The sequence below is a fragment of the Crassostrea angulata genome, chromosome 8 (assembly GCF_025612915.1).
Source record: "Crassostrea angulata isolate pt1a10 chromosome 8, ASM2561291v2, whole genome shotgun sequence".
NCBI classification, from domain to species: domain Eukaryota; kingdom Metazoa; phylum Mollusca; class Bivalvia; order Ostreida; family Ostreidae; genus Magallana; species Magallana angulata.
In genome coordinates, this window is record NC_069118.1 from 52,774,220 (window position 1) to 52,894,057 (window position 119,838).

General features: G+C 34.9%; 5 protein-coding genes and 1 long non-coding RNA gene across 10 annotated transcripts; 3 read left to right on the forward strand and 3 right to left on the reverse strand.

The window, feature by feature from the left end:
• Positions 1-7,386: 7,386 nt before the first annotated feature.
• On the forward strand, positions 7,387-9,603 carry LOC128160444 (uncharacterized). Its single transcript, XR_008240281.1, has 4 exons — positions 7,387-7,541; positions 8,370-8,452; positions 8,601-8,668; positions 9,396-9,603. It is a non-coding gene; the product is annotated as an uncharacterized LOC128160444 (long non-coding RNA).
• A 3,395-nt stretch (positions 9,604-12,998) lies between these two features.
• On the reverse strand, positions 12,999-17,360 carry LOC128158055 (tripartite motif-containing protein 55-like). The gene is made up of 2 exons (XM_052820740.1): positions 17,213-17,360; positions 12,999-15,452 (listed from the first exon to the last, which is right to left on the reverse strand). The coding sequence occupies exon 2, from the start codon at positions 15,427-15,429 to the stop codon at positions 13,759-13,761; it is 1,671 nt and encodes a 556-aa protein (XP_052676700.1). The 5' UTR covers positions 15,430-15,452; positions 17,213-17,360; the 3' UTR covers positions 12,999-13,758.
• A 3,919-nt stretch (positions 17,361-21,279) lies between these two features.
• On the reverse strand, positions 21,280-49,743 carry LOC128158056 (cAMP-dependent protein kinase type II regulatory subunit-like). 3 transcript variants are annotated; one of them, XM_052820743.1, is made up of 16 exons: positions 49,164-49,743; positions 44,904-44,948; positions 42,826-42,872; positions 41,351-41,434; positions 37,194-37,235; positions 34,549-34,613; positions 32,365-32,506; positions 31,807-31,908; positions 31,043-31,117; positions 30,632-30,697; positions 29,895-29,912; positions 28,784-28,844; positions 28,183-28,251; positions 27,766-27,857; positions 25,329-25,373; positions 21,280-23,231 (listed from the first exon to the last, which is right to left on the reverse strand). In XM_052820743.1, exons 1-15 carry the CDS (start codon positions 49,396-49,398, stop codon positions 25,353-25,355), a joined length of 1,164 nt encoding a protein of 387 aa, XP_052676703.1. In that variant the 5' UTR covers positions 49,399-49,743; the 3' UTR covers positions 21,280-23,231; positions 25,329-25,352. The 3 variants fall into 3 exon arrangements, with proteins under 3 accessions (XP_052676703.1, XP_052676701.1, XP_052676702.1); XM_052820741.1 differs by lacking the exons at positions 21,280-23,231; positions 25,329-25,373 and having other exon boundaries at positions 25,494-27,857; positions 49,164-49,741; XM_052820742.1 differs by lacking the exons at positions 21,280-23,231; positions 25,329-25,373; positions 29,895-29,912 and having other exon boundaries at positions 25,494-27,857; positions 49,164-49,739.
• A 17,450-nt stretch (positions 49,744-67,193) lies between these two features.
• LOC128159766 (helicase ARIP4-like) lies at positions 67,194-86,589 on the forward strand. 3 transcript variants are annotated; one of them, XM_052822953.1, is made up of 23 exons: positions 67,194-67,339; positions 67,891-68,156; positions 69,015-69,077; positions 69,464-69,695; positions 70,156-70,316; positions 70,597-70,674; positions 72,427-72,653; positions 72,749-73,091; positions 73,431-73,604; positions 73,965-74,079; positions 74,844-75,071; positions 75,945-76,122; positions 76,433-76,636; positions 77,051-77,169; positions 77,421-77,524; positions 78,277-78,376; positions 79,210-79,415; positions 79,994-80,067; positions 80,536-80,631; positions 80,768-80,976; positions 81,119-81,285; positions 81,607-81,843; positions 83,584-86,589. In XM_052822953.1, exons 2-23 carry the CDS (start codon positions 67,937-67,939, stop codon positions 85,023-85,025), a joined length of 4,977 nt encoding a protein of 1,658 aa, XP_052678913.1. In that variant the 5' UTR covers positions 67,194-67,339; positions 67,891-67,936; the 3' UTR covers positions 85,026-86,589. The 3 variants fall into 3 exon arrangements, with proteins under 3 accessions (XP_052678913.1, XP_052678914.1, XP_052678911.1); XM_052822954.1 differs by having other exon boundaries at positions 67,896-68,156; XM_052822951.1 differs by lacking the exons at positions 67,194-67,339; positions 67,891-68,156; positions 69,015-69,077; ... (1 more) ...; positions 70,156-70,316; positions 70,597-70,674 and adding an exon at positions 70,682-71,571.
• Positions 86,590-88,936: 2,347 nt separating this feature from the next.
• Positions 88,937-92,742, reverse strand: LOC128159767 (uncharacterized). The gene is made up of 3 exons (XM_052822955.1): positions 92,724-92,742; positions 92,391-92,456; positions 88,937-91,158 (listed from the first exon to the last, which is right to left on the reverse strand). Exon 3 carries the CDS (start codon positions 91,131-91,133, stop codon positions 89,472-89,474), a length of 1,662 nt encoding a protein of 553 aa, XP_052678915.1. The 5' UTR covers positions 91,134-91,158; positions 92,391-92,456; positions 92,724-92,742; the 3' UTR covers positions 88,937-89,471.
• Positions 92,743-95,068: 2,326 nt separating this feature from the next.
• LOC128161097 (uncharacterized) lies at positions 95,069-96,796 on the forward strand. The gene has a single exon (XM_052824338.1). The coding sequence runs from the start codon at positions 95,090-95,092 to the stop codon at positions 96,794-96,796; it is 1,707 nt and encodes a 568-aa protein (XP_052680298.1). The 5' UTR covers positions 95,069-95,089.
• The last annotated feature ends 23,042 nt before the right edge of the window (positions 96,797-119,838 follow it).

Below are 119,838 nucleotides of genomic sequence, written 5' to 3' on the forward strand. Positions count from 1 at the left end.
CAATCCTTAAGTGTTGCATCATAGATGAAAACAAGAAAAACAAGAAAACCAAAATCTAGGACTACATTAGCACTACCAAAGAAACATTAATGAATGTTTCCATGATCTATATGACGTAATCAGCAAAATGTAATAAAACATCTTATAAATGAAAAACACTTATTCTATGTGTTTATTTCTTTAAATGGTACCTATCTATACTAAGGGGACTTGAGATTTTTTTTTTATTTAATTAGAGAGACAATCACTGATAATGAGAAAATGACAATAAGAAACGGTGAACCATCTCAAAAATCCATTAAACGAAATTCAAATTCAAAGCAGAGCAACAGAGCAAATAGATAGAGGTAGGATCAGGTGCCTAGGAGGAGTGAGCATCTTCTGCTGACCGGTCACACCGCCGTGTGCTCTTTGTCGTAATCAGGAAAAAAATCGGAAAAGTCCGTATCCGTAGACAATTAGGTGATTAATTATGGTCTAACAATACATATGAAAAACGTCAGTCAGCATGCGACCCAGTGGAAGATCGTATTTGCAGAAAAGGTCGTTGTATCGATCATAGAACTTCAGAAAAGATGACCTAAAATGAGACTGTTGTTAGTCCTTTTTTATCAACTTGTTTGTCAGTAGCTTGCTTCGTCTTAGAAACTGTTCTTACGAAAAGCATGTCCTTGCGTATCGAATCAATTGAGAGACAAAAACACCATATGCAGGTGATGAAGGTATATTGCTACATAAGTAAGGAAAGTTGACTATAGAAAAATTGAAGTCATCGTGTTTATCATAAAGTTTTGTTGTTAGGTTACCATCATTGTCCATGTCCAGTAAAATATCCAAATATGAAACAGATGACGCAGACTTTGTGTTTCTATGATTCGATATCGTATCATAGATATGTTATGTATCATACAATTAAACTATTATATAAAAAAAATATGATGTAGTATCATTTAATGATATTGTATCATATTTGATATTGTATTGTTCATATGCGATATGGTATTGTTTCAGATGATACGGCATTGTAATGCATGATATGTTATGATAAAACAATCTATCGAATAATACAATTTTGTATTATACAATTACAATTGCAAATACAATTAAAAACAGAAAGGCATGAAATCAACAAAGGTTTAAATCATTCGTTATTGTATGTCTATTTTTTCATCCATTCATCCTTTTGTTTTTCTGTCCTAGATTGCTTTTAAAAAATTGCTAGATGTCTACATTTTGGTATAATATTATATCATTAGAGTACAATCGCAACGATTAAGTGCTGTTGTGAATTTGCGACTCATAATGATAAAACTGTTATCATTAAGCGGAAGTTTATCATTAGCAATCGATGCCGTAAACAATTGATTAAAGAATGTATAACATTAGGCGTAGCAATTACAACACTTAATGATATTTTGATCATACAGCGGTGTTTTATCATTTGGAGGTGTAGACATGGCACAACGGTAAAAATATTTGTTGGACCAATCTATGATTTTGTATTGTTGATTTTTTCCATTGAAGATACTGTAAGAAGGAATGATGAAATCTGACTGTCCGTAACTTTTACCTAGTTACAGCCATCTTTTATTTTAAATGATCAGCATATTTTGTCGTACTCTGAAGACTATTCTGATTCACTTTATAATAGTTTGTATCCTCAGTTTTCACGACGTTAAAAGAGAATTATAAAATTTGGCTGTCAACCATTTTGACAGCAATGTTAATCCCACTAGCACCATTTTCGTCACAGCCAGCATATTTTCTCAGACTAAGCACGCCTTAATTATGCAAAAAACGTTTGCTGGACTGCATTACTATAGTTTCTCTCATGCGTTTTCCCCAGTTGAAAAAACTTAAGGAAAACATTATAAACAAAATCTGGTTTTTCGCCATTTTTAATCGCATTTTGACCTAACTAACGCGTTTTGGGAAGACCAGCCATTTTTTATGCTTAGCACACTTTAAGTACAGGGTGTCCCATAATATCTGATACCTTTTACTCTTTGAATTACTTTTGAATAAATTTATTTTACAGAAAAAGAAAGGCATCTTCATAACTGTATATGATATAAATTTTCACTAAAAAGAATTTCACAAGCATTCATAACTTTTTTTCAAATTGAGCATTGTTTTTAAAAACACAATAAAAGCAAGAGAATGCGTCAAAATGACTTTCTTTTTTATCAATGACAACGTCAATTGGATAAATAAAATTACTCTGTACCGATCCCATCTTCTTAAATCTTCTTACTATTTAAAGAATCTGTTGCCTGCTGAGTTGTTTTTATAGGTTTTTAAAGATTATCATAGGGTAATCAAATTCAATAATTCATTTACCTATATCTGGAGTCTGTGTTTAAAAATACAGTTTTAAAACGGAAGAAATCTGCTCTCTTGTCCAATTCATTTTGAAAAAGATTCAACTCAACCAAAGAAATATGATGCAATTTTGTGACATTATAATTCAATGAAAAGCACATTTTTTTCCTAAACTATTTTACGTTTTATTTGAGTCAAGGTTTACTAGATATGGCCAAGCAATAATTAGTTTACATGCATTTCAAATGGTATCAGACATTCTGGGATACCCTGTATGATAAAATACTATGCAGGATTAATCCTTTGTTTGTCAGTAAAGGAGAAACTTTAGGAGAAGATTATTAAGTTTGGTTGTCCGCTATTTTGGAACGCCATTTTGACATATTTAACGCCATTTTCATGTTAGCCATCGCACTCAACACAGTTTAACAATAATAAAACCCTATTTGAGTAAAAAGTATTTTCTTGCCGTTAATTTTTTTTCGATTTAATCGGACCAGACTAAAATTGAACACAAGAGCATATGTTGAAATTGCTACAAAATGTTGGAGTAATCAAAATTAGAACGGAATAAAAAATATAAAAGAAAGGCTATCTTTTCTATATTATTTCATGCAAATTGACATAAATTTAAAGCTTCCTGTAAAAGTGAAGAAATCGTATGAGTCACATTTCAAAAATCTAGACATTGCATGAACGAAGCTAATTTTATTTAATTTAATTTTAATTGTAAATTCAGTTAATTTTTTCCTAACTCTTAAGAAATATAAGCTCAGTATGCCAAAATATGGCGATAGAAATATTAACAAATTGTTCAAATATGATTTTTTGCAAAATAAACATGAAGATATAATGCACAAACTAACCGAAGTTTGGTCTGCACTTAGAATTAGGAAGTTAAAGTAACAATACTCTAAAACTACTTAGTTATGAAAACTGTTCATTTTCTTCTTTAAAACAATCCGCCACAAAATATAGTTCCTTATTAAACTCTGTTAATATGTAATTTTCTCTGAAATAGTTTATTTGATATGGATTATTTAATATTGTATAACATAAATTTACGAGTAAACTAATTATATGATACAGATTTTTCCGACTAGAGGTGATCCAAAATGGTTTATCCCAAAACAAAAGGAACAAACCTCTTTATATTAGTCGATGGCGGTAAAATCTAAGAAACATGTTGAGAATTTGGGAAAGTAGGTGCTTGATTAATATAGTTATGATCATAAGTTGAGTTTTCCCTGTTTATTTCTATTTCAGTTTAAATTAATCTCATTTTAAATGGCCTACTAAAGTTTATTGTGGCGCATATAGACGGACATTGTCTGAGCTTTTATATGAATCTTATTACAGGTGCCACTCGATGGCTCGAACTTCGATCTCTCGAAGTTCTTGATCTCTCGAAGTGAACTCACGGTCCCAATTTTTTTCTCTATATAACTAAGCAAATTTACTCTTGATCTTCGAACTCCGATCTCTCGAAGTTTTTGATCTCTCGAAGTAAAACCTGGGTCCCTTTATACATATTTCATTGTTTTTCACTCTTGATAACTCGAAGTGATTGCTGTGTACACACGCGGCCGATCAAGCGTATAATTATAGCTCCGCGTGGACCATACCTGGATGGTTGAGTGAACTCCTGGGGGCTAGTGTGGTAGTGTTAATTGGTTGATTACGTAAGTGACACTACCCATTGCTTCCTTCCAAGGGTAGATAAGTAATTTGTAAGTGATCTATTAATTTCAACAACTTGTGAATGTTACGGTAAATGCTCTTTATTTAAAATATTCTAACGTAATGATTAAGAAAACATGTTAATGTGCTTAAAAATTTTTAACGTGAATAAAAAACACTTAATAACCACAAAAGTAAGTTCTGTATTGTTTAAATTGAAGTAATGTAGCAGAAAATACGACTATAATCATGTCAGACTATCCTTTTATAAATTTCCGGCTACTATAATTTTAGAACCAATATGACCGGAATAAAAATTTCCGGATTTTTTTAAACTTTTGATCTCTCGCACTCTTGATCTCTCGAAGTTTAATCATGGTCCCCCGAAGTTCGAGTTATCGAGATTCACCTGTATTACCATCAGACTTTAGCGACTGCATGCAAACTCACATATATACCAATAATAGAAATAAACACAGAGCACGGATGTCATTTATAAGATCAATATTTTATTACGTCATTTAGAAAATGTATTCATATAAAATCATAGAAAAAACACAGAGCAAGATGTCCTTTATAAGATCGATCTTTCATTACATTTTGCCCATTATGTCATTTAGATAACGTAAACATTTATAAACAGTATGATGCATATAGACACCATCTTTCATACATGTATCCCGATTTCGACTTGGCCCATATATCTGCAGACCTCTTACAAAGCAACCGCATGAAGGAATGATGAACCTCATTATCCAGATGTGATTCCTCGGCAAGGGTCAACAGAAGGAACAAAAATGATAAAATGAACATGTATCGGTAGAAACTTTATATAACAAAAAATACGATACCTTTAACAATACTATTTTTTATGAAACATTGCAATATACTTTGATATTCCACAGATCCTTGATAACAAAGCGACAAATATATATGCATATATTTGGATAAGAAAAAGAATAAACGTTTATCCTACACGCTATAAATTACTTCTTTATGAATTTATTAAGACATATTAAATATCAAGTATATCTATGTACATGTATAAAGAGGAATTCATGTGATCGAAATACTTACAGTTTTTATGCATTACAATTTCACTTAGTAATAATTATTGAAAGTATAATAGTATGAGGGTTTGAAGTGATCATTAGGGTTTTTATACTCTTCCTGCTAAGAGCATTTTCAGGCTATTACCTGGATTCTTAATATATAAAATTTGGCTCGAAATCGGTATGATCCGGACGTTTTGCCCACCTCCACCCCTTCTATATTACTTATTGTAAGTTATTTGTTTGTTTGAGTTGACTGGATAGTTTCTTTTTGTGAAAGGTGAGGGATATTTTTTGGGCCCACCTTTTGCCGCATTTTTAATAATTTACTATATGTATGCAGTCTCACCTTATCATGTTTATATTCAGTATAACAAATGCTTTTGTTGATCAAGGTAGCAGCAGAACAGAGCTGTAATAGTATTGCATGATTTACTAGTATTTATGAGCAGATAAATAAATCTTATTGAAAACTGTTATTCACTTTTCATTATTAAGAATGAAGTTTTCTCGTTATCAGACATACTTTTTATTGTAAAAAATTTGTGAAATTTTGACACAGTTAAATAGATCATATAACCAAATGATTCTCTCAGTTTAATCAAATTTGATTTCCTTGTTTTCGCATGAAGGTTAGTTAGGTCAAGATCACTACCTTTTCGTCAACTTAAAGGGTGATAAAAATAAATGTAGTTATCTGCAGTTATGTAGACATCTGTTTAAGATATAAAATTTCTATTCTTCAATGAAATGATAGAATATCAGAAAGTCTATCAGCTTATACTCTTATTTGGAATATATATTTAGAGTAGAATTAATTTTGCTTAGGCCACATTTCCTCTATTTTCTCTTAAATATTGATATTTTTATTATTTCATGTGCTTTTAAAGATAAAAAATTTCTGATTCTGACATATTGTAAAGACCTTATATAAAATGACAAAAACGCTACTATATTGACCATTTAAGGAGAGATAGAATCCGATCTTAGTTATTTTTTTTTCACACAAATCTATTCATGGAATAAGAGTTTTAAAAGTTAAAAAAGATGTAATTAGATAATATTAAAAAAATTCACTTTCATTTGTTATAATGAATTTAATTAGATATATTAAAAAAAACATAGTCTTAAACCCAAGTATCTTTTTATTAGTTCACAATATTTGAAAAACTCCAACATTAATGTTTTAAAAATCCTAATTAGACCCTTCAATCTACAGCCAATCTGTGTTATTTGATAGACAGTTTTGACATCATCATTTTATCAAACAGAGAAATAATCCCTGAAAACAGCTTTAGGTGCCACATGATGTTTTAAAGATAAAATACTTTATTTAGCAATTGTGTCTTTTTGGTTGTTCGAAAATTGCATGAATTTCTCCTTTTATCAAATATGAGATGAACATCTTAAATAGAAGGAGTTAAATTGTACCTTCTTACTGCAAAACAGCTCTTGTGTGATCTTCAGTGAAATTGGAAAATTTTGGTTGAAACCTGTCCGTCCAATTTTAGCTTTTTTACTGTCCAACTGTTACGTTAAAAAAGCAATTTCGTTGGAAAATTTAAAAAGATATATATTTCAAGCTCCTACGTAGTTTACTATAACAATATGCTTTAGTTTTCAAAATAATGGAAATAAGACATTTTACATTCACGGATGAATGCAATCATTTATTCGAGATAAAAATCTATTTTCAACTAAATTGCTTCTTAAATGTGTAAACAGATGGCATGTATTTGATTTCAGCGAAGACCAGCACGGGACTTTTTTGAAGTACTTTCTTATGTCATCTTTTTAATGGAATCTACCAAAAATACATGCATTATAAGACATATTACTAAGGTAGACTTAATTAACTTAAGTTAATGAATGGTATATAAGAATATTTGAATTTCGTGTTTTTGTTTCAAGTATGGGTGAACAAAACATTGACACGGAGGAATGATCTACTTGTGATGACCATATACAAGTTTCTGTTGTTAAAATGTTAAATAAAATGAATTTTACTCTTTAAATAAAATGACCTCAATAAATCATAGATTTTTAAGCATGTCTAATCACTGTAGTAAAGTAGATCTTGTGTAAATTTGATTTGTTTAAACAAAACCACACACTTTGGACAAATGTTTACAAAAAGTCATTTTCTTTCTACAACTGTAAACTAGACAGTGTATTATAATCATTACCGATTACATACGTATAACTTCTTCAAACAAATTGGAGTTTCAAGTAGTAAGAACATGTTTCGGACACAATGGTTTAAGCTAGGTTAAGTAAGGTACCCCCTGGGATCAATTGACCGCCTATTTGAACCTTGAGCTTTAAACAGCTGGCCCATGGAACAGTTGTCTAAATCAAAGACCTGAGAAACCCTCCTATGTGGCAAATTCCGCCATACAAACAGTTTGGCTAAGGTGTGTGTCCGCCAGACGCTTTGCTACCCAAAACCCTTTGAAGGGCGGGCGTCGGATGAAGGCAAGTCTAAAGGTAAGCCAAATTTGATTAAGTAAACGTGAATAGAAGCCCCAAGCGTATTCAAACTCATGATCTGCGGTTTACAAGCCTGATACTTTTTCTTCATTATACGACCAATTAATTGATACAAGCAGCTAAACTAAACATTTTAATCGCCATCATAAGACGTCGTGTCTTAAAAAGTATTAGTTCAGGTGTGATATGTAGTACCTTAGCATGTTGTCTCCAAACAGACTAAACTTGTAAATGAAATCATATAACTTATAAGTCTACGTGAGAGGTTAAGTGTGAAACGACTACCTATAATGTGATAATTATTTCGGAAGATACACAACCGGCCTTTGCAGGTGGCCATACATGATATAATTTGATAGAGCTTGTGCTAAAAAGCAGAAATTGCCTGCCTTGGTGGAGAGGTAGTTGCTATACCAACTTGCTATTTTGTGGTAATTATACTGTGATGAAAAGAAAAGCTTCAATCTTTATTGAAATGAAATGCACAATGAGATGTACATACCCACATACGAGAAACAGAGTTATGCTAAAAGATGAGTCAGATAAAAAAAATAGGCAGCCTGTAAATGAGGGGGTGCTTACTTTATCAAATGTTGGAGATGCTGAAATAGATATGTGGATGATATGTGTGTGACAAAATTGCTTACATATGCGCCAAATATCAATTTTGATTCGCTGCATTGCCATCAATTTTTCTATGCTCATAAAGTTGACAATATGTTACTCTGCTTATAGAGTGGGTTTTACATGCTCTAGAAAATTCAGACCATTTATCGTCAAAAAATGATGGTTATTCTAACTTTAATGTTCCTTGAATTTTCACAGATGGACATGAACGATCATTAGTATTTAAATACCTGGATCTGAAGAAGTATTTATTATCTATGAAGATTTCTCAAGAGCAGTTTGTAAGTACTAAGCAATGCTTGGCTTTAAACTTTTAAAATTTGTAGATATTTTTTTATAATAAGAGAAAACATTTCTGAAAGTTTTCTATTAGCTGAAAAAATATTGTATGCTTTAATGATTGCGTGGGAATTTTTTTTTTATTTTTAGGAAAAAAAATGAAACAATTGGGTATATTATACTTGTTAGTGATTGGGATGTTTCTGCAAATCAGTTTGGTAAGTTCACCTCTTTAATGGTCATTTTTCTTGTTAAACAAATAGTCACATTAATTATTCATATAAATAGTACACTATATATTTGCGTATGAGTATTTTCTTTTATTCCAAATCAAATATAACATAAAAATTAACTTGGACTTAACAAGCATGCATTTTTAAACTGAATCATTTAACTAGATCAAATATATAATAATTATTTTGTTAAGTAATTGAATTGTTTAATCATATTTTGACAAGTTCGTTAAAGGAAAATTTTAAAAATCAACGCATTTTATTAAAAAAAAATTAAAATAGGCAATGAAATATTTATTTCCATAGATATTTTTCTTATACATTTGATCACATTATTAAGTAATTAAATAACACCTTGACGGTAAAACTTTTGAACTTTTTTTTCAATCCTTAAGTGTTGCATCATAGACAAAATAAAAATAAGAAAAACCAATGCTAGTACTACAACTAGCACTACCAAAGAAACAATATAGAAATAAAACTCCATATTGTACAGTTTTGAATTTCAGTGTTTGGGATGGTGTCGGCCTTGCGGCCGATTGCCCTGGTGTACTTGTAATCAATTGAGTCGAATCCATGTAACTTTTTTTTGTGTCCTGAAGAAGTGACTGACTGTCTTGAAGAATTTTACGGTTTGTCAGAAGTTGCGTTATGTTATGTTACAAAGTTTTTACTGATGCAGTTTTATGCAATCAATAATTTCTTCTTACAGTCGACCAATGCCCCGGAAACACACCCGGTAAGTGACCGCTTCATTCGGTCGCTGTGTAAGAGGCTCTCTGATGATATGGCCAACTCGAAACCGAAATATAAAAGACAGCCCTGTCCTTGGAATCCTTGCTGTTCATGAATGTTTCCATGATCTATATGACGTGATCAGCAAACTGGAATAAAACATCTTATAAATAAAGAACACTTATGCTGTGTGTTTAATTTTTTTCACTGGTACATATCTATACTAAGGGGGCTTGAGATTATTTTCTATTGAATTAGAGAGACAATCACTGCTAATGAGAAAATGACAATAACACACCGCGTGAACAATCTCAAAAATCCATTAAACGAAATACAAATTCAAAGCAGAGCAACACGAACCTCCAAATAGATAGAGGTAGGATCAGGTGCCGAGGAGAAGTCAGCATCCTCTGCTGACCGGTCACACCTGCCGTGTGTGCTTTGTCGTAATCGGGGAAAAAATCGGAAAAGTACGTAAACAATTAGGTGATTAATTATGGTCTAACAATTAGTATGAAAAACGTCAGTCAGCATGCGACCCAGTGGAGGATTGTATTTTCAGACAAGGTCGTTGTATCGATCATATCGATCAACTTACGAAAAGATGACTTCAAACGAGACTGTTGGTAGTCCTGTTTTATCAACTTGTTTGTCAATAGTTTGTTTCGTTATAGAAACTGTTCATACGAAGAGCATGCCCTTGCGTATCGAATCAACCGAGAGACAAAAACACCATATGCATTGATGAAGGTATATTGCTACATACGTAAGGAAAGTTGATAAAAGAAAAATTGAAGTCATCGCGCTTATTATAAAGTTTTGTTGTTAGGTTCCCATCAAAGTCTATGTCCAGTAAAATATCCAAATACGAAACAGATGACGTAGACTTTGAAGTATCCTTTATTTCAAGTTCACTTGGATATATCGAGTCCACGTAAATATGGAAATAACAGTTGTTAATTGATAATGCGTCGTCGATATACCTGAATGTTGAGTTGAAGGCCACAGTGAGGGTGATGTCAAAATAGTGTTTTATTGTAAATCTTCAATTTACACGGTGGCAGTATATACAAAATTTAAAACTTTCGGTCGGCACAAATGACTTGATTTATCTTTGTGCACTAAATGGAAAAGTTGCAAATGACAAAGTCGAAATTTGGATTGTTGATAAAACTATATTGCATCTTGCCTCGCAATGTAATGAGCAAATGCTTGGCGCGAGTATGCATATCGAATTCCGACAAACCAGTATCCATTAAACATACATAATTATAGCCATGTGATACAAAACATTTATTACAAACTTTGCCCGATAGCTTTCTTTATTTATTACATAAGAAATTACACAAATAGGAAGACTGATATCCCTGAAGCTAAACGGTTTGAAGTGTTATCGGCTATTCAACTTGTAAAAGGCTAAAATTAATGGATCAAAAAACTATAAAATTGCCAAAATTGAGTGTCAGAATTGTTTAAAGAATCCTACTTGTTATTAAAAAAAACAGTGAAAAAAAGCCAAAATGAAGAATCGGAAAAAACGTTGTTTTTGGGAAGTATTTGAATTTGATTAGTAAGATATACTTCAAAGTTTTTAATTTACCTGGTGGCAGTGAATACAAAATTTACAAAATGACAATAGACAATCAGCCAAGGCTAGTAAACAACGGACACGCAATGCGACGGTGGGTGTGCAATCATAACGAATATAAGGGCTATATTGATTATATTAGCCCGCTTGAGACCGCAATTGTAGGGTTTTTATCCACAAAGCTACCATGAAAAATGACAATAACAAACTTTCAACCATCTCAAAAATCCATAAAGCGAAATACAAATTCAAACAGAACAACTCTGACCTCTAAAAAGATAGAGGTGGGATCAGGTGACTAGGAGGAGTATGCATCCCCTGCCGACTGGTCGCACCCGCCGTGTGCTCAGTGTCAAGATTATGAGAAACACAAGAAATAACCGTAGTCAGTCCGGTGTATAAATTAATGGTCTAACAAGGATGAAAAACGTCAGTCAGCATGTGTCTTAACGAAACATTGTATTTGCTGACAAAGTCGTTGTATCGACCATAGAACTGGCGTAAAGGGGATTTTAATCGAAGTTCTTGATATTCTTGTTCCAACAACTTGTTTGTTATAAGCTTGCCTCGTTTAATAAATTGTTCGTACGTAGAGCATGCTCTTGCAGAACGAATAAGCTGAGAGACATAAACATTATAAGCATGATGATAGTATAGTGTTAAATAAGTAAGAGAGGTTGACGATGGAAACATTGGAATCATCACGTTTATCATATAATAGTTCTGTTGTTAGGTTACCATTACGTCTTTTTCTAGAAAAATATCCAAATATGAAACAGATGTTTCAAAATCTGTGGTATCTTTTTTTTCAAGCTCTCAGGGATATATTGAGATAACATAAGAGTGAAAGTAATAGTTGTAAATGAATAAAACTCCATTAATATATCTAAATGTCCAGTCGAAGGTCCAAGCAATAGCATAGTCTTTCCGCTACATCATATTCAAATTCATTAATCACCATTTGGTTCTATTTCAAAATGTCTCTCATTTGCTTAGATTTGAACATTACGTCATCCCTATATGTAGACATTACTGTCGACAGTATTTCCCGGTTAAAAAGAATTTTTATGCCCAGCCATTCGTTCATCTTAACCCTCTTCAGTAATTTGCAATTATAAAATTGAATCCCACAGCAAACAAACGGGAAGATTAGATTGCAAAATTATTGTTAAGGAACATTATGTTCCACCTTTCCCCCTTTAATCTAAAGATTTGAAAATCGCGTTACTTAGGTTGATCTGTAAGAAAAATAACTGAATTTTAAAACCTAGCTGATTTGTGGGAAAAATAATTGAATTTTAAAACTGGACCATTATGAAGTTACGAAGATCAAACCTGTATACTTGAAAATCAATTTAATCACGTATGTAAAGGACTATATATGGTTTGAGCCTAAAATGGCCCCCTAAAATGAACATTGTCATTTTACTGTAATTCTTTGGGGGGTTTTTAACAAATATACATTTGAAGTTTTTTCATAATTTTCATTTTGATTTTAGTGTCCAAAACTTAAAAATATGACATCATAAAGTTAACCTTTTTCCGCCATTTTCTCATTTTTAGCATAAAACGGCTTTTTTTGAAACAGTTTTTCTTTAGGGAAACATTGAGCGACTGCTTGAGCAAACAAACTATTTTCCCCAAAGATGTATCTCTCCAATACTTATAAAAGACAAAATGTTTGTTCTTGTTCAAAGAGTCGCTCGATATTTCCCATTCGAAAAAAGATAAAAAAAAAAAAAAAATGTCCATTTTTGACTGATTTTGATTGAATTATAAAAATAGCGTCACTTCTGACGTCATATACTGCCAGTGAGTGCATATAAATCAAATAAATAGGTAAAAAACATATTTTATGTCAACTCTTTAATGATATAAAACAACAAATTAATGTACCTGAATCATTTTAAAAATAGCGAATTATGGGGGCCAAATTTGACCAATATCATATATAGTTCTTTGCATTCAATCTGTAAAAGTAAGAATCCTCCCTATAAATGTCTCATCAGTTACATAGCCTATAGTGTAGTGCCCTTTGCCTTAGAACATCAAGGCTCTGTTTGGATACCAGACAAATTAAATAGAAACGTCGCCATCTTTGATTTAGGAGATTCGTAAATTTCACTGTAAGTATTGATATTAAATCTATTTCATATACTTTGTAAATAATTATATTGGCATGTTAATAAACGTTATTTCTAATCAAATTAGGGTTATTAACTTTGGAACATAAGTGAAATTTAAAGATCTTCAATGACAATTTAGTGTTTGAATTTTCGAAAGTTGGATCAAACTAAAAAAAACTTTAAAAAGAACTATTTGATATTTTCTAGTTTGATTTTAGTTGTGCAAAGAAATTAAAAATCATAGCATTTATCAAATTGTATGCGAAGATTATATAGTCAACACATATAATGTTTCGTCGTGTGGTAATTATAAATTAACTGAAATTAAACACCGTAAGTTATTGCCATTTGCTGGACATGTTTGATATCATTTACTCCTTAGGAGTTTAAACATTAGTTTTTCAAATATTGAACCACTCTTTTAATATTCTTGCCACTGGTTCATAATCTAAAAATTTGAAATTATGTCTAAGAAACTTAAGAAAAATATTATTGATGAATTTATTAAATACCACCAAACCATTATAGCATAAAATACAACAGAAAACCACAGCAAAGTAAATAATACGCAATTTACAGTATTAAAACGAGGCTATGTGCATTTATTCAATATATACATTTAATTTCTAAACATAGTATTGAATTTTTTTCACTTTACGTGTCTTACATTCAGCAACAAAGAGGTTGTCTTTGGAATCCACACACAATCCCCATGGACGCTGTATATCACAGTCGTCAATGCAACGGAGGAATTGTCCGTCCTGCTCAAAAATATGGATGCGGTTGTTCCAATAGTCGGCGGTCAGGATCCGACTCTGGCTGTCGGTAGTGATGCCGACTGGACAAAATGATTCCTTGATAGTAGAGGGAGGACCAGTGTAGGTAAACCGCAATTTCCCGGCCTGATTGACCACCACTACTGCTGCCGCTCCATAATCAGCTACGCAGATGTCAAGGTTCTTGTTCTCGCTGATATACTTAGAGAAATCGCCAAGTGAATAAAGTGGCTCGCCATTATCATTTGATTGAATGCATTGTTTTTCTTTGAAGTCTGAGCTCGAGTAACGCACGATTTTTACTTGCTGATAATCATCACTGTCCATGACAACAAGGTAATCGCCGGTAGAAGAAATGCATACACTACGAGGTCTCCATCCCTGTGGTCTGGCCACTCTATTCAACTTTTTATTTTTTAATATGTTCACTGCTCTTTCATTGTAATCTGTATAAACTAGATACCCGTTTGTCACTGTTATGTCTCCTGGTCTAGTCCGTGAATTGGTTTCTATTTCCTTTACTAGTTTTCCCTGGAGGCTAACGAGTTTCATGATCTTTTCATTTCCACTTGTCCAGATATAGTCATCGCTTAGACATGAAACGCTGTATAATTCATTGTTGTCGTCATACTCAGTTTTTATTTCTGTTATGATCCGTGGTTCATCAAGGAGTGATCTTTCTGAGGGCAATGTTTCAGCATCAGGTGAATCTATTGTGTAACCAGAATCATCGGATGTTATACAAAATGCTGACAGAGAACCAAACTGTTGATAAAGCTGTTCTTTGTTGATCTTCTGAGAAGTCAAGCTTGGTAAGGAAATCGTGAGTTTAGGTGGCAAACTTCTGAATTCAGCATTCATTGATTTGTAAGCAGAGACCAGACTGGCATCATTTGAATTCAGCAATATATTCAAATTATCAATGTTTTGTGTAATTTTAGAAATGGTTTGTGCTATTTCGTCTTCCTGTCTGTTTAGAACTGCTAAGTATCTCGAATCTATTTTATCAAGAGCGGATTTTAGTTTTCTTAAAATGTCATCTATTTCTTTTTGTAAGTCTTCTTTTTGTTTGTCCAAAGCTGTTGTCAACTTCTTAGAATTGGTATTGATGTTACCTTTCTGAACTGAAATATAAGAGGCAATCTCTTTATATTTTGGATAAATGGATAGCTCAAACTCTGTTAAATCTCTTCGTATTGCTTCCTTCTTGTTTTCAATGTGTTTTAAAAACTCAACAATTCTATGGTCTTTATGATCCTCTAAAGAAACGCATGTTGCACAAATAGGAATGTCACATTGTACGCAATGAAGTTCACATATTTTTGAGGAGTGTTTTTGACATTTTACTGTAGATCCACGCATCTTATATGGCACTACTTTATGGTCTTTAAATTCGCTTGAGAGATGTTCCCCAACACATTCTTTGCACAGATGTATTTGACAAATGTCACAGTACATAGTGGGGCCCGAGATATCACAGAGATGACACCGAACCACATCCTGGGCCCAGCGCTCGTCCATGGTCAGATACTTTTACTTAAGTTCTGAAACATAAAACAATAGCTGGTTTAATTATATAAGTGGAATGAATTCAGAACAATCTTTCACAGATAACAACTTAAGACGCCCTGGGCAAAACACTTGGGATTTATAGAATCTATTTACTGAATAATACGGTAATACGTAATTAGAAAAAATACTCTGAGTTCAGGGATGTATGCTATAGTGGGATTCTGTGCGTCATGCGAAAAAAATACATTCACTCTTGATGCTATATTTTCTAGTACTTGAGTTCTAGGTCAAGAGTTTTTCAATAGAATATCTAATGCCTTATACTGGTATGAGTGTCATTTTTATTCTTATCTCAACCGACAACCTACTGAGGAAATATTCAAATTCATATTGGCTCAATTTTCGTGGAATTCATTGGTCGCCGTAGTCCCTCTATCCCCCGACGAATTTACATCCTCGACGAAGACAAATTATAGAAAAAGTGACATTTCTTACCGAAACTAAAAACCGACGCATCCACAGAATTATATATCCCCAAATAAGCCCAAAAAAACCCAAAAATCTACGAAAATGTGTCCCCAATGAATTTAAAAGATTGCAAAATAACATCTACTGAATACTTTATGACTTCTCATTCTACATAAAATGTTGGGGTTTTTTTCCACAGAAAATTCAAAATGCATAGTACTATGCTTCTTGGATCGTTACAACACTAATACCCCCAAGCAACACTAACTTTTCTTTTAAATGATTTGTCCAAGATTATGAATTCAGAATTTAACCTGCATTATACATTTCTTTAAATGCTGCATTAAATTATGTGTAATTTATCCTGATCATTAAATTTGTATCAATTTCATGCACTAACTAGTTACTCGGTCATTTGAATCTTGTCATAATCTGAATTTTGTTTTATTAAGTAGTAGTCCTACGGATTCTAGTTCATTTAACTTTATTAGATAATTGCCTAATTGTCTCCTCATGGTAGTATTAACTGGAAGGCAATTCTTAAAGGGCTCTTGTTATTTTAACAATAGTATTGATCAGACTTTAGATAAGAAATTCTGCAAAATAGAAGCTTTATCAAGTTTTTAACAACTGTAATTTTGTGGGATTTTTTTTATTCAGAGCATGAATGAACGTGTTTCACGAAGAGTTCTCTGCTAAATGCCTAGGAAAAGAAAAAATCAAATGAACTATATTATAAACTAATTGACAAATAAAGCAACTCCCTTGAACCAAATCAAGTATAAAAGATTCAAATTAAAGTAAGTGGCAATTTTGGCAGATATCGCTACACTTATAAAAACAAGTTTATACTCTAGACGCCCTTGAAAGAAATGTAAAAAGAATGCACCGGCTTTTGCGATTTTTTAAAATAGGTTTCAATTACCGTAGCAATTTCTGAATTTTACGCTTTTAATATAAAACCCATCTTTTAAACACCGTTTCTTTTATTCTGCCTAATAAATAATTCCTTAGATTTGCGCTCGAGTGTGAAAATACTACATGTATATTGAAAAAGTTAAAAATCTCTAATTGTGTATACACAGAACTACCAATACGTCATAACTAAGGAATTGAATAGCCTAAAAGTATACCTTTATCGCTGAAATAATGAAAAATTGCATTTACATTCAAAGGCTAAATTGCCATTGCAGATCTTTTCATTGCACTTATATTCCAAAGTTAATCATCTTAATTTGATTAGAAAAGAGTTAAAAAGGTCTAGTAGCATGCTAATTTAATTATACTACAATGTAAATGAAATAAGATTAATATCAATACTTACAGTTGACATTTAACGAATCTCTCCAACCAAAGATGGCGACGTTTCGATTTCCTCTGTCAGATATCCACACAGAAGCCTTTTTTTAGATCACATGATCTGTTAAAGTAAATACCAAACGGTAGGCCACGAAACGCCCAAAACATTTAAAGGGGAGGTTCGTACTCTTACAATGAAATGCATTGTTACATTGTTTTTTTGAAATTTCAAGACAGATCTTGATAACTTCATAATGGTACGGTTAAGCTTTATAATTCAATTTTTTTTCTTATAGATCCACTAAGTAACACGATTGTTGAATCCACAAATGCATATTAAAGGAAAAAGAAAGTAGAACATAAAACAATAAATATGATAACTGATATTTTTCCTTTTGTTTGCTTTGGGATTTATCTATATAATTTCATATTACTAAAAAAATTCTTAAGATTAAAAAAGACTTTGTAACAGGAAAATAGTATTGTTGTCGACTTTTCATTGTCTGTTTTTGAGGATTTTCACCACATCTGTTCATGTAATCAATATTCTAATATTACAGGACCTAGGACAAATATCACATTTGGCTGATATATAGTTTCATAAATCCATCCTTTGGTAGCAAGTATAGGTGGTTTTACAAAATAATTTCAATATATTGTGTTTTAATGAAATACTGACAGTTAAAATGTTCTATTTAAGTTTACTGTTTCGTGTTTATAAACAATAATAATCTATAAGACTACATCAGCCTCTGTTACCACAAAACATCAGTTAGATTGATTTGTTTTCTGGTATCTAAAATGAGACTTGGAGTTTGAAAGGATAAAAAGTAACTAGATCCAACTCATCGTAGCTTTACAAAAATATTTTACATAACATACCAGAGTATGACACTGTTAAGAGGTACGTGTCTTTCATATTTTAATGAAACAATTCAGCAATGAACTCGAGACTTAAGCAGCAAAGTCATTATGTTCACCGCTTACAATAACTGAAACAAATGGAAATCAGATTAAGAGTAGTGTAGCCTTTCACAAAAGAACAACTGTTTGCAATTTAAGAAGCGCTTACTAAATAAAAAGAAACAGCAATCACGATTTTTGACTTGAATGCAATTGGACTCTCTTTTGAAAGATTTTGTATTATTTATTGTTTATACTCTAATTCAATAAAGGCAAGTTTTTATTGAATCAAACAAGTTAACAGAGCACTGCAAGGACACAAAAAAGGCCACCTGTATTACACAATTTCCAGTTTAAGGTTCTCAAATCGTAAGCCTCAAAGTGTTTTTTAATCATGAAAATATCATTTATCCTTCAAACTTTATAAATGAAATAAAATAAAAAGAAATTGTTTGATGGTATCCATGCATTTTAAGAAGTTATTGCAATTATGGCCACGATGAATATATTAAATAATTAAAATTGAGATCATAACAGAAATAAAACCGGTTGTACCAATGCATGCATCGCTCGAACCTCTTAACCTCTTGGTAGAAGGTCCCGGTGAAGCCACTAAGCCAAGCAATTCGTTGCATGACTTTGCGTAGTATTCACACTTTAAGACTAAATAAATATGTCTATATGAAAGCCAAGTTTATGGTATGAATAAAACAAAATCTGAGTAATTTAGAGTTATTGAACATTGTTGAGGATCAGATCGTTCATATGAATTGATACCAAATACTAGTATGATAGTTGAGTACACTCAGATTTGAAAATCTAACCTCCTGGAACAAGGAGGGACCGAATCAATGGCCTGACAGACTGTACGCATGGACAAGATGAATGAATATAAGACATGCAGATACAAATGAGCGTGTCATAAATTATTGTTCAATACGAAGATTCTTATAGGGTCCACTTAAAGTGTTTTATTGTAACCCTAATATAAAGTTTGCATTTACAGCTGAGCTTGTGAGAATAATATTTTTTTTAAAATACCCATCTCTGTCTACTATGAATTGTTGCATACAAAATTGAGGTATTTGTTTACTTAGATACCTATAGGGTCAGAAGTCGTTTCTAAATATCTCAAAAACAATTGATTTTGTTTTCTTTTTTTTACATTTTTGAACATAAAATGTTCATTTTGACATTTTGCACGTGTATGGCCTACCAAAATGACAATCTGTGATCTTAATGGTCTTTAAATTATTATATTACGTAGTTTTCAAACAAACAAAAATTTTGTTAACAAACTACATGTATTATAGCTGGGAGATCTTGCAGAATTTCATTCTAAACAAAATGTTATCTTCAGAACTGTTATAGCGACTCACATTATGGAGTTATGTGGCTGGCCCCTAAAACTGATTGTCTTATTTATCTCAAGACTACGAAACATTTTGTTAATACCTGAACAACAGAAAATGTTGCAAATACCGAAGCTTTTCAAAGATATTAAGATTATAGTACCAGTACCTTAAAGTAAGTGTGCAAAGAAGCAAAACTTTTTTCTCTATAAAACGATTGGGAATTAGTTAAACATTTTTGAAGCAAATTGTCTTGACGTTGTAAAAAATGATGAATATTTTGGGTTTTTTTTAGATATATGAATGTTATCTTAAAAAGGACCCGCCTTGAACATGAATGTCCTTGATTGGATCTTAATCGACAATTTGATATTGAAAATTGGACGGAAGATCTGCTCGTTCTCTCAACGAGATCGCATCTATTTAAAATGATGAGATACGAACAAGTAATTCATTTGTTTCTTCTTCGTTGTACAGAAATAATTTATTTACTTTTGTTTGAAGTTTTTATTTATTTTTCCAATGCATAATTAATGCAATGCAATGTATACTATACATACGTACTATCAACGCATGATATTTTAATTTTATTGAACAATTATGAAAATATGACATAGGCCTAAATATAAAATATCACATGACAGAATTTGAAGTCATCTGGTTGATGACCACCTACATTATCATCTTTGACTTTTCTGAACTGCGGGATATTGAGCTAGTTACTATTTTTTTTCCACCCAGGGACTGGTCGTTACCAATAGAAATGTGAACTAATTCTACGTAGGATCAAGGCAGATTATGGACATTTCCTTCTACTTGAATTGTTCAGACTTTACCATTGTAATGAGCAGCAGGAGAATTATATATATATATATATATATATATATATATATATATATATATATATATATATATATATATATATATATATATATATATATATATATATATATATTCACACACACACTGTTACCTTAGGTATCTAGTTGCATGTAACAAACAGTTCAGGTATTGGTCCTATTAGATTGCCGAGACGAATGAATCACAGTTAATAAGAGATAAAATGAATTAAAAACCTAATTCTTTTCTTATTGTTTCTTTATTTTTAAATACAAGTGTACATGCATTTCACCAAAATGTATCTTTTTAAGCTCCAGTTTTAATGACATTGCAAAGGCAAAAGTAGCACAAGAACGAGTATTAAACAAGAGGTCAAGACTAAGAATGTATCACTGAATCAGTGTCAAATGTGGACATGTATCTTACAGACTCATGAAGGCGAAGCCAGGAAATAATATTTCAATTGGGTGGTGTCCATGGAAACGGCAATGTTAGAACAGTACAAGCGGTCTTCTCTTGGCTTACACGTTTATGGACATATAAGACTTGTGGTTCTGTTACATTGTTGCTAGTTTCAAAATTGACCAATTTTTTTTAAGTCGGGAGCACACATACATAATATTTTTATTTTGGCTCTTTTTGCTTCCACCTTTATGATAATACATATTAAAAGACTCTAGGTTGCTAGTTTCAAAATCGTCCAGAACAAATGTACATAAAACATCGTGAGCGAAAATACATAATATTGCTAGTTTCAACGGAGTTCGTTTTTTTTTTCATCACTCGCATAATAACCGATATTATGTCTACTCGTATATTTTAGCGGTATACAAATGGTCGTAGAAATGTTGGAAAAATAAAGCACCGCAAAACACTCCAAAAAGTGATTATTCTCCAATATCTGAACAGTCCTTCTAGCTTCAGCATTGATATGCTTGAGACAGCTTCTTAATTTATAATATTCAAGGCAATTACTGAACACATAAGACAAGGCTAAAATTGTTCAGTTCTTTTATTCATTCATACTCATTTTGTGGGGTCAAAATATACATAAGTCTAATATCAGATAATGAATACATGCTCAGATTCATATGTATATCATCTACTTAAAAAAATAAAAATCGACATAAAAATTAGTAAAAACACAAGCATAATAAAGTATCCAAGAATTAATAAATATTATGTCCGTACATATGCACCTCGAATGAGTTCTCTTTTATCTACACTCCTCAATTAATGCTTCCTCAAACTATCGTGCGACTCTGCTAAAGGGGCATGATCACGATTTTGGTCAAATTTCATTTTTCTGTTTTTATTATTTGCAATGCTTTAGAAATGCATTTCTAATGATCAAATAAAATTTTGGTGCCAGTCGTTGAGTTTTAAGCAAGATACAGGGCTCACAATTCTTCGTCATGAAAACAAGGCTCGTGCCCTGTTTTTGTTTACATAGGTTCAATATACCAGTAAATAACCTTTTTAAAGCTGGTTTGTCTATCTTATTATTCATTTAAAGCATAAATAAACAGTTCCTAACGATCAACACATTTATTTTTCACTTCAACATTCGAAATGTAAACAAACGCTTTGTTTACATAGCGAAGAATTGTAAGGTCTGTAACTCGCTTATAACTCATCAAATGGCACTCAAATTTTCGTTGCCTATTAAAAATGCCTTACTAAAGCATTGTAAACATTAAAATCGAAAAAATAATTTTTGACCAAAATCGTGACCATGCCCCTTTAAAATCATAATGGGAGGTTTAAACTATAGCTGCGGTAATTTCGTGGCTACAACGCATGATGAAAATCAACTGTTTTAAAACTAAACAGCTGAATGACATATATGTGCACATGGTATTTACAAGTAAACGGCAAGAGAGTCAATAATAGAAACTTATCGAACAAAAAACGCAAACTCTGAAGTTCTTAAATTCCGTTACTTCAGATATGGCTCAAGAGGTCACGCCTAAAACATCTTAACATTAAGAAATCAATTACAAAAAAGCATTTGTCAGTTATAATGAACCTTATTTTACTGGAGGGGCTTAAAAAAGTATTATTATACTTTCATGTTAAATATTGAAATCTGATTGGCTCTGACGCAGTTGATAATCCGTTCTATTACCCTCAGCGTTAGCAACACACTTGGCAACGGGTAACACAACGAATTGTTACATGCGCGAAGCGTCGGTTGACAATGGTTTTCGAGGGGTGTCAATTTCAACTGTTACCCTCCCAAACAGACACTATTTATATAATTACAACTAAATGTACATAATGTAGGATTTTTTAGTAATTTTGAAGAGTTCGAGTTGGTACGAAAATCTTGCTATTATTCTACTGGTGGAGTCATTTGGTACGTATCGTCAATACGTCAAAATTAAAATGTACACATGAATCAATAAAGATTTATAAATTATCAAATATGCTACTCTTTGGAGATAATTCAGAACATATCATTAAACTAAACACTCATCTTGTTAAGTAAAATTTAGATGTATATTACTTTATGAAGTCCAAACAATTCTGGAAAATGCACTTGGTGGCAAGTAATTCAATAAATATCATATATAAAAACGTCAACTTTTCATACAGTTACAACCGTTAAATAAAATGTACATACATATAATAAATATAAAATTCGAAAATCCTGAAAATATTATTCAATTGTGGCAAGAAATACAAAACATATCATTAAATAATACGTCAATGTCAATTATTCAATTATCTACAACGTTTCAGTAAAATGTACAAATATATATAAATTAGTCAAATAAGAAAATTATGTTTATCGAATGCCATATATACATGTATGTACAAGAGCACAGTAATGGTTATATATTCCGAAGTCGTGTAACATCGTTTACCCTGTAAACCGGAAGCACGCAGCACGAGACGATTGGTCCATCTTCCTCACACCTCTACCCAATCTGAATTCTGTCTGAGCTGAAATGTTCAAGAATACACAAAACCTTATGCTGGGCCTAATCAACGTTGATGTATATTGTCCCGGTGGCATGTTGTTGAATCTACGCATCAATCCACAGTTACTCAACGAAAGGTACGTTCGCAATTTGCAATTGTGTGGATGCGCTCTTGGTTTGTCAAATCAATTTCTAAATTTTTCGATTGCTTTTTTTGAATTCTTATTCCCCATTATTGTTGATTACATAGAGTTTTATTAATGATTACACAGAGTTTTATTAATATCTCATTTTAAAAAAAAAAAACTAGCGCTTATGTGATTGCACTTTTATGATTTATGAACATTCTCAATTTTGTTGATCTCTAAAATTTGGTTTGGATATTTTCGAATTTAATGAATTGCGAATTTTCATAAAGCTGGGCGTTTTCTAAAATTTTGCACAATATAATTTAGTTTATATGAATATACATTTAATTTAATTAAGCCCCCCCCCCCTCTACAATTCTCACTAATTAGTTATAATGTCTGGTACTCTTTGTTATGAATAACCTTCCTTTTGTAAGTTAGAATAAACAACAAATTATGTATGGATAAAATTATCAATTACATTGCATTTGACGAAGACTTTTCTCAGTATGCGAGAGGTTATTTTTTCCAACATTTTTTTATGCAAAGATGGTCATATGACGATTTTTAATTCAAATTCGGTGCAAAGATAAAATGAAGCATTAAACCTTTATCTTTTCGTGTCATTTAAGGAAGAAAACAAAATACGTTTTAATGTTAATGTGTTTCACGCTTAAATTTGATGTCATGGTATTAGAAACACGGGTGCAAAATCTTCAACACAGTTTGTCCGTTAATAAAACAACTAATATTACCGGGTTAAATGTTTTGTGCTCAGATTATTGACGTTTAATTCAGATGGATTGGAATAAAATGTGCAGCACCTTAATAATTGTTATGACATATTTCAGCCAATTATTTTACCTCACAACCTTTTCTGAGCAACTGTTGACGTCATCTTCGCATCATTTGGACATTGATACGCTTGGTATGTAAAACCCACTTGTCCGACCCTTCTCTTCACTCATAAATTTCTTAAATACCCCTGTTTTACGTTTGCTGTTAATTAAGTTTAATTGTGGGCAAGGAATTTTCCCTATCGAAATTTTTCCTGTACCCATACAAAACCTCATAATCTGTCGCAGAGTTGCAGATGTTAATGACCACCTAAACGTACCGACCCACAACCCTTCTCCGCGAAGATTTTTTTTTTAATTTGGAGCTCGACAACGGGAAGATCAAAGCTGGGCTCAGTAAAGAAGATCTTCTTAACACGATAGGGAAGCCTCACTGCTCTCTATTGGCACCTAAAGCTTCGCTTTCTGCACAACAAATACAAACGTACCTTTCTATAGAATAATTTCTTTGCGCGAATGCTGATGCAGAATATTGAAAAAGAATAGAACTTAATTTGACGATGCGCTGATACAATAAAAATTGCATTTAAAAATGCATTAACATTTATATATGTTGAGGAGAAACATCATTGAAATCTGAATTTTCTTTTAAAAACAAATCACACTTATTAAATATCAAATATTTAGCTAGATTCACAATTATGTGTCTGCATCAAAGGCGGGCTGCATTGCTAGAACATCAAAGAAAGCTGATTCCAAGAAACCAAACAGAAAGCAGTGAGATTTTCCCTTTCTTCCCAATGAACAAGCTTTAACAAGCAAGCTTACATTAAAATTAAACTAACCAAGCTTTGAATATTCTGCAGATTAAAGCTTAATATCTTCTGATCCCTGAGTGCGCATATATATAACTACTGCAGGCCTGTAGAACAGAGTAAATCCGGACTCCGTATTGAGATGAATCACAGGCTGGTGTGTTAAGGTACACTGTCGGCACACTACAGGTTAATTCTAAGTTAAGGTGGTCAGACTATGGAGTGAGCTCTGTACAGTAAACTGGTGCGCTGTGAGATTAGAATCACTGCACCCTCCTCCCCCTTGTTGAGAGGTGGACGGAAACGCCCACTTCTTAACAAGGGGCAGATCAGGCAGGAAAAGAAACAGAGAGAGAGAGAAAAAAAAGAAGATTGTTACCCAGAAAAATAGAAATCCCAATCTCTACAAATGTTGCTTTGATATCTACAAGAAAACAAGTGTTTCTGTTAATAGAGAGAATTGAGAAACTGTCGCGCCTCTACATAAAGAGGTCTGACTGTAGACCCACTAATAAAATGGTATAGTCCTCACAAACATACAATATAACATGTTCACACTGTTTTCTTTATTTCAGCAGTTGCACAATGTTGAAAACTGAGGATTGAGTTAACATACACTATTATAATAGAAGAACATTGACGGATAGGATTTATTTATAAACTTTAAAACAAGTCAATCCAATATATTTGAAACACAAACAAGAAAAGAAAAATTGGTAACAAGATTTGACTTTTAACCAGAAAATATCCGCCATTTCTGAAATATCAATTTAAATTAAAATCATACACGTATATATATATAGTATAGACAAAATCGTAAGCCTTACATGTATACAGAAATAAATGACCAAGGCAATACATCATTACCAGGAACTCTACATAAGATGTAAAAAATAAACTACGCTGTGAGAGAGTTAAATATATACTTTCAATTGGCAATTATTGTGCAGTTTTAAATAAATTTGTTTTATTGGGGTGTGAACGTAAAAAAAATAGGCAAGGACTATAAATGCTTGAACATTGACTGAATAGTAGGTCATTATATTCTTGTAACAAATTTTTTTTCTTCAATTAATAGATACTACATGTACAAAAAACGCACTAGTTAAGTCCTGCTATCAGACATTATTCGGTGTTATGCTTGAAGCACTTGTCATCTCTGGCAAATAATAATAACAAAAAAAATCATAATAATACTAACAACAAAAGTAAAAATCTACTGATGGTATTTGTTCAAGGGGAATAACTTTGGGTGATTATTTTCATCTTGAGACTATCAGGTTTTCCAAAAACCCAAATGTAAAGCTGTGACTATAACTGTCAATATTGCCGGTGAGGAAGCGACGGTCACTGCTGGAGTATACCAGTGCTCCTTAGAGTTTAAAGCACCACTCTCATAACTGTACTGTAGGCTGAGTATTCACCTTTGGCAAGATAAGTTCTCTTTTCTTATGTATAGATATACAGGTAAATAAATTTATCTTTATGTCTCTCAATGGTGTTTTTAAAACCTGAAGTAGTTTGGCATTATAAAAATGGAAGTTGTTTTCATTCACAAGTTCTCTTTCAAATTAAAAATATAAATATCTATCTACTAAACTTTCATGATTTGAGGGGAAAAATATCCAGAATCAGCTTTTTTGGTGTAACTTCTTCATTTATTTGAGATGAGAAAGTGAAGAAAAACTCAACTTTGGATAAATAAGCTAGCATATTTGCTAAATGCAGACATCAACAAAGATTTGAGACCACAAAAGGCACTGTGTAATCATTACATTTTGTGGTGGCTCAGTTTTTGTGGAATTCATTGATACCTCTCATCCACAAATTGACATCCTTCACAAATTATTGTATTTGGGTTATATAGTCATATTTCCTTTTGTAGGTATAAGAGAATACACGAAATTACATCCCCATGAACCTGTGAAATTTAAGCAATCCACAAATATTGGCCTCCACAAATTTTAATGATCCCACAGTATAAGTCACAAACAGACTTCAAAAATATACAACCATATCAGACCAAATATTGACAAATATATTAAGCTCTTTTACCAATTACAAAATAAAAATTCAAAATCAAAGTACTCTGAAACTGGAAAATACCCTTACGTAACAGTATTTCACATATATGCAAGAACATGTACACAGATACAGTCATGAACAAGAAAAAAAACTTATAATATAAGAAATTGATAACTTATAATCCATAGGTAATGGCAGCTAAACTAACATGAACAAATGAGTTTATACAGTTGTGGCCATGACAACGCGAGTAGCCCATCACGTGGTGCACAAAATATCAGGTGTACTCTAATCACACTACCCAGAAACTAATATCTTAGCAATCCCGTAAATCGGGATTCATTTTTCTTTCCAATTTTATTCTGCTAAAAAATTTCTGAATAATATAGATTTCCCTGATAGAAACAAACACTTTGATGACTAGAACATGGTACACAGATTTTGAGGTACACGTAAGTAAATAACTATAAGTTTGGAATAAATAGTAGTCACTCTGACAGATACACACAGATACAAAATAAAAGAAGGAAAAAATTCAAGTCTACTTGCAGTAGCAAACACTAAGAGGTCGGATTTTTAAAAATCTTGCTGATAGTAATGAGTACAAACAAGAACTATCGTAGAAATCTCGTGGGGTGAGAGTTACTGGACCACACAGTTAATGTCGTCTTACAAAAGGGGGTGAGGGGGAGAAAAGGTCAAAACTGGGCTACTACGGTCAGTGAATGGTCTGTAATGATGTAGGTGCACACTCAACGGAGATCTGAAATGCTGGCCTTGTCACCAAATACCTGAATAAGCTGCTCTTCATATTCGTCTATGTTTCTCTTCATTATATCCATACATGGACCCAGTAACCGCTCAAATGCCTGCACATCAAGTACTGTAAAAGACAGGCATTATATTAACTATAGCCAGCTAATAATTACACGTTTTACATTGTTCACTAATGATGAACTCCAGCCAGCCAATAATTAGACAAGTATTGCACTTTTAGCAAAGTTTAGTTAGCCAATTATTAAGCTTTTTTTTCTGTTCTCATATTACAACATCCCTTTTCTGTAACAGTATTCATCATTTTCAGCAAATAGTCAAGAATAGACTCAAAATGTAATGTCAACTTCATGACATATTCTAAAGAGTATCAATTAGTGGCAGAACCTTGAACCTTATAACACACACAAATGAGGAGGCAAGAAGAATCTTACCAGCACACTTTGTTTTCCCAACAGAGTATGCGGTGGCAGCTCTGGGTTTATGAGTAACGAGGGCAAGCTCTGAAACACAAATATAAATGCAAATTACACCAGCTCATTTAATAGTGTCCCTTGACATTTCACTGAAAAAAAGATTTAACATTTATTTTAGCATGAACTCACATCATTCAATGTGTATCGGTTAACTGTTCACAAAAGAAAAGAAACAGCCAAGAAAATGTTATGTGTCAGTTTTTATCAAGTAACAAAAACATATCAATAATGAGGCAGTTGATTTTCAACATTATTCTAGGTCAGATGCAAGTCAGAATTTATACATCACCTTAAAATAAATGGTTCACTAATGCAAACAAATACATAGAATTTTAAATGATATTGAAAATATTTTCAGTGTTAAATATCTGGAATTAATTTTTAATATATAATAATTTATGAAGAATTATAATTTAACTAAAATTTAAACTTTTTCAAGATTGAAATTGTAGTTTCAAGAAGTGCATCCTTAATTTTAGTTCAAAGCCATAAATGAAGCCTTCCTTCATGAAATTAAAATGAAATGATCTTCTTCAGCAGCACTAGTAATCTATCATACCTCCAAAGTAACCTCCCTTTGTGTATCTCTTAACTTCAACTTCTTTGCTCTCTGGGTCTTTCTGTAATTTACAAAAATGACATCATGATTCCTTTTTTGCATGTACAAACAGACAACACATCAACATTGAGAAATTTCATCGTTTTGTTTAATATATTGCAGTGCATGTCTGTAAAATAAACAAATGTAAGGTTGATTTCCTCACAATAGTTGTTGGAAAGAATATTTCCTTCACTACCGCAACCAGGATTCTTGTGTTCAAGCAATATGATAAAACCATTTATACAGATCATTACAAACTCTGAAGTAGGCCCAACCCTTAAGTCGTACAGAAAGCTTTTACTTGTTTTAGCTGAATCAGCATTTTTAAAAGAAGCCGAGGTGCAAACAAACTAAAAAAATGCAATCCAGAGTCTTGTACAGAAAAGCTGTTAAATACATAGATCAGAAAGCTTTTCTAAGCTTACAGGGGAAATAAGTTTTTATACCTTAACTCCAAATTGACAATCATTAAAAAATCATTAAAAAAAATAAAAATAATTAAATCATCACTGTCCCTGACATCATCATACTGTTAGACATGCAAACAAGTTGCTTTTTTCAATTATAGTTTTAGTTTTTACAATTTGAGAATGGTGACTTAAAACGAAGCCTACTGTCAGTACTGAGGCTCTGTTCCTATCTCTATATTTACTACATGTATTAGGGTGAAGGTTGTACAAATAAAAGCTTATCTACATTTCCATATCCTAATGCATGTATAAGAGTGCAATATGAAGGCATTCTGTTAAACATGGCCCAAATCCAAGTCTCTGCAATTCATTGGTCAACCATGATACTTGCATTTTGATATCTTTTCAAACTCCCTTCCCTATTTTAAGCCATTTAAAAATCGACCTTTCCAAATTTGAAAAATTTTGTGCAACTGGTTTTTCTCCCTTCCCCAAAGATCTTTATATTTCATTGTGTGTGCAACACAGACTGAAGCAGGCAGTCACAATAGAGTGTTAAACCACAACAGTGAAACCCTGTGACGCCCACAGCTACAACAGCAAGTATCAAGTCTTTACAGAGGCACACAACAAAGTCGGTGTCCGACAAGAATTCTCACCCCTTCATCAAACTCCTCCTGAAACAGCCAATCACAGCTCTCAATCTTTGTTTGGTTTTTTTTTTTTTAAATCGTAAATTTCAAAACTATGATATTAAGAGTAGCTAATTAACATTATGTAGCCAGCAACACCTATTTAAGATGGCATCTTCACACACATAGAATCTTAACCCAACCCGTTAAACACCAACCATTTCCGAATACATTTCTTCCCTCTTTGTAATTTTGTTACTGTTTAATGGGTTTATAGGAGCCGGTTAATTAATTCATTGTCAAGAAAAAACCTAGACAATTCCATTTACCTTTCTTGGTTCTCTAAACTTTTTTTAAAAAAATATGAAAGTTTAATAAAAAAATAATTTGAGTGACTATTCAAAATTTTTTTTGCCTATAATCTTGCTACTTTGAAACCTCATGGACAGTAAATTGATACGAATTAGAAATTCTTTGTCATATATCAATAAAAAAATTCATTTGTATTTAGCATGTGTTTATGTTGCAATTAAAAAGAGTAGCAAATCTTGAAAACATAAACATCCTAATTGCTTATATAAATACTGCAGGGATATAGAGACACTTGCAGAGAAAAAAAAACAGATAAAGAGAGTAATAATATCAAATAATCAAACTGAAAAAGAAATTTTGTGCAATAAAAAATGATAGATATTGAAATAAAGTTGGAGAAAGTTTCTATTTTTTTTTGGGGGGGGGGGTGTCTTGGGATCACAGAAATTTACCTGGTTCTTGACGGTCACCCGCACCTCTCCATCCTCAATGAAGTACATACAGTCTGCCTCATCCCCCTGTGATTCAACATAAGATAGATCAAACATATAACTTATAATATTAAACCATCAAACACAGAGGGGAAACTATATGTCTGACTCAGCAAAAAAAACAACATGCTTCTGTTTTATGGTGAATGTTTATATACGACAGAATACCTCTGTATTTCTTTACACAAAATACCTTGAGTGTCTTAAATTTGAAAACAAAAGCGCAATTGAAGTCATTTATTGTAATGGTAATGTTTTGGTTGATCTGGTAGTAAGCCTTCTAAGATTGCTGTACAGGTGCAAGTTCCTCATGATTTCTTGAAAAGACCCTCATTTTGATATATATGTCCTCTATCCCCGAATATTGCATACCTGTTTGATGATCACGTCTCCATCTTCAAAGGATCTAGTGACCAGGGCATCAGCCACATTCATTCTTTCATACAGCTGAACGAAAAAAAAAAAAATCATGATGGATGAAATTTTTTAATAAGGTAATGTTTGAACAATGTTAGCCTGGAAAAAATAATTTTGTGCATTCCTAATTTGACTGTCCTTTTTATGCAGTCTGACATTTGCGGAATCTAGGACTGTGGACATTTTACTGTACACAAGCGTGATCTCTGGCATTTGACAGAGTTTGACATAGCACTCAAGGCCAGTAAGGACGCATGATCCTCTGTCATGCGTGTTGAAATCTACATAAAATATGCTAACTATATACAGACAGTACAATAGCCCAAAACTTTGTTGTAAAGCTTTCCAGTCCTGAATTTCTCATTTTTATTAACTGTTCTGATAGTCATAACTTAACTATCACTATTAAAAACAAAATCAACCCACTTGACGCTTAAGAAGTGAAAGTTTTTGCATGGATGAGTTACCCTAGTCTCTATATCATACATCTCATACAGTATATACCTGATGTAATCAAGTACATTTGAACAACAATAACTTATTATCATATTTCATTTGAACTTTGACACAAACTTGCCATGCAAAATGGGTTTTTTTAAACCCTATAACCCCCTTGGTTCAAGAGAATTGAGGTAACCAGTACTGCACTTCTCCTTGCTAGTTAATTTACAGTCCAGGTTTATAATAGGGAGATTAGGGGGTTTTGTACTTGGACTTACGTCTAGAGTTTTCAACATAGGAACATTGTCTATTAAGTTCTCATACATCTTTCTCTTGTTGTAGGCGTTCTTTAGGACGATTCTTCTAAAGGTCTCTCTGTCCTACAAAAACAAACAACACAAAAAAATGTCGCATAACTCAAAGTCAGCCAATCAATTAACAGGAAGACTGAGACATAAATCTCGAGACTTCTTCAATAAATTACGTAAGATATCCATTGTTTACATGCAAAAAGCTTTTTATTCAGGGATCAACAGTCGCACGTAAGAATTTTATAAAAAAAGCTTTCAATTAAGTAACATTCTTAGAATTTTTGATTTGTTTTGCTTAACAATTTGGTTAGTTTTTGGGCTGTTTTGCATTTTTGGGGTCTTTTTTATGAGTACGGTATTTGGATTTTCTAGCTAATTTTGTTTGCTTTTTATTTATTTCATTAATTTTTCTTTACAGGGTGTGGGGAAGTAGGGTTGGCATTAACTTTTCTTTATGGGGTGTGGGGAAGTAGGGGGGGGGGGGGGGGGGGGTCGTGCGGGGTTCCAGGGTCATATATAACTTACCATAGCCCAAAGAGAGCCAGTAGATGTGGCCACAATAGTTGCTGCCCTTGGCTGGTTATACATAAGAGCTAGCTCCCCAAAGCTCCCCTTATTCTCGTACTTTCCTACTGTGTTGCCATTCACAATGATATCAAAATAACCACTGTCAAAAGAAAGCAAAATTTAATCATACAAGCAGCTCGTGTATATAGAATTAAGACACAGGACATGTTTTCTTTCTTAAAAAATTAATAACTATTTTGTGTTTTAATATAACAAAAACCAATTTATCAGCAAGATTATTCACTGCACTTTTTTTTTCATAAAATTTGTAAACCTTTCAACATTACCGGGTATTTTCTAAATTTTGTTCAAATCTGAGCGAGATTGCAGATGAAGAAGGAAAAAATTGGTTTCTGATCAAATCTTGTCTGACTGTTAACAACTATAAAATAATCACAGCTGCTACTGATAAAACACTGCGATTACCAAGTTGACACAGAATTTTTTCTCAGAAGTCATATGTCACATTACCATCTGAAATTTCAGAACCATGTAGAACTTTCATTACAGTAATTTTTCATAAAGAAACTACCATAATTATACAGAAAAAAATGAGTAGCTTTATAATTCGAAAACCACAACTAGAGTGAAAATTTTAATGGTTTGTGTAACCATCTAGTCAAACAAGCTGTAAATGCACAATGGAATCTCAACTCTGTAATCGTCACAGTGCAAATTAATTACGAAAAACGTCTCCAATTCACATCCAGTATCATTACCTGGTAAAAACCTGACTACGACACCATAAAGAATCCCATTATGATATTTTTATTATTATTGTCACACAGGTACAAATTCAAATAGTGTGGTTTTTTCACAGAGAATAATATATCATAAAGGAAGACTATGTATTCCCACTTTGTCAGGTGTCAAATGACTGTAAAAACCATTGTGTTTAGTTAATAGATTACGGTAAATTTCATCATCAAAACATAATGTCCAAAAACTGAAGCATTTATCTTTAAAATTTCAACATACTGAACAATTTTTTAGTTGCACGGTAAATCTCAACAAAGCTTAAATACCTCCCCCCCCCCCCTTCCAACACCTAAATATTTCAATTACTTCGAATTCATCATGCTGTCATAAGAAACTAACACCTAACTAACAGCTGATCTTTATCTATCCCTGCCAAGAAAACAAAAATTACGTAGGCATATTATGATACGAACAAGCCCGAACACAATATGGCTTAATGCATGGTCCCTATATCTATTAAACGACTATTTGAAATGGGATTTATTTTGGCACAAGATTGCCAGTGAATAACCTGGAGGTAAATCCATCTGGAATAAGCTTCTTACACTAAGGTCCGAGTTACAGAACCCCTCCACTGTTACCAGCCAAAACCTAGAAGTGTTGACAACATTTATGAGCCTGTTTGAAATTTAATTTGCATGAGTTATTTCAAATGAAATTGCCAATGCATTGGAAATAAATGCTTTAAATCCTGATTATTCCTTATCGTTCATCCTCTCTTCACTCAATGGCTGATTTAGATATATTGGCTAACGTTCCTGCTATCTAGCAATGAAGTCTCAATCTAAGTGTAGTCTATATGGAGCACGTTTCTAGCAATCTCTGAGAGAGTGATGTTTAACCTGACAGATTTCTTCTTCTTTTTTTATAGAGTATATCTCAATTATCACCACCAAGAGAGTATTATCACTTGTTACACAAAGCATTGGAATAGATAAATTCCCATACATGTAAATAATTCATAAAAGATTTGGTATATTAGTAGACTTCTAGGCTGCATTTAGTTTTGAACAAATTTATAATTAATTGATGTTTTTCTCCAATGTTGGGGACAATTTCATGTAACAATGCCAGTTTCCTATGCCACTAAAGCTAAGATAAGTCTCAATCTACTTCAGCTGCCTTCTGGATTTTGGATTCCTGATGAGTTCTCCCAAGTTTCCGCACTGAGTCCCCCGACTTATCAAAATGTTATTATTATTTTGTCTCCTACGCTAAAATAATAGATCTTTAGAGCCCACAACACATTGGATAAAAACCGATCCAATCAAACATGGAGTCAATAAATCTCGCATCCACCAATCAGGCGGGTCGGAAGAGTTGCTAATATACGCACCTAATGATCTGGGCCCCGGTGAATACAATTAAGGAGTACATACTCACCTCTCTATCACGTAGAAGTTATCCCCATCGGCTCCCTGGTCTATAACATGGTCCCCCTCCACAACCTACAGACACAAAATAATCATTCTCTCACTGCAACTTCTTGTCCTCATACAAATACATGACATTCTTTAAAAGAGGAGGGCTCTATATAACATGCATGGGTTTGATAATCAATCACTGATTTTTAATGACAAATTCTTTCAACTTTTCATCTTATTTGCAATTCATAATGCAGAAATTTATTTCTTTTAATTGCTGGCGATAAAACACATTAGTTTACCTGTAAAATTTTAAACAATTTGTTTGGGGTTTTGGTTGCACACATTTACAGACAAGTACAAAGATTGGTAGAACTACCGGGAAAAAGCAGACATAGGCAGTATTGCAGAGAGATGTATGCTTTTTAATTGCACCGAAATTGAGCCCTGGCACTCGATCTCCAATCATTTCACACTGATACAGGAACAACCTTGACGTAAACCTTCAAAGATAAGTCCGAGGTTCGTGCTTAACCGTTCAGTCACTTCCCTCGAGAGTTTATGTCAATAACATTCTTCTTTATCTCCACTAAATACATGTACCTAGGCTAACCTTGGGAACCTTAAATTGTTTGAAATTCTCTGTACACCTTAATACAACCAGCATTACAGGCATTACAACTTGTAAGCTAAAAGATTTTACAAGACACTGCACACAAACAAAAAGCCAATATGCACGCTATGTGTGCCTTTCTCCTTGACAATTTATTGAACAAGAATGTAATTTCAAGAAATGTTTCAGTATTAACAGAAAACAGCTGAGAGCATTAGTAGATGATCAGCCGATTCTAATTGTAATACACATCTATAATGTATAATAATGTGTAAAACCCCTCACTGGGAAATGAGTTATCAACATCAGCTTTTAAGATCTCTGTGGATTTCATGGCAAAATGACAATCAACACTTTTCAGGAGAAGTAAGATTATCCCTTTGAAGAGGGAAATGAAAAAGGATATTTCATGCATGCTAGGACTAACCCATATAGCTGAATCAAAAAAAACTTTGAAATCATTTTTTGAGTGTTGAGACAACCCCTCAGTAATTGGTTCTGAGGAAGATGAATAGAATAGCTAATGTGTGCTCTTAAGACAGGTGTATAGTGACAGGTTTCTAACATGACCAGGTGTAAACTCGGGTCTCCAAAGTGACCAGGTGAACTAGACAATTTATCTTCATTAACATTCATATCACAAACGGCCTGAGCCACTAATCTGCAAACCAACCACAGAATGCAGTACTTTGCTTTCCACTCAGAGTGGTTTGTAAGTGGGTCTATACGTATATACATGCATTCTGAAGGTCTTATCATTGAGCCGTTCTTTTAAAGTATTCATACAAAGTAAACAAAATCATAAATGTCTGGGCCACACAACAAAAGGGTAGGGAGGGGACAAACCTTTTATAAAATATCAGGGCTTTATGCAGATGACACAATTACAGCTTACTTAAATGTCAGCAATAAATTTACCTGTATTTAATACATTATTCTTCAAAAAAAGACAGCACACTAAACCCTATATATTAAATGCCACACTGTTTGAACAATTGTAAACTGGAGCTATCATGTTTTCCAACGCAACATCTCCGGAATCCTGACCCCTTATCACAAAATGGATGAAAAACATTCTCTCCCCTTTCAAATAAGTAAAGAAAGTTTTAATGGATACAACAACTACATCATTGATGCAAAAAGAAACTTTTACTCCAAATGTGGAGCAAATTCCAAATAACATGTAAGCATTGCAAACATAATTTCAACATATCAATTGTATTATTTTGTCCCCGCCCTGAAATTACACCCACCCACTTTCTCTTCAATTCTTTGGCCCCATTGTTGATGTTCTAGATTATCTAAAAATTGAACAACCATTAGTCTCATATTGAACGAAAAATAATAATAAGCCATGGACCTTGATAATTGGATTGCCATAGGTGATGCCATAAAACGCCACCTTATCATCAAAGATTACATGGCACTTGGATACAACCGGCAAACACCTAATAAATGTACTAGCTTCTCCCCAGCCATGTTCTGTCCTAACAAGCATCTAAAAGACCTCAGCCTATTGATTTTTACTTCTGTCCTCGGTTCCCTGATAACAGAGGAAAAAGTGGCAAAAAACCCCCAGATCCTTTGGCCTAATCAGCAGTGTAATGCTTCTAAATGATGGTTAATCATGGTGCGGAAGCTTACAGAAGCCGTGTAGCGGTGGTGGCAACCACGCAGCGACGCAGGGGTTCAAGAGCCACCGTACCCTCCGGCCACTGTCTTGTTTGATATCCCTCCCATTTACTTTGTTATCGCCTCATTAAAAGATTGTTTTTTCCATCCTCAATTTACTGACATTTCACTCACTCGGCTGATGAAGTGCATGGTGAATCATATAATGGGAGCTTATTAAACAATTTACACTATCATATCTCTATTGATGCATTATCACAATGAACGCTGTGCGTGACAGTCTTTCCTTAGATTTCTATGGCTGGATTTAGTGGATTGACAACCTTGGAACAAACAAACCAGTTCCTGGAAACTCCCTGATTCTGATCAAAGATATTCAACATCTTCTGACATTTGAATCAAAAACAAAAAAATTCTACCTTTTTCTCGAACATGGCATCCAAAACTTCCCCCATCTGCTCCTAATAAAAGAATCAAAAGAAAAAAATCAACATAATGCATCCATCTTACAAACTAATATTATGTCCATTTTATTTACAGATATTGAAGCTTTTGTTGATAATGAGATACATATAAAATGTGTTGAGGCCAACGTAATGGGATAACAATTTAAGGTCAAGATCTAATAAATGATTTCATCGGAGTGTCTTTTTGGTGCTAATAAAACCATTATTGAATTCACAATATATTAGTTACAATGTAAATCTACGGCTTTAAAAGAATTATGTAGAATATGAAACACTTTTATGACATTCTACATTGAATAATTGGAAAAGTAATCCAGATACCTATATTCAATTTGTCATCATTTTATAGAGGAGGTCAAGAGCTTGTTTCACGCTGTTTTTGAAGAGACTGTATATATAGGCATTCTAAATATACTTATTTTCCTCATTTTACATAGTTCTAAATTAACAGTTAAAAAACTTGTTTTTTCATTGTGTTTACCAAAATATTAAGCCCCAGTACTCCCTATCTATTGTTATGAAGCAATATTGAAAGAATTTATATCCTGAATTTCATAAACCTGTAGGCGTCTTTCATTTACTAGATCTTGACCTTAAGCAATATTCTACTGGACATTGGATATCTATAACTGCAAATACAGGTGGGCAAGTGGTGACAGGAAGGTTATGGGTTGGGTTGTAAGAGGGGTGTGTGTGGGTGTGTAAGGGGAAGGGGGGGGGGGGGGTTAGAACTGCATGTTTGATTAAGAACACACATACTTAATTCATGAGCAAATCAAGTTTATCAATATCTGAATAATGTGTGTTGGTTGTAAATGTCATAATGCAGAATGCTACTACTGCATCAATATCTTAAAATATTAAAATCATCTAGTACATTTGGGGCCAGAATTAGTTTATGTTGAATTGAGCTGCAAGAGTTATAAAGGACTGGCAAACTTGAAAGTTTCAGAGTTGAGCAATGAGGAGGTTGTTAAGCTTGATAAATATGTGGGACGAAGGGTTAATCGGAAGCAACTAGCAATTGCACGGTCTTCCTATACTCATGTTACCAGGAAGAATGCCATTTATCAAGAAGCATGCAGCTTTTGTCAATCACTCACTGTGCATTATATTTAACTCTGTCAACAATTTTAAATCAAAACTAGGGCTACATGAATTGATTGCTCCCTAAGCTATTTAAATCACCCTCCAATAACAAGAACCAACCTTTGAATTAATACTATGAAATTCAAGACGATAAAAAAACGCAGCGCAATGAGCAGCTTGTAATTAATGGTTTGATGGAGACAAAGAAATCCGAATTCTTCCATGTCAATCAATATCAGTGCTGAGGTCTAAAGAATTAGGTCGTGTTTGATACAGTTATACATGTTTAGTACAAACACTGTTAAAGCGAATTCACAGGTATGGCAAAGTCTTATGGGGGTCAATTCCTTGTAAAATTTATATCTTCACAGTTACAACAAAACTCTGATATAGGGAATGAACAAAATAAAGAATTAACATTGTTTCCTGAAGGGGTTTAAATCAATTTGCCTTTCTAAGATATGAATTTTAAAAAGTTTCATAAAGTTGACATTATTCCCCCCTCCACACTAAAAAAAAGCCAATTTTTACTCTAATGCATGTTTGAATTTGATACTAAAATTCAAGTAAAACATATACTGCTAATTTGCACTATAGATTTTTGATGAATTTGTAATTACATGTTATACAAACATCAAAACTTGAGATATTGGAAGTAAATCTAGTTTCCTGGGACTCCCCAAACACCAATTTAGTTTTACTGTCGGTCTACAATACACTTCTCTATTCAGCAACAACAGAGGAATCAAGTTGCTCCCCGTGACATTTAGCTGTTGTAATTAAGAAACATTATCTGATGGAATGAGAAACAGGTCTCTCTGGAGCATCTTGGGGACATGGGAATCCTGACAGTTGCAAGAACTGAAATAAAGACAGCCTCAGCCAGTATCTCACTGCAAAAATATAGACAGCCTCAGCCAGTATCTCACTGCAGTCAGGTGACTGGTGGGAAGATTATTGAATTCTGCTCATTACGGAACAGCTTGTCTTGTAATCGCTGTCTCCGTTACATAATCCAAAACACCATTCCCCTTGTTGCCAAATCATAAAACAAATCACCATAAAACACTGCACATTATTCAAGATCTAGATCTGAAGCCGAGTGTGAAATGGATTGTAAATTTATGCTTGGCATGTTTTGTTAATTGACAGACACATGGACTGTTAGCCGACTATAGGAATAATCTTTGGATCAAAGCTACTCATCTGCATAAACAACTTGTTGTCATATTCAAACACATTGAAAATGTCAAACTATCGCTGTCAGTGAGGGTGTAGATGCACAAGAATTCCTTCCATGTCCCCACTGACACAGTGAGCTGCCATCTGCCAAACAAACTGAAAAACCTAAGCATTGCAAGTACTGAACAATGTCCAGTATTTCAACTGCATTAATGACCAAACTAAATACGTTTTTTTTTTTATTCTAACATTTAACAACAGATTATATTGATCTCATAAAAAAGCATTCCTCATTCACAGACCAACAAACAACAATTTACGGAGTACCAATTACCCACGCTGACATCAGCACCCTCGTGATTGCAGTCGCAGCATTCCTTGTTGGTCTGCAGAAAATACCTCAATCAATAACATGTTGTCCTTCTTGACAATCCAGAATTTTCTTAAATTATCCATTTTGGTTACCACACTCACATCTAGTGCAAAATATACTGCAAATATTGCTACTGTTGGTCTTATGGTCAATCTCTGTAGCTTAGTAGCAGATGACCCCAACCCTATATTATTTTCACCACTGGACACTAATTAAGTAGTTCCCCAGTAACATCTATATTTTTTTAGTTTTGGACTTATAATTCATTACTGTAATCTGCCCCACTCCCCCCCCCCCTATAGTATCTTCACCAATGGTCACTAAATAGTTCATCTTTTTACCATGTGACCCCTTCAGTACTTACACCATCAGACACACAGTACATACAGTATGTAGGATCATACTTTCAATGTTTCCCCTGTCCCTCACTACAGAGGCAACCACAAGCGTCCCATAAACCAACCACACACTCTATGGGGGAGTCGTCCATCATCTGATGCGATGAACAGTGGTACTCATAACTCATACAAAGCTTGCTATTAATTACTACAACAATTAGTTGCTCTCTCTTAGATACTGAATGGGCCTTTAGACTTGTCAAGACAACACACTAACACACTTAACACTAACTTTCTGTGTCATAAAATTTCTAGACTAGCATCTGAATGCTAGCTTACAAACTGACCATCAGGGGGAAACACAACTGGCTTTACAATAAAATCAAAGCAATTGTATGTGAGTATTTCAAGCCCAAGAGAAGCTTTGCATGCAATGCAAAGTGGCGGAAGTGAATTTGTGTATGAATGAAGCAAGGCTTTATGGCTTTCTTCTGTGAAAAAAAAACTAGCACAGAAAGGAAATTCAAGCTGGCAGAAAATGCCTCTAATGGCATCCAATCGGATTCAGATTTCCGGGGACCAAGTGTTGTTTACTTCAGCAGAGTCCCTTCCAAGCCACGTCATCCAGGCTGTCCAGAGTCAAACCACAAAGCCATTAATTACAATCACTAACAAAACATTTACCTAACAAATGCATTACATTGATCGTGGAATGCATTCACATGCAAATCAGGCAAATGATCACAAAAGAGCAACCAAACTCTCTGAATGCAAATGTTGGAATATGAGCAGTAACACTGAAGCATCTCAACAGAATGGTAAAACTGGTTTCATTGCAGGTTCTTGTTTGTACCTGCCACTTTATACAGTAAGGGAGGTCATGTATATCAAAGGTTACATATCAACAACTTAAAATTCATTGTGTAACAAGTCTAGCTTTTCAGTCTTTTGAAGTAATTTGAAAAAACCAATTTTGCCCTGCAACTTTTCCAAACTTAACCAGAGTGACAGGCATGCCAAAATAATCCACTGTGTAATGTATTGTAAAATATATGAGATTGCATGGAAGGGGGGGGGGATAAGGTCAGGGGGAGCCCAGGAGGGATACAAAACAATCAATGCCTTACCGGTTCCAGTGACCGGAAGAGAAGGATATGCTTGACTGCCTCAGCCAATCTCTGTCTCTGTTCATCTGACTTAGGGTGGACAATCTAAAACAACAGAAAAGAACATTAAATTTAGTTTTTTGTTCTTCATTTCAAAAAGCCCTGGTGTTTGTCTTTACAGAAATAATTTAATCTTGAGTATATACAATGAATAATAAATAGTTCAATGCAATATTCTTCAAAATCATCCCTTTAGGTATTTTTTCTAAGAATCCTTAGGCCACTAATACTATACGCTTTGCTTCTGTACTTTAAAAAGCCAACAGTAGTTTCAAAGTCAATCATTGAAAATTAGCTTGTGTTACAGTACATGTACTGATAAATATGGTACTACCAGTATATGTATATAATACTTTAATGTGAAACCAACAAGTACACATCTATATTCAATGATACTATATTTTGTGTAGCTAACAAGTACATGTTTGCTTAATGTATGTCCTACTTGTGAGTAGGAGTAAGTCGGAGGGGAAAACCGACCCTAAAGAAGAGGTCAAGGTCTGATCAACTGTTATCTGTTTACGAGTCCGAGTCAACAAGTGGAGAACAGGAAACTGTGCAGGGGAATGCCGTTTCCTGCACCGCCAGTTCACGCAATCCGACGGTCAGTCACAGACACAAGGGCATTGTACGCCACATTCCTGGTATCCAATCCGTCCAGACAATTTACTTATTATATCTCTGTCCTACCCCATTATTCAGATAAAAATCTAATTTTAATAAGGGAATATGAAATTCTTTGCTCATCTCATTTATAAAAGCTTTACATTTTCATATGATATAGTGACATTTAGTTGACATAAATTCTGAAAATGATATTGCCAAGACTATCGATTTGATCTCTTGAAATTTAAACCTCATTTTTTTTCTCTTTCCCTCTGTTTGAAGTAAAAAAAAGTCATTAACAGAGTATATATATCATGTTACAATACTGAATTAAGAAAACTTGAATTTGTAACTTAATGCCCTTAAATTACTACATGGCATAAAACACAGTTGGACTGTTTTTCAATAATGTATACATTAAATATTTTTACCCTTTACTTTTGAAGGTATTAACAAACTTAAAGTCCATTCTAGAGGTCTTGAGCAATGCTGCTTTATATACATTTACTTATAATACGATAAGGTACTAGTTAATCCTACTTACATTTTAACTACTAACTCTATAATGTTTAAACGGACGTCTCGTGGAGGGGCCTTAAAGTCAGGCCTAGGAGAGATTAATTGGAAACGAGAAAATTCAATATATCAACTAGACGACGTCAACAAACCCCCTGAAATGTTATGAGTGACCACGGATTAAACAGCCAAATAAAGCTCTTAAGCTAGCGGGGAATATATACCTACACAAGGAATATATACCTACAAAAGGAATATATACCTACAAAAGGAATATATACCTACACGTGTACATGAATTTTCTGATCACTTACCTTTTCATACTCGTCATCACTTTCTGGGTTATATGGGGCGGCAAATACTGTAAAAAAGGAAATAAAAACATGAGTCTTTAGATTTCACTTTGATTAATTCTTAAAAAAAAACCAAGTGATTCTTGACTGATAATCAAACAGTCCATGCACTATTTCCTGGGATAAATTATACAATCAAACAATCTTTCTTTATCATGTTTAATGAAATTGATCAATAAAGAAAACAAAAAACCTAAAATTTTACTTCCTCAAAATCTTCCATTCTTAAAATGCAAAATTACAACGAAGATACGAAATTTGACATGGTTAAAACTGAATGTTAGAAGGACTATGGAGCATTAAAATGGGAGGAAGGGTAACCAAATTTTTATCTGTTTGAAGGAGGTTGGAGTTTCTTTGCTATTGTTCCCTAGATGATAGCATCAGCAGACATGTGCATGAATTCCCCCGAGTTATCTGTTCTGTGTAATTAGGTTTATGACGGCCATTGATTTTTGGTTCTACGGAATTGAAGTGGACATCATCAGGCACCGCGTTGTCAACGTCTCCGGACAAGACTCTTTGATGAAAACCATGATAAGACTACACTGCAGTTCCCCTTTACACTTATACACTTCATTATAACACAAAACTATACCACAAAATACATACTACAGTATTTATATACCACCAAATACCACAGATACTCAACAAGTGTGAACTGATATAAAACGGGAAAAAGCCTTGTAAGAATTCTTCGAAAACTGCGCGAGCAAACGATCTTGCTGATCAATTAAGTATTTGTAAATCATTGACAACCTCCCAGAAGGAATATCTATAGGGACATACGGTAGTCACTCGTTGGCGTTGATAATGAGGGTCTTCACAAAGCTGTGATGTACTTGTTTAAAGGAAACCTGTGATGTACTGGTACGAACCACAGTCTGATCTGTTATGTGTATATACAATAAAGAATGTACCGCCATCCATATCTTTGTTATCTTTACAACTGAAAGGACGCACATGCTGTCGACTGAAGAAGTCAACTGACTGTTCAAGTCATGATTTTGCCCAAGGTGTCTGTTTGTCTACATGACGAAAAAGTTTATGTAAACAGAAGTTTTCTCTTAAATATATTCTTTTCAAATCCCCAATAAACACCTAAAGGTTCAATTTGGGTGAGGTTTCCTCTCCATGTCTATTGTCTTAGTGTATTGTTTTCTTGAATTGATAAAGATCTGAGTTCAAGAAGAACATTTTAGAATAAAGTGTCGCTTTCAAAACCTCAAAAATCACAATAAAAGCATGAAATCGTTCATTATGTTAAACTGCCTGACTTGTTTGCTTGGTCGGTAGATTACAGGTATTGTTTTGTATGTTAATTATTAATTAACTATTCCATTAATTGGCTGTATGGACGAAACAACTAATAGAGGTGTCCTTCCATATACATACAAAGCCAAGTCATCAGGCCTGTGTTTAAGGCAAATATCTTAAACAGAGATGAGCTCAAGAAAAAAATTAATGGACAAATTCCAAGATGCCTCGCATTAGTTGAAATGGATTTAATCGAAATCTCTCCCTCTCTCCAGTGAAATGAACATTAGATGAGCAGATAATTTCTAAACACAATTGGTATGCATCAACTGAACTGAAACAAAATTTTGCTGAACTATACAATAAACAGCCCACATCTAGCTACACATAATCTGAACTCGTACAAACATAAACCAATCGAAATGAAAAGTCAGCAAGAAAAAATACTATGGGAGGGCAGAGATTTAGATTAGAAACTCTTAATTTTGTTTTCAACATATATCAATTTTTATATTTCCATGTTTAATTCAACTTGTATTAGCAAGATTTAATTAAATATTAGCCGATGGAAAGTTCGGCCAGAATTAGTGATGTCTGTGGGGTTGGGGGGATCAGGAACTCCCCTTTTTGTTCTTTTGTTAACAAGTTAACTGTATCAGGATAAACTCTAAATGTAGTAAGAAAACTTGCTCGTCTCTGGGTTAGTTTTGGGGCTCCATTCGTAGACAGTGAGTATGGTAGAGAAGACAGGTAACAGACAGAACCATTAAGGAGGTACTTACCTGAGCCTCGCCTTGTGCCTCGAGCATTCAAGTTAGGTGGGGGTTCTGTAAAGTAAAAAAGAAAACATTGTTTATCAACACATTACACGGAGGATAAAACTTGTATATATACCTTCTTCCAGAGCAAACACAGAACACTGAGATGTGAGCGTAAACTGTCTAGCTTTGTCTGACCATTGGTTCATGTATTTAAGCATAACCACTTTGTGAATCCATTCTGTGCGTTTCAGCACATGGACCATACTAAAATAAGTGGAGAGTGGAGACAGAACTTTATAACTTGTTTCCACTTTATGAGTGCCTCATATGAAACAAATACATTTTGCCAAAAATCACATTTTAATCTGTTTGTTTTTTTAAAAAATCCAGAAATACAGTGTGTCTTAACTCTTATCAATAACAAGAAATGACAATTCAAACCAAAATCTGCTTACATGTACTACATATATTTGCAATATATCTGCAGCAAAAATAACAATTCAAATCTTGGTCCTCATATAACAAGTCAACATCACCAGAGTAGTTAATGTGACATATAGCTAAATCAAAAGCAAGTCAATCACACACCCAACATAACCTGTATGTAACAGATAACAGAGAAATAGTCTGTTCACAGAACATCATCTACCAGTACCTTCTTCTACCTTCCCATTGGACACAGAACTTTCCATCGACACTTTCTCTCCATCCTTTTGTTCCATTTCTTCTGAATTCTTCGCATGCGACCCGAATCACAGTCCAATCCAACTGATCATTCCTTCTTTTTTTTTTAAATCTTCTCTTTTTTTTCGCAAAATGTAACCGACACACAAACTATAGATCACTTCCAGCCAAAGCGTCAACAACAAAGCTTGCGTCCCAAGACAAACTACTACCTGAACATGTTCAAATATTGAATAATGATGAAAAATGAACAGCGATTACACCGCAAGGCTAGAACACTGCTATAAAAACTAACATTTCCTACATCAAGGATAACTTTGCCTTGATCATAGACCCGCATCTAACATGTACCATGTTGGTTTTTCCCCATTTACACCATGTAACAGTCTCAGCCTTCAGAGAAACGATAGGACTAAACTATAGGAAAACGGCTCCAGTCACCCACGTAACATCATTTCAGTCAGGGTCCATGTCGCCACCAAAAAAATTTATGTCATAATGCCCTGTGCTGCGATCATGTCTTTGGACGAAATATTGACCCACTGAAGCCCAGCAATTAGAGGCTGGGGTCTGCATCTTAAATACGAAGGAGCATCCTTCTATGAATATGTCATTACCGTGGTTTAGCCTGGGTGATTTATTTGGACTACGCTGACTACATGGGATGGTCTTTCTGTCCAACGGAGACTGGCTTATCATTGATGACATAATCGGCTACTAACTTCTAAGTTAATTTCCTCTTTTTGTAATTAATGGGAAATCAATGTAACAAATCTGATTGTTGATAATTACCTTTCAGATTGAATGGAATCTAATATGTACTTTGTATGGTTAGAATAGCCTCGCAGTAACCATGAACTGTCTATGAGACCAGACTGGTGCATGCATGAATTCCTCCAATACGCAAGTCAATTAAACCAAATAATCATCATTTACTCCATCATTGGCATCTTTTTCATACTTGTCTTAAAAATCTCCATTAAGAATTAAACTACCTGGTACATCATAAAAACTATATAATCTTATTTATGATTTAATATCATCTCACTCAAATGAACCATTACAGAGTGTACATTTAACATGTTTAATATTTTGCAATATCTGAGATGATGACCATAAGAATATTAAACATATTTTTATGGGATTTTTTTGTAACGGTAACCTACATAATAAGCAGCCCATAGAAATATATCCAGTTGTATGCTAAATTTGATAACTTTTGCTGACATAGAGATATACTGAGTGTATATTTCATTTTCAAAAAATACATACAAGAAGTAAAAAAAATTATAACATAAACACTCTCTTGATATTTTACCAGAGTTCTTCAATCAAATTAGTTTTGTCAAATTTACTACGGTAATAATGAAGCCAATAACCACACTCAGATAGAAAAAATTAATATAATATGAGATTGACAAAATCAAGTCATTTTTTTAGTGCTGAAACGAATGTTCGAATATTCGCGAATGAATAGTAAATTTCTAATATTCGAATGTATATTTAGCATTCGAATATTCGATCACATGTCTAACACCCATATTAAGCATTGTAAACTAAGCTGCATCGTGTTATTTCGTTACAATGGAAAGGAGAAGCTGAAAAATTTTACTTTGAACGAAAGAAAAGACAAGCCATCTATGACTGCCATGCTTGGTAGAATCTATTACTTAACCCAGTAATAGACTCTTCCGCCATGCTTGTTTACCTTGAAAGTTAAAGCATGGTTTACATCGAACGGAGACAAACATTCTGGATTTATCAATTCATAACAGACGCTGAAGAAATAATTTGCTTAAATGTTTGAGCGAGTGTGAGCTACGGAGAGTTAATATCGAAAGGTACCTCGAAAGTTTTTTTTAAAAAGATACCTCGATATATTTTTTTCTTCTTCAAATAAACAGAACATTTCCGGAACTATGAGCGTTATCAGTTTTCTTTTTGATACTATATCAAACATGGCGGAAATATTTGGACTGACTTACGAAGTTACGTATCCGACGGTATCGGTCTCAAACAGGAGTCAGGACTGTAGTATATTATTAAAGAAGTAATCAACCTTTTGATTCTATTTAAAGGAAATTTTTAAAAAAATATCAGTATATTATTATTTGCTTAAAAAATAAATGCACACCCAATTCAATCGATACTTATGCGTTAAGTGTCAACTTCGAACTGACCTGTTTAAGCAGTCTAAACATACACCCACTTAGTAATACAAACTTAATACCTTTTCTTTGACATCTACGAATATTCGAATACGAATCGAATAGCACTCACGAATATTCGAATACTGATTTATGGTATTCGTTTCAGCACTACATTTTTTATCTCATAGCCAGCAGGTATGTTGGAAGATAATGAAAATAATTCATATTTTATGACATTTTAATTCTAACCCGAACCCAAATTTTCACCAAGAACATGTTGGCGGAAAGAGTCTTGAAAAACTGACTATCAAAGATTTTCATGCATGCATAATTGTCATAAATCACCTGATAACAAACCACAATAAAATGTAAATGTTCCACAGGAAAAATATTACAGTCACTCTTACACATGTAAACTTAGTTTTAAACTTAAAAAATATAAATTTCAAAAATAAAATACTTGAATGTTTACACGAGAAACAAAATATTTTCACTTCACTCTCGGAGTATACCATACAATCACCAGTTAAGTTCATAATTCCATAAATGCAATTGGTCTCATGAAAAGTTTATTAGTGCTTATTTATTTTTTTTACCTTTAACTTGGTTTAGATACATGAAAAATGCATTCTTGAACAAGTAATACTTTCAACAATTCTCAATGAACATTGGTAACATGAACTCTACTGTTGGCACTTACTACATGTTGTACATCAAGGTAAATTTGCCAGAAACTTTTGTATTATGCCAAGTTTATTGAAAATAGTTGTCTAGTGATAAACAGTGAATGATGCAGATGAGGTCTCTAAGAAATCTGAAATCTACTCTAGATTTCATGAAATTAATGACAACTTATTTCCATCTCTCCTAACTTGAGTTTATGAGATTCCATTCAATCATAATTTCCCAAAATCCATAGAAGTATGAAAATTGGCCAAGCCTAATATTCAACCCAATACACAATCAACCATACTTATAGTGGGGGAGGAGAACATTTCTGGATTTATTTTCCATAAGACATCAGAAAATATTTGTAATGAGCTGGAAAGAATCCTTTTCCTGATGCATGCATTCCTGAAGGGTCCATACAATAACAGCAGATTGTCATGCCTAATGAGATTCCATGATTCTATCACGAAGAATATCATAAACCAAATGAAAGTCATGAACATAAAAATGTGTCTGATACATGTACTTATGTGTTTATGTGTTACTTGATTAATAGATTTTCTACTTCAATGGGATTAAGTAGAAAGGGGCTTATACCAAAATCGACCAGTTGTTATTAACAAATTTATAACATTCAGCATGAGCTTTATGACAGCTATATGGCAGAATGTTATCCCTTAAGAGTTCTCCATAAATATCTTAAATAAAGATAATATACCACGACATAGCAACTATCAATGAACAGTCGAAAATTATGAGGGGTTTTCTCAAAACATACCTGGTTCTTCATCGTCGCTATCAGTCTGCATGGGTTCCTCTGGAGGGGGGCTAGCTGCAAATCGCACGCCTCCTGTTCGAACATTTTTGACTGAAGTGTCATTGTTTTTATTTTCATTAAGTTTCACAAAGTAATCTGCTGCAAATTGGTTTAAATCACTTGGTCGTTCTTTTAGCACTGCGACCGTAAAATCCTGCAGAAGGTCTGTTAAACCGGTAGGAATTTCAAAACTCATGATTAATTAAGAGTTTCCTCGGCGATGTGAAATTAAAAATTGTCACATTTAAATCCAGATAGGAAAATTAAACAATTAACAGCTAAGTGATCTACAAAATTCTTTCCTTTTTCCCCGTTTACCTATCCATAGCGAAAGTCTCCGAACAGCTTAGGTTACTACACCATTGACGTCATTACCGGTTTTTTCATGCGAATTAGAGAGGGTAACTTATGTCGATGATAACTGAAATATATTATAAAATCCTGGGGTTTTTTTTAAAGAAGATGTATATTTCAACAGAGCACAACTAAGCTATTGCTCGATAGAGAGCAAAATAACAAACAGAAGTAAGGACTAATTCTTATCTACCGTGCGCATGAATATTTATTATATATGGAGGCAAGGCCATCGTACGTATGTTAATTCGACCTGACTGTCATTCACTTTACATTGAATCAGGATCATGAATTTTAAATTCAAAGTACAGCGATTTACAGACGATTAAATGTTTTGACTCATTATTCGTTTGTTGATAACACCTCGTTATGAAATAAAATATTTACGTATTTGTTTATGTACGATAAGTCTTAAAAAGGGAACAATGAGCATTGTATTTACTTATGACATGGATGTGAACTTTTTAGTTGTTTTATTCAGAAAACGACTTGACAGTTGCAAGAACTTTCGTCTTTCTATATATGGAAAACAAATTATAGTTTATTTCTTGAAATCTACCTGATAGAGAAATGGAATTTAAATCGATAGCTTGTGCTATACTCTTATACTCTTATACTATGTTCACTTTTTATGCATAGAGATTTTTAAACTTTAGCAAGACAAGGCAGGTGTTGGGATTTCAAACTCGTTAACATTTCCATGATGACTTAATTCATCATATTTTGAATATTTAATCAGATGTTAATGAACCAGCGTGACAAATTACCGTTTTGTTTTTATGCTTTGCTTGTGAATTCCTGTAAAAACTTTGGCATGGAATTGTAGGTGAAAGTTTTAAACAACCAGACACAAACAATTAGAAATAAATAAATAGGCAAGTAGATAGAATATTTTGAAAATACGATTAAATGAATACAATATAGAATTACAGAACAGATAGACAATGAATTAAATATCAAAAGAATACTTATTCTGTATTAAAAACTCCGAATGGCATACAATGTATTGATATATACTGGCATCTTAAGGTCAGGCGCTACATATCTTCCATTTTTTCTATTAATTTTTCCTATCCCCACAATTTGTAGATTTCCACTTCGTAATTCCATAACTATGTTTTCATGTTCTATTGAAATTGAAAATATATAATATGACTTTATTTATAAGCATTCAAATGCATTTTGTATGCTATTTTATGGAAAATTCTAACTATTCTAGCTCCGAAAATAGCCTGGTAATGTACCCTGAATTTTTGGGAAGTATCGGATTATAATTAAATGTTATTGAATAAGGAATAATATATCAAGGAAAATTATATAAAATTGAGGAACGTCTCGCGCGGGTGTTCTTAAATCTTAAATTGATTGACCATGTATTTATCCAACTTTATCAATACATTCTGACATTTTTTATGTACCCGGAGAAAACCCACGCGACCGCCATACCTCATCACATTCAACCACTGTCGATTACGAGGACCGAACTCGGGTCGCAGCAGCGAGGAGCGAATGCTCTGCACTTCTTTGACACCCTTTATTTTGAAATTTCCAGGTGGCAGTAAATATGACAGTTAGTTGTATTAACTACCAGAGACCGCGGTAAATACAAAATTCAAATAATGCATGACAAGACATGATTAAACACACATATACGAGGGTCAGTCAAAACTTACGAAGACAATGTGGCTGTCTATCATATATTTTTCATACAAATCATATCTAACAGACCCAGTAACACTTCTTTTATTGGTATACGAAATTTCATTCCATTTGATGAAAAGGTATTTTTATTATCGAATTTTAAAAACAACAAGTTTTGTCACCAAGGTGAACGGTAACGTTCAAAACATGACGTCAAAATGACACACTTACACTAATAATAGAAATACCGCTGAATGTCTTATAATAATGCTTTTCGTCTTACAACATGACAACTACCCGGTAAATTCAAAATTTACAACATGACATTACAACTAAAACGTATGTCTCTTAGTTTACAGTATGAAAACCCTGCACGTCAGATGACGCTATTTATTCTAATTACCAAATTTACTGTATGATAATCTGTGTTCTTTCTTGCTGGTTTATGTCCAAAATACAGTTACCACCACACCCGCAAAATGTGTTACCGTTAAACACAAAATTAATGTGCAAATCATTTTTGACGTATGATTTACACCATTGAGCATTTTTACAGTTTGTATAGGCTTTTTCCCAAGTTAAATCCATACTTTTTGTATCTCTTCGTGCGCCCTGACATCAGAAACGTTAACGTTTTAATAGTCAATTTAAGAGAGGACTATCGGTCTAGAAACTGATTTCTAGTCAACGAAGCAATAGGCCTATATCTCGTCATCATCTGGTATATATAAAATTGCAAGACAATACTTTAATTTAAGGTTTCAATATAATATGGTTTTAAGCCCAATTTATAGAAATATTACTTTCAACATTATAATTTATGGTTTATTGTTGACATAAGTTTTGACCGTGCGCAGTGACCTCATTTTTGCAGGATTAATTTTTGAATAGGTCATATATAGAAGTAAAGAAACATATTTAATTTTCTAAATTACTACTAAATTTATTAGCAATATGACGTTATGGTCAAGATCTAGTAGATAAAAGGTGCCTACCGTTTATAAAATTTGAGGTATAAATTCTTTCAATGATGCTTCATAACAATAAATTTTCGGTAAGCACAATGAAAAATCATGTTTTAAACAAAAATGAAAAATCAAAATTTCGGAGTTTTGTCTGACGAATGAAATATATCTAGAATGCATACAGTCTCTCCAAAACGGAATTAAACAAGCTCTTGACCTCCTCTTTGAAATGATGTCAAATCAAATATAGGTATAGGTATTACTTTTCCTATGATTTACCATAAAATGTCAAGAAATTGTATAATTTTCTACATAATTCCTTTATAAAGCCGTAAAGTACGGGAAAAGGATTCTCCAGAGCAATTATGACGTCATAATGGTTAAGTAAAATAGCTATCATATGGTAATGGTCGTCGTATTGTTCGACTTACCCTCGTGTGACGTTATGTTCAAGTTCAAGTTCAGTTTATTCACTCAGACCAAATAATTTGGTACAAGAGGAACATATATATAATACATACAAATACAAATCGTCAGAGGTACAGACAAACAGGTACATTTTCATACAGGGAAAAAATATAAATAAAAAAGAACAGACTATAGAATCACTACTTATATTAGATTTTAGTATAAAGGATCATAATAGGAAAACAACTAAGAGGAGCAGACAGCATCAAAAATTTTTGAAATAAATACACATAATTTTCTTAGCGATTTACAATTGCAATTAGTCATGAGTTCAGAAAACTTAAAAAAATTTGGTCTTTTCCAATATTTTGTGTTTATGTATTTTTTCCTTATTTCTTCTAGTGCCGAACATTCTAAAATATAATGAAATTCATCTCCAATAAGACCTTTATTACACAAAAGACATAACCTCTCATTCAAAGGAATGTTATACCATCTGCCTGTCTCTACAGGAAAACGATGGTTTGATGTACGAAATTTAATGAATTTTTTTCTTAGTTTTACAGGTAAAATATCAAGATACTTCTCAAAGCCAAAATATGGTTTTAAAATTTTATACACTTGACCTCTGGAAGAACAATTCATATCATTTGACCATATTTGCATAAATTGGTCTTTTAATCTTTGGTTTACAGTAGCAGATAACCATTCTATATTGACAAAATTATGGTTCTGCCAGACATATTGTAGCCCGCACATGTTCAAAATTCTTTGAATACAATCAATCCATGGGCTTTTACAATCGCTATTAAAATGTTGTGAAAATAAATATCTGTACACTGTATATACAATTTTGTTCTCGGGGCTTATTAGCATTTTCCCCCAATATGTAATTATTCTTGTATAAACATTAATATACAACGGGTAGCGCCCTGTTTCTCCATATATCATAAAATTCGGTGTTGTGCTTCTTAAATTAAGTACTGTTTTCAAAAATTTCGGATGTACACGTTCAATAATATCTAGATTTTCAAAGCCCCAAATTTCGCAGCCGTACAATAAAACTGGTAAAACAACCTTATCAAACAAATCAAATTGACAATTTACTGGTAAATTAAAATTTCTAATTTTTCTTATAACACCATACATAGCCTTTTGAGCCTGTTCACACAAATGCTTTCTTGCTTTAATAAATGAACCAGTTCTTGACAGAACGATACCCAGGTATTTGAATTCTTTAACATTTTCAATAACTTCTCCTTTATAATAAAAAAGCTTTTTCGATGTTGGACCTTTGGAGAAAACCATTATTTTTGTTTTATTAACATTGACATTAAGTTTCCATTGAGTACAATAACTATAAAATTCGTTGAGGGCGTTTTGAAGGTCTTCTGTCGATTCCGCCATTATGACGGTATCGTCAGCGTAAAATAAAATAAGTAGTTTCAAATGTAATAATAACTCGTTTTCGATTTCATTACTAATGCTTTGTAAACCTACAATATTTTTTTCCAAAAGAAAGTTTTCTAAGTCATTAATGTACAAAGAAAATAAGAAAGGGGAAAGGTTTTCTCCTTGTCTAACACCTACATTACATTCAAAAAAATTAGAAGCAATACCATTTAATTTTACTAGTGACTTTATACCCATGTACATGTTTTTAATATATCTAAAGCATTTCCCGTTAATTCCATTCAAAATAAGTTTACTCCACAGGCCGGTCCTCCATACAGTATCAAACGCCTGTTTAAAATCGATGAAAGCACAAAATAATTTCTTTTTTCTTTTCATGAAGATATCACAGAGAAATTGTAGTGTCAAAATATGATCTAAAGTTGAGTAGTTTTTTCTAAACCCGGCTTGGTTTTCATAAATAAGATTTGTCTCAGTGGCGTATGCTTCCAGACGATTGGCCAAAATACTAGTGAAAAGTTTACCTAGACAACTTAAAAGAGATATCGGGCGGTAATTTTCCGGCTGAGTAGGATCCCCCTTATTTTTATAAATTGGTTTGATAATACCGATTAGCCACTCATCTGGAACGAACCCACTACAGAAAATAATATTAAAAAACTTCTTATACACTGGTAAAAAAATAGACAGAGTAGATGAAATGTGTTCATTTACAATAAGATCATACCCAGCGGCTTTACTATTTTTAAGTTTCTTAACTACCGCAACAATTTCTTCATCAGTAATTTCACCGTTAAGAATATCGTCATACATACATGTACCAATAAAATCAGGGTTATCAATATTAGATTCACCGTTCTCACAGCCCTCATTCATATCCTTTAAAAATTGAAACATATCGTCAATGCTAACAGCACATTTTTCATCCCGTCTTGAACCATGTAAAATTTTCCAGTAGTCTTTCGGGTTAGTAGAACGCAAGTTGACAAGTTTCTTAGTAATGGTTTTCTTATAATCTTTGATACAACCATCCATTGTTCTCTTGTATTGCTTACTTAGTACCTTCAGATTTTCTTTATTATCTGTTGAATTATTTCTATTATATAGTCGTTTTGCTAAATGATATTTCCTTCTTGCTGTTCTACAAACCCGATTAAACCACGGCTTACTACTGTTTTCGTTACTAAAATTATCTACGTGTTTACTCATGCCGAACGTTTCTCTGGCTGTGTTGACAAATACAGTGCATATATCTTTTGCTATTTTGGAAATGTTATCTTTACAAATATTATCGATACAAGAGGAAAGAACGTTAAGTTCATTTTCAATTTCACACACCGCAGACATCTGAATATTATTGCGAAGTTATGTACATACAAAGCCTGTCCTCATCACAATTAACTGATTAACGTCAGATGGTCCTTATCCCACTGCTGATCAGGAATGGATCAGGACACCTGAAGTTTTGAAGATGAAGATAGCGAAAGCCTGAAAATGAAAAAGATATTGGGACACACTCCAGATGAGCGAACCCTCGTTGCCTCTGTACGCCAATGACGTTACGAACAAATAATTAAGGAAAATTCTTATTCATAAAAAAAGATATTTATCAACTTAAAAGGAAAAAAAAAATCAGATGTCAGCATGATATGTGGTAGTCTACAATAAATATATCAAGCTAAAATATCGGTCCCCAGCTGAAACGTAAGACAACACAAATTTATTACAGAAGACATGTTATAGCATATTCTACAAAATTAAAAGTAAGAAAACAGGAATATTCAACCATATGTTATAAAATTGCAATAATGTTAAATACTTATACATGTATATTTTCATCAATTTATCTATCTGCCAATGTTCCTGGGTAGTACTTAGCTCCATTATTTGTGACAAACATCCCTTTGGAAAACGATATACATCATGTAAATCGCCATGCATTGTTATGGTAAATGTATCATTAATCTATAATCTTATATTCTTTAGAAAAAAAAAAGAAATCACAGGGAGATTGAATAATGTCAAATATGTTCTTTTTCAAAAGATGTCAAATAAACAAATAATTTCTAGTTGTAAGAATCGATGTGACATACCAGACAAGTTGAGTTCAGTACCAATGAAAACTATAAGAATCTACATTGTGTAAATGTTTTACTATAACAGGGATTTTTTTTTCTCTAAAAATAAATCTTCATCATTTATAATATTTATCATACACAAAAAACCACATTACAACAAGTTAGCAGAAAATCAAGATTAAAAAACAGTGTCATAGTGAAAGCATGAACAACTTCCAGCAATTGCAAAATAGCGATGGAAGCTAATTTGTACACAAAAAGTAACTACCGGTATAAGAACAAATAAACCAAACAAAACAACAACAACAAAAAAGCATAAATAACAAGACGAAAAATAAATCATGTCAGTGAGGATCGCAGCAATAAAGACGACAACAACAATACAATGACAGTTACATCAATGACAGTTACACCAATGACAGACAACAACAATACAATAACAGTTTTACCAATGACAGTTACAACAATTAATACAGATAAATGTTTAAAATTACAGCTAGCAACATCAAAGACAGAAGACACAACAAAATGGAGAAGAACAACAACAAATACAATGACAGCAACAACAATATTGATAACCACATTAAAGACAGTCAAAACAATCTAGCAACAACAACATCGAAAAAGAGCTACATTTTCAACAATGAAGACAACAGCAACTACAAAGCAACGGCAATTACAACAATATGGACAACAACATCAAAGACAACTAAAGATACAACAATATATAGACAACAACATCAAAGCAACGGCTATTACAACGATATAGACAACAACAACATCAAAGACAATGACAGTAACATCAATATGACAACAACATCAAAGACAGTGACAGTTACATCAATTTAGACAACAACAACATAAAAGACAATGATAGTTACAACAATATACACAACAATATCAAAGACAACGACAGTTACAACAACATAGACAACAACAACATCAAAGACATCGATAGTTATATCAATAAAACAACAACATCAAAGACAACGACAGTTACATCAATATGACAACAACATCAACACTGACAACGAAAGTTACATCAATATAGACAACAACATTAAAGACAACGAAAATTACATTAATAAAGACAACAACAACATAGACATCGACAGTTACAACAATATACACAACAACATCAAAGACAACGACAGTTACATCAATTAAGACAACAACAAAGACAACGACAGTTACATCAATATGACAACAACAACATCAAAGACAACGACAGTTACATCAATTAAGACAACAACAACAACAAAGACAACGACAGTTACATCAATATGACAACAACATCAAAGACAACGACAGTTACATCAATTAAGACAACAGCAACAACAAAGACAACGACAGTTACATCAATATGACAACAACATCAAAGACAACGACAGTTACATCAATATGACAACAACAACAACAAAGACAACGACAGTTACATCAATATGACAACAACATCAAAGACAACGACAGTTACATCAATATGACAACAACATCAACACTGACAACGAAAGTTACATCAATATAGACAACAACATTAAAGACAACGACAGTTACATCAATTAAGACAACAACAACAACAACAAAGACATCGACAGTTTCATCAATATGACAAAACAACAACAAAGACAACGACAGTTACATCAATATGACAACAACATCAAAGACAACGACAGTTACATCAATTAAGACAACAACAACAACAACAAAGACATCGACAGTTTCATCAATATGACAAAACAACAACAAAGACAACGACAGTTACATCAATATGACAACAACAACAAAGACAACGACAGTTACATCAATATGACAACAACATTAGGCAACAAAAACATCAGAGACACCGACAGTTACAACAAATCGGAAGAACAGCGGCATCGAAGACAATGAGAAGTACAAAAATATGGAAAATAGCATCAAAAAGCGACAGTTTTAACAATATTGAAAAACATCTTCAATTAATCATTGAATTATTATTTTTTGAAAGATACAGTCTATAACTGCAGCGATGTGTGCATACAAATTGAGTAAGGCGCGTTAGCTACTTTACTAGTATTGTAATTAAAATACAATTTAAGCATGTACTTGTCTTGAATAATTATATTAACAAACATTACCCAACATACGTGCACCCATATATACTGGAATATTTTTTTTTTCTCAAACTTTAGAATTTAGACCATATTTTTGTAAACATTTAACATTAAACATTTTTTTTTATTTTTCAGAATTATCCTTACTAAAATTTGTCGGATAGTGATATGAAGGATCATCATGAATGGAAATTTAAGAATAAAATTTGAAATCATATGGTGTATTTTATGTGCATCAAAGAAATTATTAAAAAAAATATTTTTCTTGGAATGTTAGAAAAACTTTTATTCAAATCTCAGTTTCAATCCTTTGCTTTTCTCATTTGATATCATCGTCACGATTTGTTCGCCGGATTTTACGAGGAGACAAGGATACAGAGCCAATTATAGAGTATGTCAAAGTCCCCAGGGGAGATCACCCTGTTGTTCCGGTACAAACATGTGTCAGTGACCGACAATATACAGGATGTGTACCAATCTAGCTCGGACACACTCACAACAGGTTCACTGACCGCTCTCGGAAACCCTCGGCATTTGACGCTGATCAACACGGAACAGCATGTCAATCCTGATGGACTCCGACGAAACATCAACTGCAGAACATTATTCATGTACTACTATAGTAATTTACAGATGTAAATCGCACTAAAAATTCTTACAATATACAATTATTGAAACTCATAAGGTAGATGCAGTGTTTGTGGAAGGTTAGCATCATTTATTGAATGTGAATTTTTTCTAGTAAATGATTGTTTTTTGTTATAATTTCTACAAAAAACAAATGTATCGGGTATCTCAGCATGCTTGAGAAGGTATTAAAAAATAGAGATTATTAATATATCAACCATAACTAAACCGATAAAAGAATGTAAAAAACGCAAATGATCTAGAATAAGCTGTGGATTCATCATTCTATGTTATACAGATGCCTCTTCGTTTTCTACCAATACATATACATGTACATACATGTACACTCTCAATGCATGGAGGGCAATTTATAAACTTAGACCGAATTCATTCAGAAGAGTAAATTTTATAATTGTAAAAGTAAGTTGCAAAGATTTTGAATTGCAATAAAAAAAGAAAACGTTTTTCAATGGCACTTAACAAAAGTAACAAATCAAAAATTATAACATGTCTTAATTATGACAATGACTATATCAGCATCTCTTAAATCATAGATCTAAGGGAAACATGGAGAAAAGTGCCATGCCATGATTTGGGATACCGATTACATGATTACTTTTGACAGAAAAGATTGTTATATTACTTGCCCAATAAAGTAAACCGATATCTTAAAAGCGTGTTTCATCTGACTGTTTTCAGCAATCAATCTGTCATCAATAAATGATAGCAATCTGATTAGTTCCTCAACGTAAGATCACACTATGGTCTGTCCCAATATATTATGCTGCACATTTGGATGATTTTCAATTAAAAATACAAATGCTTGTGAAAGAAGATCGAGCAATTGAAATTGATGATAGGGGAACATTTCCATGCTCACATCATTCACACATTATTATTTTCCCCTCGTAAAAAATCAGAAAAATGAAAACAGATTTCCTACGGAGATTTATAATGCATGGGGAATGATGACATCTTTTCTCCATTCGGAAGTCATTCGGAATACCTCGCACAATTTTTTCAACGTTATCATCCGGGTACCTTCATCTCTTTAGGAAAAGAAAATTCCCGTAGACTTTTTATTCTTAGCCGTGTATTGAAACCTGCCAAGCTAGAGAGGGCGTTTCAAATGGAAAAATCTTGGGATTTTTTTATGCTCTTGAATAAACATCGTCTGAACCAAGAGGTTTTTATAAATATCAAATAATTTAAGAAAATATGCAGCAAAAGACTATAGTACGAGCAAACTGAATGATGAAGACAGACTTCAGTAACCTGTATTTTATACACTGTACTTCAATATCGATCGCCTGAATTTTTTTTTATTGGAAAAATATTTTAAATTGAGGGCTTTTTAAATTGAAAATGCAAATTTTCATCAATAATTGAAGATCCATCAAGTATACGCAACACATGAAACTTCGTGTATCGACCATAAAATAGTTCTGCTTAATATTCCAATAAATTCAAATGTAATTTAAGGACGAATTAAGTCGATTTTGCACATCATGCACGCACCAACGGGGGCTTCTTGTGTTTGACATTTATTCTCTCTATAGAGTCCACTTAAACTTTCGCGATAGTCAATAAAAACCATTTGCTCGTTTCAATAAATTCTAATCGCCGAAAGTTCTTCTCCCTCTCATTTTTTCTTCTTTGCAAGCCGTTGTCAATCAGTTGATGACAGCTAGGGTGAATGTTCAAGGATCTTAATCATCATGATGATTGATCTTACCAGGAATCAATCCATTAGAACAAGATTACGGAAGACCCAAACACTTGCCCTATATATTATGTCATACTTAAAACGTGCTCGGAATATGTATTCACCCAGGTGCACATCCTGTTACCATCTGTTTCGCTTCCAAGGAAATATTATTTCTTTATATTTTTTTTTCTTGTAAGGAAGCATGCTTCCTTAAGCTAAACGGATATTAGAAGTAGATTAAATCCTAACACTTTGTCGGCAACATTAATCCATCAAGGAAATTTGATACAAAGACAAACTTTATTGGTCGATACCACACGGTTTTAACGTTGTGTTTTGGAAATTTTAAAAATGTTTTCGATATACATTCAAATTGTTTGTGATTTTCCAAGGTACACTTGGTATCATTTAAATTCGATGGGGCCAACTTTCGTGGATCGTGGGTGTTTTGCATATTCGTTGGAACTTGATTTCGCGGATGCGTCGGTTTTCAGTTTCAATAATAAAGATAATTCTCTCTAAATTTGTTTCCGACGCGAAGCGGAGGTTGACAATGGTTTTCGAGGGGTGTCAATTTCAACTGTTATCCTCCCAAACAGGCACTATTTATTTTATTATACTGAATGTCTTGATTAATCTTAAAGATTTTTTAAATTGCTTTTATATAGAAATGGCGTGAATTCTACAACGAACCGTACGCGCATAATTTACGCGCATGTAACAATTTGTTGTGTTACCCGTTGCCAAGTGTGTTGATAGCGCTGAGGGTAATAGAACGGATTGTCAACTGCGTCTAAACCAATCAGATTTCAGTATTTAACATGAAAGTATAATAAATGAATATTGCAACACGATTGAAATGACATTACCTTCACCCGTAAAGGGAAATGCCGAAGTAACATTCTACCAAATTAAGTTGGACATAGAAACCTTTCCTCCCCAGCAAACAACAGGATTCGAACCGGCGACATTAGACTAAAGAGTGAATCAATGCAAATCAAGTCTTTATAACGTTTTTTGCATGTGAACATTGCAAGCGTACAAGTATTCTAAACATTCTTAGCAAAGCTTTAGTATGCCTTGAACAAGAAAAAATACCGTTGAACGAGATTGTGTCATTCCAATGCCATTTCAAACCAGTAACAATTTAACATCCTAGTGTACAAAATTAGGTAAAACTTTTTCTGTGACGTTTTATATTTTTGAATAAATCATCAAATAATGAACACGTGTATAATATTGATTTTTATGGTCGCAATTTGTAAGCAATGCTAATGCGTAAACATTAAGGACTTATTGATTGCTAAGTTACAATCAGATCTTAAAAAAAAAAAATCACGGTCCGAGATAATGGATCAAACTTTTATATAAAATCTTTGGTAAAAATTGTAAACAGTAAAGTCTGTTTACATTAACTCGTGTGTGATGCAATTCCTTCGATAATAACAATAAAATTTAAATTTTTACTTGCAATTTGTAACATGGAAAAGCTTTTAAAATGTGTATGATGTAACAAATGTTTGGGGTTGATTATATTCATTTATTTGGTTTTGAAATGGATAATCTCCTACTATACAGCTCGTTTCGTTGATTTATTACTTTTAAGCAACAGATCAACGAATAAATTATAAGAAACTCTGTTTAATCTACTATTACTAAAAGTACATGACTAGAGGGATCCATCTTCAATCCTCACTTCAAGTTGTACTCTTTTTTAATTCAGCGACGACAAATTGTTAATAATCTGATTGTCAAACAGATCCAGGCGCTCTATCGTTCAACTTGGCCCTCCCAACCCGTGCATGTATAATTCATAGCCGAATCACAAAGCACCTTGCACTGAATGTACTTCTCTGAACACATCGTACGCCTTTTCTGAATCACATTGACAGTCGCTTGTCAACCCGTCGATACATCATCTACTGAACTTTTTTGTCAATGGCCTCAAAGACAACGGCTCTCCAACTCGTGCTTCTAAAGCGTCTGAAGGAAACCCCCAAAGCCCGGGAAATTAGCATGAACTTAATAGCAGGCGGATTCGATCTTTGCCCTGTATTGTGCATGCTAATTGCTGAGCTCATTTCAAATGCATCATTGCGTGATCGACTCTTTATGATTGGAGGCGATTTGCGGAAGTTCTTTTTAGTGAAAAATCATGAAGTTCTGCATGCATTGATTATATACAGACGTATTCAAAGTTCAATGCATGTGCAGTGTTGGTTTGATCTTTAGCTTTGACATTTGATTCATCTTCTCTTTTATGCAAATTAACTTTTTGTAATACGTATGCATTGTTATTGAACAAGAATGTAATTTTCTTTGAAGTTCTTTGATTTGTTATGTTTACATTTCACACCACTATTGTTTTCATAAGGCTGACAATCAATCTTTACTTTTTTTTAAAATGATTGTTCATTTTAGAAAAGGCATGAGTGTTTTGTTTTCGAAATATATCGTTTAGAAAAATAGAAGAAAAAAAATAGTTCGTTGCCAATTTGATTGGGTTCAATGGACGGCCGTCTAATTCAAGTAGATCTGGTTAGCTTACCATTTGCTATCTCACGGCTTGGAACTAGCCTAAACCACTGGGCATCAATACCAGAATTTTTTACTCTGTGTATAGTTTTGCAGTTATGCACTTACATTCACATGGTTTTGAGCGGCGGTCACTGCGTCCAGAACACCACACTGCCTATCAAAAACATTGCCTGGTCAAACGCGTCTTATTGTCAAAGGCGTCATATTGTCAAATATATTCTACTGTCAAAAGCAACACGTGCTCTAACGCATCAAACTGTCAAAAGCATCGCATGGTCAAACGCGCCACATTGTCAAAAGCGGCTTATGGTCAACTGTAGCCCTCTATCAAAAGCACCGCATTGTCAAACCGACATATTGTCAAATGTGTCACATGGTCAAACGAGCCACATGGTCAAACGCATCAAATTAACTGTCAAAGCATCGCAAATAACGTACCACATTGTCAAAAGCGGCGTATATGGTCAAATGTAGCACACTGTCAAAAGCACCAGATGGTGAAACGAGTCATATGGTAAAATGTATCACACGACCAAAAGCGTCACATGGTCAAACGCGTCACATTAACAAACGCATCGCATAGTACATGTAAAATGCGTCATACAACCCACTCATTGAGTGGTTAGTGAATGTTAAATGCGAACATTTTTATGGTTGCCAATGGACACGGTCTTCATTTAAATATCCAACATGCATTGGAGCCTGTACTAAAAAGTAATTAAATACTGCATGCAAATGTCAAGAATAAGTCTTAAAAAAAATTAAACGTCGGCCGGGTATTTGGGCTGTTAGTCAATAAATATTTCGCATCGATCAAAAATTTATATTATATAGATGATAGGTATTAACAAAAGAACAATATAATAAGTCCATTGGTCGATTTCCTCTGATCTTCGGCAGATATTCTTAGAGATGTACACGTACTATTCCCGTAATTTTTTTGGAAAAATAAACTATCACTTTTTTCCAAATTTCAAATCAAATATAGAGTTCATCCATTTAAAAATATTTCCAAAAGGGACAAAGCTTATCCCCTAAAATTCCTCACTCGAAAAAATTATGCACTTCAAATTTTGACTCATACCAAAAAATGAAAAATCGACATGCACTGAAAGATCGGGTAGACTGCGCGGTATAACTTTGAGCACACTCAGTATATCTTTATCGTCCACAAATCTATCACTACAAACAATAACTGTTCCATCTGAAATCAAAGAAAGACAACCTTACAAAAATCAGATAAAAATATCGAGGTAAGAAATGATGCCAGCTTGAGAATAAAACTGTTCATTTCATGTGATATATCTTTAAAGAAAAAAAATGAATTTTCCATACTAATCATGTAATTAACAAACAAAATTTAATTAAATTTGTTTTCATTTGATTTTGTCGCTTGTTGTTTGTTTGTTTGTTTGTTTGTTTGTTTATTTTTTTTTTATTTTTTTTGCTTTTTGTGAAAGGGTGCCGGATAAAAAAAAACAACCCATAAACAACAGCCCCCCCCCCCCAAAAAAAAACCAAAAAACCAAGTACAGTAAATCTCATTTATAGTCTGTCCCAAGATATTTATGCAGCACATTTGGACGATTTTTTGAAAAAAATACACATACCTGTGAAAGAAGTACACTTGTAATAGTTGAAAGGGATAATTTCCAAGATAATTTCTTTGACACATTATCAACTGTCACTCAGAAAATTTCACAGGAACGAAAACATTCCTTACGGAGATTTATAATGGGGAATGTTTACATCTTTACTCCATTCGGAATACACTCGGAATACATCGCGCAATTTTTCAACGTTATCATCCGGGCTTGCTGCAATACAAAATCTCCGTAGACATCACATTTTTTAGTATTGTATTGAAACCTGATATACGCTAACAGGGGCATTTCGACTGAGAAATCTTGGAATTTTTTTATACTTTTGAATGAACATCGTTTGAACCCTGAGGTATTTATAAATATCAAAATGTGAATCCAAGATATCTTGGGACAGACTATAGTACGAACACGGATATAGCGAATGCTCGGATATAGCGAAGTTTATTTGAGTCCCCGGTAAAATTCTTAACAAAACTTTGCAAAATTTTACGCGTACGGTTATAACGAATTCGGATATAACGAATTTACGGATATAGCGAAATTAACAATTTTATAACGAATTTCTTTACAGTTTAAAAAGTTTGCACTACCATTTAAAATAATAGTTTGAATGCTTTTTTATTCATATAATTTTTTTCAATTCACAGACCAAATATTTAAGGTATCAAAGAAAAGTAGTTTTTGTTTTAAGCCTCAATAAGCAAAAATTATAGTATAGTGAAAGTAAACATGTATATAGTGAATTCGCTGCATGTAGTTATTATTACGAATTACGGATATAACGAAGTAAATTCATTGGTCCCTAGGACTTCGCTATAACCGAGTTTTACTGTAATATATATTGATGATGTTAATAATTTTATTTCTGGGGCATATTGTACTTTTCGTAATCAAAACTGTTGTGTTGAGTAGTTTTTCGTGTACTTGTGTTCTGGTAAATGCAGGTTAAAGTGCACTCCTGTGATAATGGATTTCTAGATAATACGATGATCACTGTAGCTCCATAAAACACACATTACAGACTTCATTTCACAGCTTTATGTATGAGTGCACCTGCACTTTTAGATAGCCGATTATACTTGTAGGGGTCTTCTTCATTACTATTTCAGGCACGTAGCATCGGGGGGGGGGGGGGGGGGGGGGCAGGGGGGGGCCTGCCCCCCCCCCCCCCACTTTTTTGCTGAGCAAAGATTTTTCTTAAAACATACGAAAAATTGAATTAACATGTTGTTGGCCCCCCTCCCCCACTTTCCTGTGACTATGTAAAGATTTAATTGAAAATAAGGAAAAAAACGGTTAAATTGAAGTGAAAAGTATACCTGCTCTCCCCCCCCCCCCCCCCCCACGGATTAGGATTTTCAGGTTTTGAAAAGTAACCTTTTTCCGGGTTTTTTTTGGTGGTTTTTTTGTTGTTTTTTTTTTGTTGCTTTTCAAGATTTTTGGGAAGAGTCTGCCCCCCCCCCCCCCACTTTCAAAACGATGCTACGTGCCTGTATTTTTTATAGGCTGTTCCATCATGGAATGACGCGTAGTGTAAATCTTCAAATTGCGGAGATATATAAGGGGGGGGGGGGGAGATAAAAAGTATTTGATTTAAACATATTTCATCATGAAAATATATATTTATAAATGGATTAGGCAATGCCTATGTAAGCCTTCTTATAAAGAAATAGAAAGTATAATGGAAGATAGGGCGATTTTACTATAATTTTCAATATATAACGGTAATAAAATTTGTTCAATTTCTCATGTATAATGATTTTAAACTTTAAATTGAAAATTAGTAATGGGCAACCTAAATTCAATCAATTGTGTATGAACAGTATATTGTGATTCATGCGCGGATGAAGGTATGAAGGTAACTGACATCGCAGAAAAAAAACCAATGTCCTGCGTTGATTGGCAGCTTATGTAAATTTTTTTTATCTGCGATACTGGCTATCCCCATAGCCCGAATAGAGCAACAAAGAAATCATTTTATTTAATTTAATACAAGTTCGTAAATTATTATTATTGATTTGTCGTGCAATGGATTGCGTAGACGAATTATCAAGGGGGGGGGGGGGGGTTACATGTAAGTATTTAACAAAAAAAAATAAAAAATAATAGCAAACATGGCAAACAAACAAAAGCAACTTCCTAAGTCAAGAGTTTCTGAATTGCACTTTGAAATAGCGCATAAAGTTGATATTGCCTTGAAAATTCACTAGCCAACGAAAGTCAATTGAGAATGATTATAGAATATAGATACGATTATAATGAGAGAAAAAAGGTATGTAATACTGTGCTTAAAATGCAAGTACCCCCCCCCCCCCCCAACCTGATCAAAGTTGGAGTTACCTCTCTTTCATCAAGATACAACCAAGTACTGTTTGTTGATATAACGCAGCAGAAAGTATTCTGATAAACTAAAAAAATTGATAATGATAATGTAGAAATTAATAGTCATTTGTATTTTTTTTCTTTTTATGTAAACAACTCCGTAAACAAGAATACCACAAACTGTATAATTAACGGAAACGGTTCTTGATCTCCCACTTTTAATCAAATCTTGCACCGGAAGTGTACAAAGAAATCTCTCGCGATCGCTTGAAATATTCGGGAAATCCAAATATGATTTTTAAAGAAACCATAACAAGGACGCTAATAAGTGATACTATTTTGGAATTTTAAATGATTCGTTGGTTCAACGGACTCGGAATAATAGTGTAAGTATTGCAATATGAGAGACAACGGTGTGTTTATTTCTCAGCACCGGGATCCTTCTAAAGGAAATTCGCTTTGTTACATCTCTCGGTAAAATAACATTACTAATGCAGACTTCATGAAGAAATTACCAACATTCTATAATTTCAACGTAAGGTTTTGAATTTCTTCTTAAAGAATGTTCTTTTGAAAGTTGGGGTATTGCAAAATACAATCGCTTGATTTTCGTGGGTGCAGAAGTGATTGAGTATAAATAGAGTACACAACACACATCTAAGGGATTCTCCATTTTGTTTATGTTTGGTTTCATTAATTACAGATACTTTTATGAGGTTTGGTGGGTTTTATTAAATATGTGGGGCTAATGTATCTTACACTATTTCTTTGATTGAGGTTAGGGGTCATGTAACAGAACAGCTGATTTCATAGTCATGTGACCGTTTACATAATTTGTACATAGAATATTATAAAAAAAATTTTTAAAGATTGAAAGTCAAGGATATTCATACCGAAGTGTTAAGCAATTATGATTCATTCATCTTATTACTTGCAGGACAGTGAATTGATTGTAATGGAACCTCCATGATATTTGATCGTAAATGGATGAACCTATAGAACATTATACAACAGGAGATATAAATTCTTATGGGCATACTGACGCTTACAAAATGACCGAAGTGTTAGACCAGAAGAAATCAACAATTGACCAGCTTCTAACAGACGAGGAAGATGAAGATGATGAAGAAGAAGACATCAATGAAGATGAAGAAGATGAGAGTGGTGGAGATGGCGAAGATGGTGAAGGCAGTGAGGAAGAAGGTAGGAGTTGTCTACATCGCTATGTTAATGGAGACTATAGGTTTATTCTGTTAGGACATATATATATATCATAATTTTGTTTTCGCTGCATTTTTTCCTTATGCCTTCGAGAAATAAAACTTAACTATTTCTCTTCCTGGTAGAAAACAGGAGAAAAAACAAGATTGCTAATTTCATCAAAAGATGCTATTTAATAAAAATCTGCATTGCATTTTCTTCATTGATTAATAGGTTCAACATATTGGGTCATGTTGATTTTAAAAGAAACACCTTCAGGGTACATATATTGAGCGTAATTAAACAGTATCAGATTGTTTGGTTAGCTATAGAAAACTTTTTAAAAGAAATTATTTTGTTTACAATTATTTTGGATGAAAGTTAATCTGTGAAATTAGCTTCATTTATTATATTTAAAAAACGAGTAATCTATTTCTGTTGGGATGGTTTTTTTTAAGAAAATTATTAATAAAGATCGGTTTTTAATCATGGTAATGCTGAATTTATAAAAAGTGCAATGATTTATGAACGAGCTAAACCTAGCAGAAGTGAAAGTTAATTTGTTTCATGATCTGTTGAATTTCTGGTAAAGCATGTTTCCAAGATTTCAAACGTCAGAATTTGTCTCAGTAGTCAACTAAAAGTCAAGTCATGTACATTTTTGAAGTCATTGATCAGAGACCCTGTTTTTGCTGAAAGAGACTGATTTTGGGGGGGGGGGGGGGGGGGGGATCTGTTGAACTTGTGATTATTTATATTATACCGGTATTATTTATGGTTTTCATTAATTACCATAACTAGAAAAATGTGTAATTGTGTTGTTAGTAGTACTCTGAGGACTTGATTTCCTTTCTCATCTAGATGAAGAATCCCAGGATAGTGAACAAAGTGAAAATGAAGAAGAAATGGATGAAGAAAGTAAAAGTATGCTCTTTTTCATTCATTTTGAAATAACTATTGAAAGTTAAATTTATATTACACTCCATGTCCTGTAATTCATACCCAGAAAACATGTTTTTGAACTGCTTCACTATTTTATTTATGGCTTCATTGAATTCATATTTAAATTTTTATATCTATTTAGTTATAATGTGACTTAGGTTAATACAAAAGATTTTGATGCAAATAAAAACAAATACTTTGGGAATCTTCTATGATAAGACAGGAGAGGATTGTGGGTCATGAATTAATTTAAATTTATGCTTAAGTGTACAGTTAAAAAAAAAGAGTAAAATTATAGATGAGATAATCATGAAATGTCAAGTTACAGGTGAATGAACAGTATTGATAAATTATGGATAAATTGTCAGGTTCCTATACTATGGACACAGATGAACTACCACAGGTCAAGATGGAGAATGACCCCAAACCACCAAAGGTCAAGGCCGTAGAGGAGCTGACACAGGCGGACGATGAAAACTCCAGCAACGCCCCCACACAGCAGACGGGCAGAAAGAGGAAGCGGAAAAGAGGAGGGGGAGAGAAAGGCAAGAAGAAAAAATCCAAGAATGCTAAACCAGTCACTCTCCGTCGAAACATCAGGTACAGTCATTTTGTGTGTTTATGAATACATGTTGTTCGTACCCTAGTTATCCCTACCCCAGTACAGTATGATCATTTCATATAAAAATATTTATACAGGTAAATTCTGTTTGAAGTGTGTACAATACTACAATAATGTATCATAGCAATTGCAGCAAGATCTGTTTAGGCTAACATGTATGAAAGTAGAAAATTTTAATATTATACTATCTGATTGACTGTTCAAGTTGATGATATGTAATGCCCTTATTTGCCTGAATAACTGTCATAGTTGATGATATGTCGCAATTTTTTAAAGTATCTCTAACATAGCATTTATTAGCACATCCCTTTTATTAACAAAGTGTACAGCGCATAGAAACTACATGTATATTTTGCGCTATATAAGTCAATATAATATAAATAATAATATGAAAAGCCATTATTTGCCTGACTAATTGTCACTGTTGACAATCTCTAGGGACATCATCAAGGAGAATGACCTTGACAAACAGACACTGAACGCACAGCAGGAAGAGGCGGAGCGTCGGCAGAGAATTCTAGAGGTACAGAAAGCTCTAGAGGAGCAGCGAAAGAAGGAGAAAGAGGAGAATGACTCACAACTCAAGTCCTTGTTACAGAGTAAGTACCCAACAACTCAAGTCTAAGTGCACAACTCAAGTCTTAAACATATGTTTAGCAACATAGCAGATATCAGGATTCACAACTCACCCATAGGTAGATAAATGGTTAACCTTTGGATAAAATTTTGGGATTGACAGTTTCAGAATTATAACTCATTCAGTGCAGAAAGTCTTTGGAACAAAAGTATTGATAAAATAACAGTAATAAATATAAGTTCATCAAAAACTTCCTTTAGTCATAATAGAATTTTGCATGTTGGCCTCCAATTTTCTTCCAGTGGATGATGAGGACAAGAGCAGTGATGTCATTTACTTGGACAGCAGTGATGAGGGACGGCCCAGAAGGAAATCAAAAGGTATGAACCACATCAATGATATTGGGTGTTCAGAGAATAAACATCTACATGAACATGAAGGTTTGAACCACGTCAACGATATTGGGTGTCCAGGGAATATGCTTGTATATGAAGGTATGAACAGAATCAACACCAATGGGTGTGCAGGAAGTATTCATGTTCATGAATCTGAAGGCTTGAACAAAATCAGCAATATTTGGCATTCAGAAAGTAAACATCTACATGAACATGAAGGTTTGAACCACATCAACACTATTGGGTGTTCAGAAAATAAACATCTACATGAACATGTAGGTATGAACCAAATCAACAATATTTGGCATTCAGAAAATAAACATCTACATGAACATGAAGGTATGAACCAAATCAACAGTATTTGGCATTCAGAGAATGAACATGTACATGAACATGAACGTATGAACCAAATCAAAAGTTCAGAGAATATGCATGTTCATGAACATGAAGATATGAACAATATCAACATTAGGAGTTCCGAAAATATACTAAATGAATTTGCAGGTATGAACCACATGAACAACATTGAGTGTTCAGGAAATAAATCTGAAAATATGAATCATGTGAACAACATTTTGTGTTCAGGAAACATTTCTGAAAATAGGAACCATATGGAAGGCATTTGGTATACAGAAAATATGTCTGAAAATTTAAACCATATCAACAACTTTGGGTATTCAAGAAATAAATCTGAAAATATCAGCAGCAGCATTGGGTGTTCAGGAAGTAGATCTGAAAATGTAAAACATTTGGACGACATTGGGTGTTCAGAAAATTTATCTGAAAGTATAAACCTTATCAACAACTTAGAACGGTCAGGAATTGTATCTGAAAATATAAAGCATTACGAAGACAGCGGATGTTCAGGAATTATATCAGAAGGTATGCATCTTATTAACTTCAGGGGGTACACGGAAAATATAATTGTATAACGGAATGAACAAGGTTTTTGACAGGAAAAAAATGTGCACTGTACAAAAACTTTGTTATAGCTTTATTACCTGAAGTGTGAAAAAAATGAATGTTTTAAAATTTTCTGTAGATTTATATAATTGTACATGTTATATTTACAAAGGACATTTACATGTTTGCTAAAGAGTGATATGGTTGCTGTATAAAATCTATATTAGCTGTAGCAAATTCACACACAGTTGGAAAATAATCAGAATCCATCTTTCTGGTTGTTGGTTTTCTACTTAAAAGTACTTAACTTCTTGTTGCTTGACCAGTTAAAGTAATGTAAGGTCCATAATTTCAATATTGTAATTTGATATGAATCGCCGAAAGATTAAAATTTATGACAGTGATTAAAAAGGCTGAATAGTATTTCCATGGACATATTCTCCTCTTTACATTACATGTCAATAATCAGGGATTGTCTTATCCTGGAGCATTGATTTTTTTTTAAAGAAGAGCATATTATGTAATGATGAGTTGAATCATCATAATGCTGTAGTTTCATTAATTAAATATTCTTGGGCATCAATTTTCGTGGTAATAGGTGAAAATGACAGTTTTAAGAAAACATATATTTGTAGCCTGTAACCCTGTTAATACAATATGTTATAAGAAATCGCATTTCAATAATCATTTACATTGTAATTTTATTGATCGACTCATCAATGAAATCTACGATTATTGGTATTAAATTATTGATAAAACCACAGTATTGTTTGCATTTTATAATTTGCACTTCCTGTGCCTGTGTATTCAGTTTACGTTCGGTGATTATTGTAGACAGTGACATCATCGAGCTGAGTAGCGATGAAGAAGACGTTCTCCTGACGAAGGACGAAGACAGCGATGTAGATCCTGAAGACCCAAACAATGCAGGAAACCATATAAATGATGCTCTGAACGCTCATGACGACTTTGGTCGAGTGCTGGTTAACATCGGCCATCCGTCGGATGAACCGGATATATTTCTAGCACCACAAATTGCAAGATATATCAAGAAACATCAGGTAAGATCAAACACTTTTAAAATGATCAAGGTAGATTTTGAAAATAGGTTGGTTTTTTTCCCGACTGTAATCGTAAAATTGTTTTCTTTTCGTAGATCGGTGGAGTGCGCTTCCTGTACGACAATCTGATTGAGTCCCTCAGCAGATTCCACAACAGCCCTGGCTTCGGCTGTATCCTGGCCCACAGCATGGGGCTGGGTAAAACCATCCAGATGATCTCCTTTGTGGACGTGTTCCTGCGGTGTGCCAAGGCTAGGACTGTCCTGCTGATCGTGCCCATCAACACACTACAGAACTGGATGGCAGAGTTCAACATGTGGTGCCCCACAAAGGAGATGGTTGGTGACCTGGGCACAGATCATGTGATTCCCCGCCCATTTAATGTGTTTCTCCTCAATGACAATTTCAAGTCCACAGGGTCCAGGGCCAAAGTTATAGGTAGGTTGAATGTCAGTGGAGAAATTTGATCTAAAATACATATAGACCTTACTTAGGCTATTGTAGAATCTGATTTTATTGGATGTTTGAAGGATTGATGAACTATTAAGTATATCGTCATCAAATAGAAAGAAAAGATCTACTAGTATTAGAGTTTTTGGCACCATTGGGTACCCCTCATGCAACAATGTTTGTCCTGTTATGCATATACTAGAAAATCAATTTATTGAAGAGAAATTATGCAAAATCACTGTAGGAAATTGCATGAAATATGCTTGTAAATTGAGGTATGTAACCGTGTGGTTTATTTACTAGAATTGTTGATTGGTCTGTTTACAGGAGAGTGGTACACTAAGGGAGGGGTGTTGTTGATGGGGTATGAGATGTACAGGTTGTTGTCCAGTCGCAAAGGTCACATGGCAGATGTCAAGGTCAAAAAACCGAAAAAACCTTCCGCTTCTCCAGTGGTGATTGATGTAGACGAAGAGGACAAAAACAAAGAACTCCTCGTGGGTAAGTGAACAGTGGATCTTGTAATGAGAAGCTGTGAAGCCATTTAATGTCTAATGGGTAAGTCAACCAAACATGTTAAATTGATTTAAGAGAAACATGGATCTCTAGTAGATAAGAAGAGAACCATGGATTTATTAGTAAGTGTCCATGGCAGGTCAGCCATTGATCTCTAGAGGTTAGGTCAAACAATAATTCCTAGTTGGTGAGTGGACCACAAATTACATGTTTAAGTTAGAGATAAATTTGGAGATTTGCAGCAATGCCATTTGGCCCCATTGGATGGATTTAATGAGACTTGATTGAATGAGAGTGTTTTAAGCTTGTGGGTTGAGTTCTGTAACAGTATTTTTCTGTCTGTAGGTGTACATGAGGCCCTGATCAACCCGGGCCCTGACCTTATTGTGTGTGATGAAGGTCATCGCATCAAGAACAGCCAGGCCGGAATCTCACAGTCCCTCAAGAACATCAAAACAAGGTCAGTGTCAGCTCATTGAAACATCTTCCCAAGTCTATAGTATACGAGGCCTCAACATCAAACAGAGTTGTAAATTTTTCACTTGGATTTAAATGTCAAAGTGGTAATTCTTGAGATAAATGCAAACCTCCAACTGTTTTAATTTTAGGTAAGGCAATTTCTTACCAATTTAAAATAATTACTGCGTCAGACTGATAGTCACTGGTTACAAAATTAGAAAAATTAGAAACTTGTTAGTCGAACTAACTATAAACATTTGCATATTTGAGCACAGTTTTATTACAAATTTTGTATATTTTGAGACATTGGTATATAATCAATTTAAACTGAAGACAGTTAAGCCTTGACGCAAAGATTGTGAAGGGAAATTTGTCAGTGGGTGTTAATTATAATGACTGAAAACAATATTTCATTGCCCTATCTGTTCAGCTTTTATTAAACCATTTTTGTTGAGTACTATTCCAAATAATTTTTGGTGTACCTTCTTTCAATGTGTTTATTTTACCTCTTACTTTAAAAAAACAAAGATTTTGATTTATTGAATAATGTATCAAATGCTTTTGTCTATATTGGACACATAACATGTAACTACGATCATACAAACTGAGGATCTTGTAAAAACTTGTCATAAGCAGACTTCAATTTGCCTTTGCTGATCATCTTTTACTAATAAAATACACTTACTACAAAATAACTGAAAAGGAAATTATTTCATGACTGTTTGCCCATTGAATGACGTAATAAAATTGTTTTTTTTGCTGCAGACGGCGTGTGGTTCTAACTGGTTACCCCCTCCAGAACAATCTGATGGAGTACTGGTGCATGGTGGACTTTGTTCGCCCCAACTACCTCGGCACCAAGACAGAGTTCAGCAACATGTTCGAGCGTCCAATCACCAACGGCCAGTGTCAGGACAGCACGCCCTCTGACGTCAAGCTGATGAGATATCGGGCTCACGTACTTCACAGCTTACTGGAGGGATTCGTACAAAGGTCAGTATTTACGGTAATAGTAGTGGGAATATTATGAAGAAATAAACAGCAGTGTTAAATAGTTCAAAGGGACATGTCCTGGGTTGGTCACATGATTAAATCCTGAGAAGGCTGTTCAAAAAAGGTCGCACAGAAATAAAGGATTTTGCTGTTCTGTGTGTTTATATAAGCAAATATCGGTATATTTGAAAAACTAATGCATTTTAAAAAAAAATATTATTAGGTTGACTATACATGCTTGACAGAATCATTTTCTGCTTGAGAAGGTCCCTTTACATGTATAAATATTCAGATTTTTTGTGACAAATGAAACTTTTTTATTCAGTTTGCCAAGTTTTAATTGAACAGATAGAGGAAGTTTTATGTACAATTCAAGATACAAATGTTTCAGGTTACAAGATCTTGTTGTAAAATAATGAACAGTCATGTATTTACTTGTAAATTTAGCTGAAAAGATATTTAGGATGATGTATATTAATAGTTTGCATAGTTACTAGGCTATGAAATATATGAAAACAATTATGGGATAAAATTCAGACTTGCAAACCTATTTACAACTGGTTCCCATGATAAACATCTTAATGAAAAGAAAAAAAGTGTTCTGTATTTATCCTCATTCTGACATTATGAACGAAATTTGTTTTAGAATGGTTTGTATCTGCAATCTGAAATATTTACGAACAATTTTTTGAAAAATAAAGTGTGGTTATTTTCTGATAAAATCCAACCACATGGGTGAAAAAATACTAATCATGAAACAAGAAAACATTATTCAAATGATCAACAATCAGAACTCATTCTTAATTGACAGTATTAAGACTAAGTATACATTGACAGTATTAAATCTGTAATGGTGAAGTTCTTCTTTTCCAGACGAGGTCACACTGTTCTTCAGCAGGCTTTGCCGCCCAAACAGGAATTCATTTTCTTGGTGCGCATGTCCCCAATCCAGCGAACTCTGTACAGAGAGTTCATGAACTCCCTACAGATCCAGAATCTCGGGTCATGGGCGAACACCAATCCCCTCAAGGCCTTCGCTGTGTGCTGCAAGGTAGAGCAGCTGATCATGTTAATGCTAGGATGAAATTTTACTTGAATTTTAGTGGACTTTCTGAAACCAAGAGAGAATTTTGTTTTTAAATTATTACAACAATTAGTGGTAATTAAAGCTGCAGAAATATCCTTTCAAAACTACATGTACAATGATGTTATTGTGCTTTCACCATTTTAGTTGGCATGTTAATCAAGAAGGTTTAAAATTTCTAAAACAAAGCAATGTGATATGCAAATCAAGGATCATTTTGTAAGAAAATCTCTAAAAAGTTTTCAAGTGATTCTGACTGCATTATGTCTCTGTACAGATATGGAACCATCCTGATATTTTGTACAATCTGATCCAAAAGAAGAAAAGCATCACCGATGACAATGACCTTGACATTGAGACTGAAAATGGAACGGGAACCAAAAAGAAGAGGTGTGTCAAGAAGAAGCCCCAGAAGAGCCCCCAGCCAGTTGACCAGTACTACCCCCCGTACGAACGTGGGCAGGAGATCAGCTACGAATGGGTAATTTACTTCTTTTATACCCAGTATGAGTAATTAGGTAACTTCCTTTTTACCGTGAATTTTGTTTTTCATTTTTAATAATGTGGGCTTTGTCACTCTGTTCATTCTTCTTAAGAATTAGATACAGATGGGTAATTTAATCCCATCAATGCATGTTTAGAATTCTATAATTGTTTTATGCTAGGAATTTAAGCACCATATTGTGGTCCATTTGTATATGAAAATTCACAGAAGTGCTCTGACAAGGTGACCCTTAAATACAGGTTCAATTTTTCCTTTATTCAGCAATCAGCTGTCTCATGCATAAATCTCAACATCAATTTAAAGCCGCAAAGTACCTCATAAACCTAACTACAGGGAAATTGGTTTTTGTAACTCGATTGAATGTGACGACACCATTTTGCTACTTTTTAGGTCAGTGACCTACTTAAAGAATACACCAGTGGACTCCTGGAGAGTGGAGGAAAGATGGCCATCTTATTCAAAGTTTTGGAGGAATCTCTGGCCATTGGCGACAAAATTCTGGTCTTCAGGTAGGTATACCAAATAACTTCATTTATCTGCAGACACAATAAAAGCTTAAGAGGCTAAATGAAATTGCCAAGCTTTTAAATTTGAAGTATGTGCTTAAAAAGTCTTATATCTAAGTGAAAAGTAGGAATAGAGTTTACTGATAAATGCATATACGTATATCAATAAAGGTTTGTTTCCCAGTTTGTAAGTTTATTGTATTGTCATGGAAATAAGTACCTAGTCTAATAGATGATGGAACTCTTTCTTACAGCCAGAGCTTGTTTACTTTGGATCTCCTTGAGGAGTTTCTGTCCAAGCGGAAAGTCCCACGTCCAGACATGAATGAGAACTGGTGCAAAAATCAGAGCTACTTCAGTGAGTGCAACGTTACAAGTACTTCATTATAGGTTTATTTTTAGGAACCCTGAACAGATTTATGGGATTTCTATGAACTGTATGAAATTCAGTCCATATCCCTTCATACACAAATTATGTTCTGCGAACCAAGAATTAAGGTCTTAAATTTGGTGTATTTACCTTTAAAATATGGTGAGTGTGATTTTACCAGTGAGGTTGGAGGGAACCTCTGACTTCATATATAGATCTGCATATGTCGTGTCCCATTACAGATTGTTAGATCTTTCATAGTATATTGAAAAGGAGAAAATTTATGTCTAATTTTAATAAGATTGACTCTAGAGAATCCCAGCAGCTTTTGATATCTTGTGAAGTAGGGAATACCAGAATTAAATTTTTTGCAATGGGGATTAAATACATTTTCACTAAAATAATGATTATTTTTCAACCCCTGCTTCGAAGGAGAGGGGGCTATACTGTTTTACCGTTGTGTGCCTGCCTGTCTGTCCATAACAAATTTCTGTCACGTTTTTTCTCAGGAACTAATCATTGCAGATGCCTGAAATTTTAGCACACTCTTTTTTTAGTAACTATGATGGGATCTTTTTTTGTACGAAACCAACTTCAACTTCCTGTTAAATGTTGACTTTGCTTATTTTGATAAGCACATCAGAGCAGGCGTATGGGGTATAACTAGTGAGCATTGGCTTACATATATCTTGTTCAGGGACCATTATACTTATGTCCTGCTTGCTTTGGTTATATCCTAGGACTGGATGGGAGTACATCAGCACAGGAACGGGAAAAACTGATCAATCAGTTCAACTCACCCGAAAATACCAAATCATGGCTCTTCCTTCTCTCTACCAGGTAATACCAGTCACAGTTCAAGGTTTTATTAAACCAGGTATAATAAAGAACCAGGGACAAACAATTTTGATTTATTACATTTTCTTTTTACCTGATAAGTTGATAATATATTTTTTACCATGATTCTTGGGATATCTAGGAAAGAATATGTAATAAAATTTTAATCTCTCTCTAAAATAAAATTTGCACTTCTGAATTATTATATTTAAAGCATCATAATATTAATAATATTACTACTACAGTAAAACTCGGTTATAGCAAAGTCCCAGGGACCAATGGAATTACTTCGTTATATCCGTAATTCTTTATATCCGTATAACAAATTCATTACAATATTTATAGCGACTTCGCTATATACATGTTTTCTTTCACCAGACTGTATCTTTTGCTAATTGATGCCTAAATCAAAAATACATTACTTTGATACCTTTATTAAACGGATTGTGAATTGAAAAAATATATGAAAATAAATTCATTCAAACTATTATGTTAAATGGTAGTGCAAACTTTTTTAAACAGTAAAGAAATTCGTTATAAAAGTGTTAAATTTCGTTAGTTTTCACCTCAACGGGACTCAAAATCAGTTCGTTATATCCATAAATTCGTTATATCCAAATTCGTTATAACCATTAATTTTGCAAAGATTTGTTAAGCATTTTACCGGGGACTCGAAAAAACTTCGCTATATACGAGAATTTGCTATATCCGTGTTCGTACTAAACAAGTTTTGCTGTATTTATAAAAGAAGTTTTATCCACACTTTGTTATTTATTCCAGCACGATAATGGAGGCAATTCAAATTCCTGCAATATAATGTATTTTCTCTCTGACAGAGCTGGGTCACTAGGGATCAACCTGGTAGGAGCCAACCGTGTTGTCGTCCTTGATGCCTCGTGGAATCCCTGCCACGACTGTCAGGCCATTTGTCGGGTTTTCCGGTTTGGACAGGTCAAGCCAAGTTACATCTACCGCTTGGTGACTGACAACAGCATGGAGAAGAAGATTTACGATCGCCAGGTGTCCAAGCAGGGAATGTCAAGTGAGTGGTTCAAATCAAGGAGGCAGAGATGGGGGTTATTAAATCTAGGGTCCTTATATAGAAACTTTTTTCTCTTTACGAAATCAGTGTAAAAATAGGCAGTGGGAGGGGACTAAGTCTTGTAGCTTTGGTTAAGTTTAAACTCTTATATTTTGTAATTTTTAAAGTTGTATGGGACACTTCCATGTTGTGAAGGATTGTTTATCGAAATAAACTATAAAATAAAGTATGGTTATATAAGTAATTTCTTTCCCATTATTGTCACCTAACAGTGTAGCGCAGTGGGTCAGGGGGTTTACTATAAATCTGATTATGAATTAGAATCCCGCCGCGAGTTTTACAAACTTTACCTCGCCAAATATTTTTAAAAGCTATTTTTGGGTTAAATATTGTAAAATTTGAAAATTCTAAACTGAAAGTATTTCAGTTATAATGCACTTTTATCCACATCAATATTGACAGATGTCCCATAGCACCTTAAAAGAGGATGATACATTTATTTTTCCATTGGTAGATATTTTTATGACCTATTTACAGTAAGTGTATTAATAAGCTGTTTTTAATATCTGTTTATCTAGATCGTGTCATTGACGAGATGCAGATACAAAATCACCTGACGAAGAGACAGGTGGACAGTCTACTTCATTATGAGGTCAGTAGACACTATTTATAGCTAGTGCAGAGCATCAGGGTTTATTTATGTAATGGATTTAGGAAAAAAAAGTTGCTTTTACTTTAAGAAATGACAATACAGGGTTACATTAAAAAAATTAGAATTAAAGACATCAGGAAGGTTATTTATAGAATTAAAGAGGTCACTAACTAAAGGTTATTTATAAAATTAAAGAGGTCACTAAGGTTATATATAGAAATCAAGAGGTCACTAACTTAAGGTTATATATAGAATTCAAGAGGTCTGTTAGGTTATTTATAGAGTTAAATTGTCAGATTTATTTACAACATAAGGTTTATAGCTATTTCCAATTTAAATCAAAATAGTAAATATCAATATTATATGATTCTTGATTTATGGATGTACATGTATCTTATGATTGCTATGAATTGTTATGGATATAAAGCTTCCGTATGTTGTTCATCAGAGTTAAATTCTTTTTCATAGGACAAAGAACCTGAGTATGCTGACTTTAGTCAGGAAGATTATGAAGACCCCATCATGAACAAACTTCTGCAAACTGAGGGACATTGGCTTACGACGGTAAGGATTATTTTCTATTCATGTTAACTGTGTCACCATCTTGTCAATGTTGATCTTTCTTGATCAAGATAAATTGGCATCAAATAAAGATATACATGTATTAATTTGTTTTTTCCATTACATGAATAAATTGTAGAAACCCTTTGAACATGAGTCCTTGCTGATAGATAAGAAAGAACTAAGATTGACAAAGAAGGAGAAAAGACTTGCTCAGCAGAGTTACGTGATGGAGAAACGGCTGAATGTCTCGTACTCAAGACCCTCATACGCAGCTTTCTACCCCAAGGGACAGGAAGGAAACGCTCGACAGATTAAGATTGTGTCTCCACCCTCACAGCCAATTTGGTACGTCTCAGCAGAGATCTCTATGATTCTAGTGATTATCCTATTTGTTATCTTTAACTTTCAAAATAGTAATCAGTTTAAAATGTCACAAAATTCTGTTTTCTGTCTCAAACATCTCTGTTTATCGCTTTGTTTGTTGCAGGCCGTCCACTACCTACACCTCTCGCCCTGTGGCCAGTGTGAAGCCAATGATCACCACCCCAGTACCCATGCAGCCCAAGGGTGTTGGCAGGGGAGAGAACCGAAATCTGCCAATCATTAGCAAAAACAAACCCGGGGTGTCCGTTCATAAAGTTCTCACTACTACAGGTATTTAATGATTAATTTATTAAAATAACAATAATTTTAGATTATGGAAGTGTACAATTCAGACTGTTAATGGATACCTAGCCTGGCAAGCCTGCATGCATACTCTATGTATTATAGACCTACATATTGGCCCTGAGGACATTGGCAAAGGCCATAGAAAACTTTGATTGTGGGGATGGGGTGGTTTCAATGCTTATTTTTGGTAACCTGTAATTCAACAACATGAATTTGATAAATTTGAATTTTCCAGGGGTGGTGTAACCCCCACTTTATATCCAAGCATGTTCAGGACTCTGAATATCTGTTGGATTATTTTTTCAGATATCATGTTACCTGGTACAGCCACCAGTACACAGTCCACAGCAGGAACCAGCACAAACAAGATTCCCGCTGGACAGCAGATCTTCATCATCAAAACTCCCAAAGGAGTCTACATCCGAACAAACTCAGGCAAGATCTTTGCAGTGCGAGCCAAGTTTCCTCTGTCTGGGTCGACCACAGCTGTTGCTTCAAGCTCCTCTCCTGTTACCTCAGCAACCAACTCATCCACATCATCAGGTTAGTCATATAGCACTGTCATCACTCATCATTCAGGACTAGTAAAAAGTACAGTTTAAAGTCACAGGATATGTTTATCTGTAATTTTTTCTCCTACCAATTCAAAATGGTATGAGATTTTGTGTTTTCAATAAAAATTTCATTTTTAGTTTCAACTCACAAACAAAGTCTTTAAAAATTAGTACTCAATAAATATTGATGAAACTACAGTACATTATTATACCCCCGCTCCGAAGGAGAGGGGGTATACTGTTTTACCCTTGTGTGTCTGTCTGTCCGTCCGTCTGTCTGTCCGTCTGTCTGTCTGTCTGTCCGTCTGTCTGTCCGTCCGTAACAAAAATTTCTGTTGCATTTATCTCAGCAACTATTTATCGCAGATGCTTGAAATTTTAACACAGTGTTTGTTAAGGCATGCCATATCGTGGGATATATTTTTGTACCAATCGGACGTCAACTTCCTGTTAAATGACGACTTTGCTGATTTTTTAACCAAAATTTTCAAACAAATTTTCGTCAGAGATTTCTCAGCAACTGTTTATCGCAGATGCTTGAAATTTTTACACAGTATTTGTATAGGCATGCCATATCGTGGGATATATTTTTGTACCAATCGGACGTCAACTTATTGTTAAATGACGACTTTGCTTATTTTTTAACCAAAATTTTCAAACAAATTTTCGTCAAAGATTTCTCAACAACTGTTTATCGCAGATGCTTGAAATTTTTACACAGTATTTGTATAGGCATGCCATATCGTGGGATATATTTTTGTACCAATCAGACGTCAACTTCCTGTTAAATGACGACTTTGTTTATTTTTTGCCAAAATTTTCAAACAAATTTTCGTCAAAGAATTCTCAGCAACTTTTTATTGCAGATGCTTGAAATTTTAACACACTATTGGTTTAGGCATGCCATATCGTGGGATATATTTTTGTATCAATCGTACGTCAACTTCCTGTTAAATGACAACTTTGCTTATTTTTTAACCAAATTTTCAAACAAATTTTCGTCAAAGATTTCTCAGCAACTATTTATCGCAGATGCTTGAAATTTTAACACAGTGTTTGTTAAGGCATGCCATATCGTGGGATATATTTTTCTACCAATCGGACGTCAACTTATTGTTAAATGACGACTTTGCTGATTTTTTAACCAAAATTTTCAAACAAATTTTCGTCAAAGATTTCTCAGCAGCTATTTATCGGAGATGCTTGAAATTTTAACAAACTATTTGTTTTGGCATGCCATATTGTGGAATATATTTTTGTATCAATCAGACGTCAACTTCCTGTTAAATAATGACTTGGTTTATTTTTTGCCAAAATTTTCAAACAAATTTTCCTCAAAGATTTCTCAGCAGCTATTTATCGGAGATGCTTTAAATTTTAACACAGTATTTTTTAAGGCATGCCATATCGTGGGATATATTTTTGTACCAATCGGACGTCATCTTCCTGTTAAATGAGTACTTTGTTTATTTTAGCCAAAATTTTCAAACAAATTTTCGTCAAAGATTTCTCAGCAACTATTTATCGCAGATGCTTGAAATTTTAACACAGTGTTTGTTAAGGCATGCCATATTGTGGGATATATTTCTGTACCAATCAGATGCCAGCTTTCTGTTAAATGTCGACTTTGCTTATTTTGCATATTCACATCAGAGCGGGGGTATCACTAGTGAGCATTGGCTCACAGATATCTTGTTTTGTTTTCATTCGGGTTTTGGTAATATTTCAGCCCTGACGACTGCGGATTTACTTGCCTCCTCAGAAGAAGCCTCTGATTCTCAGGGCGAATCTCAGTCCAGTTCCTCCTCATCCAAGGACCAGGACGCCAGTGATATTCTTGCGTCTCTCTATGGGCAGGATGCTCCGATCAAGCCCGCAATATCGAGTTCCAACTCCAGCCAGGACAATCCAATCAAACCTGCGATATCTCGAACAGACTCTAGTGCTTCCCTGGCATCGCAGTTTGGAAAGTCGGACATGTTTGGTGACATCAGACAAACTGGAAATGCAAAAGTGGGCAGTGATTCTGCGACGGATGAACAGATAGACAAAGTCAGTGACAATTTGGAAAGCATGGACTCCCAACCTGACCTCCCAGTCAGCAAAGAGGAGTTGTTCTACCGAAAAAGTACACCCAACAGAAATCCTTCAAAGACAGAGCTTGATACCTTTACAACATCACAAATGGACGATATTTCGAATTTGATTAATTACAGTTCTAATACATCAAACCAGATAAGTAGTGACTCAAATCCGATGGGTGGAAGTTCAAGTATGTTGAATCATATGGATAGTAATTCAAGTATGTCCAGCCAGTTGAATAACAATTCAAATATGTCACACCATATGAGTGGCAATTCAAATTTATCGCACGAGATGAGTGGCAATTCAAATATGTCGCATCAGTCAAGTGGAAATTCAAATATGTCGCAGCAGATGGGTGAAAATTCCAATATGTTACACCAGATGGAGAGTGGTCCTGATATGTCGAATCAAATGGATGGAAATATGAGGTCCCAGTTGGATTACGGTTCCAATATGTCCAACCAGATGGGTGGTAGTTCCAACCACATGAACAGTGGTTCAAATTACATGGGAGGAGGTTCAAATATGTCAAACCACATGGGAGTCTCTTCAATGCCATCTCATATGGGAAACAATTCTAACCTGCCGCCATATCCAATACCTGGAGGAATGGGTCCGTCTCATGTCCCATTCCTATTTCAGAACCAGCTGATGTACCCTCAGGGTGGGGGCTATCCCCCCATGTCTGGGATGGGCTCCATGCCCTACTCTAGTCCTATCACCAGTACACAAGATGCAGGGACATCTTCTGTTTCCTCCTCTCTAGCTCCAACAAGTAGTAACATGTCCATGCCCTCTATGCCAGGAATGCCCTCTATGCCAATGATGGGATTCCCTTTTGCACCTTACCCCTTCCCTATACCCCAACCCTACCTGATGCCAGGAATGGACCCCAACTACATGTCCCAACTGTCCATGCCTGGTCACCAAAGGTATAACATGCACCACGGCATGCATATGCCAGGCTCAGGACCCATGATGCCCCCTGAATACCCTGGCTCTAAGGACTACATGAATCAGAGCTCCTCAGATTGTCAATCCAATCAAAGCCTGGACATGCGGCATCAAGACAACTCCAACATGTGAACTGCAATAAGGAACTTGTCTAAATAGAACTCCATACTCATCTTTCAAAAACAGTTTGAGTGTCATGGAACCAAGGTCATGTGACAAAATGTTGTCATGGTTACTGTCACCATGGCAGCAATAGACAACAAGTTGCTCCCCTTTGGGGAAGGGTGACTGACAGTTGCAATAGACCACAGTGATGTGTGTTGGTGTTGTGATGCATGCCATAGTATTAATACATGTACTTAGTCTCATTCCTACTCCATAGCAGTGTACTGTGTACTCTATAGCTGTGTACTTATGTACATCCAGGTACATCATTGTCTGAACCTGGTGATATCAATACTATAGACAAACATTTTGCAGTATACCTACATGTATATTGAATGTTTGGTTGTCTACAAGATGTCTTACCATCACTTAGTAGTTTGTTCCGTGTAGAATATGATTAATTCAAATCATCAATTGCATGTCTATGTATCAGCCATGTTACTTATATGTAAAAATTCATGTATATATAACTCTGTAATGTTTTGGTTTGTGATACGCGTGCGGTACTTGATCTCCTCAATTAGATGAAAGACATGAAATGGTTAAAAGTATGCTTTAAAAGAAAACTACATGTATGTTTTTCTCAAAGAACATCTTTCAATCTTCGTTGCATCTTTAAAAAATGTGCTCTGTGATTTTTCATAATTTTTTATTTCTATAAAATGCAATTAAAATCTAAAACTGTTGAAATGAATGAAATAACAACCATGAGTTGGCAATATTTATTTGCATCAATCAAAGAGTATTTTTCGGTGCAGCTCAAGCTATAAGGCGGCAAACATTTGTTTGTTACCTAAGGTAGTGAAGTTTTAAAAGACCTTTTATCCTGTGCTTTGTTATTAATTTTAATAAGTATTTCATATATAAAATGAAATTTTACTTCATTCATTATTTTTAGAAGTAAAAGGTATTTAAAGACAAAACAGGAATAGCTAAATTACTGCCGTAAGTATTCTTGCGAGATGTTAATTAAAGCCAAGGTTTTTTTTTTGGGGGGGGGGGGGGGATGAGATACTTGTAAAGATTTGCAAGGTATTAAATTTTTACAGAATTTTTTCCTTGTATGTTTGTTTGCATTAATTATAACAACAAACTGAAATATGAAACGTGTGAACTACATGTATATTTTAACTACATGTTGATACTTTGAAATTAGATAAAATAGATTATCAAACCAACACTTTTAAATTATATTTACAAACATTTTGATTATTAGACCATTTCATCATCATTATTTTTTTTTATCATTATTATCATTTAATATAAATTGCATTTTTAAAAGGCATGCATAGTGTAAGAGTTCTCTCGTGCTGTTCAAAATGTAGCTGTAAAGATGCATGTTAACATGCTTTCACAGGTTTAAAGCAATGTTTATACACCCACTAACATTTTTCTCTGTAGAAGTATAATTGTCATTGTTAAGGTGAACTTATTTCAACATCTTTATAATGTCCCTCTGAGAGGTTTGTATTATAAATTTTCATGTCATCTTTTTGATGTTTTTATTTAAATAATAAAATATGTAAAGGTACAGATTTCTATTGGTTTATACTTTTTTTCTTTTCTGCCCTGAGAGAGAGAGAGAGAGAGAGAGAGAGAGAGAGAATGCGATGTTACGTGCTGGCTTTACAATTTCTCTAACGAAGTAATGCAATATGCTTTTAATTTTGTACTTTAATATATTATTGTAAGAAATAAGGGAGACAATTTTCCTCCCAAAAAAAAATGTGTTGTGCATATACTAACTATGTAAGATTCATTGCTGACTCGCAAATTTTTAAAGTATAATGGGACACTTATCGATACTAATGTAGATAGAACTTCATTATATTTAAAATGCCCTCAGCGGTTTAGAATTAATAAATTTTAGAATGTTTCTCCGAAAATGTGTATTCAATGAATGTTTCACCAAAAATGTGTATTCAATGACATGTTAACTTAATAGAATTCCAGAATGAGATAATTATAACGGCACATATCCAGAAGACATTGAAAACGGTTATGAACAATTCGTGTATAGGTATGCTAAGACATAGACTAGTCATGAACCTGGGTTATGTAAAAATAAATTGTATTGATTCTTACCTTCATAGCCAGTATGAAATACCAAAGAATGAATTGATCATTAATATGTGATATATCTATCTCTTAATCGAATAGCTTTATAAAGTTATTAAAAATACATTTATTAGATAATCATAATTTTGTGGACCAGAAAAATACACAGAAAACCCGCTATTTCTTCATGTATTGAAGATTACCATGGTAACTACAACCACTTTGAAGTCTGTGGTCTCCATGGAGTTCATGATCTCATAGCTTAGATTTTGATTGAAAAAGAAAAAATCCATGCATAGTCAACACAAAGACTGGCTCAGTATTTTGAGAGGAATGTAAAATTGTAAACAGTTGACAGGTGTCGCACGACGACCAATACAATAGGCCATCCGAGTGCCTGAAATGACCTAAACATTTTAGGGTATGCCCGAAATTACTTTTCTCAATCGTAAAAATCAATCAGAAATGAATTTACATTAGAAATTGCATTCTCAAAGTTTAATCTCTACAAAATGTACATTTATTTTTCAGATACCTTTGGTCAGATTATGATCAAGACTATCTTAGACTTGAGTTGCAATTAGTGCTTAAATTATTGAAATCGCATAAATAAAGAGCTAAAAAAAATGCCTCAATATAAAAAATTTCAAATCATTATGTTTTATTAAATTGCACCCCAAGTCTAAGATTATACTTCATGTATCTGCAAAATGGAGCAAAACATAACCAAACACAAGTGTATTATTTATTTTTGCTATTCTTTCATGTTAAATACTGAAATCTGATTGGTTAAGACGCAGTTCGTAATCTGTTCTATTACCCTCGGCGTTAGCAACGCACTTAGCAACGGGTAACATTATATAAATAGTGCCTGTTTGGGAGGGTATAACTGTTGAAATTGACACCCCGAGACAACCATCGTCAACCGACGCGAAGCGGAGGTTGACAATGGTTTTCGACGGGTGTCAATTTCAACACAGTTGCCCTCCCAAACAGGCACTATTTATTTTATTATACTGAATGTCTTAATTTTAAAGAAAATTTTATTGCTTTTATTTAGAAATAAGTGAATTCTACGGCGAACCGTACGCACATAATTTACGCGCATGTAACAATTTGTTGTGTTACCCGTTGCCAAGTGTGTTGCTAACGCTGAGGATAATAGAACGGATTACTAACTGCATCTAAACCAATCAGATTTCAGTATTTAACATGAAAGTATAATAATACGAATTGTTACATGCGCGAAAAAAAAATCCTTAGAATTCGCGTTATTCCGATCTAAAAGCAGTTAAAATTAAGACATTCAGTATAACAAAATGAATAGTGCCTGTTTGGGAGGATAACAGTTGAAATTGACAATCCTCGAAAACCTGATGATTGTCAACCTTCGCTTCGCGTCGATTGACAATGGTTTTCTCGGGGTGTCAATTTCAACTGTTACCCTCCCAAACAGGCACTATTTATATAATGCATCATTTATTTCATTTTTTGTGTACATTGTACGGAAAGAACAATTTTATTCAAAAATATTTTTATCCTTAGAATTTTTACCTGAACTACTTAAATATTGTTTTCAAGCACAAAATACATCCTGATCATGAGGAATCTGAGATTAAGGTCAAGTTAAATAGGTTTTGATTGAAAATTTCTTCATGATATGAAAACTAACTCACTATCACAAATGGCAAATACCATAGTTTAAGAAAAAAATCCTTTATTATGTTTGAATTATTTATATTAAAACAAGTTCATCGAGCTACTTTGTAATCCTAGACCATATATTGAATCCACACATATAGAATCAACAAACTTCACCATACAGTTAATCATTTATTGTATTCAAAATATTCATCTAATAAAATCACAGGTCTCCATATCTAGTATTACAATTTTTTACAAGTGTATATAAATCCTTTTTTTCATTTTCCATTCATAAAGTTCATGCACATATAAAGTTAAAACCATGAAAAATCAATTTGTTGACACCAAATGCATTAAAAAATTCACTACTTTAAAACTGGTATATTGTGTATAATTGTTTACATGTTTCACACATAATCAGTTCGTTAACAAACAATTCATGTATATATACTCAATTGACAATGTAACACATGTACACATACACTCTAATGTATAACACATGTACACATACACTCTAATGTATAACACATGTACACATACACTCTAATGTATAGATATAAAACTAAACAGCGTGTTATATGTTATGCATGTACGAGATAATTTTTTTTTTTTAATTTAAATGAAATATATTTATACAAAGTTTTATTTACACCCGTGTATGTAATCTATAGACACATTAAAGTACTACAGTCGTAAAATATAAAGCACATGTTACATGTATTGTATTTTCTTCACTGTACCTGTTAACTCAGCCACAAAGAGGTTGTCTCTGGTGTCCACACATAAACCCCATGGATCCTGTAAATCACAGTTGTCAATGTAGCGGAGGAACTGTCCGTCCTGATCCAGGATGTGGATATAGTAGTTGTTAAAGTCTGCTGTCAGGATGCGACCCTGGCTGTCTGTTGTGATGCCGCGTGGATAGAATGATTCCTCGGTAGTAGAGGGAGGACCAGTGTAGGTAAACCGGAGTTTCCCGGCCTGATTGACCACCACTACTGCACGGGCCTTACAGTCTGACACACAGATATCTAGGTTCCTGTTCTCACTGATGTATTTAATGCCACCAGATGAATAGAGAGGTTGTCCTTTGTCGTCGTACTGAATACTTTGTTTCTCTGTGGAGCCAGAGTAACACACAACTTTTGTTTGTTTATCATCATCACTGTCCATGACAACCAGGAGGTCACCAGAGGAGGTACTACAGACACCGAGAGGTCTCCACCCCTGTAGTCTGATCACTGTCTGTATCTGTGTATTCTTCACTATGTTCACAGTTCTATCTTTGTAATCAGTATAAACTAGATCCCCACTCCTTGTCACTGCTATGTCCAGTGGACCGTTCCCTGACTTGGTTTTGACTGACTTCACTAGTTCCCCACTGAGGTTGTACAGTCTCATGATGTTGTCACCACCACACGTCCACATCTCCTCATCACTCAGACAGGACACACTCTCTAATGGATTTAATACTCCACACTCGGTGTTTATCTGTGTGATGATCCGTGGTACATCAATGAGCGGTCTGTCCGGGGGAGAGGACTCAGCACCGGGAGATTCCATGGTGTAGCCATGTTCTTCTGTTTTGATAGATGACGCTGACAGAGAACCAAACTGTTGATAAAGCTGTTCTTTGTTGATCTTCTGAGGGGTAAAACTTGGTAAGGACACTGTGAGTTTAGGAGGCAATCTTCTGAATTCATCATTCCTGGATTTGTAGGCAGAGACACGGCTGACATCATTGGAGTCCAGTAATGTCTTTAGTTCAGTAATGGTCTGTGTGATTTCAGAAATGGTGTGTTTGATTTCATCTTCCTGTTGATTTAGTGTAGCCAGGTGTTTGGTGTCCATTTCCTCCACGTTAGATTTCATGTTTCTGATAATAGTGTTTATTTCTCTGTGCAAGTCTTCTCCATGTCTGTCGATTTCTGTTGTTAATTTCTGGGAGTTTTCATTCAGAGCAGATTTCTGGACTGTGATAATGGATGCAATCTCTTGGTATTTAAGATAAATGGATTTCTCTAGTTCATGTAAATTTTTTTGAATGATTTCTTTCTTGTTGTCCATAGTTTTAGTTATTTCAATAAATTTATGGCCATTGTGTTCTTCAGAGGAAAGACATGATGCACAAATAGGAATGTTACATTGCTCACAGTAATGTTCACATATTTTTGAGGAATGTTTTTGACACTTTGGAGTATATCCTCTCTTTTTAAATGGCACAACTTTGTGTTCTTTGGATAGATCAGAGAGATGGTCCCCCTCACAGGCTTTACACAGATATTTGTTACAAATGACACAGTACATAGGGGGGCCCGGGGTCTCACAGAGATGACACCGTAACACATCCTGAAGGCTGTTCTCAGGGTCCATGGTAATGGCACTTTTGTCATATATTCTGAAAAAAAGCCCAACAAACTTAATATGCATTGACTTATGTAATTTCTTTTTTTATATGTATTTTTTGTTGAATAAGTTATACTATTAAATGTAACTTCCTAAAAGTTAAAATTGTTTCAATTTTTCAAAACATTTACAATATGCCCACTGGGCCTTAACTGTCACCCAAGTATATTGTAACCATCTGATCAATCATTAATGGTAATTCAACCATTTTTACGATAACCCAGCATGAGCTTGGTGAAGAGGATATGTGGCTTAACAAACTAGCAGGTTTATATAAGGATTGGAAAAGTGGTTTTAACTGGTATCTATATCTGAAGCGTTTTTTGTTTATAATAACAAGATTCATAAGGATTGGGGGGGGGGGGGGGGGGTGGCTCTGCTTTGATTTACATTGTTTTATCAAAATTATGAACGTAAGAATAAAATGAACATTTGGCATTGTTTCATAAATTTTTATTCCTGCACAAATCTAATCAAGATTTAGACTATGTCTATTCATGAAAAGGTACTGAAGGTATGAATGTATAGAGAGAAGTTATCTTGATCTGATCGAGCTTTGGTGAAAATAAAGGGTGGCGGATTCATGCATTATATATTTTATATGAACTTAATTCATGGTTCTGGGCGACTACGGTCTACCAAGGTTATTACTCATGTTACTTAATTATCCCTTATTTGTTTATGGTTTGCACACTATCTTTTCTAAGCAGTTTATTAAATTCAAACTGGCGTGCGACAAATTCTCGCCAAGAATCATTTTTTGCCAGTGCATTGGTACATCATTTTTTTTTTGCATATAATTTTTCTGTGTTGATAAAATGACGTAACAATGCACTGGCAAGAAATGGTCCTTGGCGAGAATTGGTCATCATAATATGCACACCAGTAGACTTTTTGGAATTTCTCATTGGCCTGTCCTTCTGTGCCCTCAAAATACGTTTTACCATGGGGCTATTAAACACCTCGTATACAAATTTATCTATGGTTGACACACGACGACGAACAAAAACTAGATAACAACAGATCACCAACTGTTTCAGGTGACCTATATAAAATATGTGATTTTTGTGGAAAATCATTTTACAGCAAAATTTGATTGACAGAGTTTTATACAATATTTTAAAGAAAAACAATAGAGTTTAATCACTGACATAAATGTCAATGTTGAATATATAGATCTAAAAACAAGTGTAAAGTCAATATATGATACGAATTACAACAAACCTGCCGAGTACAAAATGGCGACATTTCACATGTTTATTCTTCCTGGTACCATTGTCCTGTAGCTACCTGTTTAAAATCACGTGACATGTTTAGAAAATGCACAGAATGACAAATGGGGTGTATTTTGAAAGCACCCCCCCCCCCAACGATATTATTTACTAGATTCGTATATAAGCCGCAAAAACGGCGGGGGGAGGGGGTGGCTTATATGACTCTAGAGCTTGTATTATTAAAGATTAAATATTTATCATTGTTGAATTCAACCAACAACAAAGCAAATGCGTTAAACATGTTAAATGGAATATATTGGGAGAGAGAACAATTTAGCTGTACCTAGCTGACCTCTGGCTCTTCCCAAATGTCGTCTGCGTTTCAAGTAACAGACCACTCGATAGGCTTTCCCCGTTAACTCTCTGTGGAGGAGAAGTACAAAGGTGTTCCGAAGATAAGTAAGAAGGGGATAGGCCTAAAAGGCGTGGTTTAAATTATTAAGGTGGCTAGAATAGATAAATAAAGTGTCTTTTTACAGAAATTAAAAATTAATTCTCTCTTTTTTGAACTTAATATTATCTGATTATATGATATCTCATATCCATACAAGTTATTTTTTACACCCAGATTGAATAAAATTATATTGCATGGCTTTATTCCAAACCTGGCATCATCTAGCAAAACGTGAACTGAAAATTATTACAATTAATACACTGAATTAGAATATTTAAAAAAAAAATCTAAAAACATCACATTACTATTGCATTTTTTTTCAGAATAATTCAGGCACGTAGCATCATGGGGGGGGGGGGGGGGGGGGGGGCAGAGGGGATTGTCAAATTTACATACCAAAAAATTGGATTAACTTGGAGTTGCCCCCCCCCCCCCCACACTTTTATGGGACCATACAAAAAATTGAAGTTAAAATAAGGAAATAATCAATGAAATTAAAGTTATAAGTATACTACTCCCCCTATTAACAATATACATTGGAAATACGTCGCCGGCGTGCGAACTTTTGTTGCTTTACGCCAAAAAAAAAGAAGTTTTTATTGCATCTGTGGCACATTACTTTTAAATCAACCCCCGTAGTCCCAATTTGTTCCATTTGACAATGCATTTACTGACTCACTTAATTTTACATAAATTAATTTTATAAATCCAAATGGCCATTATATATGGGGAAGGGAGTCAGGGATCAAGACACCCCTCTCTGTAAAAATCAAATAGTAAAAAAAAAAAAAGGTCTTAGATTCTCCTGGCGGCAAACAAAATTATTCATCGAACCCCCCTTCCCTCGGAAAATTTTCTAATACAATTATGTTTATAGCCATACATGTATATCTTGAAAATGCATCTGTTGAAAATGTTAGATGTGTGGCCTAGTGGTGACGCAGAGGTCTTTTTGATTTTGTGGTCGCTGGATCGAATCCACTGAGTAGTATATTTTCATGAACAGAACAGAGAGATTAAGTTACACGTATCTAATCTTCTGGTTTTTAAAAATTATCTTGTTTAATTCAGTCTGAGTATGAATACACCCAATATAAACAGATCTCTTCATTAATAAACACTGTACGTGTACTCTATTTACACTTAGATCCATTGCACTTTGCTTGAACTTATCACGATTCAGAATATCAACTACTGTTATACACAGAGTTTCCCGAATTTATGACAAATCAGTTGTTACAGACACCATTATAAAATCAGTACAGTGTATCCAGGTTTCGAAAATCATATTGCGACAACTAGGTACCTGAAGCTATTTTTAGTAACAGGTTATTTCCGTCCAAACACAGGTGTAGGCAAAAAAATGAGAAAAAGTGCTATACCTCTTTAAATGATATTAACATTCATAGGGGTGTCCGTGTACAAACATTGAATTGTGAGCAAAGCTCTGTATCTTTCTTATAACTTAAAGCTTGACATCCAAATATGCATGGTTAGTAAAAAGAAAATTGAAAACATCTAAAACCGGGGGAAAATGCCACAGGCACTTGTTTCTGAGAAAAAAATGTACCCTATAGTATAATGATAAGGAAAGAATACAATTTATTTTTCAAAATGAATCATATATATAAAAACCTATAAATCTAACCTCAATTTACTTCACAAAATCAGCACCAATATATTTTGCATGATTTAAGGATTCCCTTCGCACATGAACGGTTGAACAACAAACAAATTGATCTCAGATTGACCCTTTTATCATGCGTCCAATATAGCTACCTCAAAGAGCTTCAAAATCATGAATTAAAATTTAAAATCTGATTGAACTCCCCTCCTTTAATTAGAGTCTGTAAACGTCAACCCGCCACCGACCCACCCTTGACCTTTCGCCCCAAACCCACGGAAGGAAGATCAATACAGCCCCTGTCTAACTAACGTACACATCAAAACGCCCTCCAACCAATTCTGTCCCCATAAAAGGAAAATCTTTAATGCTCCGTGATCTTGTATATATAGTCTCGAGTTTTGGCACCTGCTCCAAAAACTTTAACCAGCTCTTTAAACCTTAACCTCCTCGAGTATCTTCCTGTAGTCTCCAGTGTTCTATACCCGGACTGTCAACTGATAAAACATGTGTACACATAATTAATATTTTCCGCGGTACGGAGATTAGCGGAAAATAATTGTCTTGTTGATTCGAGTAGAAAACTGTATCCAATGAAATTCATAGTTACGAGTCACGTGGTGACGAGTGTATGATTGGTGTTCGAATAGCACGAGAAATCAGTTCTAGCCCGTCTTCTTACAAAGACGCATCTATCATGGACGAATACGGGGATGCCGGTATAAGTTCCGAGGTCCAGCAAATAATTAGCTCCGAAGTTAAAAAAGCAGTGGAATCGTCCCAAAATCAAATTTTAAGCAGCATGAAGACTCTGATAGACAGCAATTTCAAGAATTTTCAATCGTCTATGGAAACAACACAGAAGGAACTCTCGTCATCGCAGTTAGCGAAAATAGAGGAGAACATTTTTGGTAGTTATAAGTTTAAACGTCATGGAAACGAAGCGCAGTACCGGGGAAACGCACAGGTCATCACTAAGCTGAGGGAAGCAGACGCCAGTTTGGACAGCGCCAACCTTGGCGTTGAAAACATAAACACCGCCCGGACAAAGATTGGTGAAGGTATTGAACTTTTGAATGAGAGACAGAAATTGATAAAAATAGCTGATTCTAGTCCTTTAGGGTGGAAGGTAGTAGCTGAATACCAAGCTAATCCCATCGCTGACGATTCTGACGATGAAAAAAGAATAAACAAGGCGCAAAATAAAGCAGAGAAAAAGGACAAACAACAAAAGGCACAGCGGAAATCAACAAACGACTATTCAAGGCCACACCCATACAAGAAAGACAACTCTAGGTCACCTACGGTCAAGCCAGGGACGTGCTATCGATGCGGGTTTAAAGGTCACTGGGCGAGAGACTGTAGAAGGAAGCTCAACGATTCGGCAGAGATAAGTATTGTTACATGTAATACCTTCAGAAATTCAGATAACAATTCAGTTTCAGAACAAAGCTATTCGAATTCACGCCTGTCGACGTCGGTCACGGACGAGTGCACTACTAACCAGGTAAGCCCTGTCGGGCATTTAAATAGCTGTTTATCAAGGTGGGTTGAAACAGGTGTGGACAATTACATTAGAGATATAATTTCTCATGGATATAAAATTCCTTTTAAAACAATTCCAGAAAGTGTCGATATAAAAAACAATAGATCCTCATTAGAAAATGTAGAATTTGTTTCGTCAGAAATCGAGTCTTTGTTGGCAAAAAATTGCATTTCAGAGGTGAGTACTAAGCCAAGTGTGGTCAATCCGCTTACTGTTGCATATAACAGATCAGGTAAGTCTAGGTTAGTCCTAGACTGTAGACATGTGAATTTTCATTTGCCTAAATATAGGTATAGATATGAGGACGCTGAAGTAGCAAGAGACGTGTTTAATATCGGTGATTTTGTTTTCACATTTGATCTTAAGTCAGCATACCATCATATTTCTATATTTGCAGAACACAGGCAGTATCTGGGCTTTAGCTGGAATATCAATGGTCGGCAAAAGTACTATGTATTCAATGTTCTGCCTTTTGGTTTATCTACAGCTGGTTACATTTTTTCAAAAGTTACTAGGCATTTTGTTAAGTACATGAGGTCCAATAATGTCAAAATTGTCATGTATTTGGATGACGGTTTGGGAGGCAGTTCTTCACAGTCGGACGCTTTTAGAGTCAGTTGTTTTGTCAGGGATGATTTACAAAAGTTTGGATTTTTGTTAGCTCATGAAAAATGTCAGTGGTTTCCGTCTCAAAACGTGAATTGGTTAGGTTTAGAATGGGATTTTCAGAATGGTTTTGTCAGGGTGTCTCGGGAGAGGATAAGTAGGACAATGTCTTTAGCAGCTGTTTAGTAAATGATATTTTGATCAAATCAAAGCGTTCAAATATGTTTAGTGTTAGACTAATTGCATGTCTGACGGGTCAGATCATAAGTATGAAAGCTGTTTTTGGAAATGTAGTCCGAATTATGACTAGATTTTTATATTTTTGTGTAGAGACGAGGGCTAGTTGGAATAGCAAAGTATTGTTGTCAGAAAATGCAATTCAGGAAGTTTTGTTTTGGTTAGAAAGCATAAGGTCATTGAACTGTAGCGGTGCATTGTTTAGAAACATTGATTTATCAGAAACGAGAGATTTTGAATTATTCAGTGACGCATCAGATGTAGGTTATGGGGGTTATATTAACCCAACAGTTCAGCGTCCAGACAAGAGCTCCTCACAGCAGGGTGGGGATGTAGTCCTACAGAAGGACAGAGTTACTGTGTCTGGTTCTTGGAGCCAGAGGGAATGCAATAAGAGTTCTACTTGGCGAGAATTAGAATCAGTTCATAGAATAATAAACACGCATTCAGATGACTTAAAAGGTTCGTCTCTGGTTGTTTACAGTGACAACAAAAATGTGTCTCATATTTTAGAGGTTGGCAGTAAGAAAGAGAATTTGCAATTAATTGCTTCTGATATTTTTCAGTCATGTAGTTACAACAAAATTACATTAATTCCAAAATGGATCCCGAGATCGGAAAATCAAGAAGCTGATTTGATCAGTAGGCAGACTGATAGAGATGATTGGGGCATTAAAATTTCAGTGTACAATTATTTGTGTGAAAAGTATGGTCAGCATGACATTGACGCGTTTGCAACGCATTACAATACAAAGTGTTCAGTATTTTACTCAAAGTCTTGGTGTCCTGGTACTAGCGGCATTGACGCATTTAATTTTTCATGGACGGGATCAAATATGTGGCTTGTCCCTCCACCAGTGTTTATTTCAAAAACAATCAAAAAATGCTTGTCAGAAAAAGTGTTAGGGACACTAGTTGTTCCTAGGTGGATTTCAGCTCCTTTTTGGCCTTTGTTACAAAACTGTTCAAGTATTTCAGATTCGTTAGTTTTGCAAAGAACTCACATACTAGAGAAGGGAAGATATAAAAAGGGGGTATTTTGTAATGATCCCCTTCAGTTTGACATGGTCGTTTTCAGATTTAATCATTAGATTATTTTATTTTGACAGACATCGGGATACGACAAAAAATAATTGATGACGTAGCCAGAAGCGGAGCCGGAAATAACGACATTTTGAACGATTTGGCATACAAGATGTCCGACTATATTCTTCAGGGGAAGAGTTTTAACACAACGAAATCTTACCATAGTAGTTTTAAAAGATGGAAAAATTTCATTCAAAAAGAAGGATTTGAGTGTTTACCCGCACAACCTGTTCACGTCGCATTGTATATTACACAATTATTGGATCAAGGTTCATCTTCTCATGTGGTCAATCACGCGATCTATTCTTTAAAGTGGGCTCACGAATTACATGGATTTGCCGATCCTACCAGCAATTCTTATGTCAAGTGTCTACAAGAGGCGGCCAAGCGCATTGCAACTCCCAAAGTAACCAGAAAGGACCCTGTCTCATCTGATATATTGATTCGTTTGTGCAATTTATATATCGAATCTACGGATGTGCTGATTGTAAGAGACTTGACCATGATTTTGTTGAGTTTTGCCGCTTTTTTGCGTTATGACGAATTAAGTAGCCTAAAATGTTGTGACGTAAAATTTGTTGATGATTATTTATGTGTGTACATTAATAAAAGTAAAACTGACCAATACCGGCAAGGAAACGAGGTGTTGGTCGCAAATGGTTCCACAAGTGCTTGTCCTGTGAAAATGTTGCAAAAATATGTTATGTTGGCAGATATTAATTTGTTATCTTCAGATTTTTTATTTAAGCCAGTTTTCAGATCACATGGTATTGCAAAGTTGATATATAAAAACAAAAAGATTAGTTACACTACTGCAAGGGAAAACATTATTTCCAGGCTAAAAGAGGTCAGTTCTGGTTTAAATTTAGGTTTACATTCGCTTCGATCAGGCGGAGCTACAGCTGCAGTCGGTTCAAATGTAAACGAAAGGTGTATTAAAAGACACGGGCGCTGGAAGTGCGATTCTAGTAAGGACATGTATGTTGTAGATCAGTTAGAAAACCGATTGGCAGTTTCCAGAAAATTGGGGTTATAATTATCATAAAGTTTTTCACATTTTTGTTTTGAATTTGTTATCAAATGTATGTTATATTTTGTTTTTTCCCTGATTCATTTCGTCGCCTCACCCTAACTTTGGTGTTTTTCTATGCATTCTGGGCTAGTCGGCAAATATATATTTGCTTGTCATTTTTGTAAGAATAGATAAGACTTAATATTTTCCGCGGTACGGAGATTAGCGGAAAATAATTGTCTTGTTGATTCGAGTAGAAAACTGTATCCAATGAAATTCATAGTTACGAGTCACGTGGTGACGAGTGTATGATTGGTGTTCGAATAGCACGAGAAATCAGTTCTAGCCCGTCTTCTTACAAAGACGCATCAAATTTACATCAATAAAAAATTGTTATTTTTTATTTTTTATTATACTATAATTTAGAAGCTTAAAAATTTTCATATTTTTGTTGTAAAGTCCCTGCACTACCCTTGAGACGGCGCGCATTTGCGACTTTGACATGGTTTGGGACACAGGTTTCCAGAGATTTTTCTATTTAATAGTTTTTTATTTCTGGTTTTTTCTGGCCGGTCACGTCGTCGATGAAAGGTTCAAATATTTGTTAAAAAAGGGTGAGGCAGTGATTTTTTATATTACAGTATATGTACATGATACAATTTTGTATTGTTCAGCTTAAAATAAACTTCCGGCTCCCCCGTATGCATTCTGGGCTAGTCGGCAAATATATATTTGCTTGTCATTTTTGTAAGAATAGATAAGACTGAACACTATATCTATACTGCTTCATGCTGGCTGAATGATGAGGATAATTAAAGAAACAGACGACTTAAAGCACCTTTTATTATCAAATTTATTATTAAGACAGTAGTTAACATACAGCGTAAAATAATTCTATCAATGGCATTTATAAAAACATCAAAATATCGCAGTAAAAATTCATTTTCACAATTTTTGGAGGCATTGTTAGTGAAAATCTACACATGAATTTAAAAAAAGAATTCCCCAACAATTCAATTTACTCAAGATTTAAACACTGGCCTAGAAAAGAAAGAAATGAAAACAATCTCAAGGACACAATTAGAATACCTTACGTAGCTAAGATAAAAGAGAATTAATGAGAAAGAAACATAGTTGACCAATATGCACACTTTAGATGTTGTTATAACAATAAACCTACTTCTATGCCCAGTACTATGAACTCAATGTTATCATACAAATAAACACACGCGTTAATAACAATGTATAACTATTGTATTTCATTTTTTTTTTTTAAAGTAGAAGTGTTCTGACAGAATGACAACAATAATGGCAGATCAAGAAATGTTAAAATACCTAGATACATCACCAAAAGCTACCTTTAATATCTGAACAAAACTCAGTCCTCACGAAAACACTGTCCAGTTAATTGACACAAACTGGGGGGACCCTGTTACATGTATGAACAAATAGAAGGAAAACGCAGGATCATGGGTGACTTAGACAATAAAGAGAGGTGCATGAATCTGTAATACTTTTATCTTTCCTTCGCTAGAAAATGGACTGAAATTTTTCGCCTCACATTGCCAATATAGGCAAGAAAACATGACTAGTTGAATACCTTAACACTCGATTTTCGTGAAGACTGCACATTACTCTAAGCATCAACAATACGTCCAAAATCACCTTCTTAATGTTTTCATTTCGGCGACTACAAGAAAACAACAAGAACACATTTTCAAGCTTTACCATATTCCAAGAGATGAAAGCGGGAAATCAGAAGCCAGAGCAAAGAGTTGTCTCCCCTTGCCGCCAAAGGCTTATTCTCTACAAGCTGTTAATTATGTGAGTTTGTGTGTGTGGTGTATGCACTTATACATATATATACTATATACAGAAATATAAATATCTAGAAATCCCCCTATCATAAGACAATGAACGGTTGTAGCTGGAGCAATGTTCAATAGTCCAAAAACTCTAACTCCTCCTCAATATCCGGGTACACATGATGTTCGTTAGGGGTGGATCCAAAGTATTTCATCATTCCACTCTTCAAGTTAAGTTCCAAAATTCTGCAAAGGAGATATGCTCACATTTAACTATTGAACACCAGTTACGTTTTTTTAATTTTCACAACTGTTTGATTTTTTAATTGTTCATAATATACCAATATAGAGCAGATTCGAATTTTGTACTCTATTTTTATTGAGGACATATTTCACATGATCAATTCAAATGCAAAGACTAAATATAATATCTAAGCATATAAATCTAATAAACATGCCTCACATATAGATATCAGGCAATTAATTTGCATGGCTATAAAAAATGTCTCAGAACATTATTTTAGCATAAAAAAAATAATCAAATAAAATGTCTTGAGAGATTTATGCTCAAATGATAAAAAAAAAGCATAGCAAAAACAATTAGGAAAAATATGAAACAGAAAAAATGGCCAATGTATTAGAGCACTGTCTGAAAAAGTAATTTTCTGTTCCTGTCCTTAGTAAACCAAATCAGGAAGCAAAGAGTCCAGTCAGCTACGTCATACAGATTCTGATTCCATGTTCAATTCTGTCTCAGGACTACAATTTTTGAATGATGGCTGCTAAATAGAAGACAAATCAGATGGATCTAGAAAACCTTATATGTCCAAGTCTAAAACTATTCTGCAGATGGAGGGCGAATGTATTACACACATGTAATTGAAAAGGTTCAAGTTGACCAATAGTCCCTCTTTTAGGTATGGTAGTGCTAGCTTATAGGGGAGAGGGTACCAGATAATTAAAGTAGGGTACTAGGTGAATAATAACAAGAAATGTTTATGGAACACTTATCCCCCCCCCCCCCAATTCCTTGGAAACATCAGCAAAGGAAATAAACAGAAACTGCAAATAATCCGAATTTTTTTAAGTCCAAGGTGCATAACCCTGTCATAAATTGCTCGATTGTACCAAAATCAAACTTGATCTAGCTATCATTATGATAAATCTGTATACCAAATTTAATTTCAGTAAGTGCAACCTCTGCAAAGAAAATGAACAGGAAAACCATATAATTAGAATTTTTATATGTTCAAGGGGCATAACTAATTTGAAAATTGCTTGATTGTTCCCAAAATCGAACTTGACCTATCACCATGCTAAATTTGAATTCGAATTTTCATTTCCATATGTGTATCTTTTTCAAGAAAATGGATGAAAACTGCAAATAATTGGATTTTGAATTAATAGTAAAAACTAAAGACAAAGTAATGAGATTGTTGTTAGAATTCTACATCTAAACAGAAAAATAAAACCTTCAAAATTTAATTTAACCTGGTAAAAGTAAAATTTCATAATCTGTCCTTAAAAAGGTGATACATTTTTTTTTTTCAAATTCGTTTTTATTCTCATGGCAAAAAAAATTTTTTTTATAAAGCATTATTTTTCTTTACATTAAATTTCATCACTTCTTCAGCCATGTAATCTGACACATTCACTGTTCATTGACATTTGATATCAGGCCTATGTTAAGAATTAAAGTCCATGATATAATATCACAAGATTGATAGAGAGTCTTAGAATAGCTGTTCATTCATAAGTAGTTTTATTCTTATTAATGATTTAATCTCCTTCTCCCAAGTCTTTACTAGTACGAACTTAAAGAACTTGATGTGTCTTAACCACTCAGACTTAAAAAACTTAAATTCAATATACTCTTGTAGATGAACTGAAAAAAACTCAAGCCTGGTGAAATATAACAAACCTATTTCAACAGAAATTCTCAAATTCTTCAAAATATTAGAAATGTTAAAATCAGGACCACTGATATGAATAAAACTAATTGTTTGACTATCAGCTTATTTACCGGTAAGTGATCTACATGTGATTATGACTAAAATCCTCCCTTTCTCTGATCTGGTTTTGTTGATTGCTGATCATGACTGGAAAATGTTTTTGTCATCATTAGTAGAAGCATTAAGATTATTAGGAAAAAAATATGTTACAAGCATGCTTATTTGAGCTGGCCATCCATTTGATACTAATGTATTGGAAATTGCTATCACAGTGAATTGACTAGCTATGTTTTCAAATCTGATGAATTGATGATTTGTTTCTTTCTATATTTAATCAATGATTGTTTATTTTACAAAAGTAATGCAAGAAATTTAAGTTTCATAAACAATTATAGAATAATGTTCTATATCTGAATTTATGTGGAAATTTTATTACTGTACAAGAGTAATAAATAAATCACTGCCGTGGTTATAAATCTTGATCTCAAGTAATCAACACATTACATACTTTTATAGAAGTTGAAATGATTGTAATTTAGAGGAAACCTCAGAACCTTTATGTTAGTACCAGAGTTTTTTTTAACCCCTAAGGGCATGATAGAAGCATCTACAGTTTCTAATATCATTTTTTATATAAACCTCAAAGACCTACCAATTTAAACTATTCATCATGTTCATATTGAAACGTAAAAAACATTGAAGGTTTAACCTTTACAATGCAGATATGGCCAACTACATTTTTATATGAATTCTTAATTTCTTCTCTATTTGACCCTCCAAATTCTTTATCTATCTTGATATTTCTCAAAGACTTCGGTAAAAACTTCCCACTTCTTGTAACATACCCACCCCGATATCCCAAATTTTTATATCCTTATGCAGTTTACTCTTGTCTTAAAGTATGGCATTTTCCCCAAGGACGGATTAGTTAATCAAATGATACATAAGTAACATTCCATTGTGATATATAATCAAGATGCAGTTTTAATGTTAGCAGGTTACAGTCAAAGAGAATGAGCACTATGAATATCTCTATCATCACATGCTTCGAATGGAATATAACTTTCCATGTTGTTGCCTACTATAGCACAGTTCATCAAAACATTCCACGGAAAAGGGGCCCTACTTATATTATACATATGTAGGGAACATTCCAGATGACACTTCTGGTCAATCAAAGACTACACCACAATCCGGACACATGCCAAATTTATTTATACCAACAACACAGCCGTACACAAAATGACTACGGAAGAAGCCTAAGCAAGGCAGACAATACTGCGTTACTGGATGAATGACAGCACACTGCTACCATCACATCCATACGACTAGAAAGCAGGGGGGATATACAGATTAGACAACAGTGGCCAGCGACATCCAAATTAAGTTGATTCTGAGGCCAGGCTGAGTCCAGGCTGAGTCCATGTACAGAATACCATAACTTAGACTTGACTGATAAATAAATTAAAATAAGATGAGACTGTTTAACAGGGCTGTACAAAAAATAGCAATGACGATACATAACAAATTAAAGTAAATAAAAAAAAAATCTGAACTAATTTTGGTTTTTTCAATATCTGTTATTCATAGTAGATGGCATTTTATGAAATCTTACTTCCTTTCCATGATTTACCTTATTCCCAGGCATTTTACCACATTCCTAGGTTACCAAAAGTGTTGACAAATCCTTTATTGAATAGTCTCACTTTCTTGAAAAACCATTAAAACACTTACCACAATCCAAAACATTGATCTTCAAACCTTTTACACATCTCTATAGTTCTAAATGGTTTGTCACAGACATCTCCCACACTATCATCCCCTATCATTAAAACACTCAATAAAAACTATTTTTTTCTTTGGAATGAAATCTTTCAATACCTAAAATTTGAAAAAATCCCGACCTCAAAATTTTTGCCCACATCGCCCCAACCAGACCACTCGAATCTCCTTTTAGTGGAGTGTAAAATGAAATAGACATTGTAACTATAATTTCCTATGACATTAAATTATTTTTTCAAGATATTACTAATATTTGTGCTGCAATGTATACAGGAGACATTCTAAAGATACTGAAATAAATTCCAACTAGTAACTTAAGATAATTTCTGATGTGATATAATGTAAAACTAACGCTTGTGAATTCTCTTTTAAGACGGAAATTTGCAGCACTTAACGGTATCTAAAAAGAAAATGTATAATTCAAATTTGAATAAAATTTAACAGTATGATTGTCATGACCCTTTAAATCAAAATAAATCAAAATAAAGAAAATTTAGCCATTGGTTTTAGATTAATTAAATTTTAAGTTTATTTGACGGAGGTAAAAATTGATAAAAATCGTACATGACGTCATCATATAAAATTATTTGACCTTTGATCTGTTGATATGACCTTGAAATTTGTTGGACATAAAGCCTAAACACTGGTGGTGGTTGCGTCCAAATTTCAGATCTTTACTCTGAAGAGAGCAAGTTAAGCATTTTTAAATGATAAATTACACAAAAATCATATGGACACTATCCAAATGTACGTTTCAAAATTATCAAAATACTTTGTACCTCCATTTTTCAGCCTTGAGTAATTGATGGGTATAATTTATTTTTTTTCTGAAGAAAATGGATTGAAACAAAATTTACGTAATGTTAAGTCATTATTTTGTGTATTTGAGAAAATATTTCGAAAAAATAAATTAAAGTAGTCCGAGTATCGAACTACGTCATAATACGGATTTTACAATATTGGTTCGACTTTTACAAAGCGTTTTTGATACCCGGTATTGATTTTGCTCTACATCGCTGTTGTAAACAAAGGCAATAATAAGCAATTAGAACGGTAATATATGTATTCTATGAGAGATAGAAATGATTAATGTTGAGAAACTCGATTCTGTTAAAGTAAAATGAAAAACGAGGTTTCTGAATAACCAGGATCTCGGGTATGCCTATATCTTCTTTGTTTTGACCCCCCCCCCCCCCCCGAATTTTTCTTTTTCTTTTACTAAAACCGGTTTAAATTTAGAGACAGACGCTATTTCGAATTTAATCAATCGTCAATTAATTAATGTTTAAATGATATCTAACATTGTTGACAGATCTAAGCAGAAAACTGTAGCAAAATGTGATTTTTACGGATTTTTTCGTCAGGGTCTACTTGGTTTAGAGCTTATAGCGTGAAAAGTAATCCGTAAACATATAATTTATTTTACCAAATCTTTTTTCTAAGATGTCAATCTATAGAATAAACACCATGAATTTAAGTTTGAGTCCATAAAATAGTAAAAAAAAAATTACCAAACGCGATACTAGCATTTCATTTTTTGTATTCTATTTTGATACATCAGGTCCATAAAGCGTACTTACTTACAAAAATTTGCGCAAAATTATTGATGAGATATGGCTTAAATAAATATTTATACTCTATTTTGTATGTTCAGTTCTAATTTTCCCAAAATTGGTAATAAGTTTTAGGAAAAACGGACGTCTGGCAAATTTCATAATTGTCAATAATTTTCGCAAGGGGGTACACCCGTCTGATAGGTGATAACAAACAAACTAGCATGTAAACATACATATTTTCTTTTGTATATGTATTGCTAGAATGTATATTCATCATTTAAAGCTAAGCTTTTAATGATTGAGCCCATTTAGTGCCGAGTATAGGACTACCTTAAGGGGTGTTTCGTACTACCTTATGCACTTTTTTATTATCAAATCTATTATTAAGACAGCAGTTAACATGCAGCTTGAAATAATTCTATCGATGGTATTCATAAAAACATCGAAATGTCGCAGTAAAAATTTATTTTTCACAAATTTTGGAAAGAATTCCCTTATAATTCAGTTTACTCAAGATTTTCAAAAGACTGGCCTAGAAAAGAAAGAAATGAAAACAATCTCAAGGACCCAGAATTAGAAAATTTGACGCTGCTATAGAGAGGAAAAATAATTTATGAGAAAGAAACAGAATTTATCCTATCTCTAGGGACCGACTGACCATTATATTCAAGATCTGCACTCGCGGCGGCTCCATCCGGGCTCACGCCCGCTTCCGCTTGTAATTCAAAGCACACCGTGACAGCGCTCTTACGAGTTCGTCGCCACTTGGCACCCTGGGTGCCTGCATTGCGGCGGCAGCTCTGTATATATAGATACAGGTGCGGCGCTCTAGCGCCATCCATTTTCAGGGCTCAAAGTCAACTTTGTTTTAGATAGTGGATTTGTACTTTTGTACTTTATGCTGGTTTAACTATCTTAAAAATTTGAGCTTTTAGTAAAGTCTATAAATTAAAGCCATCATCTGATAAGTAATATGTAACACGACCTCATTCAGTGTACAGTATTTTGTAGATTGTATGCTTTATATTTTCTATATAGCTTATTTAGCAACTAGCTCCATTCATATTTTCATATCACATTTATTTTTTATACAAATCATAAAAAGAGTAGATTTTTTTAGATTTTGAATTTGGCGCCATTGAACTCATCCCGAACTCTTTTATGTGTAGCAGGTCAGTGCCGTATAGGTTTTTATCAGTACTTCGCGTTGTGTTTATTTTTGTTTTGAGACTAAATTTGACCTCTACATTAAGAATTAAACTTTACTAAATTATAGATAAGGTATGAAAACGACTTTACTCTCAATATAGATAAACCAGATATAATAAACCAAACTCAAAGTAAATGAAAACCAAGATTAACAACCCTTTATAAATTTATTATAACAAAATAAGAACACAATGCAATAGCATATACTTAAAATCCCCCAACCCTAAAACCTAACTTTAACAGGGACCTTAAATAGACAGACGAGACGGGCCGGGACTCAGGAGAAAAGTAGCTAGCGAAACCAGCTGTCTCCCTCCCCCTCTCTGCTTCAGGAGAAAAGTAGCTAGCGAAACCAGCCGTCTCCTTCGTCAAATAAGGACTTACATGGGTTTATATATGGGACAGAACAATAGACAAATGTCATTAAAGTTATTGGCTATCGTATAAAGTGGGCGTTACCAAAGTAATAGAATAAATCGCATCGGGATCGGAATACTAATAATAATAAATAGAAACAAAGTCCCGATCTACCACATTCCTCCCCCCTTAAAGACAAATGCTATGCATTTGACTAAAATCAAGTGGTGCATTTCAATCAAATTTCCCTCAAAGACATACATTATACAAAATATAAGCAAAACATAATCAGGTGAATATGTCACATTGCTAAGTTCACCGTGGCTCCACAGTACCAGTCTTCATGGTCCTCAGCAATCACTAATTGGAACACATTCCAGAATATAATACTAAGGGAACAACACAACATTTACACACGATAATCACAAACTTCACGGATTCCAGAATGAACACAGTGGATACCAGTAAAACATCGGATATTATGAAGGCGATCAGACACTTGAAATATATGGAGTTGAATGTATCAGGTGTCAGTCCAATTCCAAACTCATATTAGTCAACCTGGTGTCTGGATAAACTGCAATAAAACTGGTGAATACATGGTCTGAAAAATCAAAAGAATTTATTAATACACATGTCATAAATATCATAACTGAATCCATATATCAAATCATCACACTATCACACAGCACACGGAACTTTACAGTACATAAAAGTATTACATGTTTACACTGGTTATTAACAGGCATACTATCCCAGTTTTGTCAACAAGATCGACAGAGGATAGTTACTGTTAGACTAACCTACTAGATTTACGCGTGTTTAATAACCTATCAAATTTTACAAAAAATCTAATTTAGTTTATAAGCCACAAAAATAAACAAATCAACGAACACGTAAATGCTACACCGCTCTAACTTTCAACTGACATTGTTATATCAAAACGCATTCAGCCAATTCCCTTCGGATGCTCGGGTCGGCAGTAAGGGTACAATACTGGGTCGACGGGCTTGTACATAGAAGTAGTACCCACAAACGACAACTGTAAGGGGATTTCACCGCTCAGACAAGAATAAACTTTACCAGGGGGAACAGTTCTTCCATCGAGCTTCCATTCCAGGTCAGAATTCGCCATGTGCTCGTTCTCTTTCTTTTCATAAATTTTAACCAAAGGTGCAACTGTATTAAAATCGGTCTGAAACTCAGTGTTAGAACACTCGGATTCATCTGTTACAGAATTACATGTAGAATTGGACTTAAAGTCAACAGGCACATCGTGTGCTATAGCAACTTCCCCAAGACATACATTTTCTTCGGAACATTGAACTTTATCCGGCGTTTTACCAGTTTCTGTTTGGTTCTGCGACTCTACTTCTACCTCGAATGGTCGACTGTGTTCGGTAAGGTTTGAACGGCCTGAAACTAATGACCCGACCATGGCATTAGTCCCTGAAAGTTTTTCGAGAGTAAGAGTTGTTTCTAACGAGCTTAAATTTTCAGAACAATGACCAACCAGATGGCACGATTTACTGGTAATATTATGTGAAAAGTTTTGGCAATCAGACATGTTTGAATTCTGTAAAGACTCAACTTCATCAACAAAATGTTCACAAAACGCTCTCTGAATTTCTTCTTTAATAAATGCTTTTAAATCATTAAAATCGCTGTCACTTGTGTGAACTGAAACAGGCATTTGGTTTGCAACAAAAGTACTTACGACACTCTCATATTCTATTGCCAGTCCTATCGCTTTCTCAATTGTGGAGGGATGTTTAAACTGAACATGCTTTTGCAAATCAATATCCCCTAAACCAAAGATAAACTGGTCAACAATACGAGGTTCTAAGTATTTATAGGAAATATGTGGATATGATTTTAAGGCTAACCTTTTCAAAGCATAACCAAAATCTTCAACTGTTTCCCCATTTTGTCTACACGCTGTTTTAAACTCAACTTGGTAAGCTTTCACGCTTTCTCCGGGATTGAAATAGTTTTTACAAATTTCTTTTAAAACATCATAATTGTCAGACTTTGTCAAAGGAATTTCGGATAACACATGTCTTGCAGACCCCCTTAAACTCATAATAAGCTGACTTGCACATTCTATCTTACTCCACCCATTCCACTTAGCAACCTGTTCAAACTGAATGAAAAATTCATGAATATCAAAACTACCATCAAATGTTGGCGACTTAATTTCTTTTCTATGCTTTGAATGACGTGCCAAATAATTGTCAGATTGCACGTGCGTTCGATTCTCTCTAGCCGTCTGACTAACATTTTCAAAAGCAAAACCATTTTTAAAATACTTCGTTTTAAGCTCTTTCTCTAAAAAATCACACTTTGCTGATAACTCTTCTATCTGTCTATCAATAGTATTTACTCTAACTTCGTTGGACTTATCTGAACTTTCATAAGGGACACCATTCCCGGTCTGAATATGTGCTGGGGAATAATTTCTCTCACGCAAAGATTCTCTATCATCTCTAAACATAACTGCATGATGAAAAAATGCAGCGTAAAAAATCAAGTACAAAAATAATCTACTAAATATTTCAATTCACGAACAGCATGAATTCTCAAACCCACAAATCCATTATAAAAAAAGGGTCAGCTAAAAAAATCCATGATAACACAATACAGTAGAAACTGACAACAAAAGAATTCAGCCAAGTCCGAATCACTGAATAGGGCTCCCAAAATGAGTAGCACGTGCCACTGACCATTGTAGTACAAACCCTATCCTGGTCACGGTTCACCAAATAATGTAGCAGGTCAGTGCCGTATAGGTTTTTATCAGTACTTCGCGTTGTGTTTATTTTTGTTTTGAGACTAAATTTGACCTCTACATTAAGAATTAAACTTTACTAAATTATAGATAAGGTATGAAAACGACTTTACTCTCAATATAGATAAACCAGATATAATAAACCAAACTCAAAGTAAATGAAAACCAAGATTAACAACCCTTTATAAATTTATTATAACAAAATAAGAACACAATGCAATAGCATATACTTAAAATCCCCCAACCCTAAAACCTAACTTTAACAGGGACCTTAAATAGACAGACGAGACGGGCCGGGACTCAGGAGAAAAGTAGCTAGCGAAACCAGCTGTCTCCCTCCCCCTCTCTGCTTCAGGAGAAAAGTAGCTAGCGAAACCAGCCGTCTCCTTCGTCAAATAAGGACTTACATGGGTTTATATATGGGACAGAACAATAGACAAATGTCATTAAAGTTATTGGCTATCGTATAAAGTGGGCGTTACCAAAGTAATAGAATAAATCGCATCGGGATCGGAATACTAATAATAATAAATAGAAACAAAGTCCCGATCTACCACATATGCAAACCAAAGTCAAGCTAGCACGCACTAACTTCAACGCACTAACTCCGTTCTAAATATGCTTATCGACTAGTTTTTCGATCCCGACGGGAAAATATCCCTCGGTAAATAGGCGCAGGGCGCCTAAACTAGGACTTGTGACAATTAGGTGACCCCGGATTCCTGAGGATGGGGGTCCTGCCCGGGGGTGACCGGTCTCAGAACCTTCAATAATTATGCCGTTCTTGGCGCCACGGCCCCCTGAATAATCGTTATAATAACTATATTATCATATTATATAGGGACATAAACAAGGCGCAGGGCGCCTAAACTAGGACTTGTGACAATTAGGTGACCCCGGATTCCTGAGGGTGGGGGTCCTGCCCGGGGGTGACCGGTCTCAGAACCTTCAATAATTATGCCGTTCTTGGCGCCACGGCCCCCTGAATAATCGTTATAATAACTATATTATCATATTATATAGGGACATAAACAAGGCGCAGGGCGCCTAAACTAGGACTTGTGACAATTAGGTGACCCCGGATTCCTGAGGGTGGGGGTCCTGCCCGGGGGTGACCGGTCTCAGAACCTTCAATAATTATGCCGTTCTTGGCGCCACGGCCCCCTGAATAATCGTTATAATAACTATATTATCATATTATATAGGGACATAAACAAGGCGCAGGGCGCCTAAACTAGGACTTGTGACAATTAGGTGACCCCGGATTCCTGAGGGTGGGGGTCCTGCCCGGGGGTGACCGGTCTCAGAACCTTCAATAATTATGCCGTTCTTGGCGCCACGGCCCCCTGAATAATCGTTATAATAACTATATTATCATATTATATAGGGACATAAACAAGGCGCAGGGCGCCTAAACTAGGACTTGTGACAATTAGGTGACCCCGGATTCCTGAGGGTGGGGGTCCTGCCCGGGGGTGACCGGTCTCAGAACCTTCAATAATTATGCCGTTCTTGGCGCCACGGCCCCCTGAATAATCGTTATAATAACTATATTATCATATTATATAGGGACATAAACAAGGCGCAGGGCGCCTAAACTAGGACTTGTGACAATTAGGTGACCCCGGATTCCTGAGGGTGGGGGTCCTGCCCGGGGGTGACCGGTCTCAGAACCTTCAATAATTATGCCGTTCTTGGCGCCACGGCCCCCTGAATAATCGTTATAATAACTATATTATCATATTATATAGGGACATAAACAAGGCGCAGGGCGCCTAAACTAGGACTTGTGACAATTAGGTGACCCCGGATTCCTGAGGGTGGGGGTCCTGCCCGGGGGTGACCGGTCTCAGAACCTTCAATAATTATGCCGTTCTTGGCGCCACGGCCCCCTGAATAATCGTTATAATAACTATATTATCATATTATATAGGGACATAAACAAGGCGCAGGGCGCCTAAACTAGGACTTGTGACAATTAGGTGACCCCGGATTCCTGAGGATGGGGGTCCTGCCCGGGGGTGACCGGTCTCAGAACCTTCAATAATTATGCCGTTCTTGGCGCCACGGCCCCCTGAATAATCGTTATAATAACTATATTATCATATTATATAGGGACATAAACAAGGCGCAGGGCGCCTAAACTAGGACTTGTGACAATTAGGTGACCCCGGATTCCTGAGGGTGGGGGTCCTGCCCGGGGGTGACCGGTCTCAGAACCTTCAATAATTATGCCGTTCTTGGCGCCACGGCCCCCTGAATAATCGTTATAATAACTATATTATCATATTATATAGGGACATAAACAAGGCGCAGGGCGCCTAAACTAGGACTTGTGACAATTAGGTGACCCCGGATTCCTGAGGGTGGGGGTCCTGCCCGGGGGTGACCGGTCTCAGAACCTTCAATAATTATGCCGTTCTTGGCGCCACGGCCCCCTGAATAATCGTTATAATAACTATATTATCATATTATATAGGGACATAAACAAGGCGCAGGGCGCCTAAACTAGGACTTGTGACAATTAGGTGACCCCGGATTCCTGAGGGTGGGGGTCCTGCCCGGGGGTGACCGGTCTCAGAACCTTCAATAATTATGCCGTTCTTGGCGCCACGGCCCCCTGAATAATCGTTATAATAACTATATTATCATATTATATAGGGACATAAACAAGGCGCAGGGCGCCTAAACTAGGACTTGTGACAATTAGGTGACCCCGGATTCCTGAGGGTGGGGGTCCTGCCCGGGGGTGACCGGTCTCAGAACCTTCAATAATTATGCCGTTCTTGGCGCCACGGCCCCCTGAATAATCGTTATAATTACTATATTATCATATTATATAGGGACATAAACAAGGCGCAGGGCGCCTAAACTAGGACTTGTGACAATTAGGTGACCCCGGATTCCTGAGGGTGGGGGTCCTGCCCGGAGGTGACCGGTCTCAGAACCTTCAATAATTATGCCGTTCTTGGCGCCACGGCCCCCTGAATAATCGTTATAATAACTATATTATCATATTATATAGGGACATAAACAAGGCGCAGGGCGCCTAAACTAGGACTTGTGACAATTAGGTGACCCCGGATTCCTGAGGGTGGGGGTCCTGCCCGGGGGTGACCGGTCTCAGAACCTTCAATAATTATGCCGTTCTTGGCGCCACGGCCCCCTGAATAATCGTTATAATAACTATATTATCATATTATATAGGGACATAAACAAGGCGCAGGGCGCCTAAACTAGGACTTGTGACAATTAGGTGACCCCGGATTCCTGAGGGTGGGGGTCCTGCCCGGGGGTGACCGGTCTCAGAACCTTCAATAATTATGCCGTTCTTGGCGCCACGGCCCCCTGAATAATCGTTATAATAACTATATTATCATATTATATAGGGACATAAACAAGGCGCAGGGCGCCTAAACTAGGACTTGTGACAATTAGGTGACCCCGGATTCCTGAGGGTGGGGGTCCTGCCCGGGGGTGACCGGTCTCAGAACCTTCAATAATTATGCCGTTCTTGGCGCCACGGCCCCCTGAATAATCGTTATAATTAATATATTATCATATTATATAGGGACATAAACAAGGCGCAGGGCGCCTAAACTAGGACTTGTGACAATTAGGTGACCCCGGATTCCTGAGGGTGGGGGTCCTGCCCGGGGGTGACCGGTCTCAGAACCTTCAATAATTATGCCGTTCTTGGCGCCACGGCCCCCTGAATAATCGTTATAATTACTATATTATCATATTATATAGGGACATAAACAAGGCGCAGGGCGCCTAAACTAGGACTTGTGACAATTAGGTGACCCCGGATTCCTGAGGGTGGGGGTCCTGCCCGGAGGTGACCGGTCTCAGAACCTTCAATAATTATGCCGTTCTTGGCGCCACGGCCCCCTGAATAATCGTTATAATAACTATATTATCATATTATATAGGGACATAAACAAGGCGCAGGGCGCCTAAACTAGGACTTGTGACAATTAGGTGACCCCGGATTCCTGAGGGTGGGGGTCCTGCCCGGGGGTGACCGGTCTCAGAACCTTCAATAATTATGCCGTTCTTGGCGCCACGGCCCCCTGAATAATCGTTATAATAACTATATTATCATATTATATAGGGACATAAACAAGGCGCAGGGCGCCTAAACTAGGACTTGTGACAATTAGGTGACCCCGGATTCCTGAGGGTGGGGGTCCTGCCCGGGGGTGACCGGTCTCAGAACCTTCAATAATTATGCCGTTCTTGGCGCCACGGCCCCCTGAATAATCGTTATAATAACTATATTATCATATTATATAGGGACATAAACAAGGCGCAGGGCGCCTAAACTAGGACTTGTGACAATTAGGTGACCCCGGATTCCTGAGGATGGGGGTCCTGCCCGGGGGTGACCGGTCTCAGAACCTTCAATAATTATGCCGTTCTTGGCGCCACGGCCCCCTGAATAATCGTTATAATAACTATATTATCATATTATATAGGGACATAAACAAGGCGCAGGGCGCCTAAACTAGGACTTGTGACAATTAGGTGACCCCGGATTCCTGAGGGTGGGGGTCCTGCCCGGGGGTGACCGGTCTCAGAACCTTCAATAATTATGCCGTTCTTGGCGCCACGGCCCCCTGAATAATCGTTATAATAACTATATTATCATATTATATAGGGACATAAACAAGGCGCAGGGCGCCTAAACTAGGACTTGTGACAATTAGGTGACCCCGGATTCCTGAGGGTGGGGGTCCTGCCCGGGGGTGACCGGTCTCAGAACCTTCAATAATTATGCCGTTCTTGGCGCCACGGCCCCCTGAATAATCGTTATAATAACTATATTATCATATTATATAGGGACATAAACAAGGCGCAGGGCGCCTAAACTAGGACTTGTGACAATTAGGTGACCCCGGATTCCTGAGGGTGGGGGTCCTGCCCGGGGGTGACCGGTCTCAGAACCTTCAATAATTATGCCGTTCTTGGCGCCACGGCCCCCTGAATAATCGTTATAATAACTATATTATCATATTATATAGGGACATAAACAAGGCGCAGGGCGCCTAAACTAGGACTTGTGACAATTAGGTGACCCCGGATTCCTGAGGGTGGGGGTCCTGCCCGGGGGTGACCGGTCTCAGAACCTTCAATAATTATGCCGTTCTTGGCGCCACGGCCCCCTGAATAATCGTTATAATTACTATATTATCATATTATATAGGGACATAAACAAGGCGCAGGGCGCCTAAACTAGGACTTGTGACAATTAGGTGACCCCGGATTCCTGAGGGTGGGGGTCCTGCCCGGAGGTGACCGGTCTCAGAACCTTCAATAATTATGCCGTTCTTGGCGCCACGGCCCCCTGAATAATCGTTATAATAACTATATTATCATATTATATAGGGACATAAACAAGGCGCAGGGCGCCTAAACTAGGACTTGTGACAATTAGGTGACCCCGGATTCCTGAGGGTGGGGGTCCTGCCCGGGGGTGACCGGTCTCAGAACCTTCAATAATTATGCCGTTCTTGGCGCCACGGCCCCCTGAATAATCGTTATAATAACTATATTATCATATTATATAGGGACATAAACAAGGCGCAGGGCGCCTAAACTAGGACTTGTGACAATTAGGTGACCCCGGATTCCTGAGGGTGGGGGTCCTGCCCGGGGGTGACCGGTCTCAGAACCTTCAATAATTATGCCGTTCTTGGCGCCACGGCCCCCTGAATAATCGTTATAATAACTATATTATCATATTATATAGGGACATAAACAAGGCGCAGGGCGCCTAAACTAGGACTTGTGACAATTAGGTGACCCCGGATTCCTGAGGGTGGGGGTCCTGCCCGGGGGTGACCGGTCTCAGAACCTTCAATAATTATGCCGTTCTTGGCGCCACGGCCCCCTGAATAATCGTTATAATAACTATATTATCATATTATATAGGGACATAAACAAGGCGCAGGGCGCCTAAACTAGGACTTGTGACAATTAGGTGACCCCGGATTCCTGAGGGTGGGGGTCCTGCCCGGGGGTGACCGGTCTCAGAACCTTCAATAATTATGCCGTTCTTGGCGCCACGGCCCCCTGAATAATCGTTATAATTACTATATTATCATATTATATAGGGACATAAACAAGGCGCAGGGCGCCTAAACTAGGACTTGTGACAATTAGGTGACCCCGGATTCCTGAGGGTGGGGGTCCTGCCCGGGGGTGACCGGTCTCAGAACCTTCAATAATTATGCCGTTCTTGGCGCCACGGCCCCCTGAATAATCGTTATAATAACTATATTATCATATTATATAGGGACATAAACAAGGCGCAGGGCGCCTAAACTAGGACTTGTGACAATTAGGTGACCCCGGATTCCTGAGGGTGGGGGTCCTGCCCGGGGGTAACCGGTCTCAGAACCTTCAATAATTATGCCGTTCTTGGCGCCACGGCCCCCTGAATAATCGTTATAATTACTATATTATCATATTATATAGGGACATAAACAAGGCGCAGGGCGCCTAAACTAGGACTTGTGACAATTAGGTGACCCCGGATTCCTGAGGGTGGGGGTCCTGCCCGGGGGTGACCGGTCTCAGAACCTTCAATAATTATGCCGTTCTTGGCGCCACGGCCCCCTGAATAATCGTTATAATAACTATATTATCATATTATATAGGGACATAAACAAGGCGCAGGGCGCCTAAACTAGGACTTGTGACAATTAGGTGACCCCGGATTCCTGAGGGTGGGGGTCCTGCCCGGGGGTGACCGGTCTCAGAACCTTCAATAATTATGCCGTTCTTGGCGCCACGGCCCCCTGAATAATCGTTATAATAACTATATTATCATATTATATAGGGACATAAACAAGGCGCAGGGCGCCTAAACTAGGACTTGTGACAATTAGGTGACCCCGGATTCCTGAGGGTGGGGGTCCTGCCCGGGGGTGACCGGTCTCAGAACCTTCAATAATTATGCCGTTCTTGGCGCCACGGCCCCCTGAATAATCGTTATAATTACTATATTATCATATTATATAGGGACATAAACAAGGCGCAGGGCGCCTAAACTAGGACTTGTGACAATTAGGTGACCCCGGATTCCTGAGGGTGGGGGTCCTGCCCGGAGGTGACCGGTCTCAGAACCTTCAATAATTATGCCGTTCTTGGCGCCACGGCCCCCTGAATAATCGTTATAATAACTATATTATCATATTATATAGGGACATAAACAAGGCGCAGGGCGCCTAAACTAGGACTTGTGACAATTAGGTGACCCCGGATTCCTGAGGGTGGGGGTCCTGCCCGGGGGTGACCGGTCTCAGAACCTTCAATAATTATGCCGTTCTTGGCGCCACGGCCCCCTGAATAATCGTTATAATAACTATATTATCATATTATATAGGGACATAAACAAGGCGCAGGGCGCCTAAACTAGGACTTGTGACAATTAGGTGACCCCGGATTCCTGAGGGTGGGGGTCCTGCCCGGGGGTGACCGGTCTCAGAACCTTCAATAATTATGCCGTTCTTGGCGCCACGGCCCCCTGAATAATCGTTATAATAACTATATTATCATATTATATAGGGACATAAACAAGGCGCAGGGCGCCTAAACTAGGACTTGTGACAATTTGGTGACCCCGGATTCCTGAGGGTGGGGGTCCTGCCCGGGGGTGACCGGTCTCAGAACCTTCAATAATTATGCCGTTCTTGGCGCCACGGCCCCCTGAATAATCGTTATAATTACTATATTATCATATTATATAGGGACATAAACAAGGCGCAGGGCGCCTAAACTAGGACTTGTGACAATTAGGTGACCCCGGATTCCTGAGGGTGGGGGTCCTGCCCGGGGGTGACCGGTCTCAGAACCTTCAATAATTATGCCGTTCTTGGCGCCACGGCCCCCTGAATAATCGTTATAATAACTATATTATCATATTATATAGGGACATAAACAAGGCGCAGGGCGCCTAAACTAGGACTTGTGACAATTAGGTGACCCCGGATTCCTGAGGGTGGGGGTCCTGCCCGGGGGTGACCGGTCTCAGAACCTTCAATAATTATGCCGTTCTTGGCGCCACGGCCCCCTGAATAATCGTTATAATTACTATATTATCATATTATATAGGGACATAAACAAGGCGCAGGGCGCCTAAACTAGGACTTGTGACAATTAGGTGACCCCGGATTCCTGAGGGTGGGGGTCCTGCCCGGGGGTGACCGGTCTCAGAACCTTCAATAATTATGCCGTTCTTGGCGCCACGGCCCCCTGAATAATCGTTATAATAACTATATTATCATATTATATAGGGACATAAACAAGGCGCAGGGCGCCTAAACTAGGACTTGTGACAATTAGGTGACCCCGGATTCCTGAGGGTGGGGGTCCTGCCCGGGGGTGACCGGTCTCAGAACCTTCAATAATTATGCCGTTCTTGGCGCCACGGCCCCCTGAATAATCGTTATAATAACTATATCATTTATAAATACCAGGGTTCACGTCAAAACATGGCTGACGAAAAATAATCCCAGAGTTATTCCATTTACATCGGGTTATTTGCCGATGGCAGGGACTGAATTTTTTATGAGATAAAACTCAACACGTTAGAAGTCTGAGAGTCTGATACATTCTTAGTTTTTAGAAAAAAAAATCAAGATCACTAGAGGACGGTGTGGGGGAGGGGGTGGTAGTGAAAAGGCCCTGACTTGATTTCAAATTTGAAGGTGTGTGTGTTTCTTGCTACCAATGTTTTATTTATACAATGTAATTTTATTTGATAAACTGTTTACGGGAATATTTCAAAAACTTTGTTTTGATTTTACATGCAAATAAAGTTTTAAATATTTGGTAAAATTTTATATTTCATGCACTACAATATTTAATATTGTAGTGCTACCTCCAATCAAACTGTTTTATCTTTAACACTTATGATGTCTGTATATGAGATCATAACTTAAGTTATTTTTCATCTTTATGACAGAATCGTTTGTTAATTAGATGGTCATTTTATTTTTGGAAAGATTGTAAGCGCATATATATTTTCCTTTTGTGTGGTGTGAAATGGCTCGTTATCAAACACTGGTTGTAGGGTCATTCGAGTAGTCAGAAGGATCAATTCCATTCAATTCTTTATGTCTTTAAGCATTACAGCTTATCAGAGCAATACATGTATATATATATATATATATATATATATATATATATATATATATATATATATATATATATATATATATATATATATATATATATATATATATATATATATATATTTCTATATATATATATATATATATGTCCAAATAAAATAAAGGACATACAGATTTTGTCAATGCATAAACATGATGACCTTTGCTCATCTCATTCCTCTCATTCACCTACACGCACACGTACACCCTCTCATGCATTAAAAATAAATGGTTAAGGTAAGGTTGTATATTAGAAAATAAA

Coding starts and splice junctions, on each gene's coding strand:
- LOC128161097 (XM_052824338.1), top strand. CDS start 95,090: ATGATTGGTGTTCGAATAGCACGAGAAATCAGTTCTAGCCCGTCTTCT.
- LOC128159766 (XM_052822951.1), top strand. CDS start 70,773: ATGCTTGTATATGAAGGTATGAACAGAATCAACACCAATGGGTGTGCA. Junction 77,170..77,420: donor GACAAAATTCTGGTCTTCAG/GTAGGTATACCA, acceptor TCTTTCTTACAG/CCAGAGCTTGTTTACTTTGG. Junction 80,632..80,767: donor AGGGACATTGGCTTACGACG/GTAAGGATTATT, acceptor AATAAATTGTAG/AAACCCTTTGAACATGAGTC.
- LOC128158056 (XM_052820741.1), bottom strand. CDS start 49,398: ATGAGTTTTGAAATTCCTACCGGTTTAACAGACCTTCTGCAGGATTTT. Junction 44,949..49,163: donor TAGCGACGATGAAGAACCAG/GTATGTTTTGAG, acceptor TTTACTTTACAG/AACCCCCACCTAACTTGAAT. Junction 41,435..42,825: donor GTGATGACGAGTATGAAAAG/GTAAGTGATCAG, acceptor CTGTTGTTTTAG/ATTGTCCACCCTAAGTCAGA.
- LOC128158055 (XM_052820740.1), bottom strand. CDS start 15,429: ATGGACGAGCGCTGGGCCCAGGATGTGGTTCGGTGTCATCTCTGTGAT.
- LOC128159767 (XM_052822955.1), bottom strand. CDS start 91,133: ATGGACCCTGAGAACAGCCTTCAGGATGTGTTACGGTGTCATCTCTGT.